Here is a 102,617-nt window from a genome sequence, read left to right on the forward strand (position 1 = left end):
CAGGGTTGTACAAGATAGGAGGTCTCTGCCCCAGGATGATGGACCCTGCCCAGGCCCCCACACCAGTCTGGAGGAACAGACTCAGCAAGCCCTGCTGGAGCTCTGCACCCCAAATCATCCTTGGCACAAGCTGCGGAGCACTGTGTCCCAGGAGCCTGGATCAGCCTCTCCTGCCTCAAACCAGTTTGCAGCTCTCACGTGCTGCAGCGTGAGATCCAAAGCCACGGCAGGGCTCAGACCAAGACTCTGAGGAGTTCCTCAGGGTGGTGGCAAGGCCTTGTATGGTCCTGCAGCTCTCAGCACCAGCAGACAGACTCCTGTACAAAGCACCAGGCAGGACCAGCCGGTGGAAGGGTGGATCCTGCTCAGACGATTCGCTGAGCAATGCCAGCAGCACAGAGGTGGGAAGATCTCCCGCAGACCCCAGCCTGCAGGCAGCACTGGGAGGCCAAGCCAGGCTGGTCTGGTGTAGCCCCTGCCCTCCCCTTGAAGGGGCTGCAAGACCCCCTTGATCCAAACCTCACCTCCTTGCTTGGCCTGCACTAAGATGGCTGCTGTGTGCAGACAAGAGAAACCTGCACTTAGATCAGAACAAGCCTTGATTCTGCCCAGCTTTGGCTCGAGCATGAAGCCTTTTGCCAGCTCTCCCAGGAGTGAGGCCAAGAAAGCTGCTTGCTGTGCCCAGGGAACCCAGCAGTGGGGCACCCCAGCAGCAAGACAGCCCCAGCCCTTCGGGGCCTCCAGTCTTCTCCAGTAACAACACGACAACCCAAAGCTTGTCTCGCTTTTATTTACATAATTGCACGGCCCGTTTTCTCATGACACTGGAAGGTGGCAGGTTAGAGACATCCACCAGAGCTGAGCATCTCCTCTGGGAAGGAGAATGCTCAAAGAGTCATTATCAGCTGTTGCAGGGGCACATGCAACAACTCCAATTATTGGCAGCTGTGACAGAGACTATGAAGCAGAGAGTGAAGCCACAGCCCTGCAGCAGCACAAGGCCAGGCCCTGTCTGCCCCAGCCAGGGACTTCCGGCTTTCGCAGTTGCATATTTGGATCGACACCAGGTTTCACCATTGAAACATTGGCTCCATTAACTCTTTACTACGGGAACGCAGCGTGGGAATGAACATCCTCAGATACCTGCCAGAACTAGATGCGTCAGAAGACCAAGCTCCTAGGAGGCAGCCAGGGCTGGGAAGGTTGAACAAGACCCCAACAGTTCTGTTGCAGTGGAAATATCCTGGTGTCACGAGTGCTGATGGGGAAGGGCTGAATCGGGGGCGGACCAAGCACCAGCCACAGAGCGGCAACGCAGCGCTCACTGCCAGCGGAAGGGGCTTGGGGAGGGAGGCAGCGCCCGTGCAGGAGCTGCAGTGCTGGGAAGCAGGGCTGAGCCCCTGCAGCGGCCCAGCTGGCGGGCAGAGGGGCCTGCTGCACGGCCCCAGCACACGCGCAAACCTTTGCGGACTGGGGAGCAGCACGCTGAAGCTGCTAGGAGCAGGAATAGCCACTCCGCAAAAGCTGATTTGAAACGCGTGCCGGTAGGACGTTACTGCTGTGCAGCGACCACGATTGTAGCTGGACTGAAGAGGCCTCTCCCTACTGTAAGCCTCCAGGAGCAACGGGGGCCAAGTCATCCCAAATTACGGAGAAAAAGGAGGAAAGGAAAGAAAGGAAGGTGCCCTCAGGTAAGTGGTGAAAGGGAAGACACCAGACCTTCCTAGGGGCCTGGCAGAGAGAGGGGAGCAGCTGTGGCAGAAAACGTTTGTTCCTGGGATCAAACACGTGATCTGACCCTTCTGCTCAGAGCAGAGAGCAAACTGCACCAGCGTTTGCAAGCCCAAGGCCGGGCCGACAGCTTGCTGCAAAACGTGCTGGGATACCACTGAGTCACGCAAATAAGCCTGGGACAGGAGATAGAGGAGGAAAGTGGGCGCAGGCCCTGGGGCTGGAGCAGTCCTGCTGGGGAGACAGGCCACTGGCCACTGCTGTTCATGCCCACCAGGGGCTTCCCGTGTAGGGTCAGGTAGGGGAAAAGGAAAAAGGAATAGAGATCATCTAAGGAAAAGCATGCAGCTTTGCAGCTAGAGAGGAGCAGGAATGGCACGTGGAGCTCTGAATTCAAGAAACTACAGGCCTCAGTCTAACAAGCCACCAGACTGATCCGCCTGCGTTCAGCAAGGGGGAGCGGAGGACCATGGGGCACAGCCATCACCCACCACAAGGACAGGTGCAGCGCTGGAGTCTACCTTCTCCCTGCCACCACCCTCACCGGTGCGGGAGTCCGAGCCGAGGCTTGCGTCGAGCAGCAGCACGTAACTCCGGAGCGCTCAGCGGGACAGCGCCAGTGCGGGCATCCTTACAGCCCACTCTGCCAGCAAGGCTCTGGAGAGCACGGCACCAAACACGGGCAGCATCTGGCACGGCGGGGAAGTGGTGGAGAGGCAGGGACAAGAGACAAAGTCAGGAAGAGGGACAGACTCTACGTTAGGTGCTGAAGTCCTTTGGCAGATCGGCCCCTCCAAGACGGAGGGGTTTCTCAGCTAGGTGGATGCAGATGGACGGAGGAAGAAGAGGAGCGCTGGTCCTGCAGGAGAAGGGACCCAGAGCCTGTTCTCCTCCAGCAACTAGTGAACTTGGGGCATTTCGCTAGTGGACACAGCTAACAGGCAGGCAGCGGTTTCAGCGATGAACTAAACCACAGCAGCTCCTCTAGCTTTTGCCAAGGAATGTGCAAGTAAAACGCAGAGAGGCAGCCGAGGCTGCCTGCGTCCTGCCGAGCGACTGCTGCGTCCGGCCTGCCCTGGTAAGGTATGCGTTAATTGAGTAACGAGAGGTCCAGCCTCAAGATAGTGAAAGGACATCAGCAAACAGAGACTCCAACTCTCACCTCTTGGGGTCAGAAAAGGTCCTTTCCTAGCGTTTTAACAGCGAAGGGCAATGGCGAGCTTAGCTAGTACAAGCCATCGCTTCCTACCCACAGATCCTCCCCCTGCCTTTGCTAGGAGGATGTTCACACAAGAGCTGAGCGCATCCACGTCCTGGGGATCTGGGAAGAAAGTGTTTTGTGAGATCACATCTGCACAGTAAAAGATTTTCTCTTTTGAAATTCTCAAAATTACCATATTTTACAATACAAAATGGCTCCATTCAGTATTATGTCATTTTACTCCTTCTGGGATTATAATAATTATTAAAAACACACAACTTCCTAGAAAGGACAGAAACACCACAAAAAAGACCAGAGAGCAACGGGAAAGGCTGCTGCAATATTATCAAAACCCATTCAGTGCAAAGGAGGAGGGGACTTCCAAGAACGGTCAAAGAAAAGTGTTCTTTAAATGCTCACTTGGTGAAAAGGCATAGATTTAACCTCTGAATGAGATCAGGCTGCCAGCTTCTATACTGAAGCTTAGAACATCAACACCAAAGGACCGAAACACAATATGCATGGCCATTAAAAAATAATATTATATATAGATATACATATATAGAGGGAGAGATTTTTCACCTACGGTATTTAGTTATAGGAAAGCGTCCCTGCAGACAGGCACATTCGCCATCTGGCTCTTTTGGGCCGTTTCACGCAACAGACTTTTATCATCTGTCTGTTTGCCGTAGCATAAAGTACGTGCTAACTGCAAAGTCCCTTTGGGCGGGATGACTGCTTCCTAGTGCCTCCGCAGCTATCGCGTTGCCAGCACACACGTGGAGACCTGAGCCTCTTTGCTGCTGGCAGCGCCGAAGGGCTGCCCCTGCTCCGGCCGTAGACGCGGCCTCGTGGCACGGCAGGCAGCGGCCGAGGGATGGCTCAGACGGTGGTTTCATCCGCAGACTTCTTCATGAGCTTGGCTGAGAGCAGGGAGTGGGGCACGGGGCGAGGGCTCCGCGAGGCCGGGATCATCAAGCGGACTTTCTGGTTGGTCCTTCGCCACTCCGAGTACAGCTGGCAGTGGTAGCGGAACGAAACCTGGTGGGCAACAATGCATCAGCCTGGTTACTGTATTCCCGGTCGGAACGCCGGAGCCCGAAGGGGGCTGCGAGACACCAGCCACCTTATCCATTCTACTCACGCTTCCTAGTTATTCCACCACCACCCCTAAGCAAAAGAGGCAGCATTAACCCCAAAATGGTTTGAGGTGCTCCATGTCCCAAGCTTCTGAGGAGAAATCAATCTCCTGGTGACACAGGCCTGAGACAGCCAAAGGGACTTTCTGGGCAGCACCAGGACCGAGGGTCAGAGTTTGCTCAGTTGGGTTTGGGAAACAAACCACAGAGACGTGGTGGGGAGGAACCACAGCTGGTTTCTTCATCCCAGACATGGGCTGAAGCAAGCACCAGGGCAAGACTAGATCGAGGTTCTCAACGGGATCAGCCTAGAAGTGGCTGAATCTAATCAAACTCCTCCAGCCTCAGAGATCTCGGTGCACCCTCCACAGAAACCTTCTCTCCTTGGTCTGCAGCAGCAGGACTTTGGGTTGATCTTGCTCGGGAGATGGTCATTTCTACACAGAGTCCAGCAGAGGGAGACAGGAGAGGACCTGCAGGTCCAAGGACCGGCAACAGCCTGGCCCGGGGCAGGAGCTGGCCCTGCAGTTTCGGAGCAGCCCTGCAAGAGGGAGCTTTGAGCTCGGCCTCCCCAGCTGGCTGGACTCCTTGCTTCGCCCTGTTGCAACCATTAACACCACTACTCCCATTTTCTCCCAGCTCCTGCTGCTTCCTAAGCTTCTCGGTATACTGGACTAATTAAAAGTCAGTACTCCGAATAATTTTGGATAGCACTCACATCTGCTATTAGAGACGCAGCTGGGCCACACACGGGGTAACTTAGCCCATTCATGTGTATGCACCCATCTTTTCCTAATATAGAGATACAACTGTGGAAATAATGTTATTTACTTATAAACGAGAAGTAAAGGTACCCTGTAGCGTTGCTGCAGTGTTCAGAGACAGCGTGCGAACGGAGAGCTAATACTGCAAAACTCCAGGAAAGCTCCTGCTCCACGGGAAGGAGCAGTAGCCCCAACCGCAGCATCTCCTGCAAACCTCACGCCGGAGGCTCGCAGCACAGCGCATCGCCACGGACCCGCACGGCAGCCCTCTGCGCTGCCGAGGCCGCAGCGGCGCAGAGCTATCGCAATCGCCTCTTGCAGCGAGTCTGAACGACGGGGCTCCAGAGCAGCCCCAGGCCCGCGAAGATGGAAGCGCTTCCTCTGAAGGTTTCCAATTTTAGCTTGGCTTTCTGCAGAAATGAAGCTTATGCAACTGTGCATCAGAGCAAGTACGTTCAGCGCTGGGGTTCTCCCTCGGCAGCTCCCCAGTGCAATGCTGTCGCTGCCCGTTTTGACAGCAGCAGAGATCACACGCACTCAGCGCACTGGCTGCTTCCTACGCGCCTCCCCGAGCGAAAGGCAGGCTGCAGCACCAGCTCCCCCTTCGCCAGAGCCACAGGAGTCGCAAGGAACACCCAAATCCCAGGGACAGCTCAGTTTCTCTAAGATCAGAGCACAAAGCGGCAAGGAACTGGGCTGCAACTGGGCTTCCCACAGCATGGCCAGCTTTTCTGGGCCCCACTCTTTTCTCCCCCGGCCACTGGGTCTCTTTGCTTCCCAAGGTGGTGCTTCCCAGTGAGCGGCCAGAAAAGGCTACCAAGAGGGTGCGAGCACATGCAGGGCTAAGAAGGAGGAGAATTGAAACGAAAACCCAAACCCAGAAACCCACTGGGCAACAGAGCCTGAAAGAACCAGGTGGGAAACAGAAGAAAGTCCCCGGCCTGGGAGCCTCCGGAGAGAACGGGAGCAGCTTGGCTGGGGGAGCCCCGAGGGGCCCCGGGAGCAGCAGGGCAGGGAGCTGCTCCCCAGCCCGGCTGCTCCTCTGGGCTCTCGGCTCGGAGAGCTCCCGGATGTGCTACACAGCAAATTCTGCTTTTCTGCTCTCATGGCCCTGCTCCAAGCTGCAGGCTCCTGGCTGCCTGACTCGGCACGGCCGACAAGACGCAAAGCAGGGCATCTGCGGGAAACCCTTTCCCAGCACAGATCAGTTAAACATCCAGGCAGAATTAAGTGCTGATTCCCACTAATCCCTGGTTCCTCCTCGCAACGTAGCAATAAAACAGCAGTGGTGAGCCAGGGCAGCCTGGTGACCCCACCTTGGCTCAGACCACCGAGCCAGTACAAGAGAGGAGGCAGAGCTCTGCCCAGGCTGCGGTGCGCCTTACACCCATCCTTGTGTGCTACTGACATTTTAAAAAAATACATTTTTATTTTCTTTTTAGAAAGGTGTTTGGTTAGCTGTGGGTCACAGAGACCCCAGACAAGCAGCTGGCAGGCTGGCACCCCCTTCCTCCTTGCTAGTGCTCCTCTGGGTACAGCCCAGCTGCACCGGGCGGCACAGAGTGAAGGGACACGGGTCAAGTATTTTCCAGATTTTTTTTTTCCCCCTAAACCATCCGGGTGCCAAGCCTGTGTTTCTTCTCTTACTTTAAAATAGGAACAGGCACAACAGTTGGATCGCTGCCCGCCCCCAGCAGCAGGGCTTTCCACCCAGCCTCAGCCATGCTCAGGCCCGTCTGCGCCTGGATACATTACAACCCGGGGAACACGGCTCCCATGTCAATCTGGAAAGCAGATGATCAGGAAGTGGTTTCTCATTCTCAGGCACAGCCAGCAGCTCATTTTCAAGCAACATCGTTAGCAGCTCTCGTTAGCAGCTCTCGTTTAACGATAATTAAATGGACATTCAAGAAAAAGAGGCAGAGCTTTGCTCGGGAGGGGAGTCAGAGAAATAGCTGGCTGCACTGAAGTGGCGTGAGCTGCTGCTCTGACCTCCCTTTTTACCAGAACAAGGCCCCGGGCAGCGGAGAGCGATGCTCTCTCTTGCACACTCACCAGTGTCCAAAGGACGTAGATTGTAAAAAGTGCTATAGTTAGTGCTATGAGTCCAATGGCCTCCAGTCGGCTGTTGAACTGCAAATGATCTTGGGCTCCCCGAAGACACAGCCAGCCTGAGATCGCTGCCAGGGGAGTGATGAACAGGAAACACACCATGTCGCAGAACAGGGTCCTCTTCTCATTGCGGGGACCAGGATCCTTCAGCCACTGCAGGAAGGAAAGGAGAAAGTCAGCGCTGTGCCCGCGAAGCAGGACTGCTGCCCCAGGAAGCTCTCGCGTGCTCTCTGCAGTCCGTGAAGCACCTGGTGGATACGTTTAACTCACACCTTCACCTTCTCCAGAACAGGGCTAGAAAGCTCCAAGCGTATTTTTAACACCAGACACGGGAAAGGGAAGAGATGACAGAAGAATATGCATGGGGGAAGGCACCAGTAAACACAGGAGCAGCCTGGGCTCCTCCCTAGGGGAGCAAAGCTCAGCGTGAGCCAGCAGACGGAGGGAGTTTGGTTTAGTGAAGTTTAGTCTAGTAAAGCTCTGACAGGTCTTGGACCGAGCTTCAACAGAAACATATCCATGTCCCTACAGCTAGCGTATGGACTTCAGGAAATCTCAGGGGCCTCAAGGTCCACGGCCAGGCCAAGGCACCAGGCCAGCTGCCCACATCCAACGTTCTGGTCCCTTTTGGAGAACCCTGGCGTTTTGGGCTTTCACTCCTTACTTAAATCAAAATCGAATCTGAAAGACCTAGATTCACCTCTGAGACTGTGCAAGGAGATGGTCGTGCAGATGGAGCACAGGGCTCTCAAGGGTACGGCGCTGTCCTCAGGGCCTGTGGGAGCTGACGCAGCGCTGCTGCCTGGGGAGCCCAGCGCCACTCGATGCCACCGGTGGGAAATGCAAACACCCACATACTCAGCATTTCCACCGAGTTGCTGACAGAGAGGGAAAAAAGCCTATCACTTCAGCAACTAAGAAATGAAGACTGGAGAGGGGGAAAAAAAACAGAAAAGCAAAAAGAAGGTTTTGCACCTGAGCAGGCAAAGCCAGGGGGTCTGTGGAGTCTAGACTAGGCAGAGAAAGGTAACACAAACCCACTTTCTTTTACAGAACAACCTGCACCCAAATCTGCATCTTCAGACACAAAAGATCCCAACTCCCAGGGAAAGGCTTCAATCATTTCTAAAGAAAAAGCAGCAAGACCATCAGGCCAGGCAGGACAGAGCTTGGCTTGCTGGGGAGAAGATCCCCTATTGCTTCCTCCCAGATCTCAGTGGACTACAGGTGACCACGAAGGGACAAGCCATGATCAGACAGACCCAGCTGTTGAAACCACCACCTTCACGTCTGCAAAACTCCAAGAACTTTTCCATTGCTGGTGGCCATCCACAGGCCACAAAGTTACAGGCTTTCAGGGCAAAAGACACCTGCCAGCAACAGGACTGAGCTGATTCTGGTGTGTCCCCCACCTCAATTCCAGGATCGCTTGCTTTCATCCCATGCATTAAGTGATCCATCACAGTAGAGGTTATGCACCTTTGCTCTGCGTTACCAGGAAGCTTTGCAAGTGCTTCTTCCCTGCAGCACTCGCAAATTAGCAGGCTGCAGAACAAATGTGGGTCTGTTGCAGACAGGTTTCCCTTCCCCTCCACAGACAGCAACCTCTAAACATCCGCTTCTTTTAAAAATTCTCGTCTGCTTCCAATGTTGGTTCATTTTTACTTTAGGCACTTAACTTTGACAACAGCGATTGTTCTGCTTTTCCTGGGATTATGCTATTTTCAACCTTTCGTTTCTTTCTGTAGGAAAACAAGCAGCTCTGGTTCCTACCAGTTCCACGGAGTTGCTACAGTGCATTTCTACTGGGAGTTGTATACGCTGGGCTGCTGGATCCTTCCCTATTTCTTGTATCAGGGCTTCTGGGCCTGTTTAGGATCTTTTATTCAAAAAAAAATGGAGAACATATCTAAGAGGTACAGTCCCAGTAGGGATGGGAATGATTGCAGGAGAACCCAGGCCAGGCGGGCATGTCCACCAGGGCACAGAGCTACACTGAGGACCCCTTCCGAGTAGGGCCCTTGGCGACAACACAACCTCACCGCCTAATGTACAGAGCCACACCAGCCTGGGGCACCCAGAGGTCTCAAGGGTGCCATTCCAGAGAGGGCTACTTTGGCAATGGGCTCTTCAGCCATATGCTGCTGCACAGGCCACAGATGCGTTCCCTAGAGAACCAGTCCCGCATCCCACTGACAGCAGGGAAACCTCTGGAGTGAGCGCAGCGCCAGCGCACCGCCCATACCTTCTTCCAGATCCTCAGGAACATCAGTGCTACGGCGGGTCCTCAGCTGTGAGCCAGCCCACAGGGTGACCAGTGCCACCACAGGGGCTGCAGCTCTGACTTCAGCCAGAACATGTCCTGCCCTGGACCCTTCTTTTCGAAGTCCTAAGTTACCTAAATGCATGGGCCAGGAGACCTGATCTCCCCAACCGGGAGTAAATTTGGGACTGCCTGCTTTCAAATAGGCAGCGTTAACAGGGACCAATTAGCAACTTGGAACACAAAGTCCCTTCCCTACATGAGAAATCACAGAGTAAAAAGAAAGCAATAGAGAAGTGCTGGGAGGAGACAAGCAAGAAGTAAATGAGACAGCACCAGCCAAAACAGAGCAGCAGCAACCTGAGCGTGTGGCTGGCCAGAAAGATAAGCAGAAAAAAAGTTGGCCTGAAGAGGGAGCCTGGAAGGACGTATGCAATTTTGTGCTGATTTAACGAAGGGGAGAGTTTAGCATCAGGGACATACAGCAAGACATAGCAGAAAGGCGAAGACAGGCTGTGAAGTATAGACAAATAACTCATGTGAGCTGGTTAGGAGAAGACGACGGTGAGTTTGGGCAAGGAACAGCAACGTGGCTGCGGCGTCAGATCCGCGACAGCAGCTTGCTCTCCGGACACCTGCGGTGGGATACGGAGCTGGACAAGGCCAGAGGAGAAGACGCTGCAACAACAGATAAGAGTCAGGCCAAGAATTTCAGCTGGGAGGACTCCTAGGGAAGGCTGTATTTTAGAGACATGACCTGATGCATCTGAAAGACCCAGACAGAGCATGAAGGAGCAAAGCTAGAGAGCAAGCTGTGAGCTGAAGAGCACAGATCTAGGGCCTGTGTAGTGTTCCCACAATAAAAAGCAGCAAGTAAAAAGCATTTTTAAAGTCGTTCTGAGCATGACTTTATAATCAGACAGCCACAAGGAAATTTCAGAGCAGCCACAACCATGGTTTGGATGAGAGGAGCCAGGAGCGGGGCAGCAGACCTGCAAGTCACCCTCTGCGTGGCTTTGCAGACAAGATTCGCAGGCAATGAGCTGCGCAGGGAGGATACAGACCACACACAGAGGCCCGAGCAACTCCGGGAGGAAGCGAGGGTGGACGGCAGCTCATCTGCCCAACTAACGCCGCTCGTCAGCGGCCCTCTTGTTCGCCCCACGTCCCAGCACATGCCTGGCTTTCCCCGCTCCAAACAGCAAAGGGCTTCCACCAGCCTGCTCTAGCTACACAGCACTCAGGTGGATGCTAAACTACCTAGACCTGGACCAATCACCCTCTAGCAGCAATCCCAGAGCATCCCATCTCCATAAACAAGGGCAGTTTAGGTCACTTTTGACCCCTGTATAATAAGAACCTTAGGGACTGAGGGCAGTTAAATATTTTACTGCATCTTATTCTATTTATATGCCTCACGACCTTTGAAACACCCTCTTCTCCCCAAGACAGGAGCCAACCACGTAAAGGCAGGAAGCAAATTAATTTCCTTTTGAAGTAGCTGATTTACTTTGCCAATATGCGCAGACACAGTAAAAAAAGAGAGAACACAATAAGCCACCTAAGGGCACAGGAGTTTTGGCACAGCAGCGGATTAATGCACACGGGACTTAAAATAAACCTTGCAAACAATCCAAAAGTGGTCAGTCAGATTAAACAATTTTTGTAGGGAAAATTGTCAAGTAAACATGGGAAAGCAACAAAAGCACAACTTGGTCGTCTTCCAGGCCAAGTCCAAAAACAGTTGCTCCCGTGCCGCAAGCGAGTGCAAGTCCAAAGGGAGGGGGGCAGAGCTGGCTGCTCTCTGCCCGCGTCGGCCACGAGCTGCCTCCCAGACCACTCCGCTGGGAACAACCTCTCTCCGCTGTTGTGGCAAGAAGTTGTTCCAGGTACCGAATATTTTTTTCTCCTCTGGCACAATCCTGGGGCTTTTCCAGCTGTTCTCTCTCACTTGGCTCAGCAGGGTTGTGGAAGGGAGCTTGTTTCCGTGACCCACGGCAGGGCACCCTCCTGCACCGCTGCTGTGAAACGCCCGCGCCGTTGGCCGCTGCAACCACGCGCCACCTCGAGCGGCTCCCTTGGGTGGGCTCACAGCAGCCCGTGGTGGGTGCTGCACCCCCCCAGGGATGACATGAGCAATGATGACAAGAGCACCTGGCTGTGGAAAGACAGCGATGTACAAAACTTCCCTCGTCCTTTCAACCCACCAAACAGTTGTCCTGTAGCTGCACAGGCGCCCGTTGAATTTCCTCTCGTCACTGACCTGGCGTGTGGCTACGTAAGCCAGAACGAAAAACATAACCTTGGTTCACAGCATCGTCCCTGCCCTGAGAAAAGCGTTGAATCAAAAACACACAGAAGAGGAACTGTCGCATCCCTTCCCTGGGCGGCCACCATGAAACCCCACCGAAACCTCCCTGCAGGCCACCGAGCTACCGGGGCAGCCCCAGCAGCATTATCCTGTTTCCTTTCCTTTCCCAAGGCAGGGAGGGATGTTTTCCAATGGAGCACTTGGAGTTCAGGAAGCTGAAGACTAGGAATGTCCCCTGCCCTCTGCGCAGGGCAGTCAAACGCAGCCGGAACGACGCGTCCCCTCCTCGTCCTCGTTTCCTCGCTGCACAACTGGCTGCCGTGGCCGCTCTCGATGCTCCACAGGGATGGAGATGTAAGGAAAAGACCAGTGCTGGGTAGTGCCAATGGAGGGCAGGGATGAAGTACTTCTGGTTTGGGCCCAGAAAGACCATGGCAGTGTCAGGGGAGTGCAAAGAGAAAAACTGAGAAGTTTTTGAGATCTGGAGAAAAGAGGAGGATCTAGAGAAATATCATGAGAAGATCTAGGATGGAATCTGGGCAAAAAGAATGAGAGAACATGGGACTCTGCTGAAGCCGAGCATGAATTGTTTTTTTTTTTTTACTAGTCTAACATAAGCTTTGAAAAGGGAGAAAGATCAGGGTGACAAGCTGAGGAAGGGGATTGCAAAGCACAGGGGAGATGGAGGAGAGAATGGGACAGGGAGTTAAGCAGCAGAGTTCAAGGAAAGCAGAGCAAAAAAACGTCTGTGAGAAAGATAAGTGCTGGAGGAAGGGTGGGGAGAGCTTTCGTCACGCGCCTCACTCCTCCGAAGCGGAGCGGGGGCAGAGGCCGCTCCTGCACCGGGCGCTGCGTCCGGAGGCAACGCTGGACTAATAAAAATATCGCTACCGCTCCCTGCAAACCTCACCTCACTTCACTGCAGACGTCCCAGCAGCACCTCCACCAGCTACAGGAGACTAGCTACAGGAAGGACCGCGTGCAGCAGACCTGCTGGAAGCGCCCTGTACTCCTGCGTGGTCCGAACGGCCGTGCAAACGCGCCTGTGTGTTTCAAACGCATTTTGTTGCGGACAGCACTCATGTTTGGAAGTTGTATCTTCCTTACCAGACCAAAAAATAATCCACTGACCTACATAAAATATCCAGCTTAAGTGAGCCAAGAGCATTAGCAGTCAGCAAAAAATAAGCATCTTCAAACGAAAATGCCTAATAGAGCACAAAGAAAAACAGAGGAGCAAAAAACATGGCAGTCTCCAGGACGGCATAATACGCTTGGAAGTGACTGTTTTGCAGAAGCATAAGGACATACAAATGTTGCTAAAGCTGCCAATCTGAAATAAAATGCATTAACAAACATATTGCAAGGAGAACCAGCACTGAGGACGTGAAAGCAGGGTTTTCTTGGGGCTCCATCCCAACATCAGCGTGCAGTGACAGAAATTTGGGAACAAAGAGCGTTGTTAAACTGCTCCAGTGGTGACAATTCAAAACAGTCCTTAGCCAACTCACCAGAGAAACAAATTTGTGCAATCAGTGAGTTGGCTCCAACGAATTTTGCTTTAGCAAAGGTATTACGCGCTTACAGACGCATTGCGAGCAGGTCGTGCAGAACTCGCACCAGCCTTTGCCCCCAGGGTACCTGGTTTAGACACCCTGGGGATTTTAGCAAAGCCGGAGTCCGCTGCACTCAGCTCCAGCAACGCTCGTCCACTGTCAGAGCCAGCCCTGTAACTCTGCTCCTCTCCCTGGGATCTAAACGAAGGGTGGCCAAAACCAGGTCCTTCCTCTTTAACGTGGACATGTTGCTGGCATGAAACAGCTGCCGCTCCGACGCCTGCACAATCTGCCAGGCCCGGCCGCTTCCGCACAGAGGCCGTAACTGCTGGGCGCGACAACGTCTGACATTTCCCAACGTCAGACCCAGGTCTGAGTAAGCAGCACTTCTCGGGTGGGGACGTTGGGCCAAAGGACACAGGAAATCAGCCCTGACCCGCAGCACGGGCAGCCAGCGGCGGTTGCTGCGGGACAGCTCGTGACCGGACAGAACGGCCTGCAGCAGGAGTCACGGAGGGGCTAGAGGTGGCATTTCTCTTAAGCCCATTTAGAAAGACTCAGAGAGGAGAAAGCTATCAATAGGGAAAAGTTAAAAGGCTTTGAAAGCAGTTAATGAATGGAAAAGACCGACGGGAGATGGTCAATGCCACAGCCAGGACGTCAGCAAAGTACGCAGACCAACGTGGCCATGGAAAGGAAATGCTTTCTCCAATAATCTGAGGGAACAAAGAGGGCAAATGGGCCAGAGGGAGCTCGGGAACAAGGCACACCAACTGACCAGTTCTCCCATTTCCATGGCCTGGGAGAAGAACCGGAACCGTGCAGAGGGAATGGCACTGGCTCATGCCAGTAGAAACAGAGCCACAGCACCACCTTTGGTAGTGCTGTCTAGAAATACCTGATCGAGTAGCGAATGTCTTAATCCATGTAGCTCTCCCTGAAATCCTAGGGGACAAAGCAGCTTTGGCGGGAAGAGCACTTTGCAAAAGAAAACAAAGTCATGACGGACTAAGCCACAGGCCAAAGAAAGGAGCTGAGCTGGAAAGAAGGTGACTAAGAGCCGGGATACATTTTGCTTCATTTTATACTCTTAGCAACTGGTGGTCTAAATCATTCCCACTTTCTTTGACTTTTCATAGAGTCAGAAAAAGGCAGGCACGTCCCAACGAGTTGAACGAAGTACCTGCTCCAGAAGAGCTGTACGCACTTTGACTTAGGGTTTGAATGTTCTCCTCTAAACGTCTACTGTTGAAGTCTTCCAAATAATACAACGATGCATTTTGGTCTTTTTGACTTTGTCAACCACGCTGGCTAAAGCCTCGAGCATTCAGATCACTTCCATGTAAACACACAAACACACAGTCAACTAACATTAACATAGCAAAATTAATTACTGGAAGCTGGTCCTTCTCCAATCTTGGCCATGTCATTCTCTGCTGGAATAAATTCTTCGCTTGACAGCCCCCAACCACAACCCTCTAGGAGGTGGAAGCCATTTCAAAGGGCCAAGCTGAAGTTGCTCAGTCCTTTCACAGCACAGACTCCTCGCACACCCAGCCAACAGCTACAGACCCTCGCTGGGCACTGGGACTTCAGTTCAACTCCCTGTCTTCACCGACAGTGATTAAAACATGTTCCCAAAAAAGTGTTCGTCCCATCAAATTCACATCCTAATGGTTAACAAAAGCCTTCCGTGCTTTTTCAGCTTTCAAACAGCTTCAAACAGCTAAAAAATAACTAAACGCCGTTGCGCTGCCGGAGATGTCCTCCCCACACCCACGGGCCGGACTGCGGCTGCCAGAGCCAGCCCCGAGCTCGAGCGAGTCCCCCGCTCCTCGTTCAGAGATCAGGCGCACTGGCAGCAAACACTACTGCTATTTTTAAATTGAACAGACCACAACATAAATAAAAGGCTGCTTAAAGAAAATAATATCCAGTCCTATTAAAAAAAATAACCAATGCTGAACAGGGTTGCTATCTTCAATCCCCAAAGGAGGCTGCAGAACTAAATCACGGTTTGTGAAGTGCACAGCACTAAGTGTGCTGGAGAAGCACATGAGGATACGAACAGTTTTGTCTTGCAAGCAGGGACAGAAGAGCACACAGCCACAAAACACACGGTGAGAAAAACCAAGTTAGCCAGCTAATGTGCACTCTTCACCCCTGCGCTGATCCTGGAAATAGGAGTCTCTGATCACTTAGAGACCACGGCATGATGCAGCTCTACAAGAGGGCAGAACTAAGAATTAAGGGAACTCTGATCATTGCATTTCCTGCCTTCCAAGATCTTCCTGCAGCTTCCATAGAAGCATTTCAACTCAACCATGTAGTCTCCCCACAGTCTTTGCCAAAATGATTCCTCCAGTCCGTCAGTTCTCAGCCTCCCTCCTTCAGAAGGTTCTTCATGTACACGTAAGACGGAATTATTTTTTTCCCAGGGCTGATGACCTGCTCTCACTTTGGAAGCATCAAATATGCCGTGCCTAGAGATCAGCTGTGCTGCTCATGAACCATCAAAGCCACTACAAGCAGCTGCCAATCTCCTCAGAGCAAACAGCAAGAGCAGATCGCTTCCTCCCGTGAGGACCAGCATTAGCAGGCAGCGAATTACATAATTCACAGTTGCTACATGACAGCAAAGGAGAGCTAGGACACCTGGGTTCACTTTCGCACCTGGGACAGACCCTTTCATCAACCCCATTGCCACCAAGCATGCTCCCACGTGGCTCCCAGGTCTAGTCTCCACGTTGTTTATTCTCCTCTGCTCCTTAACTTCCATTTTGACTTCCCAGCTCTCTGCCCAACAAGCCAAGTCTCTCTTTCGCCTGTCAATCCAGGACTGTTTCTTTCTCCAGTTTTCCAGCCCCTCGCCCCAACACGCAGACAATTCCCTGTATCAGCCCCGGGACGCAGCGCTGCTCAGGTTTACAGTAGCCTTACGAGCTGCCCGCACCCAGGCCACAGGATGTCCACCTGGCCACCACGAGGACCTAGCGACGGAGTAGGCTCCACGGGAAGCGTCTGCTGTGCGGCCGTGGGATCACAGCGCTCACTCCCTCCAGGGACTGTGGCTCTTACAGCACTATGGAGCTGCTCGCTACCACGTGGCGACCAGTTTCACTTGGTGAGCAGTGGGTTTTCATCACAGCTACTCAACAGCAGGTTCCCACACAAAGATCGCTTCCCTGAAATCTTCCAAATGGCCTCTCCCTCTCCATGAAGTAAAACAGTAGCAGAGAATTTCTCAGATAAGAGAGTTTAGGAAATCATGTCATTTTTAAATGACTATGCAGCATCTCCTTCCTTAGTTCTATTCTCAGAAGTGGTTGAACAGTTTGGGGCTGAAACTTCACAGAAAGTATCTGGTGAAGAGTTTCAGCCCAGTCTGGCATGGATGAGATTAAACCAGACTGCAGACAGAGGGTATTAATGGGAAATGCAAGTGAGCTGGCAAAGTGGTTATCAGCTCTTTCAGAAGGGCTTTGCGCTAAGGGTAGAGCCTCCACTAATGAGATCTGCTTCTGAAAGCGACCCAGTTTTGTAAGCCCGCCTCTAAGTGAATAAAAAGCCTAAGAAAACGTTTCACGCTCACGTTCATTACTTCTGACGAGCACAGATCTGTGCAGCGCAGAGGCTCAGGGTGGTTATAACTCACAAGAAAACGAGAAACTGAAATCCAGGGCACTTTCCCTATACTCCTGGTAGGGATCAGAGCGCTTTACAGCATGCTGGAAACTATGCAACAAAAATAGCTGATCTTTCCAGCGAGGTGAGCCTTCACTTGTAGCAGGGCCCCCCCCTACTCCTGGAGGGCCAGCTATATAGTGCACGTGCAGGCAAGCTGAGCTGCGAGGTAGAGACCTGGCCCGTCCACGTGCCTTGGCCCTAGCGCACTCTCCACGGTGCGCGCACCAGACTCATCCACACCAGACTCCCAGTGCTCCCACTGCATGGTGGGGAAGCGGCAGGCGCAGGCTGCCACCACCGGACGATTGAAATGGGGCTACAGCTTGCTTCCAACAAGAAAACGCTTGCTGCCAACAAACGGCAGGCACAGGAATCACTCCAAAGCTACGTGAGGACGGCAAGCCGCACGTTAGACTCTGCTTGACAGCAGGGAATCACCCTCACTGGAAGCTGGCAATCGTCTTCAGCAGAGGTTTAGCCAGCCTCCGAACCTACAAGGCACCAGCAACACGTGACTTCACGCAAGCTGTTCTCCTAAAAGACAAGAGAGACACCAGAGTGAGGCAGACAACCTTCTTCGCTGCGCTCACGAACTCTTCACAAACCCAGGAGCCAACGAATAACTCATATCCCCAAGCCTTTGACAGCCACCAGTAATGGCTTCGGGGTCTCTATCTCTCTGTAACCACAGTGGCATTTCCCTCGCAGTCTGAGGTTCATTAAACGCCGCCTGACCATCATCTCAGCACTCACTGCCGTGTGCTTTCAGCCAAAATCTCTTGTTGGCCACCACACGCTTACAGGCTCCACTTCAGAGGGTTCTTCACAGATCTCAGCAGGAATTAATAGCTGATCATCCTGGGTTGCTCAGTCATCCATCCTGGAATACGGACAACAAAGTGCACAGAGGACCCACGACTTTGCTGTCAGCACTGTCACAGCAACAGCTTCTCTCTCCTGCTGGAAGCACAGACCTCAGTGTCACAGGAGAAACTACTCCAAGATACACCAGTCTTTCAGCCTTTGCTCAAGCATCCTGTTTCCTAAGCCACTTCTTGTTACGAAGTGCTACAGCATCTGTGAGCTCTGATGACAAGCCCTTCCACATGTTTGTTTCTGTGCCTGAATGCTTCATTAGCTCTTAAGCTAAAACATCTGAAACCTGCACTCAAAATTTTGGCCTGTGCAAGCTTTACCAAGCTCAGTGTTACAGGGCATGTCTGCAGCATGTTCTCAAAGCTAAGATACGGCCCTCCCCAAGCGTTTTAAAGCAGTGGTTTTCAACCTCTGGAACACCCATTTGAAAGGCTCTGGTCAAAGCGACATTTTATATCTGTTTTAGCAGCTGGGGGAAAAGTGATAAGACTCAGACCACATTAACCGCTGACGTAAATGCAGTTTTACGAATTGCAGTTCTAACTACATGATTCAACTTAGCACTGAAGTCTAAGGCCATCTCCTATCTGGTGCTGTCAAGCCAATGATAATTGGTTTTAAATTAAATGATCATTAAATTTCAAGATCAGTTTTCCAAACTGATGATCAAATGCTTCTCCAGTTGGAGGACTCTTTTCCCTCCAGGACTCTCTGGGAACCTGAAGGAGATAACAGTGCAGGAAGGAGAGCTGGGGACTGCAGGAAGGAGGAGGAGGCTGGTATCATTTCCTGAGAAAGCTGGGATGAGAAAGGAAGTGGCCTCGGGAGTTGATGGGAATGGGAACAGAGCTGGGATAAACAGCTTATAATTGCAACTGCATCTCAATTTTAATCTGGTGTGGGCTATGTAGTGGGCTGTGTAATCTGGTATGTAGAGTAGGCTATGACCAGTCACAGTTACAAACCAGAATTAACCCCCCCACACACCTCTAATACCACGATAAATCCCTACCTGAGAAATAATACGAGTTTGTAAAGAAACATTTCACAGACCACCTTCTGCAGCCTCCTGGGCCAGGATGCAGCAGCACCGCTTTGTAACAGTTTGAAACAAAGCAAAAAAAAAAAAAAAAAAAAAAAAAAAACCCTACTTCTGAAACCAAATGTAGAGCTAAGTGCCACATCCAAACAGCAACGCAAGATGAGGTGACAAATTCTGTAGAGGTACAAGCAAAGCAGAGTATTTATAGTGGTAGCTTCAGATGATGCCTCCCCATTTCTCTCACCGCGGATGTCTACAGTACCGGTGGGGCATACAAAATTGTTAGCTGTAAATCCCCACCTCCCAGCTGTGACTTCTCTGCAGTTGCACGTTGTATCTAACAAACCTAGCCCAACCTAGAAGCAAGCTGTCACAGGGAGGAGCCTGCCTGCAGTTTCTCAGGCAGGGAAAGGGATCTGAACGGGACGCAGGCAGCAAGGGCTTTGCCAGGTCGGATCTCAGGCACATGAGCATCATCCATCTACGTAGTTCTGCAGCACAGCCAAAAACCCCAGCCATGTCACCATCACCTACTCCCCTGCCAACACAACTCAGGCTTATTTAGACGGATTCTGCTTCTAGACGATTAACTTGCTCCCCTTTGGGGACAAACAGCTGAATCCTCTGAAGGATCACCGTGTAAGGTCTAGATGTTTACCAGGGTGTTTATAAACCTGTGCAGAAATCTGACGGGAAGATGCAAGGAACTGAACCCAAATGTTACAAGCGCACATCAGGACTACTCAACAGAGGACAGGTCCCTAGTGAGCAGTATCAGCAGTGGCCACATTTCACTTTTCAGAGCAAAACACGGCAAGGAAGTCATGTGCAAGAAAGCTACACTAATGTAACACTGAGATAAGATTAACAGGAAAAAGGAATCCTATTTCCAAGAGCTTTGCATTTCAGAAGGTTGCGCGTGACCTCTGTGTTTGGCTGCTTGGGCATTAAAATATGTCTGTAGGCATGCAATGCTTTTCCTTACTGTAGTTCTGCAGCCTGCAGTTGGTAGGTAGCACATGGAGAGTTCACAGATAATTTTTGCCCGAGCACTGCCATTGCATTTTTCCAGCTACATCACTTTAGCCTCTCTACATAAATCTTTCCTTGCAAGCGTTAAAGTAATGCAAGGAGGAGACAGCAGGAACCACAAGAACAGTAGGGCAAATCAATCATTTTTTGTTAAATAGTAGGAAATAAAAGCGAAGCAGGAAGAAAGCAGTACCTCCGTCAAAGGCCTTGGTCTTCTCTCTACAACAAATTCTGTGTGGCAGAGCTCACAGTAACTTGTGTTGGAGGAGGATAACCATTTTTCCAGGCAGCTCTTGTGCACGGTGCCCAGTGTTCCTGTGCAGTCACACGGGGAAAGCAGTCCCTCCCCATTTCCACCTTCATGACAGATTCGACAGATGGGACCATCACTAAAGAGGCAGACAAACAGAACGAAATCACAGTCAGAACGATGCAGCTACATCCAGAGAAGAGGGTCTGATGCCACCAAGCCCCAGAACAGCGCGCACAGAGCAGGCAGCCCCCAGCACAGCGTGCCACGCACCCAGAGGCTCTACCGAGCAGCCTGCTGTGACACGAAGTGGGTCTCGGGGGACTGTGAAGGTGCCTGGGACACATCAGGTCAGGAGCACCTGGAAACTGTGTCGACGAGCGCTGCGGCTCCCAGGGAAGCAGGGACGCCAGCCTGTGCCGCAGCCCTGCCCGACGCAGGGCAGTGGCAGAAGGGGCTGCTGCGTGCACGTCCTGCAGCCTCCAGCTCTGCTAAAGGTGGGCAGAAAGCCTGACGCTGAACCAGAAACCAGCCCCGCGGTGCTGACGCAAACCGAGGCCCAAGGCGAACTCTGATGACCCACGTCGGCCACGGCGAACATCGCGTGTCCCCAGCTGCCTGGAGCCACTGCAGCAGTTCACAAAGTCACGGTTAGCAGATCACCTACCCACCTCCTCTCCATCTCTGCTGTGCATCCCGGGTTTAGCAGTAACCACACAAGGAACAACAACATCTAAAGCCAAAACTACATTAACATAACATAGAGGTACTCTAGGAGCCAATGTCTGCAAGGACTCTACACATTTAATGAAAAGAAACCACTGAAACAAAGTTCCTGGCGTACTAAGCCCCTGTCCATCGCGGCGCAGTAACCCCCTCAGTATCCTGTTCGCACACCGTCAGACAGACGACCATTCTGCAGGATTCGGGGCTGTACCCAGCTGGCCTCAGACAGCACTGCAACAACTACCTCTCACTCCTCCTCGGCTAGAAACTTCACCTACAGAATCAAACCTCTTCCATTATGCTCAAGATCTGCTCTCTTGGGACCTCACAGAGCCAGAAATACTTTGCAAGGTTAAGTATCAGTGCTTCCAGGGACTTGCAACCTTCCAAGTAACAGGTCTGTAAGTAATTCAAGCCACCCATTTGTTCCCAAGATGTTCTCTCATGCCTGTATTTGACACCCTCAATTGTGGACTATCAGCAGATGTTCATGAAACAAATTTCCATCACAAACTAAAGTCATTTTGTTGCACCCACGTGAACTTCGAGCACCCAAAGTCCTCCTGCAGTGAAGACCTTCTATACCTGCACAAAGTTTGTTTCACTTGAAACCTAATTTTTTTTTCTTTTTCTTCTTTTTCTTTTGGTATCACCTAGTTCTCGTCTTGGAAAAGACACTGTTTTCCATGGCACTCAGATTTACAGACCTCCAGCATCTCCTACTCATCTGCCTCTTTTTCGAGCAGAAGAGTCCTAGCCTATTCAGTCACACCTCACAGAAACCACCTTCACTACTCTTCCTTCCTCCTGTTACATTTCTAAAATATCCTTTTAGAGCTGCAGGGATCAGAACTACACAGAGTTTTTGAGATGTGGCCACACCAGGGATTTCCATAGTGACTATATTTTGTTTTCTGTTTTTTTTCCTAAATTCTAGCATTTTATTTGCTTTTTGGTCACTGCTGGAATTTGCACAGAACTGCCACATTCCCAAGATCTTCCTTTTCTGAACCCATGAATATATATGTAAATCCAGGACTATGTTTCTCTGTGTGCATCGTCTCGTGCTGAGCTGTACCCATATTTTAGTCTCCAGTTACTTCCGATAGCGTTCAGCTGGCTAAATCTAGGCATCTAGCATTACCTTAGGTCCCTAGGACATCCCAGATGGCCTCCAGCTACCGTTCCCCAAAATCACGTGTTTCCTGGAAGCCCCCTGCCACATCTTCCAGCCCCATGTTGATGATGCCTGGGACTCCCTGGGGAACCTCAAACAGCTCTAGATGCCCAATTTTGCTACTCAGGGATTCACTACATCCCCTCAGCATTCGCCTCTCATTAAGGCCATTTAGGAACAAAACGCTGGATGAGAGCGGATTGCAGTTCTACCCTCCCTGAACTGTGAAAAACAGTCATCACTCATATCTCACTTCTTTTTGTCTTCCAGCAAGACATTTCTTCCTCTTATGTCCATAGTTTCACAGATTTGGGGCTCGGGGGCTCCGAGAAAATCTTTTGTTGAACGACCCTATTTGATGCCCTTTGGAAATCCAAGCGAGCTGTATCAGCTATCACCTTTGCCCACACGCTGTTGACAGTACAAAAGCCACACAGATCTCATCTCACAGTTCATACTCGACTGAGACTCTCAAAAAAAAAAAAAAAAAAAAAGTCTGCAAAAGAAGTTTGGGCGATTGCAACACAGCACAGCCAGGATCCTCAAAATCAGCAACATTCTTTTCATTAGTTTGCACAACCAGACATAACAGAAGGCAAGAGCAAGACCACTTGAGCAAGACCAGACTCCAGAACACACTCCAACAGGAGGGAGCATCCTGGGAAAAAACATTGGTGGGCCACAAAGGGAAGAGAAGAGCCAGCAAATAAGTGCACTGCAGCTCAGAAAAGTGGGAGATCTCCTCCTCTTGTGGAGGTGCAACCTAGGAGATCTTTGCCACTCTCAACTCAATTCCTAACGAGCTTCATCTCAATCAGACTTAGCTTTAGATAATTAAAGCTGGGGGATCCAAAGGACTAGGGAGAAGCGACGTGCAGAGCAAAGGCAGCAGCTTCCGGCCCCTTGCAAAGCCTGAGTTCAGTGCTGTACTGAGCTGGGTACTTTTGGTAGTGAAGCGAAGCGAAACTGTTGACAGGGCCCCTGCGCGTGGAGACACCCTGTAGCAGAGCTTGGTTCGGTGGACGTGAGACACGTTCTGCAGGAGCCAGTCCACAGGAGCACAGCGCTGTGACGCACGGTCAGCGGGAAGAGGAAATCCAGGACGTACCGAATCAGCAGCAGCGATGGAAGCGCACGCGTGCACCCCCTATACCTCCTCCCCTCTCCTGGCCAGCTGAGCGATTATGTCTTCCAGAGGATACAGCCCTGAGCAAAGCAGGAGAGCACAACCCTTAACTCCTGTACGTGGACCAGGGTCTCAGCTAGCACTGTGCCCACCCACTGCACCGTCCCCCTCTCCCTGCCAAACACCGCTCTGGGGAGCCACTGACCCTTGCTCTCTCCAAATTGTCACACGTCTTTTATTTAAGGGACTACTTAGCAGGGATGGTCTCCCCTGACAACAGGGGTCTGGAGAGGTGGTGGGATCTTTGTCCTTGGAGCGGCTGAAAGTTGTACTGGACAAAGCTCTGAGCAACCTGATCTAACTTTGAAACCGGCCTTGCTTTTGAGAAGGGACCCGACCGGATGATTTCCAAAGGTCCTTTCCAGATTGAATTACTGGATGATTCTGCAATCTTTATTGCAGTAAAGCTCAGTGCTGTATTAGAGTGACAAAATTACAGTCCACTCACACGGCCTCAGCGACAGACACAGACCAAAAAACCCCCCAAGCCTCAAATGCTCTCATGCATCTGTTATTTCCCGAGAAATGCATCTGTAAGATATTTTATCTGCTCTCTTCCTGTTTGAGAAGTTTCATATTTCCAGTGCATTAATATAACCTTGGCTACCAATAAACAATCCAGAAGGAAAAAATTTGCTGACATGGCGAGAAAAAAAATTCATATCAGACTCCATTACTCCTTCCCTCCTGACCGGAGGGGGAAGGGGATCTGATCACACCCCCACACAATACAGCCTTCGACACACTTTTCCAGCTTGCTGCAGAGACTGTCTCACTAATCCAACCTTTCAGTACAGTCGCACTGCTCCTGGAGTTGTTTCATTTGTAAGGTTTTGTTGTCAGCTGCTGCGGCAGTTTATATTAAAGCGTGGTGCCTTCTACCTTCCTACTTGGATTCCAACTTCTCTTTTGTTTCACACATTTCCAATAATTATCTGTGACAAATGCTTGCACTTGGGCATTTCACGTGGTTCTGCTAGGCTCACTGTCATTTTGGGCAGGCCAGAAACGAGCCAAATCACATGGCTCCGTCTGGCTTCGCTTCGTTAAGTACTTGTGACGAGGAAGAGACTTGAAATAGCTGGAAAAAAACAACAGTGAAAATACAGGAGCTGAACACTAGGAATCCTGTCTTTTCACCTGTATTCCCAGGCCATTTCCCCACCTGATTTTCCCACCTTGACTGGTTTTAAGGGCATGCACAGCTCTCCACCCAGCCCTGTCTGTCATTATAGAGCAAGCTGACCTCCCTTCATATTTTTATCTCCCTGCTCCAGATTTGCTAGACATAGCAATTACTTTTGCCTCAGTTCTCATCTAGCCTTTCTGCTTTCCTCCCCCACATTTACACTCGCAGCTTTCACACCTCATCAATGTTCAGCCTGCTTCACTGAAAAAAGAAAAACAGCTGTTGAGACAGGATTTGAACCCAAAATTTGACTGGTCTCAATAGCTGAGCTGAATAGCAGTGCCAGGCAGCCTCTGCTCCGGACACTGCTCAATATACAGGATGAGAAGTCATGCCAGGAAGGGTGCAAGCAAGCAAAGCTGCCACACATCCGCTCTAAAGATAGCTGGATGCTGTGGTTTTTGCAACCCAAACACCCTCCTCTTCCTGAGGCTGCAAAACCTACACCAGGCCTCTAGTCCAAGATGATCTTGGCACAGGGGGATTTACTCCATCTTCAGCCCATAAATAAGCTCCATAAACAGCATGCTGCCCCGGCTGGCGTCGTGTCCCGCCTTTGCTACTGCTCAGCGAGGACTCGGTGGAGGCCTGCGGGGCCACCTCTGCTCTACACGCTGGAGCAGCCACAGGTCCGACGGGATTCCGCAAATGCGCCGACCCATCCGACCGGCAGCAGCTCCCGCGCAGCCAGCGCAGGGCTGGACAGCATCTGGCTAATGAGGGATCGCCCTCAATATTAGCCTCCTGGGAAGCACCTTCACAAACGAGACCCTGTTGTCTCCTGCAGCGCTTAAGAGCCACAAAAAAGGGGAAAAACGGATGCAATCAGCACAAGCCCCTTCTCGGAAGCAGCAGGCGGCCCTGCCTTACCTCTGCGCACCCAGCGCCTTGATCACCGTCGAGAGGAGCCGGCCGTCCTTCGCGGTGACCTGAGTGACGTACTGCGGGCGCCCGATGTCGGAGTCCTCCACCGACTTGGACAGGGCGGCGCTTCCCGGGCAGTCGCACAAGGAGCCAGGGAGGTGGCAGCAGTCGCCTGTCGTCATGGCAGCTCTGGGCCTCCGCCTTGGGGACCGGCGCTGGCAGCACGGAGACCTGCGGGGAACGGGAACGGCACGGAGGTGAACGCCTGGCACCCCGGACTGCCCCCTCGCCGCCCTTCTCCGGGACCCACGCGCGGGCTGGCAGTGCCCTCGCTACCATATGCACACCTAGGAGCTCCCCCCGCCAAAAAATCTCTACTTTTACTAGTCTTCTGTCCCTTTTAATATGTTAAGGCAGCCTCATAAAATATAAAAGTAAGACTCAAAGTGTCCTACTTACATAAGTTAGTGTTAGAATTGCAAATTTGCCTTTCCCAGGGAGAACTCACGGTAGCCACCCTTTAACCTGACAAAGCCTTTCAAACCGCACTCGCTGGCGCAGAGGAGGGGAAGGCACCCAGAAGCTCCGGGGACCCACTGCAGTTTGGCTAGAGCGGTACTGAAAACGCTCCCCCGTGTCCTTTGTAAAAGCTGCAAAGTTTCGTCTGCGCACCGCACTCGACCATCCTCAAGCGCGTTACGTTCAGGGGCTTTCCAAGCTCTTCAACGCCTGTTCACCGAACCACCAAACCCGCAAGGGCTCCCCTGCCCTTTGATTTTCCCTTTTTAAATTTCTTTATGGAAACGCCCGCACTTTCACTTCCGCAGCCCGCGTGCTACGTCCCAACAGCGAACGTGCAGGTATTCAGCACTCAAAAGCGTTGTAAAACTTCTGAGAGCTTCCCCAAGAGGGCAGGAGGGCCCAGTTCTCCTCCCTTCCCCTTTCAACACTTGAGGCCAAGCGTGATTTTGATAACCACCTTTAGCCACGCGCACATAGCAAGGCACAGCATCACGCTGTCAACGCCCCCGGGATTTACCCAGCACGTGGGACAAGCAGCAAGTTCAAGAATCGGGCAGCAGACGCAGGAAAAGCCCCAAAGCGATGCTGGACGAGCACCGGGGCGCAGGCACGTGGCGGAGCTTTCTGCCCCACGCTGCCACGTTCTTCCCCAGCAGGACTCATCTCAACCCTCAAGACAGAAGGGTTTTGCAGCTTCGGGAAAATCCCATTTTCAGCAGTTTCCCTCGCCCTAGTCCCTAAGAGGTGGCCGCGCAGAAATAAAGAGCTGCGGTTACAATTCGTAACCACCTGACCGCAAGCCAACAACATCATGCTGTTGGAAAAGCCCAAAATCCTCGTGTCTGTAAACAGGACTGCAGAGACTCACGGCAGTCCCTGCGCACCAGGGCTGCGAGGGTCATAGCTGGACCAGCGTCTCATTCTGGTGGCTGGATTTCAAGAAAGAAACAGGCCCATAAAAGAAGCTAAAATGAAAGCAATGAAAAGCGTAAAAGGTCTGGGGGGGGGGGGGAACCCCGCACTTACCCAAGAAGAAATATTGAAAGAATTAGGTTTGTTTAATCCAGGAGAGACGGGGGCGCGTGCGGGGGGAAACGCTCAATCTCCGTCTCCTGGCGGTAGATGCACACAAACAAACCTTGGCCATCTCATCTCAGGAAGCGCTTTTCGTTTCGCCACCGCTGCACAACAGGAGTCAAACGTTCCCACGGAACTGCGCTTTCATCAGGCTCGGCGAAGCCTGAGTCAAACTAAAATAGCTAGAGGAAATCAGGGCTTGTTCCTAGCTGGATGCTTGGCCAGACTACAGAAGGAGGGGGAAAAAAAATCCAGAGTGAGAACGCGATCGTTGAAGCCCCCGAAAACACTTCTTTTGGCTAAGGATCAGCGCTCTTTCGCGGCCTGAAAATTAAGCAAGACTTGCACAACCGAAAGCTTCCTCTGTCAGAAAGGCTCCTTTCGTGGCGAACACCTCGGAGGGGGGACGGCGCTTTGCTGGCGTCTCGACCCCGCGCGCCGCCTTCGGCAGCCAGCCCTCGCGTTACGGAAACGGCAGCGCGCCCCGCCACGGCCCAAACCGCCTTCGAGCCCGCGCTGCGAGAAGATGTTCCTAAGGCCCTTTAAAAGTCCCTGAATCATTTTCTCGCTTGCCAGTTTATTAAAGCTGCTTTTGATAACCGACTCTCCAGCCTTCCTGTGCGTCCGAGCAGGAATCGGCTCGAGCTTGCGGGCAGGGCAGTTCCCACCAAGATAAACGGGAATCTTTCCATCAACTTTAGCATGAGCTTGAGAGGCTCAGCCTAGCTCTCCATCTGGGCAAAAAGCATGCAGGGTTTGAACCACTTTTCTTAATACTTTCCTTCAAAAAAAGAAAAAAAAAGAAAAGAAAAAAGAAAGCTCCAAGCTCTCCAATACCAAGGAGCAAAAAGTAAGATGATAAATGCTATTGGAATGACTTAAGTCAGCTATTTTGCAAGCAAAGGAGTTCTTTCAAGTTTCAAAGCCCCTTACTGAAGCAGACAAGGGGAGGTATATGCTTTTAATAAAAAGCTCAGTTCCATTTGTTCAGCCAAAATGTTGTTTGTTTTTTAGAGGAAAATGGTCCATTTGCGTCTTGGAAGAAAACTGCCCTCGCTCCCTGCATCCCGGGAGTATTTACACTGAGGCTTTTCGTGCTGCGCGTCTGACGGGCGCAGGCAGCGCCGCGTCCTCGCCCCGGCAGCCCGACTCGGGGCTGAAGGGGAATCGCCGCCCGGCAGTCCATCAGGAAACGCGCGGTTTTCTACTACAAGTTGTTTGGCATTTCCTTGTCGGGGTCCATCCCAGGGTGGAGGCTGAACTCACTGCTTTAATATTTAACTGACTCATGTCATTCAGTAAACACACAGGAAAAGCAGAGAGATTTTCATAGTTACAGTCAGCGAGGAAGAAACTGAAATCCAAAGATAACATCTGCAGCGCACTCGAGTTCCAATTTCATACCCAGCTGAACATCAACCACAGCGCACAGCCAGGCCAGCCCCTTTCCCAGCTCCCTTAAGGCTTCAGCTCAATACGCAGACTTCGCTCACAACCGTCAACAGCTCACCGCGTCCAAACTCAACGTCACCGCAGAAAGCCCCAAAACTCAGAGTCGGGATCAAGAACCAAACAGCTGCGTCGAACCACGCACTGTTCGTTCCAGGCGGCCACGACTTCTCAGCCCATTCCTTGGAGATGCATTCCTTGTTCCCATAAAAAAAAAAAAAAAAAAAAAAAAAAAAAAAAAAAAAAAAAGACCTCTGAGACGCTGGGCTTATTATTGATGTCTCCTCTGCTGCTGAAGTTAGACATGAGCAAATAAATCAGAAGTCCCTTTTAGGCAGTGTTTTGTATCCTAAGCCTCTGAGCAGATCCAAGATACAAATGGTTGAGTTTGTAGAGCTTACTCAAATTGAAGAAAAACAAACCCTGTTTCTGGAAAGTTGGCTCAGAAGAATGAGTTATGCACTAGGGCTCCAAAACTCGCAAACATGTGCAGAGGGATGAGCCGCTTTCTCGTAGAGCGGCTAGCACCTATTCGCCGTTCCAAGGCGCAGACCTCAGCGCTTGCGTAGGATCCTGCCAGCTACGTGGTCCATGCAAAACATGCCCACATAGTATCCACCTTACCAGGCTTCAACCTTTAGAGCAAAAAACCATGACCCAGTTTATACCATGCAAAGAGCAACAGGGGTTTTCCAAACACCCCAAAATGACTAAACAGCCCAAGACTGCACCGATCAGGCTGGACTACTCCTGTTCTCCATCCAGAAGACTGCCTGCCCAACAGGAACATGGAAAGGACAAGGAGCTAAATGGTTCCCCAGCTCTGTTCTGCATACTTGGACTTTGCGACCCTGTAAGACTGTTACTTCTCTCAGGCAGGTAAACTGTAGCCAGCCAGATAACTCCATCAAAGCTACCAAGAGAAAAGCCAGAATCAAGATAAGAAAGACGACAGCAGGAAAGGTTAAGGTGGAAGGAGGATTGCAGTAACGGAAAATTGTTAGGTTCAGACTGTTGCTCCTCTCGGACTGTTTACATGATAAATACTTAAACTGATGTAAACCCTTGGAGCAATTTTGATGCTTTGACTGAATGCAGAGCAAACCGCAACTAGAAGCATCTCCATCTTCTTTGGGTGCAGCTCCTGCCCACTGGCTTTTGCATAGATTGGCTTCCCTGGAACATCTCCCCAAAGAAAACTCAGCTCCTGGCAAGGCTGCCAGGGGCGAAGTCTGTTCACCTCACTCCCCACCGACTAATCCATTTCCCTGATTACAGTAACTATGTTTTGATGCCTCACTACAGTAACACCAGGAGATAACCAAGTTCCATAGTCAACATAACCCACTCATCTGTACATGAGCACCTTCTTTAAAAAAATTAGCTAGTAATCCATAAAATCTTGTGCGCAGAGGGTCAAAAACCCAATTGCTGTTTAACACCCAGGAGCAAGGCTATCAAGTTTGCCTTTGTAAATTAGTTATAGCTAACTTGGGATTGCAGGTGCTATATTTTCTAATCATGATTCTGCAAGTGTCATTAGATAGCAAACTAAAGGCTTTCAGTTTCTAAAGGGCATTTTCAAACATCAAAGCTCTCCTTTTCAATAGTAAAACTGGATTTCCCAAATCCTATGGCTCTAAGATGTCTGAAAACAAACTTCTTGAGGGAGAGAGCACAAAGAATTGCTTCCTTTGCTACATCTAAGGATACCTCCTCCCACGTGCCATCTCATATAGCCAACGCGTGCATCTCCACAGTTTAAGTGCAACCACAGGTTTGCAGCGTGCCTTTTGGCACGCAGGTCTGCCCACCGCAGATGCCTGGAACATCTAACCAGGGCCCGTAGATACCCAGCTCTGGAAGACCAGCAGGATGCTCCTGCGTCCTGTCTACCCCAGAGGGCAACCTCTAGCCTTAGACACCATCGCCCATAGTGACCACGCTCCATGAGATACTGCCACCGAATGTATTCATGCACAGGATGGGTTGCAGATTGGGAAGTGCTCCCTCCTCCTATTGAAAGGTTGCAGAACTGGTTTAATCTAAAAAGAAGCAAAACCAAAACCAACAAAACACAAGAATTGGCCTCAGACTGCTGCAGGGTTTTATTTTTTGGTTTTGTTTGTTTAAACACACTGTTTTGCTCTTAAAAAAAAAAAAAAAAAAAAAACATGTTTTTCTGTGTCAGCCATCTAGCTCTCAAGAGTTACTCACTAGGCCTGCCGCATAATGCCTTAAAAGCACTCAAAAAGCAACCAAGAGATCTGCCCACATCCAATCCAGAAGCTGAACATAGTTTTAAAGCTTTGCAAGATATGTGCTCTCTCATACACAGAGCAGGCAGTTCTGCAATGAGATTTCACTGCAACCTCTGCATCTGCCAGGACTTCAGAAGAAATTTGGTGAGTCATAAGCTTAGGAGTCATCTGAATGCAATGGATCTACGAGTCAGGGTGCAATGAGGCCTGTTTGGTGGGAAAAGCGATGCTCACAGCATTTTATGACATAACTCCAAACACTTAAAATAAAACGTGATGTCACAGGACAGCTCTCAAAGCACTTCGAAGTAAGCTGGATAACAGGCACAGGAGAGCATTTCGCTCCCCAGGCAGCTTCTCAGTTTCCTGCCTTGTCTGCAACATTTAGTTGATAGTCAGAGTTCAAGGAGGTGCTGTAAAAACTTCAACATTAACCTGCTCTTCAGGCAGTGCCAGTGGGGCAGAGCTGTGAATCAGAGAGTCACGGGACAGACCTGCCCAAAGCTCAAAACAAAAAAACAAACCAACCAGAAAAGAAAACACCCAAGGGACTCAGTCCTGGAGATTGTGAGCCTTAAAAAAACAAAAACAAGTTTCACATCAGGAAAAGCCTCTTCCCACACCTTTAAAAGCAAAAGCTGTAGACTGAGCACACTGTGAAGTGGCACAGCTGTCCAAGGAGGCTTACCTTCCCCGTCCCCACGGCTGAACTTCTGAAGTTTGTAAGATGTGCCAAGTTTAACCATGTAGCTAGCATCCAGGAGGACATGAGAAGCTTATAGGGAACAACCTTTTGGGACTTCTGTTTTTGTCACATATTTACATGACCTACAGCTATAAGGGTCCCAGCCCAGCTGCCTTCCACTTACTGTTGTAATACAGTTCAGAAGTCCTGAAGTAGTAGCACAAGCCTTACTTACCCAGCTTTTGCTGTGGACAAATGATCATAACTTGCAGTTTCTAGACCAGGCCACTTTTCAGATACATCCGAAAGGCTGTCTCAAGTCTTGATCGTTTAGATTATGCTTTGATGCTAAGCGAGTTTGCTTTCCCAGCGCAGATGAAGATAGTATTCCAAAGAATATGATTTCTTTTTCTCTTTTTTGAGCAGAAAGATTCTGGTTTTATTCTCTGCCAGTAAGGAAATACGACAGTGAGCGTTCATGATCCTTATGATGCAACTCTCTAAAGTGTGCATTCATACACACCCTTCCTCTGCAAAACCTTCAGCCTATCTGATCAGCTAGCTCCCCGCTATCAGCGTCTCGTAACGCTGCCAGACTAGAGCCAGCAAAGAAGAAACCCTAATTTTCAAACAGCCTTGTAGGGGTGGGCTCCCTTCCCAGCCTTGTGCGAACACAGCAGAGCTGTAATGTAGAGGGGCTCCCGCTACCCCAGGGTTTAGGGAACATCTCTTGTCACTCACCTCCTTATTTCCCCCAAAGAAACTGAATTTTAGAAGTATATTGCCTAATATATTATAACATATTACTTAATATTCAAAAAGAAGCAGAAGGTTCAAACTTACACACTGGGGAAAAGAATATCAATAAAAAAAATGAGATGCCTAAAGGATGATTTTTTTTCTTATTGTTGCAAGTTGTACTTGGAAAAGATCAGGCCATGCCTTACAGCTGGAGTGACAAAATGAACAAGTAATCTCGAATCTTCTGAGAATTTTTATCTGCCACGAGACCACACGAAAGGAAAGTTTACTGCACTTTAATTACCGACATCTGGAAAAATGAATTGCAACATTAGGAGAGAATTCTTTGCAGAGGGCATCTCCAACCAAAAATCAGTCATTCAGCCAGTTTAATAACAAGTTTTAAAACAAAACTACTGAAAACAGCTGGGCCATGAGAAACACCTGCTCCTTTACCAAGTAGTTAGAAGACACTAGGCTTTTCTTTCTTTCTTTCTTTCTTTCTAAGACAGGTGAACAGCAACATGGCTCACAATATAAATGAGATTATACTGATTTCATGCCATCCTCTCTCCACATTTGACCACTCTCTATCTGAAAAGGAAAAAAAAAAAGAAGGGAGAGGGGGAGAGGGGGAGAGGGGGAGAGGGGAGCTTTTGCCAGGCTTTAAAGTTTCACTGAAATCATGAAACAGTGTGAAAAATACCTGGCTACTGTGCCCAAAAAGCAATGCCTGCAAAAGCATTACCCATCCATGGAGAAAACAAGTCTTCTACCACCCACAAGCGCATCTCTTTTCTGACCTGCTCCCACCTACTCTTCCTGCACCTGAAGGCTCTGGAGTTAAGTGGCCTTTTACTTCTCTTTGCACCTGTGTTCTCTGCTAAAATAAGAGCCAGAAAAGTTCTGTTTTCTATGCCTGTCGCTTCAGACAACTCCCCATTCAAGAGAGGCAGGACCTGCAGCAATGCCAAAGCAAAGGTCCCCTGCCCTATACAGCCACCTGCCAGGCAGTTTCCATTTAGTCAAAGCAAATTAATTTTCCAGTCTGGGGAAATACAGGAGAAAAACATCGACTTTATTATCGCAACAGCACATGCATCAGATCACCAAAGAAGTGCCCGCACATCATTGGAGGGGTCGCTGCCTCAGAGGCGATTACTCAGAAGGACGCAAAACATTATTTCAGGATCCGCAGCCCTATGCCAAGACGGCTTGCGCTCGCTTCAGCGTCCTCGCTCTTGGTTTATAAAGCGCCACGTACACTGCTATACAAACAATCACGCTCCGCCTGGAGACAAACTGGAACAAACCATCCGCCAGCACGCAGCAACCCTGCTCAGGGCAGGATGCGGCCAGCGCGCAACCATTTAAAACCAGGCAGCACATTAATCTTTGAACGGAGATATTTGATCCTACGTTAACTTGTCTGTTTGTATTTTGCTACCTAATTTTTTCCCCCGTGCTCTTTAGCACACAGCTTTCCAGCAAAGGCACTGCCACAGCGGCCGACTCTTCCACCCGTCCGTGCCTGAAGAGCTCTAAAGCAGGCATGAACTTGGAGCATCCTCTTCCTCCATGGTCAGTCAACAAACAGGATTAACTGTATGTAACGAACAGGATTAGCCAGCGTCCTCCCTTTAGCTGCTCCTTAACACTACGAATTCCCTCCTCACTCCGAAGTAAAACTTCGCTATTAATACCCATGCTGCAAAATCCGTCTCTCTCTTCTTCCCAATTAAGTTTGGAAGATTTTGCCCAGGCTGCATTTGCAGTTCTTTTGGAGACAAAGGCCTTGACTGATTTGTTTGCAAGGAAGTACAAGAAAAATTAGGAGGGGGGCAAAAAAGTTGAGGAGAGTCCAGAGCTGTAGTTCACCTTGCAAACTCTTCCCCTCCCACCCCTCTCAAATCTAAACCTTAGTATTTTTACTTGAAACAGGACTAAAGCAGTCAAAATTTCAAGCAGACATGGCAACAGCCAAGACTGCAAGAGCTTTCCTACACTCCCCTCTTTGAATTTCTGAGAAGCGCTTTAGAAACTACATTTGATTTGTTTGTGCTTGATATGTTCCCCAAGCCAATACTGTGCATTCCCCCTCTAAAAAAATATTCAGATTTTGAGGACAGCAGGAGAACATTTTCTTCAGTCTGTTTTCATGACTTCATGTCAACTGATTAAAATTGCAAGAGCAGTTACAGTATGTTTAACAGCTAAGCTATGTTTGCCCCTGAGGTTAACCACATGTTATCATCTTATATTAGATCAGGAATTGGAAAGTTGAGAAGTTTACTTATAATTGCTGCTTAAAATCTGAAAGTAAAGCAAACTTACAGATGCACATTTTGATCGAAAATGGAGACAAATCACAGCTCTCAGATTGTAACACTGCTTGTCCTGGTGAGGCCCAGGGCAAGTGATGTGTTTGCACGACCGAGAGAGCTCCAGAAGATCAGTACGACTGATGTCGGCTGTTCTCTTTGCCAGTGGATACGAAGGGCTCAGTCCCTGCCCCGAGGTATTTTGTCGGGCTGTGCCTTGAGCATTTGTGCTATTCTGCATTTTACCACGACATTCAGACTTTTCATAACCTGTAACCACCACAGCTACGAGAAGACACTTTCCAGCATAGCGAAAAGTGATGGAAATTGTAAGCAGGCAGGTGGCGGAGGATCGCCCCGTACTTTTACGCAGTGCAATAAACAGCAGTGGTCTCCCAAATGCTCTGCGAGCGGGTAACCACCTCTCCCAGCACAGCTGCGCCGGCTGGCGTTCGTGAGGCTGCGAAGCCGACGAGCTGCAGCCGCGACCTGGCCCAACTACAGCAAACGGGTGCGAACGCAACAGGGCGAAGGTGGCGGCATCCGCGCAGGACCGGCGCTGTCGCAGTTCAAGCTGACCAGAGAGCAGGGAGGAGAACGAGAGCTCAGATCTGGAGAAACGGAGAACCTGCTACTCGCGCGCGTGGCATTAACCTCCTCGACAAACCATGAACTGTGCTTCAGCACAGCTTAGGCTAGAGTTGAAACCCACAGAAAAGCCATTTTCTGTGAACTTCACGGAGTGCTTGCGTAACAGCAGCATTGATTTGGTTCCGTGCTCCGTTCATTGATGCAATTAACAGTAACCCGCAGCTTTATTTGTCATATGATTTGTCTCGTACAACACGGAGACCTGACGCAGTTAGTGTATTTTCAAGGGGACAAATGTAAGTATATGGAGATCATCTCTCTCTGTGTAAGAGTTTGCACTAAGAGCATGCAGAAGCATAAGTTAAACTGAGTAAATAAAACTGGTGTATGTGTGTGGGGGGGAGGCTAAAAAGACAACAGTTTGAACTTTACTCTGGAGCAAAAAAAGCCAACAGTTTAGAAAACGGAAACTCTGAGATCTCCAAACATCCAAAGTTGAGTCAAAGTCAAGCAGGGGAAAAATAAACTCATCTGGTAGTTTACAGTTCAGGACACTTGATTTCCCCCTTCATCTGCTAAGGCTTGGCTTTTTTTTTTTTTTTTTTTTTTTTTTTTTTTAAGTGTAAAAAAGCCAAGTTACTTTAAAAAATAATGAAACATGTGGTAAGGACTTGCAACAGTCCCTCATGACTAACAGGGCCTCAGAGGCCACCTTGAGTCTCAACCTACTCATTTCCCAGCCTGAGCTGGGAGTGGTTTGGGCTGTTTTTGTGCTTGCTGCTTTGAGGAACCTTTAACTTCTTCTCAGGGAAACATCGTGTCCCGCACTTGCTTGATCCAGGCCAGCATCAATAACCTAGAGTGGGAAAGCCCCCTTTCCAGCATCTATTTTGGCAAAAAAAAGCTCTGAGAGAAGTCGTCTGCAGTTAGTACATTCATAATACTGCTTGCCTGCACCATCTCCTTGGTGTCCAACATGGGATGACCTCAGCCTGCAGGCTCAGTGCAATTCCGCTGGAAAAAAAGGCAGCTAAACAGACTGGAAACAAGAAACCATCAGTTCTACTGCTTGTTTCTGTTTTCATTTGTTTCTTAAAAACTGCCAGCAGGGTGATTAGCCACCATACGCTGTACCTGTTCCAATCCCGATTTTACACAGCTAGTATTTAACATTCATGGTACGGACCTTAAGCACATGCTCGGCTGCTTCCTGCGCCACCTGGTCTGCGTCCGGGAAAGTTAACGGCTCCTTACTGCCGAAGGCTGGCCTGTAACCCACGGTCCATGGGTTGCTAAGCCTTTGAGTTATTAAATTCGCTGTTACAGAGCACGTGACAAAGATTTCGCAGTCCCAGCTCCTCTCTCCCTTCAAACCTCTTTCCGGGGGGGGGGGGGGGGGGGAGGTACGCTGCCAGAGTTTAAAATGCACCTGGAGAACCAGGGCTTCACTAGCCCTCCAAACACTCCTCCTGCAGCTGTCTCCATAATCCTTAAACGCTTAAGCCTTGGAAAGACAAGGCTAACATCCAGCTGTTAAAAGGATTACTCGGTGCATGTGTAAGCTTGGCAACCAGGCAGGGCTGTACGTTCCCAAGAGCGGGGTGGATAAAGGCGACTGGCCATGGCCATCGGAGCCGACCTACAGCAGCTCCGCGTCAGAGGGCTTCTTGGCAAGAATCTGGAAAAGGTCTAGAAGATTAGAGAAGTGCCAGAAACTATTTCAGAAGGGAAAGGCAGAGAAAAGTGCTTGCTCGAAGCAGAGCAGAATGGGAGAATGAAAGCCCAAAGGGAAATGAGGCCTGGTAACAGGGAGGGGAAAGAATTTGAAGAGGCAAGTCAGGGGATGAGGCTGGATACACAGAGTCCCTCGAACACAAGCAAATAAAGGGTACAGGGTGCGATGAGGAGCGGGGCCACACGGACGGACCTTCGTCGTACACCCGTCGGCAGGGGACGGCCCAGTCCCCAAATGCTTTGGGGAGAACAGCATCGAACACGAGCGTGCTTGACGATGTCAGATCTGCTCCAGATAACGCTGCCGTTTCCAGCAAGTCATTGTGAGCACCGACTTCAAAGCCATCCCAGCTCCCTTTTTTCAAAAAAAAAAAAAAAAAAAATCCCGAGCTCTGCACAGCTTGCTCTGAGACGCCAAGTTACAAAACAACCTTAACTCTCGCCGTTTAGGTGAGGGCCATTTCCGCGGGTCACCAGCCAGCCAGGCCACTGCACGGACAAGCAAGAAGCCCCGGCCAGAGGACCGCTGCGGGAGGTTTGGGGGGTTTTAATCTCGATCTCTGCACGGGATCTAAAACGTGCCCAAGCGAACGTCGGCGATACCGAGAAAAGCGGCTCCAACACCCCGCTCGGCCCTCCCGAGCGCGAGCCACGAGCTCGTCCCGCGGAGAAGTCCCGCAGCGGATTCCGGCGCCTCGAGACGAGCGGTTTAAGCGAGGCGGCGGCAGTTACCGGTTTCGCTCCAGGTCAGCCTGCGGCTCCGCGGCTCCCGCCGCACGGGGGGAAGCGGTGCCGCGGAGCCCGCCGGCAGGAGGGGCGCGACGGCGGCCGCGGGGCCCGCCGCAACGGCGGACGGGAGCGCGCAGGGCTGCGGGAGAGGCGAGACGCGGCGGCGAGAGCCCCGCCGCCAGGAAACCTTTTCCCAAGCGGTTATTTAGAGCCGCGGCGACAACGATAAATAACGATAATTAAAGAATAATAATAATCAAAAGAACAGACGCGTGAAGGACCGTCGCGCCGCCGGGTTACGCTTCCGCGCAGCGCCGCGCACTCAGCGGCCGCGCGCCCGGCCGGCGGCGAGCCGCCCTCCCGCGGCCGAGGCGCCTCCCCGCCGCGCCGGCTCCCGGCGGCAGCCCGAGGACGGACCGTCGCCTCCCCCTCCGCACCGGGAGGGCGGCCCGGCGGCGGGCGGGCGGGCGGGCGGGCGGGCAGGCCGCGGCTCCCCCCCCCCCCCCCCGGCCCCCGCCGTACCTGCGGTCCCGGCGCCCGCGGCCCCTCAGCGCGGCCGGCGCCGCCCCATCGCGCGCGGCTCCTGCGGCCGCCGGGCGCCGCCCCCGCCCCGCGGCCGCCCGCCCGCCCGCCGTCACGGCGGCGCACCGAGCGCCGCGCCGGCCCCGAGCCAATCCCCGCGCCGCGTCGCGCTGACGCCAGCGCCCCGCCGGACCAATGGGAGCGCGCGGAGCGCTGCCGGCGTCGCAACGCGACCCCTCTGGCAACGGCCGCCGGCCAATAGCGGCCCGGCAGGGAGGTCGGCAGCGCCGAGCCAAGGGCACGTAGGCCCCGCCCCATTCGCGCACAGCTGGTCGCGCCCCGCCCCCCGCCGGGCCCCGCAGGCCCCGCCCCCCTTCGCCCACAGCTGGTCGGGCCCCGCAGGCCCCGCCCCCCTTCGCCCACAGCTGGTCGGGCCCCGCAGGCCCCGCCCCCCTTCGCCCACAGCTGGTGGGGCCCCGCCCCCCGCCGGGCCCCGGCCCCGCCCCCCGCCCCGCCCCTGCGCACAGCCCGCAGTGGTCCCGCGCCTTAACCTAAGCTCTCGTCTCCGGACGAGCGGGCGAAATGCACCGAGGCCGGAGGCCTCCACCCCTCCGTGAAGCACCCAGGCCACAGCGCTCCCACCTCGGGTGCCCGCAGCGGCGCCAGACCCGCTCGTTCCTCACCAGCGGGCGCCGCGGTTGGCGGCCGTGTCGCCAAGAAGGGCGCCGGGAAGGCTTCCGCGGACTCCCTGGACGGACAGCGTTTGCACCAAGGGAGGATAATACACGTAGTACGTACGTACGGGATCCTAACGGCAGCATCAGTTACGGCGCTTCGGGTCTGGTAACCTACTGGCTCCAAAGAGCCAAAGTTACGTTCCCACCTTACCTACATTCAGGTTTGAAACAGAACCTTACACACACGGTATGATTTGGCAATCTTTATATCCACAATACATAATAACCATGCACAAAAATCAAGTGTTGCATATATTTACAAAGTGAATTGCACTTAACTGAACAGGAACCAGGAGTAAAAGTAAATGGAAGGAATCTCTCTTCTGGGTTGCATAAAGGTCCAGTGCTATTTATAGCCTACAAAGCCTGACAGACAACACTACTGCACATTATCTGACCATTTTAAAGTAATTGCTGTTATTTACTGAAACAGTACAGCCCTGGAGATACTATTTTTCATGGAAATATTCCAATAATCACCACTCAAACTGAATTATCTGCAGTATCACCATATTCAGTGCTTAAAAGTCTAAAGAACCCAGCCTCAACCCTGACACATTGTATCTTGAAGGATAGTTAGTCTTCACCTCTAATTGCCCAATTTTTTCTTATTTGAAATTCAGGCCTCTACCTTTAATACTGTTTTTTTTCTTAACATTTTATGAAGGAAAAGAGCCTCCCTAAGTGCTCAAATCACTTCACGAGTATCTTGTTTCTACACAGATCAGAACCTCAAAGCAAATTCTATCTTCATGCTTGGAACAGAACCTTATCACCAAGCGCAGATAAGAATCAACCAAAAAAACCCCACAAATAGATCACATCCCTGACTTCTGGAACCGTACAGCATGCAGGAATCAAAGCATCACAAAGTCAAAATCCTACTGCACGTTTTTCCAAGCTGATCAAATTGCTTTTGGTGAGTGATCTGCTTAAATAAAAGGCATAGACTGATCCTACGCATCCTGGTATGTCCAGCTGAGAGCTCTCTCCTTTTAGCAGAGAAGTCACCAGCCTTTCCAGATACTGTGGGGTCATTAAATGTTATCTAGCAAAATAATGTAACAGCACCCAAACTGGGGATCTTAGGAGTCAGCAGTCATCCTACTGCTTCTAACCTGGCCAAAGCACTGAGGAGCAGGCAAAGCGGGAAGAAGGGAAAATAGTTTTTTTTTTTCCTTCTACCAAATTTTGATGGTGCTCTGAGGCACACAAGTCTTTTCAATAAGGTATGAAGCAGCCTCAGCAGACACCCATCAATTGCAGTTTTATATTTACACAATCACAGTGCTTTAAAAGTTTCCTATGATCCAAGTTTTCTTGTCCTGTGTGGGCTAGAGAAGAGCTCTAAGCTCTCCAAACTTCTTCCTTAACTCATCTAGTCACAGGAGCAGTTTGTAAGCACCTCACTGAACTGGAAAAAAAAAAAAGTTAAATTGAGACAGTTTCCCCAAGAAGTTGATTTAACCAGATTACTTGTTGCTCAGCAGCAATTCCCCTTTGCATGTTAATTCAGACCTCTCTTCTCCCCATAATTAACAGGTCAATTAGCAGAAAATGTCTGTCTTTGCATTGGTGGATCCAATTTAAATATCAGCAGGGGTCTTCAACTAAAGCAATTACGTTACTAACACAGGGTAGTAAGCAACAATTTTTAGTGTTATCTTTCAAAATTTAGGAAAATTACCCTCAATGTTTGAGTGAAGCAAGTATAGCACGTTTTTCTTTCGCAGGCAGCTTTCTAGTCATTGGGGGTTTACTATAAGGCAGATTTTGCCCCCAAGCCTCTTACAACACACTGAAAGAAAACCGAAGCCTTTTCTATATTTCTGACACTTACATTTTGAGATATGGAGCCGGCTAAATTACGACAGCAAGCAGTCCAGCTGGGGTTACATTTAACTCGGTTGCTTCCACATCAAGAAAGCACAGTAAAGAGCGTGTGCTATCAGAGAACTTCTCTGGGTGTTACACAGCTCTCAAACAACTCCTCTGAGTCTTCCCTGCATGATTTCAGTAGCCATCACCAGCAGTGGTTTTGGTTGTAGCTATAGCTTCTGTTAAGTACACAGTGCTTTCTGCAGGACACAAGAATATTCAAAGATCAAAAGCATTTTTCTCTGTGCATAGAAATGTGGTTTTTCCAGGAAAAAAACTGCCCACTGTCCTTTTTTGGCACTGCTATCCCTGTGATTAGTCTAGACAAAAATCATCTCAGACCCACAGAAGGAGGGCTGCTTCTCTAACTGCCAGGACAGCAGCAAAGCAATCTGAGTCAATACCTATTTTAATAAACTGACTGACCATGGCAGATAAAACCACCACTTAGCACACGGCGCTCACAAAATCTCCGAATGTGAACACATGCACGTACACACATATGCCTGCATGCTCCCCGCATCCTAAGCGGACCAGTCCATGGTGAGACGAACGGTTCTGCAGCAAAAGACAGCAGGCCTTCCATGCCCATCACCAAACAGCTTTCAGAAACACCTCAACCGTCCTGGCACAAAGCAGATGGGTCTAAGACCCACAACTCCACAGAGCCACCTGCTCCAAGGTAACTTTGGTCAATGCATGGTGAAGTTGTACACGGTCTCTTCAATACCCACCTAATCTAACCACACTTAAGCCCAAGGCATGAACCTTTCATTGTGACTCTGAGGTAAAGTTCAGACCTTTCCACAAAGTCAAAAGACTTAAGAAAAAATTTCTTCTGATATACCAGGAAATGACGAAACTAATGCTCAGTTTCTTATTCCAAGTCAAATCAACCCTAACCACCAGCAGAGAAGAAGGTAGCACAGAAAGTTCATCTTAAGAACAGGATTTGCAGAATAAATGCATTAAGTCACCCTGGGTTTAAAAAAATTCTTCTTAACTGCATGATTCTTCCTCACACTATCCCAGCTTATTTCTCAATAAAAACTTTTGTTCAAAATTAAGAGGTAAGGAGCCTAGCTCCTTTAGTGACTACTTGTTCTTGAAGGAAATGTTTTCAATATCTCAGCATTTCCACACTCTGAGGCGATGCTCACCTGCCACCTCAGTCAGTACTGACCATGCATCACATCCTCATCTAAGACCACCAAAAGGAAAAGTTTCCAAGTCCCACTTGCTGCACCTTCCCTCAACAGGATGCTATTAAGTATCAGCTGCTGAAAGTGCTTCCAATACTATTTGACTCACTCAGGACAGAACCCCGTGATACCCAAAGAGGAATTCAGATCGTTGTTCAATGGTATTAGGCTGCAAGCGTGCACTCCTTTACTTTGAGCCTATCCTCTAAACAAAGTTGAAAAATGGCTAAGCACTATGTGTACTTAGCTTTGAACTATAGCCCTCAAGGTGGATACAGCATGAAATTAAAGGCATTGGTCTGGAAATCTTGTGAAAGAAAAGCCATCAGAGTTAACTGCCCTTAATTTTATTACGTAACCAGACACAAAACAGTTGAGACTGGAATGTCAGATTTCCCCTTCAAGCACAATTTACAGTTTCATATTTGCTTTGTATCAGGAAAAAAAAAAATCAACTCACTAACATGCAGATAGTATTAAGTGAGGCACAGTCTCAGAATTTTGAAGAAATACAGAGCAAAAATTCACTGCAAATTGCTTCACTAGCCTTCAGAGAGCAGCAGATGGTCTCCGAGTCTTCCTTGATGTAGTTTCACCCAGTATTTGCCTCATCATAACATTCAGTGTTTACTGGAGGGATGCAAGAGTGTAAAGAGAGTGAATGACAAAAAGCCATCAGAGGATTTTCACAAGCTAGCAAGAGACTGACTACACAAAGTTGTGATAACATTCTTCCCATTCAGCAAAACAAAATACTATAGCAGTTAGCCCTACTGATGACAAATCTGTTACATCAGGTGAAGTACAATCATTTGAGATTTACAGTCTGCAATTCAGTAAAACAGAATAAGAGGGAAGCAAAAGGTTATTAGTAAGTGAAATCTTAATATGCATTTTAGTAGAGGTCAGGAAGATTATGCACAAGACCAAGAGTGAAAGATCATGAAAAGAAAGTACAAGATGCTATGGTTCTGCAGAAGTTTTACAAAATGTATAAAGTATTGTGTTTCTCTACAACAACCCAAACCCTTACAAGTGCAGGTATATACATGACATGAAAATATTGCTTCACTCACTCAAACAGGGGTAGGAGAGATCTAGAGAAAAAGCAGCATGCAAAAAATTCTGGAACTAGAGAAGATCCTGCTTTCAGACACTGATCTACAGTACAAAAATGAGCCCACTTGTATAGGTTGTAGAAGGTTTTTGAAATCAATATGCTGGCACTTACTGTACAATAATGTTAACTGATTAACATAAGCCATGAATAAATATTAAGCCACTTCATAAAGCCTGCACAAGCAGCACAGGCAATCATGGTGGCAGAGAAAGCAATGCAGATGTACTTCATTGTTCCCAAATAAAACAAGAATAGTGAAAGATTTCCCAAGCAGAAAACAGTAAACTACACAGCCAGACTAACTGTATTAGGGGTAATTACATAATAATGTTATTTTCAACAGCTTTCTTATGTGTGCAGCCACTAAAAACCTCACTGTGAGACTTATCAGGACAGAGAACAGAGCATTTAGTAGGACAACTATTTTCTTTTAATTTCTCCCCCATGCTTAGGGATATGAGAGAGAATCTGACTATGAGAGGAAAAAAACTTTGTAACCTAAATGTAGTTATTTCTTCAACTGTTATAATCAAGTCCCCATGGTTTCTCTCCCAGAAGAAAAACAAAGAAAAAAAAAACATTTGAGGAGAGTGCTTCATGGGATAATATCCAGCAGCAGATGTTCCAACATAAACATGTCTATCAGATCAGTGCCTATATTTCAAGCCCAAAAGTCATCACATTCAAGGGGATTTCAGAGGCAGGGGAATGTCAGCCCTACAATTAAAGCTCTAAGATGAGAGGAGGGGGTTGGGGATGGGGTAAAGGAGGGAAGAGGGAGTCACTGAATCACAGGAGATAAAGAAGTGCACACAAGTTTCTAAATGAAGCACAGACGAAGTGAGGGGCACAAAAGTCATCTACAGGAGGTCACAGGTTCTGACAGCACTGGAGTTTGTTGGATTTCTGTCCATCGGTGGTTGGTGGGACACTGATGTCAACTACATTGTTGCCAGGAGACTCATCGTGTGCAGATCGATCTGCAATCTGCTTCTGCGAAACAATGCGGTAGATTTCTGAAATGAGAACAGACTCGTTAGAGCACAGAAAGGCTTTTTTCCAATAGAGAATGTGCAAATCTCACAGCAAGCTGTCAAAGATCGTGGTAGAACCCAGGACGGAGGAGATTTAACGTAACTGGAGAGCTGTTAAAGGGAACCTGGTCTGATCAGCTGTGTAACATAATAGTTTGCCAGCTTACCAGGTCTGTAATGGAAATTCTCTCCCTCTGTCCTGGAGAAGTTAAGACAAGATTCTTTACTATCTTCCTGTAATGTTCTATTCAACAACTCCATGAACATGAGTATTGTTAAAAAGCCTTTTAAGAAGAAAGCAGCAGGAATGTTTATTTCTAAAAGAGGGAATCATCATATTTTGGATAAAACAGAGCATCATTATCTAGAAACACCATCAACGGATGCTTGCAAAATATCATCACACAGCAGTGGTTTTCCATCAGCATTTGTTTCACACTTCAGCTTCTGGCAAACTGTTATAACTAAGTAACAGAAATGCTTATTCCTCTCTAACAAATCAGTTTTCCCACTTACGGAAGTTTGAAAAAAAGAAAAAGCAACAAAGTTCCATAAAGCTCCACACTGATCCAACAACATCTTTTCTGAGAGAGTTAATTTCTTTGACCTATATTAAGCCTGAGAGTACGCAGATTCACAAAACTGCTGCCGAGAGACTGTCAGGTTAGAAGCTTTCAGAAATAAACCATTTCAGTTGGATGGTTAGCAGAATTATTTCTGCTAACAGTTGAAATATTTTTATATCACTTATTTCACTAAATATAAGCCTGTGTTCCAACTTCCCTCCATTGTGCAGCAGGAAAAGGGCAAGTACCTCCCTGGAAGTCTGCAGTAAATATTATGGTCACATTCATACAGCTACAGACTCAGAATTGCAACAGCCAATGTCTTTATCAAAGACTAAAAATCACAGGAGAGTGCTTGGAATTTTTTTGGTTTTGCCATGTTTTGTCCCCTGCTTGTTTGTTTATTTTTGGGGGGGAAACAAAGTATGTTTACACTGGTTAAAATTGAAGCCTTTAACCAAATACTGATCTCTTCACTGTTGACTACCTTCAGCCCTTTTAATAAAAAGGGACGAGGAGAGTTATAGTGATATTATCACATCCCCTTCTTTTATGCTCAGTGGTGTATTTTTATACTAGTTGTTCAGAGTTACCACCAAGTCCTCCTTTCTTTGGGGTAGCATCCATTAGCTTTGCTGCTGTTGTAAGTCTGTAGTGACTCCCTCAAACTGGGAGCCTGTAAAGAAACCCCTGGCCTGTGTCTTCCACTCTCTTCCCTCCTCCAAGTTCCTCATGCTTTCCTCCAACTAATTGCTCTACACAAAACATTTTCTCCAGTTTCTTTTCCTCCCTCGGCAGAATGATTCTCCCTCAGGTAGTCACTTTAGAAACAGCTTTTTTAGGACTACTCAGCCCCACTAGCTACATCCACACTGAATCTAAACCGGCCAGTCTTGGCTCTCTTGAGAGCCCAGGATGCTGCTAAGAGGGAGCACTTTGAGTTCAGTTTGCCCAAGCCTGACCTCAGTCTGAGTTCTGGCACCCTAAACACCTTATCTGTCACAGCAGGCAGCATTGGCAGGTCTCTCCTAAAAGCATCTTAGGCTGCCTTCTGCACCCAGAAGCGACAGTCTCATCTTAAGGAGGAAAACTCCAAGTCCCAGTAGGGAAGAGACCAAAAGCAAGTAGCAGAATATTACTGCACAGAATACGTCTAATACTCTAAGGCAGTGGACCTACTGCGTAAGTCAAACAGCATTCCCATGTATATGCATGAAGTCTGAAGCTGCAGCTGGACAGCATACTCAGCTGCATCTACATCAGTTAAACAGTTCTGAGGAACATTATCGCGCAGTGGAAATCACTATCCCTGGCCTGGTTTTAGCTTGTGACCATTATCACTTTCCCAAACAATTCCTGGCACTGTTCAGGGACATTCCCAGAAGGCAGCCTGCATTCAGCTATGCTGTTGGGGTGTAATCATGCACAACCATTGCAATCAATTATGAGTAACAGTTCAATAGTCTGGACAAAAGAATTACGTACCACTCTGCTTTCAGTGCAAGAAAACTCTGGCACATTTAACTTCCTGATAGGGGTATGCCTTCAATGCCTAGATTTTGTGCAGGTATGAACTCCTAGTATCCTTTGTATAGTGCTACTGCAATAGCTTGAATTTAAGGAGCATCAGAAGACTAGAACATCTCCAGATTTTGGGGCACGGAGGTGGGTTGTGTGCTGGGGCAGTAAGGCGGAGGGGGAAGATAGGGGAGATGAAGGGAAGACAAAGCTAAGACCAGAACTTGCAAATAATCATTCCCAACACCAAAACAATTTAGACAGGTGCAAAATATGCCCATGAAGGAGCTTTAGTACCTCAAGGTGTCACTTGAATCTTTAACAAGCCATACCTGTAAGGATGTTCTTGAAGGCTTCTTCTACATTTGTTGAATCCAGAGCAGAAGTTTCAATAAAAGATAAATTATTTTTTTCTGTAATAAATAACAAGTGCTTCAGTTAAGTTTAATGGCACTTTATTTTCAGATTTTCACCTTTATTTTTAAGCCAAATCAATTAGTGCCTGGTCTAGGTTCTCCCCCCTCACCCCTGTTATACACTGAAAAACTTTGTGCAGCATTTATTTAGCTAATAGCCTTTCAGCAGCATCACCTTTGGCCAGTACCTCACCATCGTGTGAGAACATCTCCCTCACTGCAGTCCTTACTCAGCCAAGCAATACTTCTCCCAGCCCTGCACAATATTATTCTCATCAGGCTACAGCTCACTGCTCAAGGTACCTTGAGCAAGAGCACAGGCTGAAGCATGTTGGCTGCCACAGGAGTCACGAGCCTTCTCTGCATCCCAAAACAGATCTACAACTTTCTAATCACGTCCCATCTCCAAAATACAATAACCCCCCTGGTAATACAGTCTTTATTCTTTTTTTTCCCTTGCAGAGCAGATGATTTTTATTTAACTATTGTCATGAATACCTGAACATCACACCTAGAATGATACAGTACAGCCTGCCTAGACATAGGTGAGCTTCAGTCACAGAGCTTACGTTGCTGGTATAAATATAAAAGTGGTATAAATACCACTAGGTATTTATACTAGTCCTGACAGGCAGCTGAGGACCAAAGTAATACCCTATCTGGAGTGTCTACTAACTTGTCTCAATACTCTGGTATAGTCTTTGCCTCACATTCAACAGCAAACTTGTGCAGTTTAGTGGCTTTACTGAGTACAATGTACTTGCTTGATAGCAGACTTCAGAAAATACGTTTCAGCAAGCCCTACTAATACTTCTAGGATTTTAAATTCAAGCTCCAAGCTTGATAGCCCCACAACAGTGGACTAAATGTCCTTAGGGGTGTAAGTGCAAGATAGCATTTGATGAGCCCACTGCAAGCTCCTGAAGACAGGGAAAAAAATACAGAAGCTCACATAACCAACTGGATTTCTCCCAACGACTCATAACTTAAGCCTGATGATCACTGCATTTGAATGAAACTAAATGACATTACTACGTGCATCAGTGCTGTGGAGCAGAAACTACAGCATCTAAGAGAAGACTCAGTATTCATTTGCAGCTCTCCATGTTGATACAGCTCTCAGTAGAGCCACACCTCGACAAAGAAAGGACATTTTGTGTTGTGATGTTGTTTACTGAGATGGGACTGAATAAACACTAAGCAAGGAGAATTTTAAATCCTCTCCACAGCCAGAAGTTTAGTTCATTTTAAGTGAAAAGGGTTATTTTCAAAACTTCCAGGGCACATTAGAATCCCTTTGAATTTATTTTTCCAAGAACACTTTCTCCTCCAAATGTTGCTTACTGTTTCTAGCCGGGCTAGAGGAAATGTTTACGCTTCAGATATCAGGTAGCTCAAGGACAATGTTTCAAAAACATGTACTACAAACAGTATTTTTTTTTAAAAAAGATCTATTTCATAAGCCAAGATATTTTCATTTTAAAAAAATCTTAAAACACTTTTATTAGGGCCAAGATAAGACTTGAGGTGAAAGTTCAGCCCTGAACAGCAGTAGCATGAGTTCAGTCTGCACTAAACGTGATCAAGTTCAGAAAGCATTAACGCAAAACATACTCTCTACAAACCTGCAAAAGCCCGGGCCTCATCGGTGGGAACAGCTCTCAGATGGCGGAGGTCACTCTTATTACCCACCAGCATGATGACAATATTGTTGTCTGCATGATCTCTAAGCTCCTTTAGCCAACGCTCCACATTCTCATAGGTGAGATGTTTGGCAATGTCATAGACAAGAAGGGCCCCAACAGCACCACGGTAATATCTGAAACCATATTAGGTACATTTCTTACAGAGAGCTCTGTCCAAGAGTTATAACAAAAACATCGATATCTGGTTCTTCTATACAATTTACTACTAAAGAAGTTAAAACTAGTACTCTTCCTGGCCCTTTAAAAAAAGTTGTGTTGATGCAAATACTGCATTTTTTTTTCTAAGCCATTCCTTAAAAAACACAAGTTCCAACTGTTGAGGGTTTTCTAATGGTGTCTCTAGAAAATAGAATTCTACTTAACAAAATGCAGACAACCATGGAAGCTGTGACTTTTTTTTAGTCTAAAACGGTGTGCAAGAAATCTCACAGCACCTTCCAGAATCAGTATTGCCAGAGGGTTTTTTGAAGCTTATAACTTATTTTTCCGGTAGAAAAGACAGTTTTGTAAATTGTCAGTGATTGTTGTTCATCTTTTAAATACATCTTTCAAATAACTCCTGTCCCTCTCAAAAAAGCAGGATTAGGGGGGAGGACCTCTGGGCTATTTGACCCTTATTCACAGGCCCATAATCTAAGAACAGAGTTTGCTCCCTCAGTGCAGGTTTGGGCCAATTTCAACTCAGGCTGAGGGCTCAGCACTGCACAAGCCGATCTACATCGACAGGGATATGATTCCTGTATTTCTCCTCTACATAATCTCACCATTTCTACACTGTTCCACCAATACTTGTCCAACATGTCATTGAGTTGATTCGGGGTGCCAAATAAGGGGAAATAAATATTTTACTGTAAGGCGAACTAGCCTACCAGCGAGTCCAGCAAGAGTTTGCGACAGCATACAGGAGAAGCAAGACCACAGATGTATCAATTCTCATCAGCTAAGTCTGCTGTTCAACTAGACTCAATCAGCAGGTTTATTTGCTAAGCTTCTGTAGCAGTGATAAAAAATTAAGAGGTCATAAAATGCTCTGAAAAACAAGCCAATTATTATGGAAAAGATGTAATTTGAAATTGTCACTTACTGCTGCTGCTTTGATTTTGCATTCTTTCCCTACGTATTTTTCCCTTTGGTCTCTACCATCTTCTATTTTTCTCCCATCTGTTCTGCCTTACCATTCCCCCTCTCTGTGTATATATATAGTGTATATATATTTACACACACATATATGTACACACATAATGTATGTATATATACATTTTACATCAAAAAAGTACCCCTAACCTGAAGTTTAAAATAGCTCAATTTGTGCATGATTCAGGAACAGCTTTACACCTTTAGAAACTGATACATCTGTAAGAGTAGAAAATTTCAGCTCACTAATCAGAACACGGCCTGGATAACGAGGCCTATCAGCAGCTCCTCCTCGCCTCCACCCCCCCCCCCCCCCGCACTTATGCGTACTACCTGCAGAGAAGCAGATTTGAGGTCACATCTTAATACACCATCTGGATTAACAAACTGCTGTACTCAAAAGTTTCTCACCACCACTTTCATAAACAGGGACGTGTCCAGTGCTGCAGATTCAACGCTTGCATGCTATGTAGAGTGTGTCCTTGGATAAAGCTTTCAGCACTACAACTAACCCAAACTCTGAGATTTCAAGTGAATTTGTGGCTGCAGAATGTCCTAAGAATACCTTCAACCTCAGGATTGACGGGGCAATGAAGACCGAAAGCCACTTGGACTGTGTTACACTACCATGCCTAGACTAGAACATGATACAAGATTTAAAAAAAAACAACCCACACCCAGATCACAAGATTCCAGCAATTTCCCAAGTTTTTTTTTTTTTAATTTAAGCTATCATTTTTCTACAGTATTTTTCTACAATAGTATCACTGCAATCTAAAAATTGTTTTCATTATTTTTGTGTTACTTAATATATTTGCTCTGTTATGACATAGATTGACACTGAAGTCTCTCCAAATGATTTGCCATGTCTCCCAATTACGTCTCACTGATTTTCTACCCATGAATTTATCTATAGGATCTTTGCTATAGTTCTACTATTAGTCTGAGGAAAAACACAGTACTTACGCCGAGGTAATGGCACGGTATCGTTCCTGTCCTGCAGTATCCCAGATCTGTGCTTTTATCGTCTTCCCATCCACCTGGATGCTCCTGGTGGCAAATTCCACCCCAATGGTGCTCTTACTTTCCAGATTGAACTCATTGCGTGTGAAGCGTGACAGAAGATTACTCTTTCCAACTCCAGAGTCTCCAATCAACACAACTGAAAGAAAACACATTATTTTCAAAATTAATTCTTCACCTGAGCATTTATATAGAGCACCGAGGCTTCCTGGCTGCTGTGTTGGCTTGCAGGAAGGAACCAGAGGAGCTGCACAGCCAAACATAAGAGAAAGTTACGCTGACAGCACCTCAGATTTTACCACTCTCACACTTGCTTCCCCCGAAGCAGCCCCAAAGCCTTCAATTGCTAGCAGCTGTTCAGTTCCTCAAAGATGGAAACGAGAAACAGCTACAGCAACAAGTCAACAGCTAAACATTGCCAGGGAGGAACCGAGCCACCACCAGCGGCCAGGGGTAGCTAGACGTCCCCCCCGCACGCTAACTCGCCACGAACTCGCCAACAGGCAGCCCGCCTGTCTGACGAGCGCCTGCGCACGCTGCAAACCTGCTCAGTTTTCATCGAAAACAGCAACCTGCGTGCCCTGTCGGGGTCACGCAGTACGTTTTGCTTTGGTAATTTCATTCATAAGCTCGTTCACAAAAAGGCGAGGCCAACGCGGGAGACCGGACGACACCACAAACGAGCTACGGAACAACAACAAAATCCGCCCAGCAAAGCGAGCTCTAGCAGGCTTCGTGGGGAGTAAAGGATGAGTTGAAAAATCTCTGCCTCCACACCAGCCGTTGCCATGTTAACAGAGAAGACATTAGCACGGAGAAGATCTTTACATACAAAACCCAGCTTTACCGAAAGGAACCGTGAAAGTCAAAGGAACGCCGCGTAGCAGAGGCTCCCCGCACGCCGACGCCTGCTGCCGAGCCCGATCGCAGCTCTCCGTGCCCCGGCCCCAGCAGGCCGCGGCGCCGTGGTCCGGCCACGCGAGACCGGGCTCTCGGCGAGACCGTCGCACCGACGACGCAAAGGGCAGGACCGGGGTTTTACACGCTGCGTTCTTTACTGTGCTGGTAAAGAGACTACGCATAGGTGTGCTTTCTTAAATGCCCGTAGTACTGACTAGAGCAAGCGATGATTAAATGGAAACAGGAGTAAAAGCAATTCAGCCAACCTCTCTGTCTCAGGAAATACCACATACTGTGCGACTTCAGGTATTCCACCTAACAGCATCCCAGCTCGAGCAGAAGGGGAAAAGGCATTCCGTGAGGCTTCTTTAATCTTGTGAATATTCTGTTTCTAGTCAAAATACTGATTTGTTGATCTTTCTCGTTAATACAACTTGCTTTTCCTACAGAAAAGCAGGGATGGGCATGTAGGAAAAGGTATTCCTCACCCCACCCCAACCCCGAAACAAATTACAGAACGCTCTAATTACACGCTTTCCGAATTAGCTTGGCAGCGCTCTCCCAGGGCCACAGATCCCGCCAGTCATTTAGCGTTATTAAAGCTTTTCTACGCTCAGGCCGTTGTTCACGGCACGGCACAGCTCCGGGTGCACGCGGCTGCCCTTCCCAAACCTCCCCACCCCGGCAGCCCATTCCCACCCTTCCACCGGTGCCGTCGGCTGCGCCGCCGCGCCGGCTCCCGAGCCGGGCTGGGAAACCGCTGAGCCGCTCGGAACTCACCCACACCAGCATTTCCTCCGGCTGACGGCGCAGAGACACCAGCAATCGTGCCAGCGCGGCCGAAAGAGTCAAAACACAGCAGAGGCGGGAGCAGGCAGCCAGCGGATCGTGGCGAGGTGCCACAACTCCCCACCCGGGATGGCTTAAACCAGCTCCTCTGCCCCGTGCTCTGGCTCCACTGGCAAACAGCCTCAACAAATTTTTAGAGCATGAGAACAGATATAGGAAAAAGATTTTGTAAGTGGTTGTCACGTTAGGATTTGGTTAATTTTTTTCTTCCTTCCTCCGGACAAACAATATTTCACCCCTACCATCGCTAATTCCACGGGGCGTTCCAGCAACGGGCCACCAGTTTTGTACAGACACCAGCGGGCTCGCAGCAGGCCGTACCGCACAACAGATTCCTGGCCCTAACTACGAGAAGGTAAGAATAATACTTACACAAGCTACATCGTAAAAACCTCGAAGCCTTCCAGCATTTCCAAAGGGAGTCAGCTGCTAATGAAGCTGTGGCTCAAGAGAGCAGAGCCTCCTCTCCAGATCATACCAATCTTCTAACTTTTGGCATTTTAGAGTTAGCAGTTTCATGCATAAACTGTGTAGGTGACTCCTGGGTCATAACTCCACTGCCGCAGGAAGAAAATTCAAGGGGTCTTGCACTAGCTTCGTTACCTGCCTGTTGCAAGCTGGCTGCATTCAAAGCACTGGACTCCCCTTTATCACACTATTCACTATTCCAATGGTGCTTCTAAGGAAGTGTTTGGAGAAGCCAGTGAATGCAGGAGTATAGAAGAAAGGCAATCAGATCCAAATTAACACAACAAAGTTTTATCCTACCCTATGATCTCCAAGTGTTTTCCATCAGTTCTCAATCTTGAGCACTAAACAAGTATTTTGTATATTCCTCTATCCTGAAAGAGAAAGACTAGGGGTCCAGGCACCTTTATTTTCTATGGTAATTCAGCATGAAGACAGCAATAAGATTTTGAACCAAAGTGATTATCTTGGGAAAGTTAAAGTTCACCACATTACCTGTCCATCATCTGAAAAGTCATTAAAGATGTCGATTAACATCACTAAGTCATCAGTGTGGCCTCCGCACTTTGTTTGGCCGCATGAAAAACCGACCTCCAGTCTGCGTAGAGTATATCCTACACCCTGTACAATGTGCTTCATACTTCAGGATGCAGGTACAAAGTAAATGAAAGAGCATTAAAATCAAGTGCAATAAACTGTTGGTAAAAAAAAAAATAATTAAAATATCAAGTTTATAGTATAATTTTAAATACATAGTTTATTAAACTAGCAAAAGTATATTCTTTTGAACAATCAGTAGGATTAGGACTCTTTTCAGTAGAGACTACATAAACTGAGATCATTACAAATACTACTCACATAAGGTTGCCAGATATTGATGAATAATATGACATGTATTTGCTTTTATTAAGCACCTCCTTTGTTATGCTTAAGTTTTAGTTAGAACAGCCTAAATTTCCATAAAGGTAACAGTAAGCTTTTTCTGTGTTTTCCCCTTTTCCATGAGCCAGTGTATCTGCAAATTCTCAAAAACAATTTTTAAAATAAGCACCTATAATAGCTAATCTTCTTGAGAAGAAAATTATTGTGGAGATCATTTTAATAGGTACAAGACTTCCTTTAATTTAACAAATATTAAAAGGTCATATATTCAATTCCAGATGCAACCCATTCAAAACACAGTTGAAAATTCCTGTGCTTTTTAACCTTACAAACTGCAGAACTAATTTGGGAACAGAGAGATCCCTAAACCATCGGATTTGCCTGGGTGACATCTCTGAAACGCATCTACAAATACAACCCTCACAATTTAACTATTCTGTGCAGCATTGCACACAGAATCCAGCTTGTTCTCCCAAAGGTTGGCTCAGTCATTTTGTTAACAAATAACATTTTGTTTTGGTCAATAAAATAAGCAGCTCTGACTGCGGGGATGCATACACAAGAGAGGGAAATTGGTAATAAAGATAAAAAGGAGCTAGTTCAGCAGAACAGCTTTGACTATAACCACACTCGCATTCCCAGAGTACCACCAAACCTTAAATTAGTTTTGGCCTATTGTGCACTAGACCTGATAAGCCAATAATATATATGCATTTTTCATACAGCCCTATTAAAATGCCTCATCCTACAACACAAGATGAGTAGTGACATGAATAGTCATTCTTTTGTGTGAACAGTAAGGACAGTGTGCCAACTACAAATGTAAATTGTTGCTACAAACTCCTCAGCCATTTTCACCCCGAATAATTTTTTTAAACACTATTTCACATTAAAGAGGCTAACAATAAATGGGGCTCTTTGTCTCTTAAAAAAAAAGGATCATGAAGTTGATTGTTCTTTTTACCAGCAATGATATCAAAGTTACAGAAGCAATTCCAGATCTTCCTCTACATAAAAAGCTAAAAATTGTGACTGCAAAGCCATATTGGATATTCAATAATGGACATCCTAAATAATATTGCAATGCAATTATGCAAATTTCTTTAATAAGCTACAACTGTAAAAAAAAAATCAGAGTCCAATAACATCTCCCTTGGGGATGGGTGGGTAGGGAAAATGGTCAAAACTTAAAGTCAACCTCAGGCATAAAAAATTAAAATAATCCTTCCTGGAATGCAACCCTCCTCCACTGTCATTTCTACTTCTGCCCACTATGTGTAGAAAAGAGTCCAAAAGCCATTTATGTAGATAAGACTGGGCTATAGTCAATCAAAACCTCCTGACATTACTTCTTTCATTATGTTAATTCCCCATGATATTTAACTCCATTACTGAAGAGGGAAGAAGGGGAAGGAAGGGGAGTTGGTCCTATTCATTCTTCTTATTACAGCAGAGACATGATCCCATTTGATCCCACTTATTATTTCTTGTCTGGTCCCAAAAAGCCTGGAAGGAAGGAAAGATGACCAGATAGGAGAGTTCTTTTGCTTTGTTTTTGTACTAAGACAACTATCCAAAGGGCAAACAGAAAGGACAATCCTCTCCTCCTTTTTTTTCATTAAATAAAGTAAGAGAAAGTATGCCAAGTTACTTTGCAGTATCAATACAATAGCATGGTTCCTGCCCAAATAGCTTTGGGTCAACTTTCACTCTTGATAAAATTAAAATTGCATTTCAAAGCAGCATGTTTATACATACACACACACATACACACACACATACACACACACATACACACACACATACACACACACACACACACACACACACATATATATATTTAAGATGAATGGAGCTTTGGCTACCTAATTGAGTATTTACAGACAGCGAAACCAAACAATTGGGGGGGGGGGGAGAGGGCTTTCAAGTTCCCAGTTACCCTGCCACTTGGGAAATAGATGGTGGAATGACTTCAGAAGAAAACCAGTTTCAGATCCAGACAGCTCAGCATATTTTTGAGGCTAGACCCTCTGCTTCACAGGTAGAAAAGAAATAAAGATTTTTGCTCACTACCTGAAAGATTGCAAAATGAATACCCTAAGCAGGCAAAGACTTCCGTACCAATTACGGAAAATAACCAATAATCAAAAATACACAGTAAACTATTCCCAACAGATGAATAACTCTTTCCTTTCATCAATAAGCAAACGTGGAATTGCTGCTGCCCTTGTCAGGGGTCGCATGTGTGCAGCATGCACCAACACTGAACTCCAGGGAGGTTTTAATCACAGCAAGCACACGTGTGCACGCACACACACACACACCCTCCAAGTCCAAGACGTCCTGCGCTCTCCGACACGGTAACATTAAACTCGCCTTCTGTAAAAGCGACTGGATCTGAGGATTTCGGCCACGCTACCGCAGGAGACCAAGCGCAAGACAAGCTGGGCAACCCGAGGGTTATCGCTTTTAAAGCCACCTGCACACTGCCTACAGGCCACAAAGCCACAGCTGTGGCAGGCTCCGGGGAAAGGTCCGCCCCAGCATCTCTACAAGCGCAGAACACCAACCTCTAAGTACAATAAAAAAAGACGACTGAGCCAGCACAAAAAGTCACCATCGGTCTCCAAAGGTGAAGCAAAAAACAGAAAAACCCCGCGGATTCGGGGAGAATGTTAAATCCATACCCCCTTCTCTATTTTTTCAGACTATTCCCGTGTGCAGCTGCCGAACAATCAGGAACTTCGCAAGCGTCAGGACAGGCATATTCAAACAGCTCTGAGTAAACAAGAATTATCACTTTTCACGTTAAAATGCGGGGTTTTTTTTAAGTTATTAATCATTGGTCATCAACTTCTAAGAAGTTCCGTATTTAACCTCTGGTTCGCCCGACGCCGGCTGGACCCGGGTAATTTCTGGGCAGCCCCCGGCGGCCGCTCCCCCCCCCCCGCCCCGGCCCCGCGACCCAGAGGCGGCGAACGCTTCGCTCCCGCTCCCAGTCCCCGCGGGAAACGCGCCCGCCGCGCGCGCTCCCGGCGCCCACACGGCTCGCGCGGAGGCGAGGCGAGCCGGCACGGCACGGCACGGCACGGCACGAGCACCGGCGGCGCGGCCCGGCTCGGCCCGGCTCGGCCCGGCCCGGCCGCACGGCGCATCCCCGCGCGGCCCAGCTGGGCCCCGCCGCCGCCCGACGGGCGGGGAACGGGGAGGGGGGGGGGGGGAGCGGGCCCCGCCCGCCCGCGCACAAAGGCGGCGGGCCGGGCCGGGCCGAGCCGGGCCGGGCCGCGCCGCGGCGGCGGTACCTTTGAAGAGGTAGTCGTACTCGTCGTCGCGGGTGCCCATGGCGATGGCGGCGGCGCCGATCCTCTCGCTGCCAGGCACCGACTCGCGGCCCAGCCGGGGGAGGGGCAGCGCCGCTCCCGCCGCCGCCTATCAGCGCCCGCCAGAGCCCGCAGGAGGCGGGCGGCGCGCGAGAACCACGAGCGACGCCCAATAGGCTGCCGGCGCGCCTCTGACTGGCGTTTAGGAGTGCCCAATCGAACGAGGGCATCTGGGGAGGGGCGGGGCTTGCCTGCCCGACGCCGGGACCCTGCGAGGCGGGGCGGGGGCGGGGCCTGGAGCGGGCGGTGGGCGGGGCCTGGAGCGGGCGGTGGGCGGGGCCTCGGTGCGCTGCGGGGATGCGCAGCGCCGAGCACCGGGCAGGCTGCGGTGCGCGGCGGCGGCTGCAGTGCGCGGCGCTGGCAGCGTGCCGGGCCCGGCTGTGCGGGAGCCGAGAGGCAGGTTTCCCAGGACACGTTTTGCTGGTTTGCTGGCCATTATCCCCCAGGCACCCGTGTCTGCGTGCGGGACAGCAGCTGACGCTCGCTTTCCGTGGGGTCTGGGTGGCCAACGCGACCCCCTAATCGGGTGAGACGGCCCGAGCGAGCTTCAGTGGAGCCAGGAGTCAGCACGCAACGGAGCCTCCTGGCAGCCAGCGAGTCCCCCGCTGCCCCGAGCTGACATCCTTGGTGCCATCGTGGCCTTGCCCAGCCCCTTCCCCTCTCCCAGCTCCGCTCCCACTCTCACTGCCATCCTCGGAGTCGCGGGTTTCGGGGGCCCGGATCAGAAAAGAGGCTCAGCACAGGGCTTTAGCACCGCTGTTAATCCCCAGTCTGGCCGGGAGCTTCCGCAGCACGGAGGCAAGGGGAGGACGAGAGGGAGGAAACGGGCCCGGAGTGGGGGGTTGCCTTCCGTTCAGCCACAGCCCTGCTTCCCAGGGCAATATCTGCCGCCAGAGCCTCCGGTTTGGGCCGCATGCCGACGGGGGCGAAGCGGGCGGGAGCACCGGCTCTGCCCCGCGGAGGCTGCGCTGCCCGAGCGCGGTTCGGCCCCGTTACGCCCTTCGCTCCGTCGCTTTGCCCTTCTCCCTGGGCTCTTCTCCAGGCGGAGCCGAGGCCCCTCTGCCCCAACCAGCAGGGATCCTCCTGGAGTCCGGCATGTTTCTGCGCTAAACGCGATCAGAAAGAGCCGTTCTGGCAAAAAAAAAAAAAAAAGCAAAAAAAAGGTCCCGCGTGGTGACACAACTTGTTCTAGGAAAACATTTCCCCCTTTTTCTTTTTTTTTCCTGGCACGGCTTACGGCAATTTCCTGCGCTGAGTAAGCGATCAGGGCGAGAGAACTTGGGGAGCGACGGTGGCCGCACGCGGAGTCTGCTGCTGCGTCAGGTCCCAGCAGGATGCTCTTTCACCTTCCTGGCAGGATCGCTGCGCCGCTTAACCCCGCCAGCGTCGACCGAGCCGTAGCGTAAACCTCCGGCAGCCGCTCGGCAGGAAGCAGGCTGCCGAGACGTTCCCCTCGTTTTAATTACGCCGCTTTAAGTTTGCACCTTACGTAACGCGGGCCCGCGCCGCGTTCGCTTGCGTGCGAGCATCGCGTCCCCTGTTTTCGTGTGCTTGACTTGTGCTGGAGACGGATCCTCCCGGCGACGGCTCCGACCCCACGTTTTTGCTCTCGGCAGGGGCAGGAAAGCGCTCTCCGCTTCTCCGGCGTGTTTCCTAGCTCCTCCGCGTTACTTCTATCAAGACTCGTCTGTCCTACTTTCTCTGGAGGAGTCTTTAGCTGGCTGAGGAGCTGTTATCGCACGGGCTGAGAAAGGAGGGAGAGCAAAGGTTTCTTTGGGCTTATTTTTGTGAGCCTCCGGAGATGCCCGCTGCGGGCGCAATTCCCTGATCTCTCTGTCCCGGGCTTCCCGTCGGGCTCCGCAAGTCACGGATTCGGGCGCTCGGGGTGCCCCGGCACCGAGCTACCCCCGGCAGGGACGTCTGAACACCCTGGGCAATTCGGGTCTCGGGTGTTAAGGGTCCCGTTTCCCGCACGTAAGTGCTAATAAATGTGCGGGAGCGTGCGAGGAAGCAGCGCCCGCGGTGACGGCTGGCTGCGGCGCGACGGCGGCCCGGGGACCCGGAGCACCCAACCGACCGGTGAACAGCTGAGCAGCATCAGCAGGGGAGACAGATGTAACATGTTGGCTGAGATTCTCCTGGGAAGCGGGATAATCCCGTCCGGAGTTTCCTAAGGCAAAGCGGCTCCCACCGCTCTGGCAATGCCGCATCCTGCAAGCGGCGGGGCCGCGGGGTGAGGGCACGGCGGCTCCCCGCCGGCTTGGCGGCCGAGGCTCTTCGCTTCCCCTGCTCGGCTCTTGCTTCGTTATCACCAGCTGCTTTATCAGCCCCGAACGAACGCTGTTGGGGTGGGGGACGGGGAGGGGGCAGGTAGCAGGAAAACAAAGCAAAACAAGACTTTTTGGGTTGGACCAAAAGGATTTTGTTCCTTTCTTCCTCCGGTGCTTGGGAATTGCTAGAAGTTTTAAAGAGCGATGTACAGCAGGCTCAGAAAAATCCTAGGAGAAACGCGGGCCATCCCTGCCTGAAATCCCCTGGGCCGGAGGCTAAACGCTGGGGAAACGACGGCTGTTTCTGGGAGGAGAAGTGCTACCCAGGGGGACCGTCTGGTGACGCAGAGCAAAGCCGGAGCTCCCGACACACCCATTGCACAAGGGCAGTTTGTCCTATCGACCAGTTCAGCCCTGTGTCACCAGTGCATCCATTGCTGCCTGGCAATGTGTTTGCAGGTTCTTTCTGAAAATCCCGCATGCCCTAGGACTTGGTCCTGGTGATCTAGGTGCCTCAGGTCCTGCTGGTGCCCTTGGGCACAGCTGCCTGCTTGAGATGCTTGAAGCAGATGTTCCTCTTCCCACCGCATTAGTGGGATCTGATCTTTTGGGCATCTACGATGATCCCTCAAACCCACAGAATAGTTGAAGGTGAAAGGGACCTCAGGAGATCATCTGGTCTAACTTCACTACTCAAAGCAGGGGCAGCTAGAGCTGGTTGCCCAGGACCATGTCCAGTCAGGTTTTGTAGATCTCCAAGGATGGAGGCTCCATAGCTTCCCTGGGCAACCAGAACTGGACACAACCCTCCAGATGTGGCCTCACCAGGGCTAAGCAGAGGGGAAGGATCACCTCCCTTGACCTGCTGGCAATGCTCTTCCTAACATAGCCCTGGATACTGTTGGCCTTCTTTGCAACAAGGGTGCACTGCAGGCCAGTGTTCAACTTGTTGTGCCCCTGGACCCCCAGGTCCTTCTCAAAAAGCTGCTTTCCAGGTAGTCAGCACCTACATGTACCGTGGGTTGTTCCTCTCCAGGGGCAGGACTTTGCATTTCACCGCTTTGAACTTCATGAGGTTCTTCTCTCCCCATTCCTCCAGCCTGTCAAGTCCCTCTGAATGGCAGCACAACCATCTGGTGTACCAGCCACTCCTCCCAGTTTTGTGTCATTGTGAACTTGCTGAGGGTGCCTTCAGACCCATCATGCAGGTCGTTATGAAGATATTCAACAATACTGGCCCCAACAGCAGCCCCTGGTGGGCACAACTGGCCTCCAGATAGACTTGTGCCTCTGGTCTCAGAATAAATAGCAACCTTCTACATGTGACTTGTCTTTGATAAGGATGTGAGTACTTGCAAAACCATGATGGACCCTTCTGCAGGAAACTTGACCTTGTGAGTTCCCATGCCTCTAGAGTGATTTGTTCTTGGCAATACCAAGTGCCAGCAGAACAGTTGAAGTCACTGGGAGCACTGGGAGAATCAGACTGCCGTGTGTCAGCTGGGCACCTGAAACACGGTTCATCTTGAGTGAGTGACCACTTTGTAAACGTGAGTCTTCCCGGTGCTAGAGAGCCTGACGGTCCAGAGCCCGGCTGAAAGCTGCCTGGCGTGGGCGGGTGGGCAGAGAGTTGTGAAGAACTCATGTTTTGTTATTAATTTGCCATTTCTTGGATTTGCACCGGGTTTCGGGTTCGGGTACAGTTTTGCCGGTTTGCTTTTTCGGTTTGGTTTTGCTTTGTTTTGTTGCTCTGCGACAGCACATCCCACGGCCTCCGTGGCCGGTGAGGGGCTCGATACACCGGCCCTGCCTTGCGCACGTGCCCTGAGCAGGCAGACGGGCCCTCTCCGCTCCCACGTCTGTCAGTGCCACGGGTGAGACCGGCGGGTTAAGCCTGTCTGACAGATTTGGTGCAGCTTAGTGTGCGTGTAAATGCACACTAACATCGGGTCCACGCTCTCCTCGCTTTCTGAGGGAGTTGCCACGATCTGTAAATTCGTCCAGGGAGCCCTTGTTGGTGCACCTCCGGATCGAGACGCCAGTGTCTGGTGTGCAGCGTATTCCTGGTCTAACGATGGGCTGAGGGAGCCCACCGGGTCCGCTCCACGCGCAGTTCCGTGTGCTCCTGCTGGTGCCTGGCCTCTGCACTGAATCGCGCAGCCGGGCTCCAGCCCTGGTGCCACGCTCGAGCCCTGGTGCCACGCTCGAGCCCTGGTGCCACGCTCCAGCCCTGGTGCCACGCTCGAGCCCTGGTGCCACGCTCGCTCTGTCTGTGGCCATTAGCTTCAGGCTATGTCACCCTCTGGCCAACCACAGGATTTCTGCCCCCAAAAGCCCTCTTCCACCTTATCTATACCCTAGCCCTTGCACTCTTGAGCTGATGGTCCCCTGGACCCCCTCTGCCTCCACTCACTGCGTGTGCTGGGCTCGTGTCCACCCCGGCCCTCCGAAGAGCCCTTCTAAGTGCCCGGGACTCCTGTAGGGTCTCAGGACTCTGCTCCGCTCTTTTCCTCGGGCTGCACTTTCCGTCTGTGGCACCCGAGACGTTGCTTCTGCTCCGCTTGCCCTGCAGCCAGGCGCGCTCACCTCCGTCCCGGGCTACTCGCCCCGCAGGCAGAAAACCCGCGCGGAGCGGGGCCGCCGGAAAACAGTCCTGTCGGAAACAGGACGAGTAATCAAAATTAGCGGCAGCCCGTTATCTCCGGTGGCACTGAGCAGCTCTGCCAAGAACTGGGGCCGAACGAACGACGAACCGACGGAGCAGAGCGTCAGGAGCTGCTCGGGGGCCGCAGGGGCGCGAAACGCGCCGGAGCCCGCGCGCGAGCGGCGGCCGGCTTGGAGCAGCGGCGGTTCGCAGCCGGAGGGCTCCTTCCAAGCCTGCTCCCTGCAGCGTTGGGTGCTGCTTCTCCTTCCGTCACTGGAGGGAGCTGCCCCGTCTTTCATTTCGGCTCCAGAATATGGCACTAAGGTGTATTTAAGATACTTGTTTAAAATGAATGAGTTGGGGGATTCGGGGAGTATATCAGGTGGGGACGGAGTCCCAGGACTTGTTTCTTCTGCAAATGGATCGTTTACAGAAGCCGGTGAAGCTGCTTGTGCCTTGGGACTCGATAAACACGTGTCACGGCATCGTCATTCACAAGCTTGGGAGAACAGAACAGGCTGAGACCAAGAGGCAGAAGAGAGCAGCAGGTCTAGGTCCCGGGCTAGGCAGAAACCAGCGCGTTTGGCTAATCTGCAGCCTTGCCCAAGGTGGCGGTTTGCAACGGGCTCCGCGGCGGCCGGCGCCGGGGCCGGGGCCGAGGGGCGGTGCGTTGGGGTGGGCCTCGCTAGGGCTCTTTCTGCAGGCGCTGAAGATCAAACGCGCATCCAGAGAGCGAAGCCGTATTCTGCCAAAACCCAGGAATCTGTCGAAGGGTGGATACGGTGTACCTGCTTCCCCACTTTTTGTCTCATGCGTAAAATAAATGCTTTAGTCTAGTCACATTAGTGGGACTAAACAAGTTTTGAGTGAAGCAAATAGAACATCCTAAAACTCTATTTCCAAATACAAGCGGGAGTAGGGAAAATTCAGGGCAGGGCATAACGGGCTGTTTGTGCAGATGTTCTTCTGGCTGTGGTTAATCCCAGGACTTTCCCTAGGGAAGAAGGAAGGACACAGGATCCGGGGGAGGCAGGCCTCATCTAAGTATCGGACTGGGTCAGTTATTTGTACTGTTTATACTATTTATACTGTTACTTTGTGGGACTGCTATATTTGCTCTCATCTCTGTTTCTAAATTCAGCCTTTGAAAACCCAGATTTCCTTTCTTCAATTTTTAGTCATCCTAGAAATAAGCTAGGCTTTTCCCTACCTGGATGAGCCTTTGTCTCCCCATTTTATGTTGTACAGTAAAGTAAATAAGAGCTTGCCATTTTCTCCAGCTTCAATTTCAGCTGGAAAGAGATCAGTGCACCTCTGGAGTTTACCTGATGAGCAAGTCATCTTCATTAAGGCTTCTGAGAGAAATTAAGCGATCAGTGGATCTAAAGATGTAATTGTTTCCCACAAGCAGTAACAGATACTTTGGGAGATGAGATTACTGGGCAAATGCAACATAAACAGGCAAAAGGCTATTCCCTTCTGTGTCTTTTCCTGAACAAAAAGGAGTTAAATCAATTTACGTAATCCTGACCTCAGCCTTTGCTCTTACTCATTAAGTTTGTGAATACTTCCATAGCACAAGGTTTTCCAACATGTTATCTGTGCATCAGGGAGTTATTACTCAGAAAAAAAAAGAAGTCTGCAAAAAGGGATTGAGAAACACCAACTCATTGTCTTGCTACACCAGAGCCAGCATTTCAGAGGAAAATGCACTAGTCCCTACCTTTATACCTTCTGGAGACTGAAAACCACTTCTGGGGGCTATAGCAGGGACAGCTGTCTCAGAGAGGTCCATAGGGCTACAGCTAAAAATTCAGGCCAGAAGGAAATATTATGCTCTGGTCCAATAACCAATAAACTAAGTTTTCAAATCAGGAATGGGGCAAGGATTCTAATGTGATTTGCACCGGTAAATCATCAAGCAAATAATCCAGCCAGGATATTTACAGGCTTGTTTTTATTAAAAGACATCTTCAGAAAAGATATTTTAGTACAAAAAAAGTTTAAAATACACAAACTACTTTTTTTTTCCAGAGCCAACGTTTATAAATTACACCACATTGTTATTAACACTGCATTTAAATATATAGTAACAAATTAAAACAGGAAATTCATCAAAAAGATCCAACATCCTACAAATGACTATTTACAATATTTAGCAGCTAGGAGCTCTAGCACAGTAGTCAATATGACTTCAATAGGGCAGGATGCTTGGGAATCCCCAAGATGGAAGCTTGGCCTGTAACAGTTTTCAGTGATCTGTTTTGCCCACATCTCCCCAGAAAGCCTCCTCTTACACCCGCTCCGAAGGTAAAAGCTATGCTGCATTTCAGGACATGCACATGAGAAGTCAGCGGTGTTCTTGCAGAGAAACCTCGCCGTACCCTGGCCCTTTAAAGCCAATTCATTTCAGGTCACTCTAGAGGGACAGTGCTACCCGCTCTGCAAAGGATGGGGACTCTTTCTGGAGAAGGCAAACCTCCAGGCTTTAAGGAGATTCATGGCTGCAGCCAACTCAGAAGATCAGGCTGGAGAGACAAGGCTGGTCTTGCCCAGGGTCAGAACTGCTCCGTACCTCTGCTGTCCTAGAGCTCATCCTAGCCATGCTCAGCAGCAGTAATGGGCTCCAGGCAGAGCTCAAGAGTCAGACTGCAACCAGAAAGGCTCTCCAGTATCTCTTCTGGTCCCTGTGTAATCCACAGTGGGATCTCACTCGTTTCTTGGAACAGAAGGAATTTTCCCTGCTCTTGGCAAATTCCAGCACAGCCACAAATACATGGCTTTGAAGCCTTAGAGGGCAGGGAAGTCAAGTGAGCCTTAGGTCCCCAAAGTGTCTTTCCCACTGAAACTCATGTTCTTACCGGGTTTAAATCACTGGAGTGAGGGTTGGGCAGCAAATACAGAACTGAGATGTCAGGTGCTCATTGCCTCCACAGCAGTGGCAGGAGGAAGGAGGGCCTGGGGGGACATTCAGAGGAAAGTATGTACAACTTGATTTGGGAACAACGGTGAGAGATGGGACACCAAAGCCCAGTACCCAACTGTTCTGGCCAGGGCAGCAAAACACTTCCATGTACCTCCCTCTCCCCTGGCCTCAGCACTCAGTTGAGCTGATCAACACCAACACAGAAGTATTCAGGCAGGACAGAAAGCACCAGATGCCTTTAACTCACTGCAGCGGCACGAGGCAGGTTTGAAGACTCCTGCTTCTCCCTGCTGGCAGTTCCTCTTCTGGTTTGAGAGCTCTCATCCATCAGTTTCAGCAGCACAAAGCTGTTTTACCTACAGTGAGAAGCTGATAACCGCACTGTGCCATGCCACAGTCACTGCCCACTAAAGGGCCACTAGCAAGAGAAATGATCCTCTGTGGACTTCCTGGGGAGGGTAGGTTTATTTTCTGTAAACACCAAGTGATGGAGCTCGTATCTGTGCTCCTCAGAGAAGAAGGTCAAGTCTGAAATGGCAGCTTTAGGATTCTGCTTCCAGCTCTGTGGGTTGGATTTTCATGGTGGTTGACTTCAGAGGGTAGTACCTCCCCTTCCATGTCTTCCAGAAGATGCCTTGTTTGCGCTCGTGCCTCTGGCGGGGAATGGAGCGGAAATACTTCCCATTGAGGTTGGCATGGCCACAGGTACTGAACCACCAGCCACCTACCAAGGCAATGCAGAGGCAGGTTTAATCCACAGCACTTCCAGACAGAAAAGAAAACCGGGTTTAAGGTAGCTGCCGCCCACATCTCCCCCACTCTCTAGTGCTTTGGGAAGTTAAAAGATGACGTTGCACACATTTGGGAATTCCCACACACTAGAAATCTTTGCACCGACTTCGTAGCAGCTCAGGCCTAGACTGAGCCCTGTTTGTAGATCCCTGCTGCTCTTTTGCTTGCATGCAAAAACCAACCAATCCCTTCAGCAGCCCCATCTCAGGCTTTTGGGCTGGCCTCTGCTTTTCTTGAAAGGTTTCCAAGCAAGGTGGCAGCTAGCAAAACTGTTAGGAAGACAGATCTTGACCTGTGCATCTGAACCACAAACTTCCCTTGGTTTCTGCTTATTTCCAGTTCCCTGCATGGCTCCTCCCCAAGATTCTTCCTGCAGGTTTTCCAGGGAAACGGGGAACAAGCCAGGCTCAACACCAAAGGGGTCTAGTGTAGCAGTGCTCCTGTCCCAGTCCACCCAGTCCTTTCGCCTGCAGGCTCTGCCCTTGTGCTCATGAACAGCACTGAACAACGGAGGGTAGAAGGGAAGGCACACGTCCCCCGCTTGGAAAGGAAGAGAGTTTACTGACCTGACAGGTGTTTGGCACAGTTTGTGTCAGCTTTGAGATCGTGGTCACGATCTCGAGTGGAGAAGGGCAGCTGCCTGAAGTCCCCAACAGCATTTTCCAGTTCTCCAGACAGAGGTCCCAGCAGGTTGAGCGTGTAGGCTGTGCTCTCTCCACCAAGGCTGAAAACAAACTGTACCACCTGGGAATTTCCCTCCCAGTCTTCCAGCTCAATCAAGAGATTGTGTCTTCCCTCTTGGACAAGGTGATGTATTTTCTCCAGGCCCAGCCAGAAGTCACCTGAAACACAAGACAGTTAGCATTGGTTGCAGATCCACAAACATGCTGTGCAAAGCAGAGGAGAAGGCTGCTTCAGAGATAGGCAGGACCCTAAATAGGACAACCCTGGACACTCCAGCATTCGGACTTTGGCACCTACAGCAAAAGTCAGAAAGAGCAAGGACACTTGGTCTGTGAAAAGTGTCCTCCCCCTCCTCATCCCAACACTGTGCTGTGGTGGGTAGAGATCTCCAGGGGCCAGCAAGAGGGAACATCTTGTGCTGTATTGAGATATCACTTATCCCATGATAAGACAACAGACGCCATCATCCACCTACCATGAAGGTCTCCAAAGCCATTCTTATAGGCGTCCCAAAGTTGGTCAAAGTCCACAGAGCCATCTCTACGCCTCTGGATCACTGTCCAGCCACCTTCTGCGGGAGCAGAGAATTTGGTCATTTCAGGACTACAATTTGCAAGACCACTGTGCAAAGCCTGGCAGGATACACAGCCTCTCCACCGCTTTACCTGCTGTTATGTCGCAGTAGACCTTGAAGGGCTGAGACCCAGAGGGCTGGACCTGGAAAACCCCGCTGCTCTGCTGCCCTTCCAGGAAGAGCTGCTGGCAATTCTCCGGGAGCTCTGCGGAAGGAAAGAGAAGGCGGTTAAGACGACAGCCCCGGGTCTCGCTTCCTCAGCGGGTTACTCCTGTCGCAACCCCAGCGCTTCGACCCCGGGCACGAGCCCGGCCGGATGCGCGCGCCGGTCACCGCGGATCCGCGGACATCAGCGCAGTTAAAACGCTAGCGCTGCGGTGTTTTCCAGTTTACCCAAATCCAGCTTCTCGGGCGCCTGTCCAAGGCAGAAGCTGGGCGGCAGGCCAGGGTCTGGTGACCCGGGATCGGAGAGCACGGAGAAGCCCCGCGAGCTTTCCAGCTCCCTCCGCGCCAGCCGCGGGCGGGCAGCAGCCCGCTTCGCAACGGCCGCGCGCCGGGGGCGGCCTCGAGCCTTCCCCCACCTCACCCCCGAACAGCAGGGCCGTCTCCCGGGGCCAGAAGGAAACCGCAAAGCGAGTCTCGGAGTCGGCAACGCCGCCGGCCAGCCGTTCGGCACGCGACTCCCCGGCTCCCGGTCCGAGCCGGCCGTCGCTCGAGCCCTCCGGAGGCGACCCGGAGGCAGGGGGCCAAGCGGAGCCGCGCTGAGCGGGCCTGGGGCAGGCAGGACCCCCCCCCCCACACACACACACCCCCCCCCCATCCCACCCCGGAGGGCCCGCGGCTCGATGCACAGAGCCGGCGGAGGATGCGCCCGGGGGGGGGGGTTTAGCTGCGCGGTGGCGTCAAGTGGCGCTTTGTCTGCGGGGGGACAGGTGCCCCCGGCCCCAGACAAAAGCCGGCCTGTTCTCCTCCCTGTTCTCCTCCCTGCAGGATTCCGGCTGCTCCCGAAAAAGGGGGGGGGGGAGGAGGGGGGGGAGTGTCCCCCATGGGTCACCGTGACCGGGTGCCCCAGGGCCACGTGGGGCTGTGGCAAGGGAAAAGGGGGGGGGTGCTCTCAGGGGCCAGGCCTGGGCATGGTTTGGGGTCAAAGCGGGGGAAAATGGGGCTTTGGGGGGGGGGGAAGGGAAGGGGGAGAGCAGCCCCCCCCCGTCTCCTCCCTCCCCCCCCCCAGCTGCCTCCTTTGCCCGAGGCGCCGCCACTGGGGGAAAGGTCGGCGGCGGGGGAGGGGCTGGGAGCCGCCACCTTTCACCCACTTCCCTCTCGGCCTCCCCCCCCCCCCCCCCACGGGCCTCCACCCCGGGCCTCCCTCCCCGCCCCCCCCCCCCCCACGGGCCTCCACACCGGGCCTCCCCCCTCCCCACCACGGCCTCCCCGGGAGGAACTCATCCCCCCCATTTGGCTGTGGCCGGCCCCACCGGAGCCCACCAGCCCCGTCGGGGAGAGTGGGGTGTCCCCCCACCCCCCCAAATCCCCTTCCCCCCCTCCCACCCCCCCCCCCCCCGTGCCAAATCCCCTCCCCGCTGCCGGGCCAGGGGCCGGGCCGGGATGGCAGGTGCCGAACCGGGCCCGAGCGGGGCCGGCTGCTCTCAGCCTACTTCCGTGGCACCCACGGACGCAAAACTAGGTGCCCCCCCCCCCCGAGGTGCCCCTCCCAGAGGTCGGAGAATCCCTTCTCCCGGCGCTTCCCTCCTGCTTCCGCCTTATCTCGGAGCGGCTGCTGGGACGGTGCCCGGGCGCCCTTGCTGATGCGCAGCTCTGCCACGCGGCCCTGGCGTGCACAAGCCGGCCCCGCTCCCCGCTCGGTTTATTTTCCTTTTCTGGGCTCCGGCCAAGCTCCCAGCTCTCTTATCTCTTGTGTTTTCCCGGTGCTAGCAGGGACTTTCAAGCAGCTGAACGAGATGCAGCTGCTCGAACAGCCCCCGCTCAGTGTTTTTCTTCGAGGAACACGCTCGCTAGTTCCAGTTCGCGTCGCGCATCCGTACGGCACCAGCCGAACAGCAAGCGCTGGGGGCCGCTCGGCCCGGGGTGTCTGTCTGCCCCCTCCCCCTGAATTTAGCCAGGCAAGGGCTCACATCAGCAAGGCTTCCTGGAGCTGCCCCGGGGCATGGCACCCTATCTACCGAACGAGAGCCGCGAGAGGTGCCCAACGCGGGATTAACCCCGCGCCTGGCTGCGCCTTACTTCCTCCGCCCGGGAGCCGCTCGCGTCGCCTCCTCCTCCTCGCCCTCCCCAGCCCCCTTATTTCGGAGCGTCCCAGCGCCGCGGGGGGAGCGGGGCTTTACCCTTCCCCTACTCGGCCGGCTGCCAGACAGCACAGGCTCTGCCTAAAGACGTGATCCTCTTTCTGCAAGTGATTAAACCTTTCGCTCTCTGCAGGCTGCGTCAAGCCTTCAACTTTCACATGCTTGGCCCAGTGCCATCTCTGGCCTGGAAAAAAAAAAAACACCCTTGTGTTTCACTGGATGCAAATAAAAGGGTCTTTCTGAAAAGGCTGCTGGAAGAGGTCACTGCCGTTCCCCGGGGCCGTGCCGGCGCGTTCCCGACAACGGGCAGGGAGCAGCCTCCGGCACAAGCCTTCCCCGCTATTGCCAGCTGTGGCTGCAGCCCGCAAGCCACCCAGGCGGGGGGCACGGGGCTGGCCCCACGACGGGTGCTCGGTGCTTTAAGACCTGCCAGAAAAACCTCATTCGACTTGGTAATGAGAGGAAGCCAATTTGTTTTCTTTCCTCGATATCAACATCGGGGATTAGGGAAGAGAGGGGGAGCTCACAGCTTGGCCTAGCAGGGTGGAAGCGCTGATCCTGCGGAGCCGGGATGGCCCGGCTCGCTGCGGACGCTCCGGGTTGCCCATCGGATGGGTCTGCATGGGACACGGACAGCACGGCACGAGAAGGTACTGAAAACTCACACTCTCCCTCTGCAGCCGCTCGCTGCAGAGACCGGCGAAGACCCTAGCCCATGCCCAGGTACCCGGCTTTCAGCGTAACCCAGGTCTGAGTAGAGCAGCACAAGGGCAACCGCTGGGAGAAGCTTGGGGAGAAACAATTCTCAGACAGTTCTCCAGCTTGCCAGACACTGCTCTGGCCTACAGAAACCTCACCACAGCCCCGTGAAGGCTGGCCAGCCCCACCGAGCTGAGCACCACGAGGATTTTGGAGCACTATGTTCCACCTCTCTCCTTATCTGCATTGACTCTGTGGCTCTTTGTTCTGCCAATGCAGCTTTCAGGCACCACGATGACAGCTCTGGGCAGCACATACAAACAACCATGTGTTTCCCTGTAGCTATCCCCGAGTTAAGCCCTGGGCAGGATTTCCCTGCACCTCCTCACCCTACTCAGTTTCTGTTTGGCTCGAACTGGACATCCCCAGACAGCTGCACAGACGCTTCCCTGGCCACCAGAGCCAGCGCTGTGATTTAGCTGACATAACATGACAGCAGCTGCTCCTGGCCAGTGAACCCAGAGGGAATGCAAGTTCCTGTCTGGGAGAGAGGCTGCAGGGTGTAGCACAGCTGGAGACAACCACGGAGCCACTAGCTCTGGGCTGCTCCGCTCCCCCTTCACTCTACAGGAGCTTCTCCATCCCACTTGCCAAAGAAGATGCTCCAGTCAGAGCCAGAGGCTCCGGACGCAAATAACCACTTCCCCGTTCTGGCACAGGTTTCCCAGGACTGCACGTCTCCATGCCTTCACTCTCCAGGTGTTTGCTGGAGCTAAGTGTCCTTTCTCCAAGGACAGCGAGAGCTGGGATACTTGTCTCCCCAGGTACAGGGCCCAAGCATGCACCAAGGCAGACAGATGCATTAGGATCTAGCTATCTGCTCATGGTCCAGCACACCCTTTCCGTCCTCTGGGAGGGCACACACTGAGGGGCAGTTTGTGTCTGACAGAAGTAAGGACAGCGAACAAGACCTATCTGCAGAGAGCAGAGATCCTCCTTTCCTTCCACCATTCAGCCCCCGCACACCTGCCAGTCCCAATCCTCTCTGGGAAATACCTTCTAGCAGAATGTCTTTGTTTTTGACTGCATTCTTGATGTCAGGCAGAAAAATCCCTCTTAAATCCTTAAACTCCCATTGGGCCAATACTGTTCCAGAAGGATTGATCCTGCCCATGCTCCAGCTCTCCCCACTTCTGGCCAAACTCCCAAGCCCTGGTCTTGCAAGCAAATCTCACATCCTGAATCAGGACAACTGAACCATTTGTTTCTGGACTGTTCAAATTGCTGCTGGTTTGATCCAGCAAGGAAAAGCAGGGTGGCACGTGCAGATACTCACTCAGGGGCAGCACAGACTCCACACTAGCGTTCTGGCTTTGGTTGGTGTGGCTGAGGCTTTTCTTCAAGTTTATTTTCCACTTTGGAGACTGAGTTTTGTTGTCTTTCAGATGTAAAGGGATCAGTAGATTGACCTGAGGTTAAAAAAAAAGGGGGGGCAAGTCAGAACAGTTTTAGCTCCGCTCAGGAGAGCTGTTTGGCCAAAGCTTCAGCCACTCCCCTGTGACCAAGGTGATGCTACAGCGGTCAGACCAGAGCTAGGGCTGAAACTAGCCAGAAAGCTCATGAAATAGGAGGCATCTGAGGCTGGCAAAGCCAGGAGTGACTGTTTTTTCACATCCATGCTAATGAGTTTATTCTGCAGATAAACCAAAACGCAACAGCCCAGCGAGGCTCGGTTCCCACACACTAATTCCTCACATTTCATTGCCTAAAGCCTCAAGAAGTTCCCAGTTTCAGCCTTTCGTTACTCCTGCAGCAACACTGCAGCGCAGGGACTGCCCAAGACACTGAGGCTGTGCCTCTTGCAGAGCCCTCCAAGGCAGGTAACAGCAGCTCTGTGGCTACTTCTGCCCAAGCCCAGGTGCCAGCTGGGCTGTGAGAAGCTGCATGGGGCTGGGGTCCCAAAGGCCCACGGCATGCAGGACAGGGCTGCTGTCCCCCCATGCCACGGGCACCATGCTGCAGAGCAAGGCAGGCGCTCACCTTGCTCTGCAAGCTTTTGATCTGCAGATTCTGCTTGTCCAGCTTGTACTGCTGCTGCTTGATCTTCTGCAAGAGCTCCTCGATGCGCGAGTTCTGCGCGTCCATCAGGGTCTGCGAGGGAGACGGGGGGCAGGAAAGAGAGGTGAATCCTGCAGCCCCACCTGCAACCGCCCCCCGCCCCAGCCGGACACTCCCGGTCCCCGCGGGCTGCAGCCGGTGCACTGGGGCTTGGTCCCCCCTGGCCATGCCCAATGCTCCCGGGTGGGTCGGGTCCACACACTGGGGCCACTCCGGTCCCCCCGATCCCCTCCCCACCTGGGTGCTCACCTGCAGCGCACCCAGGTCCTTGGCACTCTGGTTCTCGGAGGGTCGCGCCTGCAGCGCCTGCCGGACGCGGCCCTCCAGCTGCTCCAGCCGGCCCTGGATCTCGGCTTTGTCGGCCGCCACCTCCTCCAGGCGCTGCCGCAGCGCCTCGGAGAGGTTGAAGAGCTGCCGGCCGCGGCCCTCCAGCTCCCGCACGCTGGCCCGCAGCAGCTCGCCCTGCTCCTGCGTCTCCCGGGCTTGGCGCAGCAGCCGCCCCATGGAGGTGTTGTGCGCGCTGAGGCGGCTGCCCAGCTCCCGCATCTGCCCCTTCGTCTTGTCCACATGCTCCTTGAGGCCGTGGCCGAGCTGCAGCAGCCCGTGGGCGATCACGTTCACCTCGTCCCAGGAGGCGAACTGCGCCCGCCGCTCCTTGCTGCTCGCCGCCGCCGCCCGCCGCTCGCCCACGGGCCGCGCCAGCCCCGCTCCCGGCCCCGCTCCCACGGCCACGGCCATGCCCGCCGCGGCGGCGGCGCACAGCACCAGCGCTGCCCCGGCGAGCTGCATGGCGAGCCGGCACCGAGCGCTCGCCCCGCCGCCGCGCCGCCCCTTTTATAGCGGCCCCGGCGCTGCCTCGAGGCGGGGAGGGCCCGGGACCGGCCCGCCCCGCCGCCGCCGCCGCCTCCCTCCCCGCCGCCGCCGCTTTGTTCGCCCCCTTCCCCGGCGCCGCCCCGCTCCCCCCCCCCCCCCCCCCCCCGCTGCCGCCAGCCGATCGCCCCTTGCCCGTTCCAACCCCCCCCCCGCCTCCCCGGACGGCCCCGTCCCCACCGCGCCCCACCGCTTGTCCCCCCTCCCTCCCTTCAGCACAAGCCCTGCGGAGCCCCCAGCCCGGGGGTGCTGCTCAGCCGCGGTGGGGCACCCCAGTCCTCCCGCCGCCTTGGCTCAGGGGCCCCTCAGAGGCCCAGGCCATTCGCCACTGGGTGCTGCTGGCCCCGGGTGGGTGTGTGCTGTAAGCGCAGGGTGCCCTGCGGCCCCCCCCCCCCCCCCCGGCTGCTGGAGGCACTGGAGCGTTTTGCCCGCTCCGGTTGCAGGGTCCCGCCGGGTGCTGCCGGCCCTGGGGCGGGTGCGTGCTGCAGGCACAGGGCTCCAGCACTGCCCAGGAGCTGGCAGAGCCCGGCGGGCTCCCAGCTTGCAGGCGCTCGGAGCCAGCTGCTCCGTGCACCCACGGGGTGAGCAGGGTGCTGTGTTGGGGTGCGGGTTGTTCCCGTGTAGCGCGTGAGCCTGGCCGGTGTCCGGGTGGGAGCGAACGGCTAGCGCAGCCAGTGCACAGTCATTCCCACCTCTGCCGTGCCGAAAGCTCAGGTTTGGGGACGGCTGCTCCTCTAAAGGCTGCCAGTCTTCCAGAGTGCAAAGAATGGCAAAATCCTCCCGCGCCTAAGGATTAAACCATCATCCTTATGCAAAAATGTGCGCCTTATTTCATCTGCGAATATCTGACTTCGGATACCAGCTCTTCCCTCTTGTCTCACTATTTTCCACCAGCTTAAAGAAATTTTCAGTTACTGTTTTTTTTCCCCCATGAAGGAATTCAGGCACCACGACGAAGCCGCTCGCGGCTCTGCTCGGATAGGAACAGATGGAGCCCTTCTGCTCCCTCCCTGCCAGGCGTTTCCTCCCGCTGCCCGGCCGCTTGGGCGGCTCTTTTCGGTACCTCCTTCACAAAGCGCATCCTAGAGCAGCAAGCCGCTCTCTCGCCCGCACCGTCCCCGGGGGCTAAGTCCCCGCTTCTCACCGCCCGCTGTTCCCTGCGCGCATGTCCGGCTCCTGCGGAGCCCGCGCGGGCTGAGGGCTGCACGGGCAGCTCGCGGCCGAGCTCCTCTCCGCGCAGCCCCACGCTGACCGCAGCAGCCGGGCCCCAATCCCGGCCGCGCTGTTTCCAGCCCTACGGCTCAGGCTACGGCCCGGCTGCTCAGCTCTCGGGGCCAACCCTTTTCGTTTTGTCCGAGCGTGCTCAGCAGCGGGATTTGCCCTTCCAGCAGTCCCCGTGCCAGCTGCCGGTGCAGCCAGCAGCGGGCTGACATTCGGATCCGGCTTTCCTTGCCCAGCCCCAGAGCGCTCGCAGCTGAGTTTTGCCAAGGCTGTTTTTGAGATGCACCATTTAACTGTGGCTTTACAGAGCTAATTTTCAAGCTCGGCTGCTCCCGTGGCACCCAGCCTTGCGCAGGTTTATGTGTGCACATGTTTCCATCAGCCAGACTGGTTTTCCTGTGCCTGAGCAGGTAGCTAATATTCAGGCTTTCCCATGCGTTCCCTTTGGGAGGATAAAAAAATCTGCTGCAGTGAGTGAAGCATCTCTTTGGTGTAGCTGTGATCATGCACAGAGGTATAGGAGGCTCCTTAGGAGCAAACACCGGCAGCTTCTTGCTCTGCTGGCCCTGGGCCCGTCTCCCAGCCGCGCTCACAAGCTGCTTCTCGCGGAAGGGGCGAGTGAGAGGCTGAGGCTTCGCGGTGCCCCAACCGCGCAGGGAGGAGTTACAGGGGCAGGAGGTGGGGAAGGAGGAATTTGGGAAACAGCCTGCCCTTCGGACCAGCACTGCAGCCCGAGAGCCCCCCTTTTCCCTGCTCTGGCGTTGGTTTCTCATTTATTCCACAGTCAGAACTATTTTCCAAATGAGGAAAAAAGAAAAGAATGGAAAAAAAAATCATGGATAGGAAATAAAAAGCGCTGAAGGTGGGGGGGGACAACAAAAAGTTGCAGATTGCTGTCATTGCCTCTTCTGGTGGAGCTGGGAGGTTTGCAGCAGGCCCTCTGCGCTGCTGCTGTCGCGTGGGGGGACCCGGGGACACGTCAGGCATGGGGACACGACAGCTCATGGTGCTGGGGAGGGCGGCTGGCGGGGTCGCCCCGCTGCAGGGTGGGCAAGGCTGAGCCAGCGCCGCGGCACCACCAGGCTCCCCTGCCCCGAGGGGCAGCGCGAGGAGATGGGGCAAGAGACAGAGGCCTCCAGGTCCTGTTAGATGTTGCACAGGTAGGTGATGGGCACCCTACCACACAGGCCGCAGCTTCACCCGTGGGTGCTGGAGGGGCAGCCGCAGCATCCAGGTTTCCAAGCTCTGCTGCCGGGTGTCACCCCTAGGCAGCATTTCTGGGCCAGCCAACAGCACCGATCCCTGCTGAAAATTCCCAGAGAGGATTTCCCCCCGCCCCCAGAAAACGTGAAAAATTCTTTCATCTTTTTATCTTGTTGCTGCATTTTTTTGGCATCCCAGAAAAATGACAGCTGGCAGGAGCCGCGCCGGGAGAGCAAGAGGTTGGAGTGCCCACGCTGGATTCCCAGCGGCGTCTCGAGAGCCCTCCAGCCCAGGCAACACAAAACACTCGAGTCACTGGGACAAACAGGGAAACACAGTTTCAAGGGTTGACTATCATTCCGGGTTAAGGACGTCAGGCTAAATGAATCCTCTGTGTTACTCAGCTGCCTGCCCTGGAGTTACCCAACAGCGGTTTGCCCCACGTAGCGGCCTGGGAAACGCCGGGGTTAGGCAGGGTACCGAAGCAAACGTGTTCCCACTAGTTATTTTCTGCGTTGGCAGCGTCTGTGCCGAGACAGGAGAGAGCTCATGTAAGATGCAGAGGCCTGTTCAGAAACCGCATGATTTATGCATTTTACTTTGGATGTATTTTCCTATTGAGACATGTCCAATTTGCCCTGAGAAATATGAATTTTTAACACACGAAAATGAAAACTTCCCCAAGGCACCAGAGCTGTGAATGACCACGGGTTAATGGAAAGGTGTTGTCTGCAGTCAGACGCACTCAAGCTTAAATAGAGCTTAAAATGGACTGTCCAAAGCGGTTTTATCTCGCGGTGCATTTCTCCGTGCTGACTGGGAGCCCGGGTCTGTCCTGCACGGAAACGGGCTTCGGTTTCGGAAATCCCCACGTGTTCCTGGCCGCCTGGCGCCCCGCGATCGGCTCCGCCGCTGGGAGCCCTGGCCGCTGCATCCCTGTGCTGGCCACGGAGCAGGACCCCAGCGCTGGCGCCTGCTCCGGGAACGGGGGCAATGCTGTCCCCTTCCCACAGCCTCGGGGGGGGTGCAAAGGCCTCTCCCCCCTGTGCAGCTGGTCCACCCCAGAGGGGTCCCCACAAGGGTGCTCTCTGCAGAAGGGACCCTACAAGGATGTTGACCCCAGAAGAGACCCTGCAAGGATCCTGTCCCCAGAAGGGACCCTACAAGGATGCTGACCCCAGAAGGGATCCCATAAAGCATGCTGTCCCCAGAAGGGTCCCCACAAGGACCCCTCCTGTCCCCAGAAGGGACCCTACAAGGATGCTGACCCCAGAAGGGTCCCCACAAGGACCGTGTCCCAGCCCTCCAGACCTGGAAGCCTTTGGGACGCCTGAGCACCCCAGGGAGCAGCAAGGTGCCCTGGCCGTGGGACAACCCTAGCCGTGTCTCTGTGTGCTCCAGTGGGGTATGCCCAGTCAGGGTCAACTCCATGGTCCCAGCAGGACCTCGGCGAGAGAAGAGCAGACTCCAGAGCAAGTTATTTTTTTTGGGGGGGAGGGGGTCCCTCTGCAGTCACAGGGTCCCCTCATCCCCATAGCCACCTCCCGCATGGGATCTGAGGGCAGAGGGAGGAGTTCACTTTGCTACGAGATCTTTCATCCCCCGTATTTCTTCTGCTGAAGCAACTTTGGATGAGTCACTCGCGTTTTGTTTCTAACACCTTCTCTCCCATGCAACCCTCCCCCCCCCCCCCCCCCGGCCCTTGGCTCCCCCCGCAGCTACTCGAAACGGCGTTGGCAGCAGGCCAGCGCCTTGCAGTGCCGGCGGGCCGCCCGCCGAGCGGCGGGCGCTCGGGGCGCGCGGTGCCGCGGGGCTGCGACGAGCCTCTTTGTTCCCTGCCTTTCTCCATCCCGCTCCTTCCATCCCCACGCTGACCCGGCAGGTCACCGGGCGAAAGTTCAGCGCGATCCCGACTCCGATAAATTCCTGCAGCTGCTCAGCCCCGTGCTCACGTCACCCGGAGGCTCGGGAGAGACGCCGATTTACAGGAAGGTTGGTCACAGCTTTGCTTTATTGTTAGCAACAGCAAACGTACGGGCGACTCCAATAAAAGGGAATAGGGCACGAGTGAATTAGTCCATCACCGTTTCAAGGATAAATTTAGCTCTTTTAAAAGAAACAACTATTCCTGATTCAGTGGAGGTTGGGGCACTTCCAACGGGAATTTTCTCCTCCCTCCCAGCGTGAGCGCAGCAGGCACGTCGCGCCCAGGCAGGCACTGGCAGGAGGCCTGGCTGCAGCTGGGCACCCCGGCCTGGGCTTGGTCTCGAGTCAAACCCGGTCACGGGACTGGTTTATACACCACACGTCTCCAGGACGCGGCTCTGCCGGCTAAACGGTTCTGGCGGGTTCCCGGGCTGGCCGAGCACCCCGGCCTGTCTTTCCCTGGGGCCAGGGACCCCTCCGTTCAGAAGGGCTTCTTCTTTTGATGATGTTTCCTCTTGAGTGAAGATTAACTTCCAAGCAGGGTAAGTCAGGAGCAACCCACGGAAAATCCCTTGCAGCCTTCCATCTCCAGCAAGGCCCAGATGTACGGTGAGCGCGGTGATGTCCCACCGGCTCCGTTTCCATCTTCATTCTTCCAGCCTCCCCTGCCAGCAGCCCTGCTGTGTGCAGCAAAGCAGCCTCGGGTAGGTTGCTGGCAGCCCAAGTGAGACCCATGAGCGCTCGGTGACAACTGCCAGAAATCAGTACCCAAGTCTGTAACGTCACCTATAGGCTCCAGGGGACAGGGTGGAGGTTGCAGCCTTGGCCGCATTCGGCTGTTGCCGACCTAGGGTTCTCCTAACTACAGGAGGTTCTCATGGCCCATTAGTCAGGAGCAAGGAAGCCAGTTTTCACGGTCAAATAAAGAGCCCACATAAAAGGCCGCTGACACTCTCATTCCAGCCAGTCCCCTTATTTTCCTGGCGGGGCTCAATGGAAGCTATGCAAGCCTTCGCTACCCTTTACTCTTCCTGCCATCTCCAGGGCTCCTCAGAGAGCTCTAAGGTTACTGTGTAGAAGGTCACATTCACCAGAAGGCAGGAAATCAGAGGTCTTCGGTTAATGTGGGAGGCTTGGCAGCCTGAGAAATCAGACCCTTATTTTTACAGTCATCTTTCAATTTAAACAACATGCGTTTTGAATTACTGGCTCTTGCTGGCTGTGCTTGCAGCTCATTCATGCAGGGAGCTCCAGGTCTCCCGAGAGGGACGTTCCACATCAGAGCGCCTTGCCCTTGGTTTACTCTCCAGGCTGTGCATAGAGGACTGGGCTACATGCTGTGCAAGACCATTTTTTTTGCTGGTCTTTGGAAGGAAATAGTTGCACCCAGTAGGCAGGGAGGCTGGCCGAGGTGAACGTGTTCAGCCTGTCCACGATCTTGATGTCTTTTTCATCAGATCATCTGATGACATGAAGGACTCCACATTAATCAGTATAACTGGGAAGCGAGGAAAACCTTTTTTGGAGGGTCTAACTGTTTCCAATGAAGTTAGTCTGCTTTGAGCAAGCTTATTTTTCGGAAGTGGCATGTCCCCTGAAGAGGGGTTTGGGCTCAGCCTGACTACGGCATGCTGCAGCGCACAGGGCCTCGGCCACACTGCCAGGGCAAAACGTTGCTAGCTGCAGGTGGTGTGCCCTCCGCTCGGCCTGACTTGGAAAAGAGGGTTGGGAGAAGCACAGTGAAGCCATCATTTCCTCAGGCTTCCTCAGAAAAAGAGCTTTTTTACCAAAGGAATGCATGTCTGGGCTCTTGTTTCTCAAAGGGACTACAGTGGCTTCCCTCCTACTAGCAACCGTTGCCCAGCACCAGGTGTGGGGGCTTTGGAGAAGTCCTTAGCTGGCTCCACGGTGCATTAGTGGCAGGAGATTTCCCTAGATGTTTTCTGAAAGCCCTTTCATCTCCTTTGCCTTTTCTGGAAGGAAGCTGTCCAGAGCTGCTGGAAGAAGACAACTGCAGCAGTGAGCATGAGCGAACGCAGTCCGTGGCGCGGCCGGGCCCTCTGTTCCCCCCCGGCCCCGCGAGCCCTCCTCCGGGATGGAGAACAGAGGCGGTTCTGGCACCGCTTGCTGGTTATCAGTGGGTGTCTGCCAGTGTCCGTGACCCCTTCATCCTGCTGGCAGAAACCCTCATGAGCTGGTTCTGCTGACGTGGCACAAAGGTCTTTTTGGCTGTGCTGCTTTAGAAACCTCACAGTCACTTCTGCTGCCCAGAAAGGTTACTAGCCAGCCCGGGACATTCGGGATGGGTGGGAGCACTGGCACCCAGGGAACTGCACTCGTCTGCCACCCTGCAGGGTAACTGATGAGTAAGTGCTGCTGTGACTGGAGAGCTCTTCCACATGCCTTGTTCATCACTCATTTTGCTCATGAGGTTGTCTGCAGCCACCCCCTCCTTCGACGGTGCTGCCAGGCAGGTCCCCACCTCTTCAGGACACTGTCAGTATCTGGACACAGTGAGGGATGATGCGAGCTGGTCAGAGCTAGTCTTGGTAACGCAGAGCCGACACCAGGGCGGGGGTGAGGCTGGCACTGGATCCAGTCCGTCGCACCCAGCGGTCTCAAAAGTGACATCTGCTGAGGGACCTGCTGGTCTCTGAATTCCTGCATCCTCAGGAGGCCACTTCTGGTTTTCCCATGTCCAGCGGAGGAACTGCTGACTCAGGATGCCTTTAGGAGAGGGCTGTGGTGCCTCAGGTGGAAGAAGGCAAGGCCAGCTCCGCAGGTAGGGGGATGTTCCTTAGCAGAGCAGCCAACTCACTGGAAAAAACAGACAAGCTTTCGGGCACAGTCCTGAAAGGTCCAGGTCAGAACCAAACCTCTTCCCAGCAGCTTCCTGTTTGCTTTATGAGTAACGTGGCGTAAGTCTGGCTTCTCGGCCTGCTCCAGCGGCCAAGCCACAGGGAGAGATTCACGGCTCTCCTTGAAGGACCAGGCGAGGTCACCGCGCCGTTTCTCAGCACCAGCTCTCCGGAGGCTGCACCTTACCCCTGTACAGCGATGTGCAAAGGGGTGCCTGGGTGTCTCATGATGTGTCACAGAAGTGGGGATATTTCTGACCGTCCTCAGCTGCAGAAGGTCAGCGCTCACGCTGGCAAGGTGACGGGAAGAGATGGCAAAGGCTCTGCTGGAGTGAAGAACCAACGTGACTGAGCACAGACTTTCTTCCCTGTGAGCAATTTCCAAATGGGTATATAAATACGGTTTTAAATTTATCTGTTTTCTTCTTTTCTTGGTGAAAACCTTCTTTAAAAAGAAGGGATGAAAATGCCCCAAAGCATAAAAATTTCCACAAATAGTTTCCCCGCAGCCTTGCAGGTGAAGTCTGAGAGCCTGCCGGACTATGGGAGGGCTGCGGAGCCACAGTGACGGGGAGATACGGGTTGGGGATTGGCCCCGTTTACAGTCCTGGGCTCGTTTCCATGCCTTGACAGTGATCTCAGCTGTTCCTCAGTTTCCTCAGCTGCAAAAGGAGCATTTGCCTGCCTGCCGGGAGGATCTGAGCTCTCCCCAGCTCAGGACAGGACAGGAGCCCTCATCTCCAGTGCGAGGCTTGGCTTCACAAGCAGGAGGCATCAGGCCTGGGGATACCTGCAGATACGAGGCCTGGGGACATCCCTGACCCCAGGACCCGTCACCCTGAGAGCCTTGGGGAGCTGTGGGCACTCAGCACATCCAGGTGCCAGCATCTCCCCCAAGACACTCGGGCCAGGAGCTGAGTGCAGGCCGTCCTGCTGCCTGGACCAGCGCAGGGACGATACATCTTAAAGAGAGCTTCGCTTCCTTGGGCTTGAGCCCCGCGAAGCACTGCAGCCACCGCGGCTTGCCCGTAGAAGCAATAGGGTAGACAGACCGGTTTCACAGCAACCTTCATCCAGGCTTCTGCCCTCTGTGCCTTTGCACAGAGCCAGCCTATAAATATCTCCCACCAGAAGAACATTTCAAGGCTTTCCCTTATGTTCCCTTGCACAGCCAAGAGAAGGAGCATATGGCAATAAAGCAATTCTGCTTGGCTGTGGCTGGGATAGAACAACCTTGGTTTAGTTTTCCTCTCTTAGAAAAACCAATGTGGTGGGATTTTTTTTTTCCCCCCCAGTATAGATGGATTTTTCAATCTGTGGGACTTTGCTCTGCAGACGGTGACAAATCTGAAGCAGGTCAAAGTCTGTGTCTGAGCTTTCAGATAAGATGCTCTCTTTGAACCACCTCACCTGTCAGGCGCTGAGCATGTGGCCCTTGGAGCTGCGTGCGTTTGGCACCTAGTAATCCTCCTGGTCGCAGTAAGGATAAACAGGCATCCATAGAAAAAAAAGCCAGATCCCAAGAAATCATCAGCCTGCTTGGCAACTGCCTCCTCACTGTAAAACATCGAGAAAAGTGAAATCCTGAATACAGCCCAGAAACCAGAAAATATAAAAAATAAAATTAAATTAAATTAAAAAAGGACATTTCCCATCAAAGTGACTCACGATGTCAAAACAGCTGCAGCTACCAGTGACACCATGAGATCATGGAACACACTGACTTCAACATCTCAAACTGAAAGCTGCAGTCTGCATTTTGAAATATTGCTTCAAAATCACGGCTTTGGGTTTCGCTTCTCCTAACTGGAAAACATTTAAGAAACCATGTGTATCAACACCCCTGGCTGGATAATATTTTATTTTAGGAGAAACTGTGTTTTCCAAAGGGGAAAAAGTCTTGCTACACTCTGTGTGTCCATGGTCCAGTCACACACCGAGTCCTCAAAGAGCCCTGGTAGCAAGGAGAGGATTTCTAATGAAAAAAAAATATCAGGAGCAGAAGAAATTTGCTGCTACAAGCTACCACCACGCTCTGGGCAGGGCTTCATGCATAATAGACGAGCTGCAAGGTCATGCACTTGGTTTTCTTCCTCCATAGTTCCCCAGGCAGCTCCGAGCACAGCCAGGTTGACAAAACTCCCCAGTGCAGGGACTTTGTGTGCCACCTTGGGTCTTGGGTGGTCCGGTCCACCTGAAACACTGCCTGTGTTCCTCTAGCTGCTCGCTTCCTTCCTCCGAGGGCTGCAAGGGCACCGGGATGCTTGGCCACCCCTCAGACAGAGGTGATGGAGCTGCACTGCGTGTTCCCAGCCTGCCACGAGCATGGATTCGTGGTCTCCCTCTTCCACCCTGTGTAGACGCAGCTTGGGGCATGAATCTGCCTCCAGTGCCGTGGCCACCTTGACCCGAGAACCAGCTGGGGTCTGTCTAGATCCTCCACTCCAAGCTCCAAGTGAATTTATGTGGGTTCAATATTTGGAAGGATTTTTGTTTAACATCTGAGGATCATGGCAGGTAGGACAGACCACGGATGGTCACGATAGAGACAACCATGTCGCAAAACCTCGCTGGAGAATTCTGCTCTCGTTGGGATTTTCTCTGGGGCAACCAGAGAAAGTCCACTAGCAGTTTCCGGTAAATACTCCTTGTCCCAACATGTGGCTCCCTGGGGACACCCCACCAACAGCACTGGCAGGGTGTCTGAAGGAAAACCGAATTTCGGGTAAAATTCAGGGCACGCAAAGAAGGGGATGTTGTAATATCAAGAAAGGTGTATTTTCAGAAAAAAAAAAAAACACGAAAACCCCCAAGCTTACTCAGCCAAGAAACAAGACCGTGGGCTGCACGTATGCTGTCACGGCCGGCAGCACAGTCCAAGAGAGCACACCCAGGGAGCTGCCCAGGAACCAGCTCCCAGCCAGGAATTACCGTCAGGAATGCATGCTTGCAAGATGAACTATTCCTGTAACTCAGGGAACGGAAGCACCGTTTCACTCGGAAACATGGTTCACATCCCTCTCGGCTGGGCTTGCGGGCTGGGCTGGAGCTGCAGAGCAGCTGCAGGATCGTGAAGGTCAGGCTCAGCCGACGTTCTTCTCTATGTGGCCCACAACCCAGTGGGGTTTTTTATTTTTTTTTTTCCACCTCTGTTTGGAGCAAATCTGGGTACTGCGCTGCGTGGGGCACCGACCTCTACGTCTGCCGCTGGAGCGAGCCACCCCGGCTGGCAGGAGCTGCTCGCACAGAGGCTTGACGACAGAGAGGACTGGGAGAAGATACCTGTTAGCGTCACAGCTCAGCCCCCAGCCGCATCTGCCTCCTTGCAGATGCCAGGGGACACGGGCCTGAGCGGGGACCCAGGTTTCGGGTAGCCTGTGCCAAAAGGATGCGCAGAGGCAGCACAGAGGGGCCGGAGACCACAGAGGGTATTTGGCGTTTGCAGATCCCTAGGCCAAAAGCATCTTCCAGTTTTCTGAGGTGCTAAGAAAAATCAACGTTAAATTAATCTCTGTGGTGACCCAAATTGTTAATTTAACTGTTGATGAACCCAGGGAACCAGCGATCCCTGCAGCCTGACGGGAATCATAGGCCTGGTGGCACCGCTTTGACTTGATGCTTTCAAGATGATGCCACCAGGGTCTTCGCCACCCGAGCATCTCTGGCTTTACTGGTGGGGCAGGACCGAGCAGCCCGGGAGGGCGGCTGGTGCGGCCCCTGGGCCTTGCTGACCCACGGCGCGCCGGCGCCGGCACCCGCACGGGGAGCACGGCGTGCCCCCGGCTCCTGGGAGCCGCCAGGACCCTGTCCTCCCCACTCCTGCCCTGGGGCCGTTTCTCAGATCCATTTTCTCTCTCTGAAACCTCTCCGATGTCCTGAGCTGGCTCGAAGGATGGAGCCTCATCCTCAGCATGTCACGCACGGCTCTGCAGCTCCGCTATCCTTGGACTTTAGTACGTGGTACAAAAATAGCTGTCAAAAAGAGAAGAAGTGACCTTTGTCATTTGAATAAATATTTGCTTGGTCAGCATAAGCGCGGCGTGTTTGGGGGATTTTGTGGAAGGTTCCAGGGGCTCTAAGCCAGAACCAGACGATTTTCACTCTCTCCGGCGGCAGCCACGAAGCTCACCGGGAAAGTGGCCTCCTAATCCCTGCTCCGCACGACAGGCGTCCAGGAGAAGAGAGACATTTCCTCAAATGAAAACGGAGCCTCTTGGCTTCCTCGTATACCTCTATGTCAGAAACACCCCGCCGCTCGGTCACCCTCCGGCTGGCCGGCTCCCAGCCCGTGGCACGTTCCCAGCCTGCCGTGTGTGCATGGGAAGCAGGGCTGCTGCAACGTGGTCGGGTTTTAAAGGCAAATCCTTGCACTAGGAGAGTGGTTTTTTTCTTTTCTTGAATGCAGAGAAGCAAAAGCTGACCGACCGCTTGCAGGCTGCAAGCCGTGGTCCGGGAGAAGCAGAGCTCCTGCTTCGGAGGCTGGATGTAGAAGCTGAATTTCTTCTCCACCAGGGTGGCACATGGGTTTCCTGCGGGAGCCGAGATCCTCGTTCGGGCAGGTGAGCGGGGTTCAGCGATGCTGGCTGAGCTGGAGGCCCCACCACGGCCACGTAGAGGAGACACGTGAGCAACGGCAGAGCCCCGCTGCCGGTGGGGCTGAGCCTACGTGCTCCCACGGGACCCTGGGCAAGCCCCTCTCCGGACCACGCGTCCCAGGACGTCCGAAACAGGGAGCTCTACGGAGCCAACCTGCAGGAACTCCCCAAAGCCCCCGTGAATCTTTCCAGGCACCAACGATTTCAAACCCCTTGAAGGGTCACGGCACAGCCCTGGTTGAAGGCTGCCAGCAGAAGGCCTCGAATTCCTCGCAGGCCACGCTGGCCGGAGCAGGGCCGTGGCGCCGGCCGCAGCACCGACCGCGGGTGACTCAGCCTTGCACCTGCTGCTGCGACCTTTCTGCAGGGCCTGGCAAACGGAGCCAGAGAGAATGAAATTAGAAGCAATTAAAAATTAATCTTGGCAAAAGCTCAGATCAAACTTTCTACCAATTTTAGCTGCTTGTTGCTTTGGAGACAGCATGCACCGGAGTTCAACCACTTTCGGTGATGCAACGCGGAGAGGGGATTTCTGCTGGCGCAGGGCTCTTTGGGCCAGGAATAGACACGGGGGCATCCAGAGGCTGAAGCCGAAGCGAGATGAACCCGGCTTAGAATTAAAGTGTAAGTTTACAGCGGAAAGCAACAGGCAGGTCCTGCGACACTCGACTTTCTGCCTAAAAACTAGCAGCTTCACCCTCTGCTTTTCAATTAATTGTTGCTGGGATCGAAAGCGAAGCCTTGCTAATAGTGAAAAGTCAACATGTTTCCCTTTGATAGCGCTGCGGGGAAGCATTTGGCCTTTTTCTCCCCAGAAACCATGGGCCAAATTCAACTTTAATTCCCTGTTTCTGCTGCCCTGAATCCACCGGGTAAAATAAGAGCTTCGTGGGGAGCAGGGGATGTGCCCAGCGCTTTCGTTGATCCCCAGAGTGAATTATCAAACGGGATTTTGTTTGACTCCAAGTGTTTTGGTGCCGCTCGGGCACCGGCTCCAGCAGCAGCCCCGGGGATGGGATCGCGGCCCCACGGAGCTCCCTGCCGCCCCGGTCCTGGGGCTCGGGAGCACAGCCAGCGGCTCTCGCTGGGGCTCTTACTTGGACATTTTGAGCCAAAATCTCTTATTTTGGGAGTCCTTCCTCCCTTGACCTTGTCTGCAAAGTCAGAGCAAATTAACTTGTCGCGCGTGACTGCGGCAACAAGCTGGAGTTTCCTCTCCCCGAGGAAGCAGGAGCTTTGGGGGCCAAGCAGAGAAACGCCCCGCTTTTACCTACCAAAAGACACGGCTTAAATTCTCCAGCCGAAGCCTCCGAGAGCGGTCGGGAAAGGGAGGTTGGGAGGGACGTTCGGGGGGCCGCGCCGGAGCGCTCGAGCCGCGCGGCGGGGCTGCCCGCGCCGGCCGGGCTTTCACCCCGGCCGGCGGCCCCGGGCGAGCTTTCCACGGGCTGTTTTGGCCCGTCTCGGACGCTGACTCAGGAGCAGCAGGGTGAGGGGCTGGGGCTGGCTCCGCGCAGCGCCGAGCAAACAGCTGGGTCGAGGGCAAGGTCCCGGGAGCCCGGAGCGACGCTCGGCCCCGGTGGAAGGCTCCTCTCCGCGGCGCTCTTCCCTCTCGCTCCTCTTCCCGACGCGGGCTGGGATCGGGGGGCACGAGAGCCGTCGGGTCCGCCCTGCCGGCAGGCAACGGGCCGCTGGGCAGCGGGAGCCCGAGCGGCCTGGCGGGCCCGGGGGTCCCCGCGGGAGACCCTGCGGGTGCTCTCCTGCCAAAGTGGAAGCGATGACACACGGGAAACAACCAGCGCTCACTGAAAAATTGAAAGAGCTTCACAAAACGGATTCTGCTAAGGAATATTAATGTTAAACCGCCACTTTTTTGCAAAAAAAAAAACCAATAAAAATAAAGAAAGCGGGACCTTGCCCGGGGGCTTGAGCACGGCGGCGCCTCGGGGCGGCTCTGCCCGCCGGGAGCTGCCCGGCCCTGGCTCTGCCTGGCTCCTGTGTTTACAGAGGGATGTTTTCAGCGCCGCGGGCGCAGAGCTCCCGAAATAGCAGTGAGATCCCGGCCGCCCGGGCTGCCGAGCGCGTGCAGAGCCTCCCAACGGCTGCTCGCCCCGAACTGCCGGCACCCCCCGGGCGGCTCTGGCTCCGGCCCCGCTCCCGCGACCCGCGGCGAGCCCTCGAGAGGAGCCGGGGCTGTGGAGACCTGCCAAGGGTCGGGGCACGCTGCTCACTGCAAGCCACGGGAGCAAAACAAATTCTTCTTCCTCTTAAAAAAAATTTTTTTTTTTTTTTTTTTCCCCCTCATTTCCTAGTGTGGTTAATTTTTTTTCTGGTCTTGACAGGAAACTGGAAACCAAAAGCATTCCTCCCCCGCCAAGAGGGGCCTCACCGGGGAGCCGGTGCTGTCCAGCCGCCCGGGCTCCATCGGTCCCTCGTGCTGCTCTGCAGCTTTGGGCGATGCTCCGCGCTCCGGGAGAGCCCAGCTCAAGCTCTGGCCGAGCCAAGCGCGTTGGCACCGGTGGAGGGCTCGGGAGCTGCCCCTGCCCGCGCGGGTACCGCTGGAGGCTGCAGGAGAAACCTCGGGGGCCCGCGTCACGCGGGGTCCCTGCCCGGCCGTGCACGGCAGCCGCGGCCCCGCGGGAGCAGCAGTCGGGAGAACCGGCGCAGAGCGGGATCCCCTCGCCCAGACCCTTTCCGGAGGCACAACCCGACCCGAGCGGCTCCCCGATGCTTCAGCTCCCCCTTCCCAAGCTTTGCCCTCTCGCTAAAGCTGCCGTTGAAGTCAAGCGAGCGGCTCAGAAACAGCCGGGCTGCAAAAATCCTCCCTCCCCTTAACGGTCTCGTGAGCCGTGCGATATCCGGGAACGCTCCCGGGATCTCGGCTCCCCCGCGGACTGCAGCCCCCCGCTTCCGCCTGCCCGAGAGCAGAGCTTCTGCCGCGGGAAGGAGAAGCCTGAGGCCGTGACTCAGGTGGGCTGGAAAGCTCTAGCCCGTCAGCTGGCCCTTCCCCAGGGGGGTTTTCTTATTCAGGTCTCATCGTGACGGGGAGAGAGTCCGTGCTGCGACCTTCTGAGCACCCGGTTTTGGCAACGGGGGAGGCGAGCGTGGCACCGCCACCAGCGCGTCCGCCAGCAGGTCCCAACCCTGCAAACGCACCAGCCGCAGGACCGTGAGACCCAGCCCGGGTGCCACGCCGCGGCCCGGACCCCCAGCCGGGCTGGTGCGCGAGCAAGCTGGGCCATCTGTCAGCTGAGGAATAATGTGGCCGAGAAGACATTAAAGCCCCAAACGCCCACTGCCAGCAGAGGTTTGACCTGGAAAAACAGGAAATTTCAGGCTCTGCGGAGTCCCCAGAAGATTTCACCGTCATTAGCGATTTCACATGGAAGGAGCAGAGGGAAGGCAAGATGCCACAGTGACGGGCAATCATCTAAAACCCAGTGATGGCCAGCAGTTTGGGGGCAAAAAGTCGGGCTGGGGTCTGGTTCTCTGCCTCTCGGTGTCTATGGTGGAGATGTCTTATGCAAGCCCCCTCCTCCACGGCCTTCATGCTTGGCGGAGGTCTGAGCCATGGTTCCTCTTGCTAAACGTCTACGCTGAGCTGAGCCAAGCGGCATCCTTGACTCCCGTGCCCACAGTGAATAGGTCACCCTGACGAGCAGCGAGAGCCTCAGGTCACTGGTTCAGACACGAGTCCTGCGCTCCAGACGGCTGCTAGGGAGATGAATGCCACCCCTCGTTTATGTTAGTGTGACAACATCCCTCCAAAATGACCAAACGGATCATGCAGAGCTCGGAGAGACAGTCAATTAACACAGTTGTTATTAGCATCATCTTGACAAAGTTTGTGAACAGGCAAACTGAAGATGGCAAGTGCACAACCACGGGACCACGAGAGTGGTAGTGGGAATACAGCTTCATAGGACTGCAAAGTGATAGCCTCGTCAAAGAGGGGCCAGATGGCCATGGCCATGACATCTTCTGCAGGCTGCTGAGATGAGTCCAGTTCACATACCGACTGTCAGAGCAGGGACATCCTTGGGTATCAAGCGGGCTGGAAGGATTGGAAAGGTGCTGGTGGTGTCATGGGAGCCTTTGCACAAAGGGAGCAGAGATGTGTCACTGCAGGGCCACGTTGTCCCCCAGCACCAATCTCCTCCTGTTCCCATTAAGGAACCAGCATAGAGAAGTCCTGCCTGCCTCTCCTGGTGCAAAGAAGATGAGACTCCACCCTTGGCTCATACCCAAGCAAATCTCAAGGAAATTCAGGCCTTCAATATTCAGGCACAACCCGTAATCCCAACATCTGGATATTCAGTGGGAGAAACGTGAGAAGGTGCCGATGTGCAGAGGAAAGTGTGCCGGGTTTCTGGCCAACGGGACCTTTAACGGTGCCTCTTCTCAGGCCTCCAAATTGCTTTGGCCTTTACCCGTGGCACTGCAGCTACGTGGCCTCTCTGTCAGATGTAGGGCACCCCCAGGGAGCCCACAGCAGCTTGTGCGTTGCTAGAGCTCCTGTCACTTCTGCTCCCCATTGATCACTTGGAGACGCGCCTAATTCATCCTTTCAGAGGGGAGATAAGATGGATTAAGGCCTGCTGAATGGTTGCCAAAAGAATTGCCATTAGGCCCTGGAGAGCTTAATCTCCACCAGACTAAAAGCAGGCTGGCTGCACCACAGCTAGTCCCGTCTGCATGGGGATAAAAGCATAGCACAGGATTTCAGGGGCTCCGGAAATGTTTGGAAGCTACTAAATCTGTCCTGAGCCCATGTGCTATCCAGAAGAGCCAAATGTGGGTGCTCAGCACCACTCCTGCCGCTCACTCCTTCCACCCGCCTTGGGTGATGTCGCCAAGCATGGTGCAAACACGTGCAGAGACCCACATCGGGCACTGGAGTTTCGGACACCTCTGTGCCGTGGTTCTCCAGCTCCCTTGTGATTTGCCGGTCTTGAGGCTCCTCCATCCCAGGCACGTTATCTCTTGCAGATTAGTTTTTCCAAAATTGCCCTTGCCTGCATGTTTCTCCACTGACTCACTTTTGTTATTTCCTGCCCGTATCTCTGATTTCCTTTACTGTCCTCACACTACCTCTCGCTCAAGGCCCAGTTCCTCTCCGGGTGTCCCCGACCCACCGCTGCTCGGGGAAGGGCTTATTCCTTGGCCTCCCTGGTGGTTTTGGAAGAACATGGTGGCACCTCCTCATGTGGGGCCACCTCTGAAGCAAGCCCAGGTTGCAGAGCAGATCCCGGCTTCGAACCCGAAGAGCAGAGCCCGAACTTTCCACCCGGGACCGGCGAGGAAAGGACATTTCGCTGCAGCCCGCGGCGCCCGCAGGCACCTGCTCATCCCTCTTCCCGGAGGGGCAGGCGCGCAGCGGGGACCTGGAGCATCCTCCTCCATCCCGCGCGGGGCCGACCGGGGGGCCGGCGGCAAACGGAGCGAGCGGCTCCCCCCGCGCTCCGCTCCGGCGCCCCGCCGGCTCCCGGAGGCGGCTGTCAGCCTGCGTTGAGCTCGCCCGTCGCCTGCCTCAAGGAGACTCGGCTCTTGTTTGGTCTTGCCCGAACCTGTTAATTAACCGGAGTTTAAACGTTCATCGCGGCTGACGGCGCCCGGCTCCCCCCCGCACGCCATCGCGGCGACGATGTTGGTTGCGATTACCACCCGGGCAAGTAAAATTATACCAAACCCGAGGAGCCGCCGAGGTCTGGGACGTCCGGAGGGGTCTGCCCTCTCCCGCCGGCATCGCCGCCGGCCCCCGGCCCGCCGCCTCGCGTGGGGGCGGATGCGGAAAGCGCGGGAGCCGCTCCGCAGGGCTCGGCGCCGGGCTGGCCAGGGGGCTTCTCCTGGGCGCCGGGGGCGCAGAGCGGGGCTGGACCGCGGTTTCGGCAGAGCCGGGGCCACCAAGCTCGCTCCGAATTTCTCAGGGTCGTCAGCAGCCCTCCCCGAGTGCTGAAAAAAAATCGAATTAAATCAAATTTTGCAAATCCAGACCATTTCCTGTTTAGAAATTCCTCCCGTTTGGCGTTTGAAAGGCAGCCTTTCGTGCGCAGAGGAAGCCTTGCCGTAATCCGCCGGGAAGCAAAGCCTCTCGGTTTGTCAGAGAATTTGAGAACTTCATTTTACATGGAAACTGAAAACGTTTGTTCTAATTTTGAACTGCGTCAGAGAATCTAAGAGGCAGTTCCAGCCTGACGCTCCGGGGTGGATATTTTAAAGCCTTGCTTTGCAAAAGACCTCGAAAAGCGCTTGAATGCACCGGCCGTGATTTTTGCCCCGGGCCGCGAGGACGCGGGGTCAGCGCAAGCCCGGCGGCCCCACGTCCGTCCCCGCCGCCCCGGCGCCGTCTCGCCCTCGCCGCGCCGGCGGGACGTGCCGCCGGCGGCCCGGCGCGGGCCTGGGCGCCTCTGCTTGTCCACTGGCTTCGACGTGAGCGGTGACCCTTGCTGACGAAGGGAACAACCGAATTCAGTGCTGGCAGTTCACACCCCCCTCCCGCCCCCGGATATATTTATTCAGTCGTATCTGCATGGGGAGAAAATCCACTTTTCAGTTCACTTCTCCAGTGAGAAGCCCGTCGGCCTTTTCCAATGGTTCGGGAATCAAACGCAGTTTCTGTGCTGCCTGCTCTTGCTCATTCAACAAATAATCAAATTATACGTGGTATGCACAGCTCCTCGAGAGAGAGAACGCCTTTCGGCAGAGGTGTGAAAATCAGTCACGTGTAAAATTAACTTAGCCCTTCGCTACGCCCGCCGGGAATCGCTTTGGAAGCAATGCGGGGCTTCCCGAAGAACGGCTGCTCCGAACCGAAAGAAGAGGGGAGCGTCTTCCCAAACGCCCGGGAGCAGAGCGCTGAGGAAGCCGCTGACGCGCGGCTCGGGGAGGGATGAGATCGCACTGGGGCGGGATCCCCTCGCTGTCCCTCCCGGGTAGGAAACGAGATTGCAGCGGGGCTTGGGAGCCGTGCGGTGGGCTTCGCGCCCACGCTTTTGGCTTCTTGGAAGAAACTTTATACCCTTGTTGCGTGAGAACTGCCACGTGCTGGGACACTCAAGACCAAGTCCTCGTGCGGGTTCCCAGGGGACAGAGCCGAGGTGTGAGTATATCACGAGTTTGGGCTTTCCCTGCAGGCTGAGCGCCCACCCGCGAGCGTCCTCCAGCCCCATGGGCCGAGTCCTCGGCGCGGGAGGCTCCCTCCTGCGCTCGCCCCAGGGAAAGGCTCCTGCTTGCCTCCTCTCCCCGCCAGCTGTGGGGCTCAGCTCAGACGTTTCTCCCAATGCATCACGTGAACGTATCCCAGAGGGATCTCCAGACCCCTCCTCGGGGATGGTGATTAAACCAGGAGAACAGTGGGAAGGGACAATTTGTGGAGAGCTCAGGGTGGGGAACCCAGGTCGCCTTTGCTGCTGGGGGCTGCCTGGCTTCTCCTCCTCCAGGTCCCCCCGGGCGATGCCAAGGGCCTGGGCGCAGCTCTAGGGACAGCCTGGGAGCAGCTGGGCAGAGGCACCTCGAAACTGGAAAGGTGTTGTGCAAAAAGCAGTTGCAGCTTTGGCTGCTCCCCCACAGCTAGAAACAAGTGGCCAGGATGCTCCATCTCCACCGCATGCTGCTCCTCCCTTTCCTCTTTCTCCCAAGTGGAAAGGGAGCTTTATCTGCTTTTCAAAATTCATCTTGCCAAGTCCGAGCTTGGTTGCCTCCATCCTGCAATGAGTGAGGCACCCGGAGCAGCCTCACTCAGGAGAGACATCCCTGCGCTGGACATCGGTCTGGGAGATCCCAGCCGATGCTTGCGTGTGGGGGAAGCCACTGGAGATGCTGTGGCTCCAGCACAGCTCTGTGGAGCAGGACAAGCCATCACTGGGAGCTGGAAGGACCAAAACAAGCTGCTGGAGATGCCATCTACCCCGCTGGCCCCACAGCCTGGCCCAAAGCCCACCTGGGACTCACCTCTCTTGCAGCAGGCCCCGGCCTCTCTGCTGGGAGGCACCCCAGCACCTGCACCCAGAAACACCTCTCTCATCCAAAAGCCTTAAATTACTCGGTTGTCTTGAGTGGGTCCCAAAATCAAAAGGGAAAATAAGGCTGACGGTGCCGTAGGGCGCCTGGGCTGGCGGGCGGCTCTGGGCGCAAAGGGCAGCCCAGCTCCCGCGCCTGCCGGCTCCTGCACGCTCACAGCTTTTGTTCTTTCTTGTCTTAAGAAAAATGAAGTTCTGGGGTGGGATTTGCCACCACTCCGGGGATTTGGACATTAATTTCTAATGGGGATTAAGAATTCAAATCCTTTAAGCAGCTTTTGCAGCCTCACCCTTCGCTCCCCTCGCTGCGGAGACCCCCTGCCAGACCCGCTCGGGTGCCCAGCAGCGCCTGCGTGACCCCCACGCCGCCGCGGTCCTGAGCACCGCGGCATCGCCGTGGGCAGCAGCGGGGCCCGGGCCCCTCGTCGCCCCAGGGTGGGCAAGCAGCCGGGTCTCTCGCTGCCCGGCTCCGTCGATGCCCCGGCACAGCTCGGCGTTAGCGGAGCCGGGAGGCCGAGGGGCCGCTTTGGATAAGAGCAGCGTGAAGAGCAATAAAAGCAAGAAGGTGGGAGGCAGCCGGCGGGATTTCCTAGCCGGCAAGTCTCGGGATCCCCGGTCGCCTGGGCTCTGCCTTGGCAGGGGGGCAGGAAGGGGGCCCCAGGCGAAGGCAGCAGGGTAGGGCTGGAGCGAGAAGCCTCGTTAGCAGCCCGACCCCGTTAGTAACCATGGCGACAGAGCCCGGCACCCTGGGAAGGTTAAAAAGAAATAAATCATATCACGAAGCCGAGCGGCGCCCGGGGCTCTGCCCTTCGTTTCCTGCGGAAACGCCGCGAGATTTTGTAACCGTAGCAGCAGCCGAAAGATGCGACGGGTCTTTTTCGCCACGTCGGGTATCCAGGGGCCAAGCAAGACCATGGCTGAGGAGGAGGAGGAGGAGGAAGGGGCTGTGCGGGCCAGCGCCAGACCTCGCATTAAGGCGGCACTGAAGGTCCGCCGGCGCCTCCAGCCGGGAGCCCACCTCCCCTCCCCGCCGGGAGAGAAGGGCCGCGGCGTGCCTGGATTTCCGCAGAAGGGAGCAGCTCCAAACCAGGAGCTGGCTGGAGGCGCTTTACGAGCCCGCGGGCTCGGGAAGGCGGTTGCGGGAGCCAGCGGGCACGCAGGACGGAGCGGTCAGCGCAGCTCGGTTGAAGCCGTGCGCAGGTGCCGGCGCGTTGGAGAACGCCGCTGACCCGCGCGCTTAAACGCGCTGCTAGGCTAGGGCCTGCCGCATCCTGCTCGGAGGAAGGTCTGCGGCGCCGGACCGGGCAGCCGCGTGCGGGAAGAGACGCAGAGGTGGCGGGGAAACGCGCGGAAGGGCTGTCGCGCCGCCCGCGCCGTCGCTGGCTCAGCGCCCCGCGTCCGTGCTGGGAACGGAAATCCCTCGCGAGCCGAAGCTTGGGGTCCCCAGCAGCCGAAAAAGGCGAGGCATATTAGGTTCTTATTTCTAAAAGATGTTCCAGATGTTCGTGGCTCTCCTTAATGCTGGGCTGTGCCAACCAAGTCCACCCCAAAATTGGGAACACATGGAGAGAAAAAATGCAGGAGCTACCAGCTGGTTGTGGTTTCTGAGCGAGGAAAGCAGCAAATTCGGGCAGTTTTGTCCATGCATCAGTGGAGCCTGTGGTGTGGAGCTACCTGGCCTTGGTTGCAGGTGATGAAGATCAGCGGCAAAACTGGTTTCATCAGAGCTTCTGTGCTTCTCCTCGGGGCGATCAGCCACGTAGCCAGGGCTAAGGACCCCGGACGCTCCAAGTTCAGGGGGAGGACGCATCGGGGCAGTCCGCCTCCAGCGGTAACATCCTCCAAACATGTTTTCCCCCGGGGCAGCAGTCAATGGGATCCTGGATGTCAGGAATAAATCCAGATTCATGGGGCCCACCTCAGGTGCAAGCTCCTGGAAAGGAATCTCCCCTGGACAGATAAGAGTTTTTGCAGGATTTTCTGCGTGACTCTGTTTTATGGAGGAGTCACGTAGAAAACTCAGTTTGGGGCCAATTCCTTCCCTAGGAGACACCTTTCCCTCACCAGTGTCAGGAAGGGGGGGACATGTGCGAATGGGGTTCTCTTCTTACCCGGGATGAGACAAGCAGCCCAAAGCAGCGCAGGCTGCAAGCACTCGGGGATGCACTGGAGGTGGAAAGTGCCCCAGTTCTTTGCACTACATTAACGGAAAGTCCAAAGTGCAGAATGTTAAAATGAAGCCAGATCTCCCGAGAAACGGCCCCGACCGCCCAGGAGCTGCGTCTGCCCTCCCGGGGCTGCGATGACCCGGAGCCCGGGGCCCGGGGGGCTGCAGCGGGGCCGAAGGGCGCCGGCGTTTCTCGACCAGCCCAGCGACGTCCTGCCCGGGGCTGGTCGCCGCTGGCAGCGACAGCGGTCAGGCCGCCTTGGTGTCATTCCCAGCGGCTGCAAGAGCGATCCCGGAGCGTGCCGGAGGGCTCTGCAGCGAGCCCCCCGCAGAGCTGGCGCGGGCTGGATGGAGGCACGCTCCTGGACACAGCACCATTAGCAGGAAGCCACGAGACCCACGGCTGCCCCATAAAACGTAAAAAGCACCGCGGGGCCCAGGCGCGTCCTCCCACGCCTGTGCAGGCAGCCCCGGCCTCCCGGAGCCGTGCACAGGGTCTCCGGAGGAGAACAGCTCACTCGCTAAACCTTCTTCGAGGCACTGCTGCCTTCGCCGTCAGAGCTTTATGAATATTGTAGCAAGGCCGTTCCTTTCATCTCCACTTCCTTCCAGGGAGCCCCAAACCCGCTGCACATTTGTTTCCACCTCACTGTTTCTCTTAATTATTTAAGATTCCCCCCTTCCCAAAGTGGAGCCCTTCCATTATCGCTCTTTCCTCCGTGCCTCACGTGGAATTTGGGGACTTGAAAATCCACTTTATTGCTCTGCATTCGTGCAGAGCAGCAGGTTTCCTCCTGGGCTGGGGAAGGGCTCCCCGCACACACAGGGCAGTCCCAGCAGCGAGGTGGGCCTGGATTGGGTCCACGTTGGCTGGACAGGCCATGGCTCCACTGGGGGGCACTGGGAGTCGGAAGCATCCCAAAACCTGGAGGGGATCCGCAGGACTGCGCTGCAATCCTGCCTGTCCCTCTGGATGGCTGATTCCCCTGGTCGCCGTGCCCGCTGGAGCAACGTGGGCAGAGCAGAGGCATCACATGCCGCCGCTATGAACTCCCACGCCGCCGCCTTCCAGCTGAACGCGCTTTCTTCACTGCTTTTTAACTTGTTTCGCTGCTACCACGTTTCCTAAAATTGCACTGACTATTGTCGTTGCTTTTCTCATCCCCAGTTTTCCAGCAAACCCACGTGTAGAACCTGCACTGAGGTCCTGCAGACATAGTGGAGCTCACAACCAGAGCACAAGACAGGGAAACACCGACAGATGGGGCATCTGGAGACACCAAGGTGTTCAGTTTCTTGAAGTATTCTGCTAAAACAGGAAAGTCCCTTGCTGTTCTGTTTCCAGCACTCAGTACCAAGAAGTGAAGTTGTTCAAAGCTGAAAATGTCTATGATGGTTCCCGGTAGGGTAGATCCCATGGCAACCCCTGAAATGACACATCCCCCAGATTAATTGCCTTTGAACGTGAAGGCAGGAATGAGGCACAGACCTCTTCAAACACTTAGCTTAAAGCCTGGAGGCTCAAGAATCCATCGGAGAAACGCAATTACCAGCCCCAAAGGGAGTAACGCCTCGGCAGTTGAGGGAACACCTTCTCCGTTCACATCTGAAACGTGGCAGCTGCGTTTTAGCACTAAAGAAACGCGTGCCCCTTGCACGGGGACGACGGCGTGGGGACAGCCGCGTGCTGCGGGGATCGGCGGCCGGCTGTTGACACCAGCGGGTTAGGAGAGGCGGGTTCCTGGTGGGGCTCGCGGGGACGTCCGCAGAGCACGTCCCTGCCTCCCTCGGCCTCCGGCCCTTCGCTCTGCCCGCGGGGCTGAGCCAAACTCCTGCCCTTCCAGAAGGCCTGGCCGACTTGACGATGTCGCGGGCTACGTGCTCTCCAGCCTGCTTTCCCCAGCCCAGCCGATGAGCTCATCCCGCTTACTGGTGCGAACCCTGTTGTCTCCCCAGTCGCTGCTGGTTTGAGCAAAGGCTGGAGCAAAACGCCCTGAATCACCTCAGTTATCTGCGGGTGCTTTTCCTCCCTGCCTTGCTGCAAAGGATTTATGGATTATTTGCTCGTCTTCTCACGCCCCGCTAATGGTCTCTTGTTTGGGCTCGTCCTCCCCGAGGTCAGTTCGTGCTCTTCTGCTCCTCCTCGCGGGGAGGAAGGAGGAAAAGGAGCTGCAGCTCCACGAGAAGTTTTTGCCTGCTGGTTTCATTGCTTATAAAAGTCTCCGTTCATGCAATTATTGGCACAGAGCTTCGGGCTGCAAATGGGGTTTCTCCCCTGCCTGGCCCAGCCCCACAGAATCGGAGGAGACATCAGCACGGAGAAGCCACCAGACGTCCTGGGGTCCGACACCAACGGCTGCAATGCCTGAAGCAAGGAATAGCTCCTGGTCTCGTAACCCCAGTCCTGCTGGGGCATCTTGGCCAGAGGGGACACCTGAGCCCCCACTGCTGCTCCGACAGGAATATCTGCCCTGCCTTGGCCAGTTCGGGGAGGAAACCAATATTTGCCACCATGGCATCACTTATCCGGGGCCCCACTGGGGCTTCCAGTGTGACGGTGACATGTGACAATGGCCACGTGGGAAGACCTGTCCCACGGCAGCCTCCCTCCTCGCTCCGCGACCTGCTCCGCTTTGCAGACCTGCGGGCGCGCGGCAGCTCCCCGTCCGCGCTGGCGCGGGAACGGGGCTCGGCGACCGCAGCGCTGCAGCGGGTCCTCGGCGCACGCTGCAGCCCGGCGCGGCGCTCGGCTCCTGCGCTCCTGCGTCACGCTCTGAATTAATCATCAGCGCTGCTCCGTGCCGGGCCTCTTACTTAACGAGATTTTTGCGCATTAAAAATTAACAGCTCTAAATGATTGATGGCCGGTGGCCCTGGTGCCCCGTGCTCTGCGGCAGAGCTCAGAGTGCGCCGGGTTTGCTTTCCCCAAGGGCCGCCACACGTCCCTGTCCCCAGCCATCCCCTCCACCGCACTGGGCCTCACCCACTGGGGAGCAAAGTGGCGTGGCAGGAACCTCCTTTCCTCACCCTTGAGAAGGGCCTAAAAATGTTATTTGGGAAATATTTTCCCAGTACCTTTTCCCTGAGGGCTTCCTGGCAACAACATGCTGGACTGATGGTGGTGACAGCTCTTCCCCCACAGACAGTGGTGGGACAGGCACCCCACTGGCCTGCCCGTCCTTCAAAAGCCTCCCAGGTTGAAGGGAGCCCTTGGGAGAAGGAAGGTCCCACCCAGGCGCAGCCACTCCTGGTGGCACTGCCAACCATCCCATTCAAAGGAGGACCATTTCCAGCAGAGGCTTTCAGGGGTGTTTTTCATCATTCATTTCACGCAAAACCATCCCTGAGTTTCTTGCACCCTCTGCAAACAACATCCCAAAGTGCATTTGGTTTCCAGGGTGCTGGCTGGTCCTGCCCTCACCTCCTGGCAGGTCCGTGTGTGTCCCTCAGACACCTGGCCCTGGCACCCACCTCCCCACGCGGCCCAGGGACCCAGCCCAGGCCTCAAACCTCAGTACCTATCCAGGGCATCACCCCAGTAACCCACCCCAGTGCTCACCACAGGCACCTTCTGCAGGCACCTGTCCCACTGCGTCTACCCATGGCACCCACCGCTAGCACCCGCCCCTCAATCCATCCCGGGCACCCACTCCAGGCACTCACCCCCGGCACATGCCCCACTCACTCACCCCCAGCACCAACCCTGTGCACCCACCCCCTCACCCACACCCAGCAGCCACCCCAACCCCCACCTCCAGTACCCAGCCCCTCACCCTCTCCGGCACCCACCCTACTCACCTACTTCCAGCACCCAACACAGGCCCCCTCCTCTGCAGCCCCCCCCCCCGGCACCCATCGCAGCACCCACCCCACGCACCCGCCTCCCCCGCGCCGCCCCGGCCCGTTCCCGGGCCGCCACCGCCCTCTCCCGGCCGCGGCGGCCGCTGCTCCCGCCGCCTGCTCCGGCCGGCCCCGGCCCCGGCCCCGGCCCCGGCCCCGGCCCGGCCCCGCAGCGCCCCGTCCTGCGCCTCTGGGGCCACGCTGGCCCTCTCGTCCCGCTCCTCGAGGAGGAGGGACGCGGGTCCTGCACGCCTGGCAGCTCCGGTTCTCACCGCGCGGTTGTCCCGTGTCCCCATGCTCCTGCTGGCCATGGAGGTGGGTCCAAGGCCACCGGTCCTGCTCCGCTGTGCTCTCTGCACCTTACCTCTGCTCAGCACCACTGTCACATCCGCCTGCTCCCTCCTCCCCGATAGCACCCAGTAGGCCGTCTCCTTCCAGAACCTCTTGCAGATGCTGGCCCAAATACCCAGGGAACTGCACAGGACCAGGGCAAGCACAGAGCGAGGAAAATGCAGCAACCCGGGGACCTGTGAGCGACAGCTCCCAGCGGTGAGACCGGTGGACACATCTCTCACGGGTTTCTCAAGTAATTTTTGAACCTGTATAAACCACAGATGTCCACAGTGTCCTGGAGCAAGAAGGTCCTAGCTTATCTGCGCATGGTCTGCAGAAAAATCACCTGTCCGCTAGCCGGGGAGGGGAGGGAGCGGGACGCGCCGCTGCCGCTGCGGACCCGATGGCGCGGTTGCGCGCGGGGAACGGCCGCGGCTCTGCCGGGCGGCCGCGCAGAGAGGCCTTCTGCTGCGTTTCGACAGGAGATTCAGGCGGCTCCCGCGGGGAAGTTCCCAGCGCGGCTCCCTGACCCTGCCGCCGGATGCCCGGCAGCCGGGGCGCTGCGCCGAGAAGGGCGCTCGGTGCGCCGAGACACCCGGCCTTTCTCCTCCGCGCTCGAAATGTCAAAAGCGGGTGGGATGCCGCAAGCCCCGAGTGCCCTCTCGGCGGAGGAGCTGGGACAGGAGGGTGATGGAGAGCTGGAGGTGGCTGCCCGTGACTCCCCCATTCCCACAACGGACAGATTTAGAGATTTCTTTGCTGGCGGCAGTGGCGGAGCAGCGGGGCATCCCCCGGGAAGGACGCTCTTTGCCTTAAGGACTTGGCTGGCATCTCGGCTGGACGCTGAAGGCCGCGGAGCTCCGCGTGCGGTTCGGCAGCAACAACTAGACAGACCCCAGCTGAAGCCTGGGAAGTCACAGGTCCGGGAGCATCCCACCGGCGGCTGCCGTGGACCGTTGGGGCGCGTTTTATGGCAGCCCACCACGGCTGCTGGAGGGGCTGGAGTCCGGCCAGGGTAAATCCCCGCCGTGCAAAGCACGCCGCAGCCCTGATAAGGCTGAGCTGGAAATGCAGCGGCCAAAAAAAAGAGAAAAGCCGCCCCAGGCTTGGCGGTTTGCAGAGGGCTGGCTGGGAGCCGTGCCAAGCACCCTCAATATTGACCGAGATAAAAGCTTGCGCCCAACGTGCCGCCCGGGCAGGAAATGTCACCTGCAGCCGGCTACATCAAAGGGGACCCATGAGAGGGGACCGAGGGACAAGGGCAGCACCCTGCAGCTGGGCGAGGGCCACCCTGGGAGGAGAGGATGCGCGGGGGTACGGAGCCAAGCTCCTCGGGGGCCTTAGGAGGTGGTGAGTGGAGCCGGAGGTCCCCAGGGAACAGTGGCATTGCAGGTATTCCGTGTTCGACACGGGCGCCACGGCACAGCCCTAAGCCCCCAGCCCGCGCCAGGCACCCAAGCAGGCACCCAGCTTCCCCAAGCGGCACCATCTCCAGGGCACCTCCGGGACGCGGGACCCTCGCTGGAGGGCCAGCGGTGGGGGCCTGAGGACGAAGCCTGCAAATGCAACCGCAGCGGAGGGGATTTGGCCAGGGCGGGCGAGGGGAGCGGGCCAGGAAGGGAACGCGAGACGGGCGCAGCCAGGGAAGAGTTTGGAGACCTCCGAACGGCAGCGAGCAGCCGCTGTTGAGCCGGGACCCTCCAGACTGCGCAGACCCAGGCCGTACCCTGGCTCATCGCAGCACCTACGGCGCTGCGGCGCTGCTCTCTGCTCCGTGTTGCGGCCCCACGGAGCTGGCAAGATTGGAGCTGTGGCAGCGCAAGCAGCCCGGGGTGCTGCAGCTGCGACCCACCTGATGCTGGGGAGATGCCTAGGCTGGCGGGAGGGGGGTGATGGGTGACAAGTGGGGGCGGCAGGGACAGGATGGGTGCACACGGCGAGGGGGGTCAGGCCGTCGAGGGGGGCTGCTGCCGCCCTGCTCTCGGGTTTGTTTTGCTCTGCCGCAAGGTGCCGGAGAAGAAGGATCCAAACAGCGAGGCCACCAGAGGAAATCAGCTTCCTGCCCCCTCCCAAACCTGCCGGCAGAAAACACGAACATCCTGCCACGGGCCGGTCCTCGCCCGGCTCGGCAGGGCCCACCGGGCCCGCGGGCGAAGGAAGTCCGCTGGGCTGGTTTATTTGTGCACGGCGGAGACGCACGCACTGTTTTCCTGCGGGGACCACGTCAGCCGAAGCACCCGCCTCTCCCCTCTGGGAGGGATCCCCCGCCGCACGGCGGCCCAGTCGGGGCGAGAAGCAGGTCACGGAGCCGGGACCGGGGGCTCGAGCCAGCAGAGATCTGCCTGCCGGGCATTGGCTCAGACCACCCCAGCTGGCTGATTTCCAGGTGCGCTCGACTCCCCGGGATGCTCCGGGGGCAGGGATGTGTCAGCTGGATGCTCTGCCGGACGGCAGCGATGCTGCCGGTGCTCTGCGGATGGTGCTCCGGTGCTCCGCGGACCAGCCCTGCTCACCAGCCAAACCCTCAGCTGGGGCCACCGGAGCAGCCCCAGCAGTGAGCACCAAGGTCCTTGGGAAGGACTCCCCCCCCCCCAAAAAAAAAGAAAAAAGCCCAGCATTTTGGCAAAATTGCCCATTCACCAGCAATGAAAATCTGGCCAGACCTCACTGCAAGTCCACGCAGGGTGACAGAGCCAGGGGCTGAAAACAGAGGCCCTTGGCCCCAGGCTGCGGTGATCCACGGACTCCTTACCCAGTCGCCTGCAAATGCAGCACAATGTGAAGGTTCCCCACGCCGTCCTTCACCCCAGCAGCCCAACGTCCTTATTTCCTCTGGGGACAGGGGACGCTTGAGACCTTAACACCGTTTTACAGCCCTTGCTAGCACCTGACAACTTGCTGCGGTGGCACGAGGTTGCACAGGCAAGGTGAGCTGTGCAACTCACACTGTCTTTTCTAAGCTCATTTTTTCAGACTTTTATTTTATGGGATTTTTTTTCCCCCTACTTTCACAAGGAGGAAACGAGAAATGTTTAGTGACGGGTGAAATTCTTGTCAGATGTCCAACACCAGGAACGAGGGATGCAGAAACAGGCCGTTTGCAGCCTGCTCCAGCCCCCGTGGGCCGGGGCGCGGGGACGGAGCTCTGTAACGTTCCTGGGAAGCGGGCACCAGCGGGACCGACACGGTTACGACAGGCTTTACCTTTGCCAATACAGAGCGGGGAACAAAAGCAGCGCGGTTATGGAGGACCCGAAAGCTTTCTTTGCCAGCAGGCACTGAGTCAACAAAAGCCGTGCTATTTTAGACTCGCTTGGGGTAAAGAATGAGGGCATGAAATCATGAAGTTCGTTAGCACAGGATGTCTCGGAGGCCAAATATGTAAATGGCTTCAAGGGGGATTATGTAAATCGGTGGAGGTAGCTCCATCAGGGCTATTAAGGTACGAGTGTCCGGATGCAAACCCCTTCTCAGGAAGTCCGGGAGCTGACTGCCGGGATGGGAGGGACTTGCCGGGAAACAAATCTGGTTTCTTCTGCTCTCGCCGCGAGCAGCGGTGGCGGAGCAGGGGCCGGCGGAGGGACCGTGCAGGGCTGCTCCGCCGGCCACAGGAAACACGCTGGGCTTCAGCAATCCTGCACTGATTCTGCTGAAGCTAAAAGAAAAAGGAATAAAAATCGTTGCTGAGCGTTTCAGCGTTAAAAGAGCAATCTCTGATCGTACGAGGGGCGGCTCCGGGCCGGCACAGGGAAAGCTGCGGATGGTTTTTAAGGCGTTAAACTGCCAAGGGTCTCTGTGTGACGGAGGACGGCACAAACCTCAGTGCGTGAACCAGCACGAAAAGCAGGCGGGGAAGAAAGCTGGCAAGGAGAGGAGTCAAAGAGCCCGCTGCCGGGCCGTGGGAGGGCTGCCCAGAAAGGCGGGGGCCGCCGCAGGGAGCCAGCTGAGGGGCAGCAGGGCTGTGCTGGAGGAGAGGCCAGTGGGGCAGAGAGCAGGACCGGAGCGACCCGCAGGGCCCTGCGCCAGCA

The 102,617-nt window shown here is 53.5% G+C and overlaps 3 protein-coding genes across 5 annotated transcripts; all 3 read right to left on the minus strand.

Annotated features, from left to right (window-relative positions):
• Window positions 1-774: 774 nt before the first annotated feature.
• Window positions 775-37,808, minus strand: MARCHF2 (membrane associated ring-CH-type finger 2). Of its 3 annotated transcripts, XM_062596508.1 has the most exons (6): window positions 37,739-37,790; window positions 31,336-31,546; window positions 25,113-25,337; window positions 19,908-20,103; window positions 6,891-7,100; window positions 775-3,973 (listed from the first exon to the last, which is right to left on the minus strand). In XM_062596508.1, exons 3-6 carry the CDS (start codon window positions 25,286-25,288, stop codon window positions 3,815-3,817), a joined length of 741 nt encoding a protein of 246 aa, XP_062452492.1. In that variant the 5' UTR covers window positions 25,289-25,337; window positions 31,336-31,546; window positions 37,739-37,790; the 3' UTR covers window positions 775-3,814. The 3 variants fall into 3 exon arrangements, with proteins under 3 accessions (XP_062452492.1, XP_062452491.1, XP_062452490.1); XM_062596507.1 differs by lacking the exon at window positions 31,336-31,546 and having other exon boundaries at window positions 37,739-37,808; XM_062596506.1 differs by lacking the exons at window positions 31,336-31,546; window positions 37,739-37,790 and adding an exon at window positions 26,655-28,324.
• Window positions 37,809-38,663: 855 nt separating this feature from the next.
• Window positions 38,664-56,575, minus strand: RAB11B (RAB11B, member RAS oncogene family). The gene is made up of 5 exons (XM_062595959.1): window positions 56,474-56,575; window positions 50,016-50,211; window positions 47,835-48,028; window positions 46,126-46,206; window positions 38,664-43,691 (listed from the first exon to the last, which is right to left on the minus strand). Exons 1-5 carry the CDS (start codon window positions 56,511-56,513, stop codon window positions 43,546-43,548), a joined length of 657 nt encoding a protein of 218 aa, XP_062451943.1. The 5' UTR covers window positions 56,514-56,575; the 3' UTR covers window positions 38,664-43,545.
• A 6,906-nt stretch (window positions 56,576-63,481) lies between these two features.
• On the minus strand, window positions 63,482-72,350 carry ANGPTL4 (angiopoietin like 4). The gene is made up of 7 exons (XM_062596158.1): window positions 71,811-72,350; window positions 71,484-71,594; window positions 70,780-70,912; window positions 66,533-66,646; window positions 66,343-66,438; window positions 65,750-66,025; window positions 63,482-65,115 (listed from the first exon to the last, which is right to left on the minus strand). The coding sequence occupies exons 1-7, from the start codon at window positions 72,348-72,350 to the stop codon at window positions 64,934-64,936; spliced, it is 1,452 nt and encodes a 483-aa protein (XP_062452142.1). The 3' UTR covers window positions 63,482-64,933.
• Window positions 72,351-102,617: the final 30,267 nt, after the last annotated feature.

The sequence above is a fragment of the Rhea pennata genome, chromosome 27 (assembly GCF_028389875.1).
Source record: "Rhea pennata isolate bPtePen1 chromosome 27, bPtePen1.pri, whole genome shotgun sequence".
In the NCBI taxonomy this organism is placed as follows: Eukaryota; Metazoa; Chordata; class Aves; order Rheiformes; family Rheidae; genus Rhea; species Rhea pennata.

What these genes read in the sequence shown, in the direction of transcription:
- MARCHF2 (XM_062596507.1), bottom strand. Translation starts at nt 25,288, where the DNA reads ATGACGACAGGCGACTGCTGCCACCTCCCTGGCTCCTTGTGCGACTGC. An exon ending in AAGGCGCTGGGTGCGCAGAG is followed by an intron (nt 20,104 to 25,112) that starts GTAAGGCAGGGC and finishes CTGCCTCTTTAG; the next exon opens with TGATGGTCCCATCTGTCGAA. An exon ending in TCTACGTCCTTTGGACACTG is followed by an intron (nt 3,974 to 6,890) that starts GTGAGTGTGCAA and finishes GTTGCCCACCAG; the next exon opens with GTTTCGTTCCGCTACCACTG.
- RAB11B (XM_062595959.1), bottom strand. Translation starts at nt 56,513, where the DNA reads ATGGGCACCCGCGACGACGAGTACGACTACCTCTTCAAAG. An exon ending in GTACGACTACCTCTTCAAAG is followed by an intron (nt 50,212 to 56,473) that starts GTACCGCCGCCG and finishes GTTTTCTTTCAG; the next exon opens with TTGTGTTGATTGGAGACTCT. An exon ending in TACCGTGCCATTACCTCGGC is followed by an intron (nt 48,029 to 50,015) that starts GTAAGTACTGTG and finishes ATATGGTTTCAG; the next exon opens with ATATTACCGTGGTGCTGTTG.
- ANGPTL4 (XM_062596158.1), bottom strand. Translation starts at nt 72,350, where the DNA reads ATGCAGCTCGCCGGGGCAGCGCTGGTGCTGTGCGCCGCCGCCGCGGCG. An exon ending in TCAAAAGCTTGCAGAGCAAG is followed by an intron (nt 70,913 to 71,483) that starts GTGAGCGCCTGC and finishes TTTTAACCTCAG; the next exon opens with GTCAATCTACTGATCCCTTT. An exon ending in CTGTGCCAAACACCTGTCAG is followed by an intron (nt 65,116 to 65,749) that starts GTCAGTAAACTC and finishes TTGCCTTGGTAG; the next exon opens with GTGGCTGGTGGTTCAGTACC.